Source organism: Xiphophorus maculatus, chromosome 6, assembly GCF_002775205.1.
Source record: "Xiphophorus maculatus strain JP 163 A chromosome 6, X_maculatus-5.0-male, whole genome shotgun sequence".
In the NCBI taxonomy this organism is placed as follows: Eukaryota; Metazoa; Chordata; class Actinopteri; order Cyprinodontiformes; family Poeciliidae; genus Xiphophorus; species Xiphophorus maculatus.
In genome coordinates this window covers 2,865,856-3,006,503 of record NC_036448.1, presented here as the reverse complement: position 1 = coordinate 3,006,503, position 140,648 = coordinate 2,865,856, and the positions used below count along the sequence as shown (strand labels likewise).

Here is a 140,648-nt window from a genome sequence, read left to right as displayed (position 1 = left end):
CGGTGACATCAGCCCTGCAACTATTCAGGAGCTCACTGTGTCGTTGCACGGCCCACTCTCAGGGTGGGGGTCACTGAATTCCTGGTGGGAAACGACCTGAACCATTCCACACCCCCCACAGAGAGAGGCAAGCCCCCATCGTAAACTGGATGGCAGACTGAGCTCTTCTACATGTGTTGTGGTGTGCCATCACTGCTGACATAACATGACCTCACTGCTAACTCTGCTGTTACATCAGTGATTTGTGGCCAGTTTCTGATTTCTTTAGTGTAATCTACAGAACAGCATAAATCATTCCTATTGCTGCTAAAAATATTCCTTACATTAATGTGAAACAGCAACATCATATTGTTGCATGAGGTTGAAACTTGAGAGTTGTGACTGTAAGGTAAACTTTTGATCTTTCTTAAAAGGATAGCGTTATGTAAAATCAACTGTGTTGAGCTTTACATCATGTTCTGATGTTATTCTCTCATCAAAAACATTCCAAGAGTGTTGCCTTAATTCTTTGATAAATGTTTGAGAAATCCTTTAACTCGCATGGCAGTCATTCAGCTGTGCAAAACGCCTGGTTGGACCTAAATCCGCCTTCAAGACGCAGCTCCTCCACCAACCCCCTCATTTTTCCCACTCAACTCCTTCAGACTAGCCAGCAGCAATTAGCAAATACCTGGTGGGATTGTGCATCTGCTGAGTTCACTATATGAGCTACTTCTCAGTGCAATGCTGGTAAAAACCTTGTTCAACTTCCTGAAGGCGCAATTTCAGTAAGAGCAGGAGTTCTTAGAGACAGGCCCGATTTCAAGACGTTAAATTACAAAGTCAAAATTCTTTTAAGTCATATTTGATATATGAAGCATTTTTATAGCAACTGAAAATAACATAGTTACTCAATTGTGCTATAAAATGACACTATTTGCCTAGAAAATGCATAATACTGCCTCTTTAAGTATCTTCAGCAAAAAGAAACTGATTAATAATGCATTGTCTTGACAACATGGATTTTAGACACATTCAAACATTATTGTTACTGTTTACAAACGTTTATTGGAAACACTAATTTATTACTCAATCTCTTTTCATGTTTAATTATTGTACATAGGCACATACATTTATTAGATTAGTTTTTTTCTTTTAAGAAAGGAGTCAAAACAGTCTAGCAAAATGTGATTTAAACCATTCTGATCTATTTTTTACTAGTTTCTTTTAGTAGCAATGAACCCATAACATATATTGTGATAGACACATCATCATCATCATCTTCATTATTATTATTATTATTAATAGGTAATACATCTGCCAGAACATTCAATATATAGAATATTCACTGAATTCTGTTCGCATGGCATTCTGGGGGATACAGGCAGAGGTTGAGCCGCTCAACCTCTCAAGGCCAGCTAAGTTAGCTTGGTGTCATCAACTAACTCACTCTATGATTGCCTAGCAACAACCTGTAGAATAACTTGTGCAGCAGCAGTTTCATGTTTTGTCACCATGCCTCATTTACCAGTGATGTCAGTAACGCGTTACTGATGTTGGACCACTTTTTTCAGTAACGAGTAATCTAACACGTTGCTATTTCATATCCAGTAGTCAGACTACAGTTACATATCAAAATCATTTTGCGTTACTGTGCGTTACTATTTTCTTTTAGAATTTAATTTAATTTCCTCTACGCGTCTTGTCGAGTGATTGCCGTTTTTATGCGGCAGTATCAGCAGCGACAGAAATGTAAACAATGGAGGGAAGAGGGAGATGCACATTTTGTTGGTAGAGAAACAGGAACTACTTTGAGTTTCTGTCGCGAAGACCGATTATTATAAGCAGCTGTGGGCTTCTTTTTTTTTTTAAAAGTCACTAGCAAATTTAATGAGTCACAGGTTGCGCTTTTTGGGCTCGTCTTTGAACGTGAAGTTGCTCATTTGGACTTGGAAATAAGCAGACATAAACCCCAGAATGTGTCTGACCTCCAATTAGTTTTAGTCAGGCTCTAATCCTTCTTAGAGTTTTCCAGACAGTAGTGGACCACACAAAAACATGCACAAATTACTAATGTTTTTTTTTTTTTTTTTGTACTGTAACCATTGAAAAGTCTCCCCTTCAGTTCAACCTTATAAGTGGAGACACATTGTTGATGTTACCATTATATAAAATAGCTTACAATTTAGTATTGGCAAAGATCAATGTAATTTTCACAGCGTTGTTGTTAGCAGCTGCTGAAAGTAACTAAAAAAGTTACTTTTAATGTAACTTAGTTACTTTCCAAATCAAGTACTCAGTAATCTGAGTTACTTTTTCAAGGACTAATCAGTAATCTGATTAAAGTTACTTTGTCAAATTAACTATGCCATCACTTCTCATTACTACTTAAAAATAGGAAAAGCAATGCAGCCACCAGTTTGGCTGTATTTCAGATATTTAAAACAAATAAAAACCTATCAATAATAATCAATATCAACTGATATGAAACACTTTTATCGTGATATGTTTTTCAGCCCTACTTTCTTTAACTCATACTCTATATTTACTGATTCCATGCCAAAGAGTGTTGGTGTGAGCATGTTGTCAGTCTCACATACGTATGTTGTGTTCACTGATGAGAAAAAGATTTGATTCCTGAGTTAATTTCTCAGTTCATTTCTACTTTCTATGCACTAAACATTTAGAATATTTATTTAGCTTTACACCCCTCTAACTTCCTCAACTTACTTTCTAGTCTCTGTGTCCTCTACTCCCATTAAACAGAAAGCCCCAGTGCCAATCCTCCCCAGCCTTTTAAAGGTTATTACATGACTCATGTAGTATTTTAGTTGAATGAATCACGTGCTTCCATTCTGCTCTTATCCCACAGGTGTTCAACAGAAAACATTACACAGTGTTTACTGAAACATCCAAAGCATGAGTCATACATTTTCTTGTTTCTGTCAGCATCTTGGAGCTGTTTTTTTTTTTTAAATCTTTTCTGGTTTCAGTGGAGATAGGCATATTTATTAGATATTAAAGAACCCATTGATTTATCACTATTGTTTGTTCATATTTGCAGACATCCGGGCTGTCAGGTGTTCTCACCTAGCAGGGCGGATGCCTGCAGGCATTTCAGCAAGCTGCATTAAAGGGCCAGTATGATGTAAAATCATTGTTTTTTAGCTTTGCATCATGCAAATAAATATTTTTCCCTCATCAAAAACAAACCTGGAGTGTTGCCTTGATTCTTTCATGCATAGTTGAGCAATCCTTTAATCTCCAAGACAACCATTGAGTTATGCAAAATGCCTGGCTGGACCTAGCTAGCTCTGCCTTCAAGGACCTAGCTCCTACTCAGAGCTGCAGTTTCTAAGCTTCCCAGCTTCCTCCTCACAGAGCAGTTCTTCCCCCACTCAGCTCCTTCAGACTAGCCAGCAGCAATTAGCAAACACCTGGTGGAACTGCTCATCTGCTGAGCTCCTCATACATGCTACTTCTCAGTTCAATGCTGGTAAAAACGTTGTTCGAATTCCTGAAGGCAGAATTTTAGAAAGAGCAAGAGTTTTTAAAGAGACAGAGGTCCAATTTAAGGCATTAATTTACCAAGTCAAATTTCTTTTAAGTCATATTCGATATATGTAGCATTTTTATTAGAGTTGTGCCGATCGATCGGCCACCGATCATAATGGGTCGATATCCGTCAAAAAGTGTGTGATCGCAGATCACTGTCTCTTGTTACCGATCACCAAAACCCATCACCTGTATCTCACGTCGCAGCCTTCATGTGCAGCTGATCTCTTCACACTGCGCAACCGCGCAGCAAAACATCCTGTTGTGTGGAAGAATAACGCTCTGAGAGTGAATGGGGATGTTAGCATGTAGTGCACCTCGGGGGTGAAGCACGTCAAAATGCATCAACACAATGCATCTATCATGGCATTTAAAAAACAAGCACTATACCGAGGCTCAATGCAGGAATAAAAGGACATCCGGAGCGGCCAGATAGCAGGTAAAGCAGCGCACAACTACCAACGCTCACCCGGAAGAGCATCACGGTCAGAAAGCTGAACAAATAACCCGAAAAATAATTAAAGTCTTTGAGCTGGCGGTGTAAGACGCTGGTTCTGCTCTCGCTCTTAGACGGTCGCTACGCGCTACTGGTAGTAATATTTCCCAGATGTGGCGCCGCTCAATCTTCTCCAGATAGTGAACTCTCACACAGAACGTCTCCTTAAAGCTTCAGCATGTAACTTAAAAAAAAAAAGATTTTAGATGTATTAAAATATGTCTAAATTAGATGAATTTATTGCCAGATAATTTTTCCATTTTGCCAGATAACATAGCATCATTTATACCTAAAGCGAAAAATTAGCAGCCATTCCAGGCGATTGGCAAAGATTATTGATTGGCCTTTTGGATGATCGGAATCGGCAGCAAAAAACCTGATCAGATTGTTCCTAATTTTTATAGCAACTGAAAATAAAATAATTACTTGATTGTGCTATAAAATGGCATATGTACCTGGAAAATACATAATACTGGCCCTTTAAACTGCAAACAAAAGTAGATCATGAAGCATCAATTATTTTGAACAACTTCATGGTTGCTATACTGTCAAAATCCCAGTAAGTCTCTGTAAGGCTGACCGTATGTTTCACCCTTTTTTGTCTCTTTCTAGAGTGCCCTTTAACCCCCGATACTCCAAGCAGTGAAGCGAGAACGTGCACAAGCAACAGCCGCCTGGCAGCTTTAAAACGGCAGAATGACATCGAGCTGAAGGTGAAACAGGGAGCCGAGAACATGATTCAAATGTACTCCAACGGCTCCTCCAAGGTGAGCACAGCATGAGAGGAGCAGGACTCACTCGACTTTCAGGTTTTTGCTGAGTCATGACAGAATGTCAGCGTGAGTGAGATTGAAACGCCACCATTGTTCTCATTCTAGCCAGTTGAAATAAGGTTACACTTTACGAAGTAATATCTGCTGCTGAGAGATTTCAGCTTCGTCAGAAGGGTTCTTACCCCAGCTGCTGTTTTAGCTGCCATTTTTTAAAAAGGCTCGGAAAACATGGGCACATGAAACACAAAGTTTGCCGAAGGTGTCCAAACCTTTATCCCACTGGGTTAAATCAGCTATTTAGAGGTACTACAGGCATAAACGTGAAGAAAGAAAAAAAAAAAAAGAAGGAAAACAAAAATTTTAAATATATTGAACACACACACACACACAAAAATAATTTTATGTAAGAAAGTAGTAAAACAAAATTGTAAATCATAGATCCGAAACATAAAAAGAGGTTCTCTTGTTTGCCCTTAGAAAAAAGATATAGTCTGTCAATTTTGGGGGTTGATTGTTTACAGTTATCTTGGTCCAGTTTGTCTTTCTTGTTTAATTCTCATCAACATTAACGGGACATGGGACACTCTTTCTTCGAAAAACCTTCCTGTATTTACCCCAAGCCTGCTTTGGAATAAGCCTCTGGTTGTCACAGGAAATCAAAAACAAACAGATGAGGCACCTGGCGAAGGCGGGGCCATCAATGACAGAAACATAAGCTGGTAAATTTAACTCATGTTGCCCCCTGAACTTTTAAAAGATAGATCTGTCTCTCCAGTGTGTTTCAGCCACTTAAGGAAGAGCTCAGAGTTTGAACTGAAAGCAGAAACTCTTAAACGTGACTTGAAACCCAGTCTGTGACATGGCAGCTTCTTCAGGGGGAATGTGAGAAGGCGCTGACACATACTGTGCTACACACACACACCCACACACACACTCACATACACAGCTGTTTGTTTCCAAAGCTGGATTGTCTCTTTCCCTGCACGGAGGGAGGACAGACTGTAATTTAGGAGGAAGGTGTGTAGCATGAGGCTTCAGGTAATAACAGCTGGAACACTCAGAGCTTCTCATGTTCATCAGCACTACTGTCTGATGTTTAACTGTAAAACATCACCCCTGTATTACGGATCGTTTCTTATTTTACTCAGTTTCTCTTAATTCTTAAAGTGTTAATTTGCCTTTGATTGAATAGCTTTGATTGCTCCTTCGATGTAGTACAGAGATTCATCCAGAAACTGCTCACCTTTGTATTTCATTAGTGACGACACTGACGACACTATTCATTGTAAAAGTTATTAAGGAAAGTCCACACTATTTCTGATCTCACTGAGGAAGATGGAGGAAGCTTTTTGGTTTGTTTTGTTTTGTTCAGAGGTAAAAAAAAAAAAAACAAAGAGAAGGAAACTGGTGTGCATCTTATTTTTGACAAAGCTGTTCTGCAAATGAATCATTATTTTTGTCCACATTAGGGCTTAAGCAATGAATCAAATTAATCATGATTAATCAATTATTGAAATAATTGCCAGCTAATTTAATCAGAGCAGTAATTAAAACAAAACTGTACAAAAATCACATGCATTTTGCACTCAAGATAAAAAAAAACTTCTTTGTCAAATTCTTAGGAAAAAAGAAAACCCTTGCTACAAATGTTCACACAAACAAACAATGATTACATTTTAGGGATCTAAATGTTTATTTTCTTATTTAACAAAAGGAATTGAGTTAGTTTTACATTTTTATGGATTTTTTATATTGTACACAATGGGCTCAAATGGTTCAATTAAAAATCTGGAGAATGTGCCAGTTTTTTATCCGATTAACCAATTAATAGTCAGAATATAACTGTTAGCTCGTCCACATGAACGTTTTCAAACAAGAGGAACATTTGTTAGCCTGCAGGTCATAACCAGGTCTTAGTATTGTTACCTGACTCCCAGCGTCTGTCTGGGGGGTGTCTGTGTGTGTGTGTGTGAAAGGGGATATGGGGGGGGTTGCATTTTGTTCAGTGAACCTCCCCAATCCTGTTACCCCCTTCCACCTCCAGCCAGACAGAGGCAGCCATTGCGTTGGAAATAGTCCTGATGTCAGAGAGGAAATGCCTGCTGGACGGAGGACCTTCCTGCGCGCGCAGCCATCAACAGCACTTAAACGTCACAGGAATTTGGGGTGGAGTGGGCTTTGTTCACGCTGTGTGTGTGTGTGTGTGTGTGTGTGTGTGTGTGTGTGTGTGTGTGTGTGTGTGTGTGTGTGTGTGTGTGTGTGCGTGTGTGCGCGTGTGTGTGTGTGTGTGTGTGCGTGTGTGTGTGTGTGTGTATTTGCATGCATGAGAGGAACAGCAAATAGGAGGAGCTCCGCAATAGGATTTTGCTTTGTTTGCAGCGAATACAGTTTTCCATGTGGTCAGTTGTACCACAGGTCCAATTAAGGGCACAAGCTGAGGTTGTGGCGCCAAATTTGGTCTCCCTCTGCAGGTGGTCAGATGGTTCATGACGTCAGTGAATAACAGGGATAGAGGTTGGAGGGGTCAGAGGGGGGAATGTGATGTCCACGGTTTTCCTCAAATCACAAAATATGAATTTAACTCTGTTGTTCAAGACAAACACTTTCTAATGTAGATTTTTCTTTTTGTTTTTCACTGACAGGACCGCAAGTTACTGGCCGCCGCTCAGCAGATGCTTCAAGACAGCAAGACAAAGATCGAGTTCATCAGGATGCAGATCCTGAAGGCCAGTCAGGCCACAGAGCTGAGCTTTGAGAGCAATGACCTGATGGGTGAGCTGCCACACCCATTTACTGACCAGGGCTACACAACTACAGTTGGTGATCCAGCTACAGATAATTTAACCTCCTTGCCAATCCTTGGATGATTTGACACAAGTTTTTACTTATGGAATAGAGCTGTTTCATAACAACCGTGCTTTGTTTCATACCTGCTTTTAAAGACAATGATGTAATGATGTTCTGTTGCAAAGAAGTTTGCACGGTTTAAAGTTCTTAGAGCTCAAAGGAGGTAGAATGGTGCGCTTCTCCTCCCTCACCGGTTGCTGCACACCACCAATGTTTACTTGAAAGTAGGTAAAATATAGCTCCATCCATCCATTTTCTTATACCCTTGTCCCTGGTGGGGTCAGGAGGGGTGCTGGTGACGTCCAGCAAGACGTTTTGTGGAAGAGGTGGGGTCACCCTGGACAGGTCGCCAGTCCATCGCAGATAATACAGCTCCAATTTTCTCAATTTTGGGAAATTGGCAAACGGCTGATACTTAATGAGAAATCAATCTTACTTCTAATTTCATCTACATCAGCAAAGGCCTGAAAATCAGCCACTGTCCTCTTTCGTTTGTGGTGAGAGAGAGAGCTGACTGTTAGCCCCGCTCAGCAGGTCACATCTGCATGTGTTCGGTTAACAATAGTCAACGTACTGATGTCAACTTAGCAACTGTGTTGCTATGTTTAGCGACGAAAGCAACAAGAAAAATCAGAATCATCAAGTCAGGCTTTTTAAACATCTGTGATTTGTCAGAACACCCCAGTTGTTGCAACTGTATTTGAAAACTCTTGCAAATTCTTCCTTCTATTTTAGGCCTGTCATAACAAGTAATAAATCAATTAATTGCATGATAAACCAAAACAAAGTCAATAATTTCCATTTGTATGATCTATCATTGTTCTTTTCTTTCTCTTTCTATGTCTTCTGCCTGGTACTTTGGTCTCAACTAGCCCTTTTTTAAGGACAATTTTGTTTGCAGAGACTTCATCATTAATTTTGTTTGTTGTTTCTGTTGTTTTAATATTTTGGATATTTAAAGCGCTTTCCAGGTTCAGTGTCAAATGTTCATTAGAATTTAAAGATTATTGCTCTTTGAGAATATGTTTGTGCATTATTATGCCATTACCATTACATTACTAGAAAATTGTCTCAAAACAACAAAATTATAATTTATTGCAATAACTTCTGGGACAATTTATCATCAGGCTGAACTTGTTTTTGTGACAGACCTGCTCTGTTTGTCTGCTTTAGTCCAAGCTTCAGAATCAAAATATTTCTGAATAAATGTGAAAAAAGGCGTCATTCGAGCTTTAATAATCAGCAAGTTTTATTATTTCAAGACTATCTATTGCTTTTTTCTTTGTTTTAAATAAAAGCAGCTTGATTATGTTTATAAAATGTTATGTAAGAACTGTAAAGCTTTCTATTTTTACTTTTCCATAAGACATAGAAAATTGGAATATGATGCTATTAAAAGTGCTGTATAAAAAAACTCTACATGTGGGATATGAGTTACGCCTATAAGAGGTTGTTTTCATCCTGAAGTTACTAACAGTTGGTTTGTTCTCTGACCAGCTGACAAGTCCATCATCAGTCCTCTGGACCTGCGGGTGGAGGAGCTGTGTCACCATGCCAGGATAGAGTCTGCAGTGGCAGAGGGAGCCAAGAACGTCATGAAGCTGCTGGGCTCCGGAAAAGTCACAGAAAAGAAAGCTCACTCAGAGGCAAGACTGTTTCAGTATAAAGCAACTCTTCTCGACTTGCATACCTGCATCTTACGGTTTTAAGACGTCTTTGCTCTCTTCCAGGCTCAGGCTCGCTTTACCGAGTCCAGCCAGAAGCTGGACCTGTTACGTTACTCGTTAGAGGAGCGCCTTAGCGAATTGCCAAAAAACCACCCTCGCAGCAGCGCCATCGTAGAGGAGCTGTCTCTGCTGTCCTCCCCCACCCTCAGCCCCAGGTCCAGCATCATCTCCACACAGAACCAGTACAGCACCTTCACCAAGCCCGCAGCACTCACAGGTAACTCACACGCAGCTCGGCTGCACATCAGAAACCCACAACTGTACAGTGATTTGTTCATGCAGATCTTGGATGATAGTGTGAGGTTACCCTCGTGACTTGGCTGATGGCGTTCCAGATGGCTTATAAAATGCAACATTACTGTTTACATCAACACAGTGCCATGTTACATTAGTGAACCTGTTAATCTTGTTAAGCCATGCCCGTATTTTAGTGTTTCCTCTCTGCCTGTGCAGACACACCCCTCCACCTGTGTGTCTGAACAAGCTACAGACTCATCCACAGCCTGGCTGCACTGGGACCGGCCTAGTCAAAACACCTCACAAAAACCAGCTCATGTTTGGCCCAAAGATATATACACATGCATCTTCTTCACAGCATGCTTAATGCAAATATAAGAAAACGCAAGCCTCTAAAAGCACAATTCAGACGTTGTAAATCAAGATTTTAGAGGTTTTAGAGATTTTTGAGTGTGGGCGAGTGGTGAGACTTTATACTTGATTATTCTGCACCAGAAGAAGCCAGATGTGGTAGATCTAGACGGAAACAATGGCTAGAAATTATTATTATGAAACTAGAGATGCAACAATCCGATATTAATATCTGTATCGGTCCCGATATTGAAAACAAATGTAGATCAGGTATCAATGATTAGTAACAATGCACCTGATCCATAAGTGCAGATCTATTCAGTCGTATTCTACGCTTTGTGCTTTGAGCAACATCATGTTTTATTTATTTCACATTATATTTAGAATTCCTAATTGCACTTTCTAAACCATTGAAAGAAGATTTGTTGCAGTTTATTTTTACATGTTTGATCAATCCAACAATTTTTTGTCAGTTTCAGTTTCTTTAACATTTATTTTACACTGACTGTCTTACTCCTAATTGCACTGACTGAAAACCTGAAGGTTGTTTCTATATGTTTGACCAAACTTGTCAAGCTACTGTTGCGTTTAACTGTGCTGTATTGGTGGAGAGTTAACAACAAAATTTTTAATGCAGCACTGTGCATTAATTATGTCTGTTTAAAACAAAAATAAATGTTTTAAGTCAATTGAGCTGCTTTTCTGTATCGGCTCTGTATCCGCTGATACTAAACCTCAGATATCTGAATCGGTATCGGAAGTGAAAGTGGATCAGTACATACATGAAACTATAATAAAAAGTCTTCTGGTTCTGATTACGCAACATTTTTCTCTGTAGAAGCTGCAGTTAATATTCTATTAATTGTGTGTTTTTTCTTTATTTGCCTCCTCCATCTTATGAACTTGTCACAATCCTGTCTGTTTCCTGTTTTCCTTTAATATTATGAATATGATCCATAGATGGTGGCGTTCGTTATTACTTCTGTAACAATCGCGCTGCAGTGTGTCGTCTACTTTCTTCTTCTGTGAATGTGGGTCGCTTTGGAGTTGTGAACCATTCACAACAGAACTCTGATTTCAGTCACTTTTAATTAGTACTATGAACAACCAACAACAACAAAAAAAAAAAGAAAGGGAAAAGCTGCAGTGTGAAGGAAGGCAAAGTTGGAACAATGATGCATAGCGACAGTTACTGCTTAGCTCTCAGTATCACTAAATAACCGTGGATGAGTCTTTTTGAATTAGGTGAGAAAACAAACAGGTTTTATTATTTTACATAAAGTAATCCATAAATATTATGCTTCATAGTGAGAAATAACATGCAGCTTCATGTTTCCTTGCAGTAGAAGATAATCTCAGGCTTGCACTAACAGTTGGATTAGTCATCCTGCTTTCCTCAGGCGCAGCTATCTATCTATCAGATGTTTACTGACTGATAGAACAACATTAGATTTAATACAGTTTGTTACAGTAATCAACTGTCTGAGGATGAGTGGGCTTCTCTTTAAAGCTGATGCACATAAATGTGGGATTTATTTAATTCTGCTGAGGTATCAGGCTTTGGCTGGATTAAGCTCCCATAAGCAGGGCTTAAAACTAAAACTGAGATTCAGTTAGACCTATTAGGTCTGGTGTGTTTTATTTTAGTCAACAGTCGTTGTTAGAGTCGGCTTGTTGGCTTCCTCTAATAAAATATAATTGCTACTTGTTGTGAATCGGTCGAACCTGAATGTGATACTAGTCTACGTGCAAAACCAGATTAGTCTAACTCATTAAACGAGTCATATTTGCATTTCCGCTGCTGCTGCAGTGTAAAAAGATGGTCTGACTGGGTTTGGAGCAGCCTTCCACACACTAACTGGTACGTTACCTTCATCCTCAGGCACGTTAGATGTCAGACTCATGGGCTGCCAGGACCTTCTGGAAAATGTCCCCGGCCGTTCCAAGGCGGCCCCCAGCCCGCTGCCTGGCTGGAGCCCCAGCGAGACGCGCTCATCCTTCATTAGCCGAGCAAACAGAAACCGAGGCGTGAGCTCCAGGAACCTCACAAAGAGTGAGGAGGTCTCCAGTAAGTACAGCTCACCTCCCTCTGACTCTGTTGGGATGGAAACTGAAGAACCAGGGGGGCTTTCTGAGGTCATTCTCCCACATTTTCAGAGGTTCCTTAACTTCCTGTTCCCTTTTTATCTACAAGGTTGCTTTTTATGTGCACTTCTGATAAATGTTTGAAACCTGGTTTGTTTATGTTCATTATGTCCCCAAACGCTGAGGGAGTCCAGCAGGTTTGGGGACATCTGGGATATCACCAATCCCAGATTTGTTTTATAGTGTTTTAAAGTTGCAGCATGTAACTTTTATTAAAAATGTTGTGTTTTACGTATTTGTTGAAACTGTCACTAATGTGACAGTAGAATATGAGACAGATAATCTGTGAAAGATGGAGCTTCTTCGCCTCATCCTTTTGCTACTATTGAGGTCTGCAGAAATGTACAGACCGCAATAGTTGGCCAGAAACAACCAATCAGATCTAGGAGAAGGGTCTTAGCACTGTCAGTCAACCTCATGTGTGTGCTGCTCAATGTGCTAACACACACACACAAAATGTTCCAGGGTAAATGAGTGTTTTGAGAAATGAATGTGTGGTTAACAATAATCACCCCTTGGTTGCCAATTTAGCAACTTTATTGCAATATTTAGTGACTTTTCAGACAAAAGAAACTACAGTATATCGGCTAAAATCTGAATCAGCAGGTTAGGCTTTTTAAAGATCGATAATCGGTGCACCCCTAGTAAAACACCTTATAACTATTCTAAAAAAAAAGTCTGATTATTTACAAAGAAAATGATATTAAGCAGTTTGTATAATGAGTTAATAATAAACCCAAGAGAAATGACAACTGTAGCCTTATTAGAAACAACCTGACAGCTCAGTGTGTTTTTTCCAGATGAGATCAGCGCCGTCCTGAAGCTGGACAACACGGTGGTCGGACAGACGAGCTGGAAGCCTGTCAGCAACCAGGCCTGGGACCAGAAGTTTACACTGGAGCTGGATCGGGTAACACACATCTGCCTTTGATCTCCACCTGCGCTGCTAGCTGGGCCGCTCTGCTCCAAGTAAATGTTTGCTGCTGCTGCTGACCCGGTTCTGTCCTGCAGTCTCGAGAGTTGGAGATCTCTGTGTACTGGCGCGACTGGCGTTCCCTCTGCGCTGTCAAGTTCCTGAGGCTGGAGGACTTCCTGGACAACCAGCGTCATGGAATGTGTCTGTACCTGGAGCCACAGGGGATGCTGTTTGCTGAGGTAGGTCCATCCACACACACCAAGTACTTCAAGCCCATAGAAGGATGATCAGTGTTTCTATATTCATAATCTGCTGTAGCAATAACACAGCTTTGGTGTCACAGTGAATATAAGTAGGTTGTTTTTTTTTAGCTATTCTAACTATCTTTTTCCCTTGTTTTTTTAAGGTAACATTTTTCAACCCTGTTATTGAGAGAAGACCAAAGCTGCAAAGACAAAAAAAGATTTTCTCTAAACAACAAGGTGAGGTGTTGCTACTACATCAGTGTTTTAAGGTGGACTGTGGTGTAAGTTTTTTTTTTCTTCAATTTACATGAAATCCTAAACCTACATGAAGCTAATTATCTTATTTAGCTTAACTTATTAAAATGGACCCTCCCAAGGAGATGGGGTCAATTAGACCCTACTTGTTTTTCAGTCTGTGCACGGTCAAGTGGGATTGCACTGACCATAGGTACGCTTTTACATGTTTTTTGTGTGTGTGGTTTCGGGAACTGACGGTCTGACGGGACAAGCCTTGCGCTTCCTCGTTGTCCAACCGTAACATTTGCTGAATGCCGCACTAAGACCGCAGGAGGGTTAAAAAAAACATTTTTGTTTTTGTTTTTAGGTCTTAGAATAAAAAAATGTATCAAACTTTTTTATACTAAAGGAATGAACATAATTTTTCAATGTAACATAAAATCTTTAAAAGAAAATTACTTTTAAAAAACATACTTTGCAGCCAAAGGACATTTACTTTAAAAAAAAAAAAAAGAATATTCTCTATACTGTTGTTACTCTGTGAAAATGTTTTGCTTATATCACATAAAAACAAGCAGCATTTTTTATTACTGTTGTAGTTTAAAACACTAATATATTAGTATTTTTGACCAAAGTTAATAAGAGCCACAGGCTGCAAAGACCTCATTTAGAGAAATGAAACCGCCTTACTTAAAATGATTTTTTTTTTAAATCAGCTGATCTGAAATGTTGTTCTCTTTTTGCCATTGATTCACACAGCCCATGCTTTCCGTCATATCCCTCGTTTTGTTTCCCTCTCATTTATTCTCATCAGGTAAGACCTTCCCACGGGCCCCCCAGATGAACATCAACATCGCCACCTGGGGGCGGCTGGTGAGAAGAGCCATACCCAATCTCAGCACCAACTCTTTCAGCCCCCAAGCTCCTGAGATGGGCCATGGGAGCGTTCCTGGTTCCCCCACACCCAGCAGGTGAACCAGCACATCATTCTGGGCTGTAAATGATGCTTTTGGACTGTTTTTTCTTTTGCTTGGGGGAGTGAAGTCAAGTTTATGCACATAGATGTCAATCTATATTTTAAAACTTGGTCAAATCTTCTTTAGTGTATGTATTTTTTTTTTAAGTTACCAGCACCCTTCTGGTATAATTCTGCCTGTGTGTCTGAGCATTTTGGCCGATCACCAGTCTTTAAAACCAATTTTGGCTGATAACCAAATTTTCTTTTTTTTCTTTTGAAAAATCTCTTCATAGAGCTACAAAGTTGCTAAGTTGGCAGCAATGGGGTGACCTGGTGGGCGGGGCTAATAGTCAGCTCTCTCACATAGCAGAAAGAAAGAGGAGAGTGGCTGATTTTCAGATCGGTGATCACTGATCTCCCAAAATAAAGGAAGTTGGGTCAGATTTGTGACTGGAAGGTGAAGCCGAATAATTTGAGGGTTCTTCTGTTGTCTCTTAAAAGATGTAAAATAAAACTCCCCCTCCTCTGCCCCACTCACAGCGATCCACTGGTGACCAAGCTGGATTTCGACAAAGAACCCACACCAGGACCCAAACACTACGCGGCACCTGATGATGTCAGAGAACCACCTGCACAGAACAAGATGCCCAACAAGCAGGAAGTGGAGGTGGGATTTTGTCACAGGAACAGCACGGTATCTGTGATGATGCTCCATCCAACACATCATTACCTGTGTGTGTCTGCAGGACGCACTGAGTGAATTCAACTTCCTGAACAAGAGAATCAGCACGGTTCTGGAACCAGACGCTGACGGGGTTCTGGAGCCAGAGTTCCAGCATCCCAACCTGGAGCTCACTTCCATCCAGAAGGACTCAGAGATAAGGTAGGACAGACTGGTCTTTGTTTTACTCTTTTTGATTCTGCATCTGTGACATATCCACTGGATTTTATTTGTGTAAATGCTGCCCCCTGGCATCTCTAGGCAACATTGCATCCATTTATCTCTCTTCAAGGGAAGAAGAGCAGTTCCACTTCAGTCTCCAAGATTTTAAATGTGTGGCGGTTCTTGGACGTGGCCACTTTGGAAAGGCAAGTTCTTCTGGTTGTTTTCTCACAGGCAGACTCCTTTCAAACATTATTTTTCTCCCAAATTGCCATATTTGGCTCATGCCTTTCCCATAGATTTAAATATTTGTCACTTGCTTATGAAAATAGATGGAGATCATGTATGAAATAAGAAAACTCACCAATTTTCTACTAATTTTTGCTCTTCAGGTGCTGTTATCAGAATATAAAAGTACAGGCGAGATGTTTGCCATTAAAGCTTTGAAGAAAGGAGACATTGTGGCTCGAGACGAGGTGGACAGGTAAGCAGTTATAACTGTCCTCCGACTGGACTCACACACTAAACATAATGCCAGACTCTCTAAGGTTAAGGATCTTTTTTCATTAATCTCAAGCCACAACTTGTGAATGAATCAGTCAATTTGATTTGTATATCACATTTCAGCAACAAGGCCATTCAAAGTGCTTTACATCATAAAAACACAAAAACAAAAAGTCATGAGAACATCAGACAGACACCAGCTTTAGAACAAACAATACATTTTGTCAAGTGCTATCATCAAAAACAGCAATGCACATCATATGTTGGTATATGAACTCCCTTCCCAAATTTTTAAGCCAACAACTGTCAAACTTAGACTGTTTATCAAAATCTGGACAGTCCACTCCTGCTTCTTTTCAATACTGGCTCTACTTTGATTGTTTTTTTTATTATTATTATGATTATTAAATAATTTTGACTCATCTTTAAGGCTCATCTCTAAATATTGGCGTTTTTACAAATAGAATAATTGTTTAATCAATCTCAAATTGTGCTATAAAAATGGCACACTTAAATGATGTTAAATGAGTGTAAAATAATTCAGTTGAACTCTAATATGTAACATTTTATAACTAGAGATGTCAAAATGAAATCTCTACTCCTTCAAAATGCTGAACTGGCCCTTTAAATGAGTGCCAAACTGCAGGCGCCTCAGACACACTTTGTAGTTTTGCCATCTTTATGAACACACAAGGTTAGCATCATGCTAGTCCTGATGCTAACTCAATTGAAGTCCTGCCTGTTGCTGAAGTCCAGCTGTCTCCGTCTTTCAGTCTGATGTGTGAGAAGAGGATTTTTGAGACGGTCAACAGCGTCCGCCACCCCTTCCTGGTCAACCTGTTTGCGTGCTTCCAGACGTCGGAGCACGTTTGCTTTGTGATGGAGTACGCAGCGGGCGGCGACCTGATGATGCACATCCACGCCGACGTGTTCTCTGAGCCCCGGGCCGTGTGAGTGGCGCCGCAGCTTCCTGTTGGTCACACACACACACACACACACACACGTTCTAAACGCTGCTGGCGATGTTTTGAGTAGGGATGCACCGATCCAGTTTTTTCACTACAGATACTGATATCTGAGGTTTAGCGATGAGATGCAGAAACACAGCTGATTTGACTGAAAATGTTTTTTTGTTGTTGTTGTTTTTTAACACACACACATAATTACACTGAGTTACAAATTAATCTGATAACTCTGCACCTGTACGAACACTTAAATGCTCCAACAGCTTCACAAGCGCGGTCAGACATGTAACTTTCATTTGTTCAGTCAGTGCAATTAGGAGTAGAACAGTCAATGTAAAATAAATAATACAGAGACTGAAACTGACAAAAATAACTACCAAGGTACACATATACTGTATATGTGGTGGTCATATATATGTGACCAAGATACACATATATATGGTGTACTTACCTTGGTCAAACGTATAAAAAAATAAACTGCTGCAAACCTTCTTTAAAAAGTTCAGACAGTGAAATTCTAAATTCTAAATATAATTAAAAAATTGAATGTTAAAGGAAAATGTTGCTCAGAAAACAGCATAGACTAACTAGATCTGCCCTTATGGATTGGGAACATTGTCATTCATACAAATCTAGAATTTGTTTCAGTATTATCCCGGAAATGGGATAATATCTGAATCCCGTCAGTGTCCAGGAGCAGGTAGTCCAGCTGGACACTGTATCCCGTCTCTAGGTTACAGATATTAATATCTGATTGTAGGCCTGTCGCGATAAACGATAAATAGATTAATCGTACGATAAATTAAAACTATCGACGTCATTTCAATTATTGCCACTATCGTCTCTTCCACCCTTTTTCTCTTTCTGTTGATGACACCGAATGAAAAAAGGCTCAACTCCGGTGCTCTCCACTGAGTCCTCCCTTCCTCATTTACTTAGTGTAAAGTCCAGCACACACGACACGATCTTAGAGCTGTCGGCCGATTGTCGGCCCATTTTCAAAACCTGACAGATCACACATTAGCCGACAGAAATCCTAGGTATAACGGTTCGATCGGGTTCGGTCCTGCTATGTGGTGTCCAACAATGGGCACAAAATAATGGCTACAAGTCCAGTGAACTAATTTTAAAACCAGGCATTAATCAATGCTTTACTACAATCTACCTGCAATGCATGTGGCTAGTGTCAGCGTAAAGTCCAGACTGAATGAAAATCATTAGAACCTATTTATGTCACGTTAACGAAGAACAGCTGAAAAGTTACCGGGTTTATCAACTGCGGCAGCAATTTTGCTCCAACTCCTCCTCTTGTCATTTCTATATTCTTTGCATGTTGAATAAACATTAATATTGTTTCCACGTATCATCTCCAATGTTCGCTGGACCTCTGGTTGCGCCGTGTCAGCTGTTTGGGATTCCCCGACGTAATTTCCCCTCAGAAAGCACGGAGGAGAATCCGCACTTTCTGATTGGCTACCTGTCACATTCAACAGGCTGCGTTAAAGCTCCCAGTCGGGGAAAACCCTGATTTAGATCGGAGCGGCAACGACGATCTACTGTAACACACCACACAATCTGAGAAAGACCAACGTTTTAAGATTGTTGTTAGTGTGAACTATTGCATCATGTAGTCGATGTGCCCATCTTCTCTATTTAAATCTAATTATTACTGAAGGGCAACATAATATACAGACTTCATAATCTGCACTCTTTTGGTTGAATGAAGTATTTATTTACACTTTGGCTTTATGTTGTTTAGTTTTTATCAAGTACATTTTTTGTTAATGGAGACTGAGAATCCATTTTGTTTTTGGTTGTTTTGTTTATTTTGTTTATCAGTTCCAGTGTTAAATATTCTTTTGAAAATAAAGTGCATCTATCTTTGGCAGGAAATCACATGCATTATTACATCATTTCCATTAAATCAGTGTAAAAAGGTCTTCAGACAATATTATCGTTTATCGCAATAATTTTTTGAGACAATTAATCGCTCAGCAAAATTTGCTATCGTGACAGGCCTATCTGATTGCCATTTGATTTGATGCTCAAACTATTTTCTCTGTTTCTCTGCTCTCCTCAGTGACGGCCATGTTCTTATTGCCATTCTGTCTTCTTGCAGATTTTATGCAGCGTGTGTCGTTCTGGGATTACAGTTTTTACACGACCACAAGATAGTGTACAGGTACGTTCCTCTGAATGCTGCACAGTCAACGTTGATCTCTGGGAAACAAATTCAAGGGATTTTTTCACTGGTTTATAGTGAAATGACACTTTATCACAAATCCCTGAACAAAATCAAAAACAGCTTCTAGGGTTGATGGTTCAATTCCACATAGGAAAACTGAAGTGGGTCAAGCTAGTTCTTACACACACATATACAGTATATATACAGTACATATGACTTTTCACTTCTCATCTCATTTCAAAAAGAAAATCTTAAAAACAGGCTTTTGAAAGCCAAAAATGTCAGCATTTAGTAAAACATATCAATCTTAAGGTGATTTATGTATTTTTTATTCTGTAGTTTTATTTAGTGTTTTTTATCCTTTTGCCAGGAATAGAGATGGAAATGAGTCACCTCATGTATTTACATGTACATGTTCTCCAAAATGTTTTTAAAAACAAACTTGAACTTAATCTCTGGAATCTTATGAAAAAAAAAAAAAAGATCAATATAACGAGAGGTGTGTGTGATCCTCAGAGACCTGAAGCTGGACAACCTGCTCCTGGACACAGAGGGGTACGTGAAGATCGCTGACTTTGGCCTTTGCAAAGAAGGTAAGACGACAGATTGCATGACCACTACTTCGATAAAATGCTCCTGCTTGATCCGGTCCTGTCAGCACAGCGCGCTGTGAAGCGCCGTTGGTTCTGATCAGTGTGTCCTGCTCTCAGGAATGGGCTTCAGGGATCGCACCAGCACCTTCTGCGGCACGCCGGAGTTCCTGGCCCCGGAGGTTTTGACGGAGACGTCATACACCCGCGCCGTGGACTGGTGGGGGCTGGGCGTGCTGATCTTTGAGATGCTGGTGGGAGAGGTGAGCCGCAGTCTCTGGGTAGATTACCGCCGCCTGCGAGCAAGGCAGGGCTTCCTGTAACCATCCGGGTTTGTGTCCAGTCGCCGTTTCCCGGCGATGACGAGGAGGAGGTGTTCGACAGCATCGTGAACGATGAAGTCCGCTACCCACGCTTCCTCTCCACCGAGGCCATCTCCATCATGAGGAGGGTGTGTGTCAGGATGAGTCCACACTAATGAGTCACACTGTGTCGCATTAATCTGTGTCCCAGTATAACGCACTGAGGTCAGCAGTTGGAACCTCATAAAATGTCAAAAGGTTCAGGAAGCATCAATGTTTTTGTAAGGCACTGAAAAATCATAAATCCAGATGCCCTCTAGTGGCTACTGAGAGAATTGAGTACAGTATCATGTTTGAACCAAATCGTTTCCCCCCTGATACAATGTTTTATTTATAACTAGCTCTAATAAAAATCCTTTAAATAATTTAAAGATCCAAATAAAATCCATCATATACATTAAGTTAAGCTGATATATATTTTTGAGGTGTTTCACTGGTTCGTGTTTTCTTTGTTTGCAGCTTTTGAGGAGGAGCCCAGAGCGCCGTCTGGGAGCAGGAGAAAGAGATGCAGAGGAAGTTAAGAAACATCTATTCTTCAGGGTAAGAGGGGAAGAAAAACCCAGACGTTCTTTATTAAAATGATGCGCAACCAGAATACTCACTGCAGCGTGTGTGTGCGTTCATAGAACTTGGACTGGGACGGCTTGCTGGCCAAGAAGGTGAAGCCGCCGTTCGTGCCGACCATCCAGGGCGCCAACGACGTCAGCAACTTCGACGATGAATTTACCTCAGAGGCTCCGATTTTAACCCCCCCCAGAGAACCCCGAGTCCTGAGCTCCGAGGAGCAGAACCTGTTTTCTGACTTTGATTACATAGCTGACTGGTGTTAGCTTCACCTTCAAAGACACACACACACACGCACACACACTGTGAACTAAGCAGCTCAGCGATGACTGGAGCTCACTTTTTATAAACAATCCTTCCTTCATCCCTGCCCAAAATGTTGAGAGAACAAACTGTGCCATTAAGAAGAAGATCTAGTTGACCTCTACAAGGACCTCAGATGCTTGTTGTTTTTTTTAATCCACATGAGATTGTTGGTTGTTGTTTTTTTTGTTGTTGTTTTTTTAATTGAATGGAATTGTGTTGGATGGAAGGTGGAGGGATATCCTGCACAAATCGCCGCCGTGTCCGTTGACTGACCACTGAGAATGTTTTCCATACGGACTGAGAAGACAGCACCATTACAATCACATTATTCAGTGTTGCTGTCTTCAGATTTAAAAAAAAAAAAAAAACAAACAAAAAAAACATGTACAGATTATATTCAGTCACATATTTGATGTGTTATTTTATGTGCTCTTGTAAATCCCTCAGCAAGGATCATATCTGGACCTGGTGTTCAGTGGCGGCTTGGTCACTGAACGGTCAGCTACAGCTAACATCTTGACTACTACAGCAGCTTCCTGACTTGAAAGACAACGCTTCCCCTCTGGCGAGAATTCAACCAGTCACTTCTAGAGAAAACATTCAAGATGTCTTCTTTTAAAATGCTTTAAAATAGACCAGATATACTGCCTGGCCGAAAAAAAAGTCGCCACCAAAAAATGGTCACACTCTTAATATTTTGTTGGACCGCCTTTAGCTTTGATTACAGCCCGCATTCGTTGTGGCATTGTTTCAATAAGCTTCTGCAGTGTCACAAGATTTATTTCCATCCAGTGTTTCATTAATCTTTCACCAAGATCTTGTATTGATGATGGGAGAGTCTGACCACTGCGCAAAGCCTTCTCCAGCACATCCCAAAGATTCTCAATGGGGTTAAGGTCTGGACTCTGTGGTGGCCAAGATGTCTCATGCTCCCTGAACCACTCTTTCACAATGTGAGCCCGATGAATCCTGGCATTGTCATCTTGGAATGTGCCCGTTCCATTTGGGAAGACAAAATCCATTGATGGAATAACCTGGTCATTCAGTATATTCAGGTAGTCAGCTGACCTCATTCTTTGGGCACACAATGTTGCTGAACCTAGACCTGACCAACTGCAGCAACCCCAGATCATAGCACTGCCCCCACAGGCTTGTACAGTAGGCACTAGGCATGATGGGTGCATCACTTCACCAGCCTCTCTTCTTACCCTGATGCGCCCATCACTCTGGAACAGGGTAAATCTGGACTCAGACCACATGACCCTCTTCCATTCCTCCAGAGTCCAATCTTTATGTTCTCTAGCAAACTGAAGCCTTTTTTTCTGGTTAGCCTTACTGATTAGAGGTTTTCTTACGGCTACACAGCTGTTCAATCCCAACCCCTTCCACTCGCATTGTGCGTGTGGAAATGCTTTTGCATTCACAATTAAACATACTCCTGAGTTCTGCTGTTGTTTTTCTTCGATTTGATTTGACCAAACGTTTAAGTAATCGCCGATCACGATCATTCAGGATTTTTTTCCGACCACATTTCTTCCTGGAAGACAATGGTTCCCCACCATCCTTCCAGTTTTTAATGATGCGTTGGACAGTTCTTAACCCAATTCTAGTAGTTTCTGCAATCTCCTTAGATGTTTTCTCTGCTTGATGCATGCCAATGATTTGACCCTTCTTAAACGGACTAACGTCTTTTCCACGACCACAGGATGTGTCTTTTGCCATGGTTGTTTAAGAAATGAGGAGTTACTCATTGCATCAGCTGGGGTTAAATAACTTGTTGCCAGTTGAAAGATAATCGCCTATGCAGTACTTATCCAATAGGAGGCTTGTACCTATTTGCTTAGTTAGATCCAGGTGGTGACTTTTTTTTGGCCAGGCAGTGTATTAGCAATACATTTCAATGCCTTATAGAAAAGCCCACTAGGGTACAACAGCATATTGGGGCCATTGTAGATGGGGGGAAAAAAGTTAAATTTTTAGATTAATCTCAGAATTTTTCTCGTAAAACTTCTCATTTCTGAGTTTGAGAAGTCAACAATTTTCTAGGAAAAAAAACATTTTGAGATGAATCTCAGAAATTTTCTAAAAGAAACTTGGAAATTTTTTCAGTTTCAACAGTCAAAAATGTTAGAAATTAATCTCAAAATTTGAGCAAATGTTTGATTTTTTAATCTCATAAATTTCACAATTTTTTCTAGAAAATTTCTGAGATTGATCTAAAAAAATTCTGATTTTTTGACAGAAACTTCCTTTTTTTACTAGAATAACCCTAATCTGCAGCTATGGAGTTGAACTCAAATAAAATGTTTTATTGTCCCCAGCCAGTTGTGATGGAGAGAACTTTGACTAAAGATACCTCAGTAAAATCAGCACACCAAAACTGACGAGTTTATTTTCATTTTTCAGGTAAAACACTACATCTAGCTTTTAATGTTAAAACACCATTAAAGCACGCGCTTCCTCCGTAAATCTGATTGGATGTTTCCAGCTGACTTCCTGTCAGTGTGCATGTTAAATATGACTCATTCAATATGTCAGACCTGCTAATGCGTCACTACAGAGAGGGCAGGGAGTATATTATATGCATACTGTATGTACACAGGTAAGCTGAAAGCACTAATTTTATCAATAGTTTATCTACATTTCTTAATTATGGAAATAGATTGTACAAAGTGTTTTGTTTTGTTTTTTAAATGTGATTGTGCATGTTGTTTCCAGAACAGATATAAACTGAATGGATGGTACAAATTACCCAAATCACAACTGTTCTCATTCATCCTGGTGTATAATGTTAAAGAAAGGCATCTTTGCAGTCACTGTTACCTATCATGAATGCACAGATTAAACATTTGTAATATTGGCTTATTTTTATTTCACTGCTGAAACATCCTGGCTTAACGGAGTTACTGAAATACAGTAGGTGCCATCTAAAGCAAGTCAAATTTAAGATTGAAAAAACTACATATCAATTATTTACAATCAGCCAGCTGATTGTAAATATTTTTTTTAACAAGAAAGCTCATATTAGTTGGTCAGTAATCAAGTTGCAAAATGTTATCACACAGCTGATTTCATCTTTGTGAAGTCTCATACCTTCCTACAGACAGCTGACTAGCAGTGTGCAGCAACATGTGAAGGTTTTAATTCAAACCATGAGCTGATTAATTGAAAATGTTTTATTTTTTTAAATTACTTGGAACAATTCAAACAAAATAGAACCTGGCAAAAATTTTCTACAAAACAAATGCTTTGTGTATACAATATGAAAGGAGCCTAAAGTTGCAAAGCGTCAAGTTTACGTTTTCCCACTTGGACATATATACATGGTACAGTATATACAGTCAAATGAAATACTGCAAGTACAGTCTGCAAGCTGTTTATTCAAGCTCTGGAATGTGTGTCCGCTGTATTCCTGTCACAGTGCCTCCCTGAAGGCTGCTTGTTTTTGAGCATAACCAAAGAATATTCAAACCCTAAACCAACAAAACAATGTACAGAAGAGAAACTTCAGCAATAAGTAGGCGGAGTCTAGTTCACAGTTGAGGCAGTTTATCAACAGGCGTGTCAAACTTAAAGTCTGGAGGGAAAAGTTCTGCTGCGCGTGGATAGATGAGTCGGTAGGACTGTCTGATGGTGACGTCGGCAACGCCAGCGATATCGCCGATTTCTGGGGGGAAAAAACAAGCAAAAACTTGAAGCATGTAGAATATGTTTACATATTGAACAAACTATCAGGATAATATGAGACAGATAATCTGAAAATAATCAAGCTCCTCCACTTCCTCCCTGAGCTACTATTATCTTAAGAAATGTACAGCTCCTGGTCAAAACCAACCAATCAGAGTCGGATCTTAGTGCTGTCAATCATGCTCATGTAGTCGCTGCTAAATGGCAGAGAAGCAACTTACTGCTCCAGGAAAACTTTATCCACCATCATCGGTGGACATGTTAACTAGCCTTAGCATTCCTAGCAGGATCTGGTGCAAGAAGCTAGCTGTAGCACAGCAGAGAGTAAGGGGGTGAGCAGCGCTAAGACCCGCCCCCTGGCTCTGATTGGCTGTTTCTGAGAGCAGTGTATGTCTGCAGCTGGCAGCAGGAGCTAAATATCCGTTTCATGATATAATGTCAGTGTCACGACATAGTGACAATTTTAACAATTATGTCAAAGAAAAAAAAACTTTTTATAGAAGTTATATGCTGCAGCCTTAAGGAAGGATTATCTGGTAGATAACGCATACTTTTTTGTGTTGTTTTTAGACAAAGTACAGCTGACTCCACCAGAGCTCCACAGCGTCACACACTTCATGAGAGGTTGTGCGTCATTTGAACATGTTGAATCTATAGCTCTTCTGTAAAACTATAGGCTAATTTCTCCAAAATGCTGCATATGTAGCTGCTCTAACACCTGTATAAGATGCCAACTCTGAATTATGAATGCATCTCATGTAACTGATCTGTCCCCGTCATGATTTTAAATGTCTTGAACAAACTTATTCATGTGTAATGTTCATTTAATTTCTCATTTAACCTTCCTCTGGTGTTAGCTTTCTGCTGCCATCTGTAGTGTTAGCGGGTCATTTTGGACCCGTGTATTAAATCAGCCATAAAATACCCTAAAAACAATCTTTTATCATCCAATGTTTTTCTTAACTCTTGTTTAGGTGGTTGGGCTCCCTCATCCATGAAAAGATTGGTTTTAATATTTTTTTGTGGCCCCCTGGGCCTTTGTTTTAACAGCATACCCCTCGTTTTCAATGTCTAGAAAGTGGTCAAATGAACCTTAAGAGAAGAAGGAAACAAAATAATCAGTTTTTCTGTTACCTGAGTGTAACTGAGATATTAAAACACATTTCTTAAATGTTGAACAAAAAAAAAAATTTATTTTAATATTATCAAATATAGTAACATCTATGGTGTTTCGGGTCATTTTGGACCCGTATATATTTACTTCAAGAAAAGAGCAAAACCTCTGGCCCTGGGTTGAATATCAGTGGAAGGAGTTGCACCCATCTCTCCCAAACATCCCTGATGGGAGCCAGCTTGTCAGATTTTGCTCTGGTGTCTCGATTGTCAAATCTGAGGACTCTTGAGATCATCTGAAAGGTCCGAAGAGACATTGTTGCCCGGAAAATATTTCTGCCCGTTGATGCATCCCAGAGACTCTCAGTTGCCTCATTGCTGGATCTGTAAACTCCAGCAAGGAGGAGAACACCAATGTAGGCATCCAGGTACGTCTCATCAATGCCTTTCCACGTGTTGCCATGGACTTTTTTCCCCTCAAGGTTTGTCATAGCAATTATGACTTTTTTTAGTGACAATGGCAAAAAAAAAGATCAAAGCACGTCTTGATGTCACTTACTCTTGTCACAGCAAACCTCGTGACCCCAGGGGTCATTTTGATGATGTTTGCAGCAGCTGTCCTTCCATGCACTTCAGGAGGAACTGTGCTCCAACGGATGTTGCCACATTTGGATTGGAATGATTCAGCAGGAGCAGCTTCAGCACCAGTGACCTCCTCTTCAGACTGATCAGTTGTGTCTGTTTCTTCCAATTGGTACTCCACATCATCTTCGTTCTCAGAGACCTGCTCATCTCCATCGCTAAAATCCTGTGTGTCCTCTGCCTCATTTGCAGCAAAGATGTGATCCAAAGCTTCATTTACAGTGAATCTTCTCCTCATTGTTGCATCCTGTGAATTGGAGATGTGTACTCTGCAAGTCACCACCTCTACATTCAAATGGCTTGACAAACCTGGACATGTCTCCCTTTGTTTGTTCTCACAAAAAGGCAAAGAGAAAAGCCCCTAAATGAAGCTCAAGTGGTTGGAGGAAGAGGCTGTTGGTTGATTGTGTGTTCATGATTTAATTTTTGGCATTTTTTATTGTTTTATAATTGAAAATTTTAACCGGGCCACAAATGACCCGAACACCACAAAAGTCATTTTTTTCACCAGAGCACTTTATAATTTAGCAAAAAAAAAAAATTTGATTTTACTTTGTTTAAATGGAAGTCCCTGACAAAGTCAAAAAGTTTCAACGCAAAAAACAAATGTATGAAGTACTTTTATGCATGCTAAAACTCAAAACGGGTCCGTAGGGACCCTAACACCATAGGAAGGTTAATGGAAATGCTGCAATTGCAAAATTGAGTTTTTTCTACATTAGTGGAATATCGACAAAGTTTTGCGCACGTTTGTGATGGAAACGCAGCTAGTGAGAGCCAGCAGTGTTTCCACAGAACCCCTCACCTTTCTGGGTTTTCTTCTCAGCGGAGGCCTGGGAGGCCATGTAGATGGCTGCAGCGGCCACCGAGATGGGGCTCCTGCCGGGCACCAAGTCCAGCTCCACGGCTTTCCTGGCGATGAAGGTGGCGGCCATTTGAACCTGCTTCGGCAGGCCCAGGTTGGAGCAGAAGCGGGACATGAAATCTCCCGTGGTGATGAGGTCCACGCTGGTCTCCAGAGCCTTCAGGATCAGCTTGAAGCACCTGCCGATCTCCTTCTTTGAGATCCTGGAGACGGCGCAGATCTCTGGAAGAGAGGACAAGTCGGTTTAGTCCTGGTTTAGTCTGTTTCTCAACTGTAAAGGAAATTACCTACATAAGATCCATTCTTGGCTAAAAATTTGATTATTTGTTCCCATGACAGCAGCTTTCATAGTAAGGCTGGACAGTAAATCAATAACCATATATATCACAATAGACATTATAGATAATACATCAGATAGAATATTCAATATACAGAAAATTCACTGAACTCAGATCCAGAACTGAACAGCATTCTGGGGGATGTAGGCAGAAGACGAGCCTTACCTCAACCTCTCACAGCCAGCTAAGCAAAGCTGGTGGCATCAACTCATTCGCTCTTTGGTTGCCTAGCAACAACCTGTTGAGTAACTTATGCAGCAGCAGCTACGGGTTTTCCCGCCGTGCCTCATAACTGCTTAAATATAAAGAACAGGCTGAAGGGAAAACTGGATTAAAGAGGAAAGGTGATGCCACCAGGTTGGCTGCATACGTTTTTCATGCATATCAGCCAGCCATATTTCACTATAAAGCTAAGAGAAAATCAGCTTTATTTAGACCAGATAGAGAAAACAAGTCTGACCTTTAAATGTCCTTGGTACGCCCTCTTGTCTGCAGGCGATGTAGAGGCAGGCTGAGGCGATGGCATCGTTGGCTCGACCCTTCAGACTCTTCTGCTCATAAACCTGCTTGAACAGGTTGTTTGTTCTGTCCTGAGAAGCCAATCGGCGCAGTTAATGTAAAGATGTTCAACATGAAAACTTTGAAATGGATCGATGTGACGTTCAGGGAGAGAAGACGACCGGTTCTGAACCAACCGACCCGGTTGAGGAATCCATCTCCTCTCTCTGAACTTACTACGATGTTTCTCGGCAGGTTGATGCGATCCGCCATGGTGCTGATCTCTTTGAAGGCGTTCAGCATGGCCCGGTCAGAGCTGCTCATGGTCCGCCGGTTCTGGTACTTTGAGTTGCCGAACTCATCGAAGCTGGCCGCGCCTGTTCCCTGTGGAGGAAATACTTTCAATGCGTCAACAGAAACACGCGATTCACACATCGGACCGCAGTGAGGAGCTGACGGCCGCTGACAGTCGGGTAGAGAGAGGAGCGCATCGATCGAAACGCCTCAGCTGCTGGTTAGGATTTTGGCCAATACCGATTTTTCTGTCTAAAAAGTCAGTAAATGAAGCAACAAAGTTGCTAACTTGGCATCAGTGGGTTGATTATTGTTAATGTTGCGTGAGCAGACGTGAGATGGTGTTCGCGATTGGGACAGTGGCTGGTTTTAACTTTATTAGTTAAGATAAGTCTGGAGTAGTAAGAAGAATATTTCATTTTATTTACCAAATATAGCTAAGTCATAAGGGCTTGTAGTAGCAAAGCTTAAAAGACAAGTAATGTGATTATAATGTTTATAGCTTGCAAAATTATTATTGGTTTTCATGTTGGATTGTAATTTGTATTTATTCATCTTTCTTTGTAAAACCACACACACAGATGCCACACCAACATAAACCCTGACGCCGAATCTGCTTGTTAAAGAACCAGAACATCAAACTCAGGCTTTGTTATTTGCTTGGGGGCCATCGAGGCGTCTGCTCGGCGAACATTCTGCGATCACCACCTTAGTAACCCAAACCCCAGTCGTGTGAACTGCAACAAACAGACGGTGTCTGATTTGCAGATGTTTTCAGACACAGATAAAATTAGAGGATCAGTATGGACTGATCTCCAGTCACCCAAAGTGAAGGAAACTGGGCCGATTTCTCGATTCGGCCGAAGGCAATACTGATGGAGATGCTTCCCTCTGGGACTGCGGCTCACCCTGCTGATCATGGTGGTCAGGTCTCCTCCGTTGAGCAGGGGGTTCTGAGCGTCTCCCACTCTGGATGGATCTTTGAGAGCCTTCTCATTAGAAAACGTCCTCCACTCAGAGCCCACGTCAATCACACGGTCACCTGGAGACAGATCGCCTGCATCAACCAAACAACTCAACAACAAAATACAGCATTCTGAAAAATAAATAAATAAAAAGATCCAGTTTGTGTAAACAAGTTGCTCTTTCATCCCGTCTTACTTCCTGTTTAGTATCTGTAAACAAACCATCAATTAAAAAAAAAAGCTAAAAGAACTCTTAACTTACAATAACTTAAAAAAAAAAAAATTCTTTCAGTTCTATTGGTCACAGCAGGAGCTGATTTAGCGGATGAAAACCCAACAAGATTTCATTCCAATGCATCTAGAAATGAAGACGTCTCCTTCTGACCACTGAATTCTCCTCATACAGCTCTGAATGCCGTTTGTGTCCAGATGCTGACTGCTGCCCTCAGGACTTTCTATCCTGTTAAATTTGACAGGAAACTGAGTCTGTCAACAGACTGAAGCCAAATTCCAGAGAGAAGACGGCAACGCTGATGATGATTAAAGATGATGATGATGATGATCCCCCCGTTAGTCATATTCCATCCCTGTGGGATCATTAGAGGATGGTGTAATATTCTGGATGCTATTGCCTCACGCACACAGCCTGGTGTCAGGACAGATCTGTGATGATGCTTAGGTTTCATTTTAGTCGGATCGAGGTGAAGGTGAGGTCTATTTCAGAGTCACAACACAGCAGCAGCGAGTTATTAAACCATCTAGAGACATCGGAGCCACATCAGACAGACCGGTCCAAACAGGTCGTTGTTTTCTCTTCAGGTGACTTGTAGAAACTAAAAGACTTGAATCCAGGTCAGCGGTGAGTCGCAGACTGGGAGTGGCAGTCATCATCTCCTCAGAGGCCTGCAGCAGAAATGCAAGCCAGAAGCCGAGCTTTCATCAGAGAGCAGCCGACGCAGCTCTTCTCCCACCTGACCCGCCCAGCGCTGAGGGGCTCATTACCGGAGAACCCAGCATTCCCAGTGGCTCTGAGATGTTTGGCTTGGTGTGCTACAGTTCAGACCTCACCTTAAACACAAAACGTTTAGACTCTGAATAAAGCAATCAGCTGCAGAAAATGCCAACGATGACATTCTTTTTTTTTGATATATTAAAAAAACTAATTCGAACATCTGTTCTGAAATGTGACATTTATCAAAAAGCAAAACAATCCAATATTACAGGAGAAAATGAAGGCGAAACACATGAAGAATGTGTCGGCTCCAAGGACGCTGTGCCTCATCATAGCTGCTGTTTTTGAAGATCAATGGTTGTGATAAAAAGAAATTATAGTTGAATTTATTATAAATGTCAAAATGTGCAGGTTTCACTAGATACAAATATGTAGTTTACATATGAAACAATCTGAACTTGTCTAAATTAACAGTAAAGCTCAAGTTACAAAGTGAACTCGTATATATTCACGTTAAGCCTCGTCTTCATACAAATTCAAATAATATACATTATATATAAAAATATACATATATCATCATTATATCATCATCCCAATTTCAGTGTTTGCACTGAAACTTACAAATCCCAAGTTTTAGGTCTTGATGCTTCGCATGCCGATAGGATATTCTGCATGTGCTTATGAAAACTTTAGCACTTTAAAACACTGCTGTTAGTTTATAAATCACTGAACGGCTCAACACCACAATACATTAAAGATCTGCTGTTGTCATAGAAACCTTCCGGTCTTCAGGGTCTGGTTCTGCTCTGCATCCAGAACCAGAACCAAACAGAGAAGCAGCAGTCAGCATCTACGCACCACACATCTGGAACAAACTTCCAGAAAACTGAAAAACAGGCGAAACACTGAGTTCCTCTAGATCCAGACTAAAAACAAACCTGGTTAGAGTTGATTTTGAACCATAAGAAATGAAACATTGACCAACATAGTGCATGTGTATGATTTTGGTAATGGCACTCATCAAAATGTGATGTTTATTGGCTTTCACCATTGTTAAAAATATATGCGAGTTTAATTATTAATGTCCCAATAGAGTTGGGATCTGTCTTATTTGCTTGACACATAACTGCCATTCAGATGTATTGAAGCTCAGAAATTTTAAAATGTCACTAATTGACAGTAGGATAATCAGAACTAGTCAACACACTATCATACAAAAGATTTAAAGTACACTGCCGTGTGGTCGTCTTTCAGATCAGCTCCAGTCACCAAAACGTTTGAATAGTGTTGCTTCAAGGTAAGTGCGCTGATCCGTAACGTCGGCTACTGCAGCATCACACAGTGAACTTAGTCATAGTTTCTCTCCGGTCTCCACATTTAATCAAAATAATAGCTCCGTGTAAATTATTTTAAGCCTTTTGATGGATTATGATTTGTAATCCCATAACATTTCAAAAAGGTGAGTCATAATGAAACACAAAAACAAAGTGAGGTTTAAAATGACGGAAGGTGTATTCTCAACATTCATCATGTAAATACTCACCAACAACAAGGCCACATTCAGGACAAATCATGTCGCCTGCCCTGTAGTCCTCCACCAGTAAAGCATCAGGATGGTTGGGACACTGAACTTTGGGTAAGGCCAGAGATTCTCCACTGCAAACGCAAACAGTGAGACTGTTGACAAAGCCAGATGAAAGCAGGTCTGCTTCCCATGGTAGGAACTAACATGAAGAACCATACAGATCCTCCGGCCCTTAACCTGGTCTTAAAACCTCAGGTAACCGAGTTACCAATCACACCTGACTCCCCCATACTGTGGTACGGTCGACTACAAGTTGCAGTGATTGTTGCAGAGCGAGCCCCAACCATCACCCCTCCACCACCGTATCTGTGAGCTGGTTTTATACGCAGGTTTTCTATCAAAGCGGTTCCATTATGCTCTCCTCTGCCTGAAGAACTTTGTTCCACAAGACTTGGTTCTGTTCTGTCCGTCCTCTAAGTCCTGACAATAATCGCTCGCACTGTAGAACGTCAGCAAGAAATATACAATACTATGTCTGTCCAGCATTTAGTCAACATTTCTTTTTATAGCAAACTCAAAATGTCAGCTTTCATAGAGGAGCTAACCTTTAAAGATGATCCGTTAATCAATGCATTGATTGGCATCAACTGGCAGCATGCATCCTTACAGAATTGAATTATGTGCCGACATTGTAAGGCTGTTTCTGTGCACAATGTTATGACCATAAAAAGACTAAATTATTGACACCAAATGAAAACCTGCGAAACAGAGAGAGCATGAAACCCCCTTTTCACTGCGACTATAATTTACAAATAGAAACTTTCCGTTCTCTGTGTTTTACATTCACTCTCAGTTCCCGTTTACACAGAGGACAGAGCATACCTTGATGAGATCAGCTTAGGGGCCCGGCTTGTAAAGGGAGCAAAGCGGTAGAAGCAGACAGACTTAAACACAGTGGACGCGCAGACGTGAATCCATAGGTAGATAATAACTTATAATTACAGCAAAGGTCAAGCTCGATCATAAACCTGTCGATACGCTGAGTAGCAGCTCAGCTGTCCTTAATTTGATGTTTCTGCATCCAATTCACGGAAATGAGAACCGCGAGGTGAATTTTTCAGGATATAATTTAACTAATTTCCAGCAGATAACATTAGCTGGACCTAGACTGTACGAACAATAAGAAGCCTGGAGTTGTTGAGCCTTGTTCTCAATAGCCTGCTTGTTTACAGATGTCTGGGTTGCATAGTGTAATCGGAATCCATAGACAGATTAAACCTTTTATTTCATTTTAACTTAATTTAATATAACACCTTAAAACAGGAGAAAGTAGATTTAAAAGCAGCCTAATGTGAGCGCAGCGGCGACACAACGACGACTTCTGGCAGCATCTACTGACGACCCCGCGAGCTAACTAGCTGTCACCAAGCACAATAGACCCAACAAATCTAACCGTAGTGAAAGGAGCGGCTTATTCGTAGAACGAGCACAATACCTTCTTCCTATTCCAAAGCTGACAGTGTAAATGTTCACCGTAAGACATCTCGAAAGAGTTTATGAAAAAAAAAAAACCGCTACATAGTTGGAAAAAGTGGTTACGCACCGACTCGTTGACGCCATGTTACTCTTCGCTCTTTCCTTCAGTCCTAGAGGCGAACGTATGGCGCACCTCTATTTATAAGCGGTTCTCGTCACGTGGCAGTTAAACTACGGCGAGTCAAAGAGAACAAATTACATTTTGTTTTTCATGACACCCCGCTATTAAATCTTGCCTACGAGAGCAAATAATCCCTGTAATTTTAGATTCGCCTACACTAACGTCATCAAGAAAATTGATTTAGCATTTTACTATTAATTTAAACCTTCTCCCTTTTCACTTCTCAGAACTCATGCTGAATTTTACGGGCTACTCCTTCAGCAGTTTACCTGTTTCACCTTGGTACATTCCACTATAGATTTTGTAGAGAAGTATACAAAAAATGAATTGGGGCACTCAGGACAATATATATCAAACCTATAAGTGCAAAATTTGTTCGTCTGCTTGTTTTTTATGCTAGAAAAAGTGCAGAAACATAAAATCAATTTTTTTAAAATCATTGAGTAGGAATTTGACAACTAATTTGAACATTTGTTTATGTATTGTGGAGAAATAAAAAAATGTAATCAAGTATATTCATGCTTTGAGTGAGTTTTGCATATTTTGAATATCAAATGTAATGCTTTATATTGCTACACTGTGTTAAACCCTTTACAAACTTTCATTCTCATTATAGTTTGAAATGTTCCTGCTAAGGATAAGATGAATAACCTTGTTTGCGTGCAACAGTTAGATAAGGAGCGCAAATTATGGCAGAACAGGGTGCAGCGGGTCAGAGTGTTCCACCAGAAGTAAAAGGTGAAACATCTAAGAAACCACAACTCCTTAAATGGTTAGCAGCCAAGAGTGGAGTGTTTTATGCAGGAAAGGATTTGACAGGTATAGTTTGTGTGTATGGGAATAGTTGGAGGGGTTCGCGATGTCTCCGGGTGGGAGGATGAGAGATAAAACTATGAAGTCCTCACTCTTTCACTGAGACACGACCTCCTCCTGCAGGGACGTACTGCTGTTTGTGTTGGTGGGTGAGTTGTGTCTCCATTTGGCCAAATGCATTGATTTAATAAATGTCTTGTGAGTGATTTCACATTCTAGTTTGTGGCTCATTTTTGTGTCTTGCCTTAAATATCTAAGACATGTTTTTGAAGCAGTGGTTGTTTCTGTCTCCCAACAGTTTTTATTCAGAATGAATATAAAGTATTTTTTATACACTGCCCATGGAGACAAGATATCCATTATGCATTCTTATTACCACTATTTTTTTTTTATTATTTCCTAAATGAAATCAAAATGTGCTTTTTTTCAGCACATTTCACTTTTACTCTTACTTTATGCAGTTAATTGTCTTTTGGTGCTGCTACTGAATTGGAACATCGTGTTGACAGTTGCATGGAATTAGACTGCTTGCATGGAATGGACTGAATGGAATTGAATGGAATAATTTTTGATTTTATTGGACTGGGTATGACTAAATGTGATTTGATTTGTTTGTCTTTTTAGTGTCTTGAGATGACTTGCTCTAAATTGGTGCCATAAAAAACAAAATGAAATGAACCAAACTCTATTCTATTATATAAAAATTCACAGGCTTTGTTCTTTAAATATTTTTAGTGTACTTTTTTACAGTTTGATCTGTGATTTTCTGTCATCTACACTGCAAAAAGACCCCAGATGTCTGAAAACCACTGTCAGATGCTGGTGGTCTTTCTCGCTGATTCTTTTAACAGAACAAAGTCAGAACTCATTAATCATGGTTTGCAACTTAAGTTGCCTTATAGGCATGTGCTTGATAAGTCTTCCTGAAAACATGCAATACTTTAAAGAATTAGATATCCAAATAAGAAATATTTCAAAATGTAAACACTATTTTCTTTTTTTCTTCAAGTAAAAATAAAAATGTTTGTAATGCCCATGACTCAGTGCCAGTCTGTGACTCTACGGTTCCTTCATTCCTCTGACCCGGTTGGAAAATGACTAATCCCAACACAAGTCAACCATTTATTGAATTGCTTCCGTCCTTCTTTTCCTTTCTAACTTGAAAATAGCAAAGAAATTTTAACTGATTTATCGACATGACGCAATACTTGTTTTTGTGCATATAGACGACAGCAGGTGGCGCCATACAATAACAGATTTGTTTACATGCACCCTTACTTTATCCCTGCCCTGAGGCAAATTCTGTGGTTTGGAAAAAGCTCAAGTTATACAACGCTTAGCAAAAGTGTTCACTAACTTTTTTTTTTTTTTTTTTTTTTTACATTTGTCATATCACAGCAACAAACCTTTCCCCATTTTGCTAGTTTTTTATGTGACTGGCCAACACAAAATAAGGGATGAGCCTGGAGTGGAAGGAAAATAAAATATAGTAGTGTTCAAAATCTTTGACCAAACAAATCTGAGTCAAAACTTTGCAGAACAATGTTTGCTGCAGTCACAGCTGAAAGTGTTTTGGCTCCTTTACAAATCTGGCACATCTGATTGAAATCCTGCCAATTCTTCTTTAAAAATTGATTAGCCTAAATCAGATTAAATGGAGTGCAATACATCCAAATTTTTGCAAGAGATTTTAAATTTAAGTCTGGACTTTGACTGGGCCACCAATCTGTGAAAACACTGTGATCTCACCCATCTTTACTGGCATTGCCTGCTGGAAGGTGAACTTCTCCACAATCTCTCAATTTTCTCTGTCAACTCTGACCAGCGTCACTGAAGAAAAGTGTCCCCAACTTCTGCATTTTATTCAGGTACATCAGAGTAAAGAGCTCAAGGTTGTGAATGTACAGTACACTTTTCAAATTTGTGCTTGGGAAAATTTTGCAAAACTATGTAATATTTTCCTTCTACTTCACAATGATGAGTAATTTGGTCCACATAAATTTCCCCCCAAAATAATTTTTAAGTCTGTTCTTGTGACGTAACAAAATGTAAAAAGGTTGAAGGGATGTGAACACTTTTGCAAGGCCTTCATATTTGGCCGTGAAGTTACATTTTTTAAAAGTTCGGAAATGTGGGTTACTAAAAAGCATAAAGAGGTTCTGATCGGCCAGACCTTCCAGGAACGCCGCTGCAGCAAAACGTGCTGGACAGACATGTCTGTGCAAACATCACCGGTGAGATGAATGCCTTCAAGTTGGGACTTGAAGGCATTCTCATTCTGATAAAAGAGACCTGCCAGCTAAGCATACCATTACCCTGAGTTTAGGAAGCTGTCCTTGCAGGTTTCTGCAACATGACTTCTTTATTCTGTCAGAATGTTTTAGAAATGCTCAAAAAGCAAAAGTACAGGAGTGTGTGAGAGTGGGATCTGTGGGTTTTTCTGTGCAAACAAAAAATTGTAGCACCTGCCATAGAAACAAGTATGTTTGTTTAGGGCTGTTGTTGGTTTGTGGTTTCTGATGTGCAGCTAAAGAACTGCAAGTGTCTATAGTGAGAATGTCTGTGTGTTACCTCCTGTTCCGCCAAGTTTCTTCTTTCTTACGCTTCTACCTTGGTGGTCTGGTTGCCAACACACTCATCTGGCTGCCAGCAGTACAGGGGTTTTTGAAAAGCCTGTGTCCTAAAAAGGAAACCCATAATGGTTTAACCTCTACCTCACTGTTTGAAGAAAAAACGAAATGATTACATTTCTTACTTCTTCATCTGGTTCATCCCACTGACCGTGTGTCTCGCCACAGTCCCCATAATGCCGTGGCCCCCAGGCCTGGTCCCTCACTGTCCTGCATATTGTGGATGTTTCCTTGACAACACATACTTCTGCAGCACTTGATAGCATGCTTAGGAACTATTGCAATCATTTATTTATTGCTTTATTCATTTTGAGTCATATAAAAAACATGCATATTGTACCCCTTAATAAGTAAAAACAAAACAAAGAAAAACATCCACTTATACAGAAATATATACAGTAATATTAATAGATAAAGAACAAGACAATGTCTGTTGTTAACAAAATTATGTTTTATATGATAATACTGTATTTATACATAAAGAAGAATGCATTTAGCTCGAAAAGAAGTGGTAAGAAAACCACTGTACTTTGAAATTTAGCAATTTGTATTATGTACACCTTCGTTTTTCATGAAGTACTTTCGTGTTAGTACCACTGATGTCACTTTAAAGTCATTACCAAATTTATATTCAAATTACACACATCATTTATTAATTATATAACTGCAAAAAAAAATATCCATCCGTATATTTGACAGTGATGAACAGTAAATTGTGACAGGAAAGATCTGTAAGCAGCTAAACCATTTAAAACCAGTGATTTGATGTGAAGTTGTTGTAAATAAATTAATCGGTAAAAACAGTGTTTTATATGTTCATGTCAGGGAAAAACATTGTGGTAGTGGTACTGGTATCTCCAGAGGTCATTAGGTAAGAGACAAGGTGCAAACTGGACAGGCCGCTGCTCCATCTCAGAACCAAAAAAACGCCAAGGCTAAAATATTCGGCAAGGAAACATGTTTCTCAGTTTTTTGTGCTGTATTTATTCTTTAAGCAATCAGTGTGCAGCATTGCTGGTGTACTTCAGGTGCAAGCCATTAACCAAATTAAGATTATGTAAAATATGTGGTGCAATATGTTGTTGATAGATCAGAGAGACGATGTGAGGAAAACATGTAAAGCTTAGACACATTTCTAGAATTTACATGTTTTTGTTTGAGGGACAGGTCATTTCACTTCTGAGAAGAAAGTGACACTTAATCCTAAGGAAACACTGGGCCCAACTGCAGAAGTTTCTTTGATGCATGCAGGAAGGAGACAGGTCCCATCAACGTGTGTGGTGTGAAATGTGAGCACCAAGGCAAATACACAAAACAAAAAAGTCCATGTTACCTTACTTAAATGCACTCAGGGACAAATCGCTCAATTTGTGGAGACATGTGGAAATGTTTGGCCATAATAACCATCATTACCTTTGGAGGAAAATGGGAAAATACTGCAAGCCTGAGAGCAACACCTCAACAGTGAAGAACGGGGGAATGGTGTTTTTTTGTACGACAGTTTTGCTGCAGGCGGGTATTTCACCCAATAGATGGTATCAAGAGGAAATACTGTTATGTCAAAATACTGTCGACATCTTGAAACGTCAACCACGAAGTTAAACGGATCTTTCGAATCGACAATGATCTAAAGCATACTGCAAAATTTGTTACAACGTTGCTAAAGCACAATTAATGTGTTTTGTGGTGGCCATCACAAAGTCCTTATCTCAGCTCCACAGAAACTGTGGGTAGGGCTAAAAGGGTGTGTGAGCAAAGCGGCCCACAACATTGACTCAGTAACAACAGTCCTGTCAAGAAAGGGACAAAATTCCAGGAAACTTGTTAGAAACTTGTCCAGGATAAGCAAAAGACATGCAGTTCTCCAAAAACTAAGGAAATGTGACCAATTGTGATGTTGCTTTAAAATTGTACTATTAAATTATCTCTCATTCTGAGCAAATAGAAACAACATTGGTATTCCTTTTGGAGCTAAAACAGGAAAAGTTTAATTGATTGAATGTCAGACAGTAGGAGTCTATTTTTTTTTTACATACAAATTGTATGTAAATATCATTGTATGCAGATTACTGCATCTGCTTTGTCTCGTTAGTTATTCACCCCAAAGGCTCATCAACCACCTCAGTGTGTGATCTCACATGCTGAGTCTAGCTTCTACTTTTCTTTCCTTCTTTCGTCATTCTTTTCTTCCCCTTCTCTGTTCTCCCACTGCAGCTTACAGAGGCAGTGAGAGAAAGCAGACTGGCAGCAGGCAGCAGCCCGGTACCGGTTGAAACCTGTTTGGCTTGCAACTGAGAAGACACTTCCTCCGCCCAGTACATCATCAACCAAAACCAGAAAGAACTGGAAGTTATGCTGCAGTAAACAAAAATAAACAAAAAATAAATAAATAAATAAAATAAAAAAGACAGAAAGAATATACAACTTAACACAGTTTGTTATTTCTGAGTTAGGAGATTTTGAGCAAAAGTCTTACAAGAGGAGGAAATATGATGCTGCGTTCATGTCCTAAAGGGACATGAACGCAGGAAAGGGAAAGGGAATTATACATATAGACAAAACCTCAATTTATATTGAATCTGTTTCTCGGTTTATCATTCATCTACTTTGTGAACTTACTGGGAGGTTAGTTATTTTCGCACACTTGCCAGAAAAATTATCAAACTCCTCTTATTAAAAGCCCTGTTCGTTATATTGTGTTCAAAACACTTTTTTACCCATGGTTCCATGGTCTGATATAGGCTACTTCCCGAATTTCCTAAAGCAGTTTTTGGATCCTCTCAGTTATCCATTTTATGTTTGGAATCTTAATTTAAGTTGTACTAATTTTTCCACATGTAAAATTCCGATTATAAATCGTGCTCCTTGAGGCTCCAACAGTTTTATTTTTTAATTTATTAGCAAATAACTTACAAATAGCACAGAGATTTGTTGCGTTACAATGATTGTTCAGAAATTGTCCCTTTTTCCCTCCACCATGGTCAGTAAACGCAGCATTTGATAACTAGTAGGCGGTGACTACTGGAACTTGCTCTTATCTAGTCGACCAATAGGAAAGGCCCGTTAAACCCACAAACAGCGCTGAGCGCGGCTCCATATTGGATCGGATTTCGTCTGAGAAACACATTGCTCGGGCGGGCATATTATCTAATACACCGACAAGAAGCTGACTGTACGCCTAGGCATGAGGACTAGCAGCCGGCAAATATCACTGTCACGCACAAACCTCCGGGACTCTGCTTCTCTGAGCGGCGTCATTGTCTCCGCGGACGCTGTTATTAACGGCGCTTAGAAATTAGGTTAACCACGCACCTGAGGAGCGGCTGAAAAAGTGGCATGCAGAGTGAGGAAGACACACTTGGACTGAGATAACGTTGACAGTAAGTATATTTCCCTCTACAAAAACATATAAACTAAAAATAAAGTATGTTACAGTGACATACCTGATTTATTAAGGCCCAAAATACATGGTGACGCTTCACTTTAACATGTCTAATCAGGTTACCTGACCTTCTGAGGCAGAGTGAGGGGTAAAACTGCGGCGTTCAAGAGCTGGCTGGAAAGGTCAAGTTTTTCCATCAACAGAGCATGGGGGAAAAAAACAATAACATTTTCTTTTAGGATATTTAAAGGATATGTAGAAAAATGCCTCGTGATGTCCAGCAGCATACACTCGCCGGTGGCCATCTTAGAAGTTACAGTTTATCTCTGAACTTGACTTGCTGTCCCGCTACTGTCACGTGGGAGCTGCAGTTTTGCTTATTGTCTTTTTGTTGTTTCTTCAAAGGTTAACCAAGAAGGCTTGTTCCGCTTTTTTTCTAGACACATGCGACACTTGCTAAGACGCAATGAGAATTGAAAGTTGCTCATGAAGCATGTCGGATCTGTTCAGTCAATATTGTAGTTTACAAACCAGCTACTGGGCAAATGGATAGAGGGAAACTCTCTGTTTGAGATATTTTAAAGATGTTAATGTTCTCTTCCTTAAGGAAGAAGAACTTTACATCAGATGACATCATAGAAAACCAAAAAATGATATCAGCCAGGGAAAGCCTAGTATGTGTATCTCTATTTTCTCCATCCATTTACTTGAACTCTGTGTAGCTGCAAGAAAGCCTCTTGAGTTGTAAATTTGGCAACAATAAAACATATGCAACGGGTTTGTGAAGAGGACCAGGGCAGTCTGGAAAGGTCGCATATAAAGATCTTGTTTCTTGCAGGACTGGTTTGGCTCTTGTTTTCATGTGGCTGAAATGATTGCCTGTCAAATATACTCCTATTGATCTCAATCCCACCAGTTGGCCACAACATGCATCTACAATATAAGCTATACCATTACCATCAGTCAAGTCCACAGTGCAGAAGTTAGAAAGAAATCCCATCGCCTGGCAATCGAAGATGGAAGGTATTTGATAAAGCTAAACTGGTAGGAATTTTAACTGTATGCAGTGTCACTTGTTCTAGAAAATCCTGTAACTATTAGGAGTTCACAGATGAATTGACATTAATTTTATAATATTGATGTTTGGCTTAATTATGTGAAATCTATTTTATCAACCGATCTTATCTATCTCAGCAAACGTCTGAAAATTAACCAGTGTCCCCTATTGCTCTTCTGTGAGAGAGAAAGAGGCAGACCCAGCCACCAGGTCATGTCTGCACATGTGCAATTCAAATAATCACCGCACTGTTGGAAACTCAGCAACTTTGTTGTCATATTTAGCAACTTTTTAGACAAGAAAAGTTAGTATCGGTCAAAATTGGAATCAGCGAGTCGAGCTTTTTAAAGGTTGGTGATCGGTGGGAAAACTGCAACCAGTGCATCCCTGCCAAATATGCTATATACCAATCAGAAGAAAAAATTCAAAGGCAAATTGGTACCAGTTTAAATTCTAAACATGATCATAACTGCTAACTTTTATTTCAGCTTCGTCTCTGGCTGAGTTCAATAAGGGCTTTGGGGACATTAGGGTCAAACATATCAGGTTCATCCAACTTAAATTCAGAGGTAGTTGACACTTTTGACTTGCAGAATTAGCTGATCTGTCTTTTTTTTTTGTGGTACTTCTGATGATATTAATTCAAATGCAAAGCAGACTTGGGTCTTTTTCTATAAGTGTGCTTCTTTAAAAAAAACTTTTTATTGAAATAAAAGCTTGTAGGGGAAATCAGCACAACTTTACACAACAATGTTTTTGTAGTCAGTGTTTGAATAAATCTGTACCACTCCGCAGTGTCTTTAAATTGAATGAAACAAACTAGCGTTCTGCGTCCAGTTTATACTAACAATCAATATGCAGGCCTGACGACGTTGTGGCCTGAGGAAGAGTAATGCCAGGACTTCTGCTGGCAAATCCAATTTTCCCCCGTTCTCAGGTGGTGGAGGACAGGTCTTGAAAGCATCAAGTGTTTCAACATGTCATGGTTAAAAAAAAAACAAAAAACAAGGTGTTGACATCAGTGATCTCTGCAGTTTATTCAGGATTTGACTGAGTCAGCAACCACAGTTCTGAAGCCCTACAAGAATGAAAAATACACAATATACCTCTATCTTGCATGGACTCTTTACAGTCACTCATATTTAATTATGTTTAATTGTGTTAATCTATTAATCAGATACTAAATTACGTAGGCGTTCTTTTACGTTTTGCACCATGAATTTTGGTAGAATCTTAACCCTGTTGGCGACAAACACTTCAAGGAAAAATACTTCAGGCTTTTCAATTGATACTGCTATTGCACAGGCAAGTCTGAAATATTTACAACATATGTTTTAGAACAAGTAGTGCTTTGTCGTCACCCGTGTTGTTGACTGGAAAATCCCTTTGCTGCAGTCCCAGGGACTGTTATCCCTTGTGCATAAGAAAACAGTGTTGGAATGTAAACAGTATTAGAAAATGAACAAGAACAAATGTTTTTTTTTTAAACAAACACTGTTTTTATTATTGCCCTACAGAATCACTCTGACACACAGTCTCAGAGGCTTCTTCTCTCTTTTTGTAATAAGGAGTCTTTATTAGAAATTGAGCTTAAGAATTAAGAACTTTCCAGCAGCCACTGCTTTTTCAAGTAAAGCTAAATCTACTGTCAAGGCTACTACATCGCTTTTCCAGTCAGCCTGCGTTCCCTGTTTAACCATAAGAAAATATTGTATTCATGTACTGTGTGTTGACATAATTGCTCAAAATTATTTGTTTATAATCTAAAATATTTGATTTATTATTTATGGAAAGTGCATGCAGAGTTTATAGTTTCTTTAGCTGTCCCCAAATTATGTGTTATATTACAAATCTATACTACCGCTACTTGTCCACATTCCGTTTTTGCCTACTGTGTCAAAAAAGCTTCAAACCCCAAATTACTTTTAGAATCTTCTTCACATCATGTCTATCCTGTATATCAGTCTTAAAATACATCTGTAAGCTGGTTTAAATATTTGTTTTTATTCCCCAGCCTACCTCAGATATGGTAGATTTAGTTGGTATGATCAACTAAATCTTATTTTTGTCTCCCCAGTCCTGCTTTCATGAGCCACATATAATTCAGCCTAGTCTGGCCACTAGGAGGTGCCAGAACACCTCTAACTAAAGTCTTGGTATTAGAGGCATATGTATCAGTGTCTTCAGAGGAATGATGCTAATTTGTGACACTCATCCAGAAGAGCTTAAGGGCTACATGACGTTAAGCTGTTAGCTCTAAAAGATGCTGTACTTGCTAATGTTAAGGTAATTATATGGACATACAATTAAAGCTACATGACCATAAAGTTACAGAGAGATTTATTTTTGACTTGACATAAAAAATAAAAGAAAATCACACAAACTAATCTAAAGAAAAATACTGCTAGCATAGTGAACATGCCTCGATAACTAAATTAGGATTGACTTTCAGGCATTCGGTAAATGAAACAGGTGAGCCAAATGGCTGAGTGGATCAGAGGAGAAGAGTTTGGGGTGGAGGGTGTGGGTTTTGGGTAAGACTTTGTAATATGTCTGGATTCAGCAAAATCGTGACCCAACACGATTTGGGTCACAACACTTAAACGTTGTGAAGTAGGACTGAAAAAGTCTGTGACAGGAAGTGAAAGTTCAGTGCAGCAGACCATAGTGCAATTATGGCGCAGCCTCCTACTCAGCGGTGCCATTGGTTACTCATTTGCAGCCTGTTTTGCTCCGATGAAATAAGACTCCAGCAGCTAGGGCAAGGAGCAACAGTGTGGCACTCCACTTTTCTCACTCTGCTGTTAAATGGACCAGAGTTTAAGCTTGCTTTTATCAGAAACCTCCATTGAATTTTATTTTAATAACTTCCTTCTTTTGTGTCTTAAAGAATAGTTATGACGTTTAGGTCTAAGCTTTCAGAATGTGTTTATACTGAGACATTATTACCGTGTCGAGGGAATTATGGTGTTTTTGTGTTGGTAGAAACATGTCGTAACTCATTCTCAATGTTGTACGTTTGCCATGTTTGTAATTTAAGCTACTTCTACTTTATTTGACAGTTATTATTATAATTGTCACAATCAATGGCAGGTTCAAACAACCTCTGTTTTCTCTTTGACCTCTTGAGTATTGGGGTTTTATTCCATTTATCTCTTTGGATTTGCAAACTTCCTGTTCTCAAGCAAATGTTAATACATGTATTTAACAGCATTTAATGGCAACAAAAATCATTCCATGTCTGAATAAAGACATGTTACAAAGTCTTACACAAAACCCACACCCTTTCCTTGACCTAAGCTCAAGCTTCACACCATTATGTTTTTAAGGGGGAAAAAGTAAGGAAGCATTTCAGAAAGGAAAATAGTCAAGATACTAGATCTGCTGCATCTGTTTGACTCCAGGCAGCCCTGGTCTTATAGCTTGTTGTTCTTTCAAATTATTGGGATTGATGGATTTGTGTGCCTTGGTTACCTAGGGAGCGGGTGTAAACTTCTTAAGTTGTCTTTTTTTAGTCAACATTTACTAATTCAGGTACATTTCAACACTAAGGATAAATTGCATAATGTAAAAAAGGCAAATTGTGAGTTCTTTATACAATTTTTCAATATCTAATTTAGATTTAACTATTTGGATAAAATCCCCAATTTAAAAAAAATGTTTGTAAAATAAAGAACTCAACTACAATTCACATCAGTGACTCTGAAATGTTACATTTTTACCTAAATGAAGAAACAGATATTTTATGATCTAAATAAGATAATGTCTTCTTTTTTTTCCCATTGCAGTAATGTTTACGCTCACAGAGGTTGCATCCCTGAACGACATCCAGCCGACATATCGCATCTTAAAGCCATGGTGGGACGTCTTGATGGACTACCTGGGCCTGGTCATGCTCATGTTGGCCATATTTGCAATGACCATGCAAATCACCAAGGACCAAGTCGCTTGCCTTCCTTGTCCTGAAGAAACGGGTGGGGTTTCAGAAACTGAAGCTAATCTGTACTCCACCCAAAAAGGATCCTCTGCAACACCCACCGGAGCCCCTGTTACACCTACAATCCATTCGGGCACTACAGCGCAGTCCAACAAAGCCATCACTGGTATTCTCACGACGCATCGGCCCGGAACAGCAGAACAGAAAACAAATCCCCAACCTGAACCAAGAGGGGTTAAAACCAACCTGGACTTTCAACAATATGTCTTTATCAACCAAATGTGTTACCATGATGCCTTACCCTGGTCTTCCAAGTACTTTCCATACCTTACACTTATTCACACCATTATTCTCATGGTAAGTAGCAATTTCTGGTTTAAATACCCCAAGACAAGTTCAAAGATTGAGCATTTTGTCTCCATTCTGGGTCGGTGTTTTGAGTCGCCTTGGACAACGAAAGCTTTGTCTGAAACGGCGTGTGAGGACTCTGAGGAGAACAAACAGAGGTTGACAGGCAGTTCCTCAGGACCAAAGCAGGTGTCTTTAGAGGGGAAGGATGAAAGTCCCGACACCAACCCATCCACACCAATGCTTGGGATCAAGGTCTCTGCAGACAAACCCATTGCAGAGGTCCCAAGCAGTATGACCATCCTGGATAAAAAGGACGGAGAGCAGGCCAAAGCCCTATTTGAGAAGGTGCGAAAGTTCCGAGCCCACGTGGAAGACAGTGATTTCATTTACAGGCTCTATGTCGCTCAAACCTCTGTCAAAACTGTTAAGTTTATTTTGATTCTGTCCTACACTTCCACCTTGGTTAAAATAGAATTCAAGCATTATTGTGAACCAGACATAGAACAGCTAACAGGCTATAAAAAATTCTACTGTACACACAACTTGGCTTTCATGCTGAACAAGCTGCTCTTTACCTACGTGGTGTTGATCGTAATCTATGGAATGACATGCCTATACTCCCTGTTTTGGGTGTTCCGACGCCCTCTGAAAGAGTATTCCTTCGAAAAGGTGAGAGAAGAGAGCAGCTTCAGTGATATTCCGGATGTCAAGAACGACTTCGCGTTTTTACTGCACATGGTCGACCAGTACGATCAGCTTCACTCTAAGCGCTTCGGCATCTTCCTGTCGGAGGTCAGCGAAAACAAGTTGAGGGAGATCAGCCTCAATCACGAGTGGACATTTGAAAAACTAAAGCAGCATGTCACGCGCAATGTACACGACCAGCAGGAGCTGCACCTCTTCATGCTGTCCGGCCTGCCAAACGCTGTGTTTGACCTGACGGACCTAGAAGTGCTGAAGCTGGAGCTGATTCCCGAGGTGAGATTTTCCGCCAAGGTTTCTCAGATGACCAGCATGCAGGAGCTGCATCTGTGCCATTGTCCGGCCAAAGTGGAGCAAACCGGCTTTGCCTTCCTACGGGATAACCTGCGCCGCCTGCATGTCAAGTTCACGGACATCGCAGAGATCCCGCCTTGGGTCTACTTGCTGCGGAGTCTGAGAGAGCTGTACCTAATGGGGAACTTGAACTCAGAAAACAACAAAATGATCGGCCTGGAGTCCATGAGGGATTTGAGGCATCTGAAGACGCTATGCCTGAAGAGCAATCTCACGAAGATGCCGACGAACATCACAGAGCTCTCCCCGCATCTCCTCCGACTAGTGGTACACAACGATGGGACGAAATTGCTGGTGCTGAACAGTCTGAAGAAAATGACGAGCCTCATTGAGCTAGAGCTGAACAACTGTGAACTGGAAAGAATCCCTCATGCCATCTTTAGCCTGACCAACCTGCAGGAACTCGATTTGAAGTCCAACAACATCAGAACTATAGAAGAGATCATCAGCTTCCAGCATCTCAGGAGGCTGACATGCCTAAAGCTCTGGCACAACAAAATCATCACCATCCCAGCATCCATCGGTCACGTCAAGTCCCTGGAATCTCTCCACCTTTCCCACAATAAACTGGAGTCCCTTCCTTCAGCCTTGTTTACTCTTCCCAAGCTGCGATACTTGGACGTGGCCCACAACTCCATCACAGTGCTTCCACCTGACGTGGGCCTCCTCAACAACCTCCAGCATCTGGCCATTAACTCAAACAAGTTGGAAGCCCTGCCCAAACCTCTCTTCAGATGCACCAAGCTGAAGGTGCTTTGTCTAGGTCACAACGCGCTCACCAGTCTGCCAGAGGCCGTGGGTCAACTGGTGCAGCTCACGCAACTGGAGCTCAGAGGGAACTGCCTGGATAGACTGCCCGTCCAGTTGGGAAGCTGCCGGCTGCTGTTGAAGAACGGCCTCAACGTGGAGGACCATCTTTTTGACACCCTGCCGGTGGAAGTTAAAGAGAGCATCAGCAGAGAAACAAATGTTTCCTTTAGTGCCTAATAAAACAAGTTCCATCTGAAAGACACAACTACATTTCTGGAAATGTTTGCAGAAACGGGGAAACAAATTTATTATTTACACAAATGAATTCATTTACTTGATCATTTCAGAGGATAAAATTGGTTGCTAACATTAACATTAGGGGTGCACCGATAAATCAGCCCTGATTTCCTTAATTTTGGGAGATCTGTGATTCTCCGACACTTGCATCTAAAGTAAGTCGATCTTATCTACCTCAGCAAAGGTCTAGAACTCAACCACTGTCCTCTTGAGACGTTTGACTGACAGACCGGCCCACCAGGCAGTTAATAGTCAGTTCTCTGTTGCCAACTCGGCGACTTTCTTGCTATATATTTAGCAACATATGAGACTCAAAAATCGGTATCGGCCAAGATTGTCATCAGCAAGTCAAGCTTTTTAAAGATCTATAATCAGCAATTGACCTGAAAACTGCAATCGGTGCACCCCTGATTAATATAGCTTCAAAGAGGCTTTTTTGTTAGCTAGTGCAATGACAGGCAAAAGTATTCTTAAAGTTTTAAGATTTTTTTTTCCCCCGTTAAATTTATATTAAGATCTTAAGTGATCGACCAACACAGAGTAATGTATGAGTATTTAGTAAAAGATAAAGGAGACTGAATTTTTTTTGTAAACGTATGCAATTTACATGAGAAATGGTCATGGAGACCATTTGTCTCCATGAATGGATACCAAGTGTTAGCTTTTTATTACGGATGCACCATATATTGGCATTAACTGAGCCGATATCAGATTAAATACAGAGCATGAACATCATCATCAGTCCTGACACAATATGTTTAAGGTCATTGTTTTGCTGCCCCAGAATTGAGTGTTTTCCATCTCCAACAGGATTTCCTCCAGATTAATTACTAACAATAAAATATACATGTGACTGACTGGGACTCCTTGCTTGGCCTGTCAGTTTTGGTTGAAATCCATGTCTAGGTAGGTTTCCAATTGTGCCATGCCATGCTCCTTTCCAAATGAAGAATTGATTGAAGCTCTGTGAGATGTTAAAGGTTTGGGATATTGATGTAGAAATTGTTTAAATTTGTCATCGTTCTCCCTGACCAGTCTGTGTTTCTTAGTCTCCAGGATACTGTTTGTTTGCCAATAAACCTCGGAGGTCTTCACAGACCCCCTGCATTTATGCTTGAATAAAATTGCAGGTAGACATTGTTGTTAATTAGTTGGCATCAGAAAGCAGGTGGTTGCATTAGACATTATTTGGGGGTCTCAAAGTGAAGGGAGCTGAATACAAATGCCTGGCGTCCTTTTCAGAGTTTTAATGAAAGATAGTGAAAATCATGCACTGTTTGTATCATCATGCATGTACTATAATTTAGGAAGATGAGCTACGGCTGTTCAAATTTTAAAACACTGTGGAAAGTGGTGAGAATTTATTGCAGTATTTTTAATTGGAGTAGATTTAATAGTGCTAATGTTTTCTCTTTGGAACCGTACAAATGTAAATACAGCACCTAAAATCAAAACTTTGTCCCATCAGATTACTTCAGTGATTTTACTGCAGAACAGGGATCAGAACTTCTTTTATTTATTTATTTGTTACTTGTATCTATTAAAGCTGCCATGGAACCAAGAGTAGAACAAATGATGAAAGTAAAACCATTTGTCTCCATGAATGGATACCAAGTGTTAGCTTTGTATTATGCACCATATATTGGCATTACCTTGGCCGAAATTAATAAGTGATGTTTTTCCTTGTTGCCGTTTGTGTGTGTGTGTGTTTCTTGAGGGGAAGATTGGCCATGTGACGTTCGGTCATGTGTCAAAAGGGCAGGGAAATATATTGGGTAAATATCGGTTATCGGCCATAAAAACAAGATATCAGGTAACCATACAAGTCCAAATTTTCATATCTGTGCATCCCATTTTTGTGGTTTAAAACATTGCTAGAAGTTAATTCTTTTGATGATGATTAAAAAAAAAGATCTGATAGACAAATCCCTATCGTGTTTCATTTTAATGCACTATGTGTTGGTCCATCACATAAAATCCTAATGGAATACACTGAATCTGGTGGTAATAACGAGACAGAATGTAAAGCAATTCAAAAGGTGGAAGTAGTTTTGCATTTCATTTTTTTGTTCATAGCTTTTAAGTCATTGGGGGGAAAAGCCCCACAAATGTAACTTTGTTATTCTCTTTTAACCAAAACCATTTGCTCCAGTGATTAAATGTAGATTTGTTTTAATAGTCTTTGTAGATGCTCAGGTATAATTGTAACCATGGGGAATAATCTGTTTTGTTTTGTTTTGTTGCCTTAACTGCTGCTATATTTGTTTTTCCACAGCAAAAGACCAAAAATGAAATGGAATGTTTTCTTGTCTGTCTGCTTTGGCAGAGCATTTTTATTTTAAAATCTCTCCTAGAAGTAAAAAACAAAATAGAATAAAAAAATCTCAGCCCTCCTATCTAGGTGGTTCTATCTGGTTTCTCATATTTTCTTCATGCGTATTTCTGTAGCGGACTGAATGACCTTAGAGTTGTAAAACTCAGCACCAGAAAAATACCTTTACCTCACTGTTGTAGAGATTGTACAGTAAGGCCTCTGTGGTTTGTACCTAAAAGCTTTATGATGTAAAAACAAATTATGAATGTCGCTTACTGATGACGTGTGTGTAGACTGAGAGCTGATAAAAGGGAAACATGTTGGCTCTACCTTTTTAAATCGTGTTTTAATATTTTAGCCTGTGATTGAGAATGATCATTAGCTCAGTCACCTACTGATGATGATGATGATGATGTCTGCCTTCATTCTTTAAGTGTACCTCTTTGTAACCCTTTAAGTGTTCTTCAGAGCTCATGTATCATGTTAGTCATCTCATGCTGCAATTTTATTTGGCAATAAAAAGAAAATCTACAACATTGTCTGAACATGATTGATCTTCCTCATTTGAGTTATACCCAACATTAGGCTGTGGACAGAATAGAACAGGGGTGGGCACTCCTGGTCCTCGAGGGCCGGTGTCCTGCAACTCTTAGATGTCTCCCTGGTCCAACACACCTGAATCCAACAGCTGAATCACCTCCTAAGTGCAGTCAAGTTCTCCAGAGTCCTGTTAACGACCTCATTATTTGACTCAGGTGTGTTGAAGTAGAGATGCATCTAAAAGTTGCAGGACACCGGCCCTCGAGGACCAGGAGTGCCCACCCCTGGAATAGAACATTTACTCTTTACTGAAATATACATACAAACTATTTTAGCCCTTAAACCAGAGGTGTCCAACTCCAGTCCTCAAGGGTCGCTGTCCTGCAGTTTTTAGATGTGCCACAGGTACAAAACACTGGAATGAAATGGCTTAATGACCTCCTCCTTGTGTAGATCAGTTCTCCAGAGTCTTAATGACCTAATTATTCTATTCAGGTGGTGCAGCAGAGGCACATCTAAAAGTTGCAGGGCAGTGGCCCTCCAGGACTGGGGTGTGACACCTGTGTCCTAAACCTATTGTGTTGCTGTGGTTTAAATTCATTCATCTGTTGATGTAAGGGCCATTAAAACTTTTTCTTTCTTTCTTTCTTTTTAAGTTTTTTACACATTTGTCTAAACTGTCACAATGTTGTCTGCTAATGGCAGAGAAATGACTCGCCATTAGCAATGACTTTATCTGTCGGTGGCTAAGTTGCCCAAGCATTTGTGGCAGGCTCTGGTGTGGGAAGCTAGTTTTAGCGTCACAAAGAGAAAGGGGGAGGGTGTGAACAGTGTGTAGGATTGACAGCACTCAGACCTTCCTCCTGGCTCTGATTGGTTGTTTGTGACAGGTCTATTTATGAAGATAGCTAAGAGTTGGCAGAACAACTTTTTTTTCACAGATTTGTCTCACAGCATTGACAGTTTCAAACAAGTATGTGAAAGAAAAAAAAATTTAATTAGCCACAACTGACTTGGAGTTATTACAGCATTCCTTATCTGTGTCACAAGACAAAAGATCAGTGTCAGTTTTCTTTATTTCTCCTTCAGAACTTTTCTCTGTATTTCCTGTAAAATCTGTAGACATCAGGGCCACTCAGGACTGTGCTTTCAGTGTTGCTTAGAAACGGAGTGAAAAATGTTATGGGGGCCTCAGCACCTAGTAAGAAAAATCCCCTACTATGAAACATTCAGAAGTTAAGTGATACGGCAAAACAACTTGTTTTTCTTGGCCTCAGGTTTAGCACATCGTTTTTCTCCGACCTTTATCAACAAATTTACTCATCCATGTTGTCTTACAATGTCGGGATGAGTCCCACCAGACTAGATGGTTCTAAACCTGGTTAGGATTTTATAGGAATGAAGGGACCAGCAGTGTATGGGATCTCGTGTCCTGTTAAGGTGGAACAGTAGCATCAGTGTGGCCTACGCAGACATTTCAGATGACCTTTCTGAGAAAGAAGTCATTATTCACCTGTCCTTGAAACACCCCAGGTTGGAATCAAATATGAATGCATATCCAGATCGAACCAGTTAGGATTTAGTAGACATTTCCAGATGAAAGTAATTAACTGTTTACAGAGCTAGTCAGAATCCTCATTAGTATATGACCTTAAGGTTCAAATATATCATTATTATACTTTTCCTTTGGAATAATGAATTATGGCTATAGTTTTAATTACTTCCTCTCATCCATTTAATGACCTAAACAACCCCCGACCCCTTCTAATATTTTTGATAAAGGACAAGTTTAAGAGAAACTACATACTTTATATACAGTCAATAAATTAGAATGTATCCTGATGAGTCTCTTTTGTCAGATTCAAAATACATTTTGGCTCTTTTGACTGCTGTCTCCCCCAACACCACTATTACGAACCTATTCCCTTTTAGAGCTGTAAAACAGGTACATCTTTCTTACATTTTTTTTTTTTTTTACATTTTCATATATAGTGTGCTGGTGTTTTTTTTTGTGTCTTGTTTTGTGGAACAGTTTGTTGAACCTTATAGTTCTATTCTATTCTTCTTGTGGTTTGGATTTGTTTTAGAAATATCTCCTGGCGTTTAGTCTGAGGTCACTGCACGACCACTGGCACAGATTGTCTGGGTTATGATTTGCACGGCGCAGAATCAAGCTCGTTGTATTGGGTTTTGCAGCCACCTGCCGGTGACTACGCGGTAAAGCAGCAGTTTGTTAGCGAGGGAGACTTATTTCATAGACACCCTTTTCTGATACAACACACCGACCATTTCTTTTTACAGGAATAATGAGACGCATGCACAGAAATCCGTTTGAACCCGTAGTTAGATTTCCACCACCAGCGCTGGGGTTCAAACCGGCTCCAGCTCCAAGGTTTGCAAACTATTAGCTCTGATCAGTCTTCTGGGATTTGTTTAGCTAACGGGCTAATGGGTGCGAGCTAAACACTGGCCTTTTCCCTCCAGCCCCCAGAAAAAGAATAATTTTACTTGCTATCAGTGCTGGGTGCTTGTTGTACGGCTCAGAGTAAACGGTTCTCCTTAATATTTCTTCTTTTGTTTTGCTGTAGAGCTAAATCAAAACTAGCCCCGCTAGCTTAGCTTCCGTCACAATTTCTGTTAGGTTATTTCTGCTTAGCACCCTGAGGCTCAGTCTTCTGTGTTTACTGTCCTGTTCCAGAGTCCCCCAGAATTTTATAGAAGCGATGAAGCGAATTTCAGCAACACCGGACACGGCTTCCAAGACCCAGCCCCAGAAACTTGAAGGTAATACTTTGCACATTCAGACTCTCCCCGGTTATTCCTCAATTAATATTCCATCAAGTCACAGAACAGTCCTTCGAAAAGCTGATGCCTCCTCGGCCTGTCGGTCCTTCTATGTCTGTTTATATATAGAGAGTTGAAATGAGAGAACAAATATATATAAAGACTTTTTTTTTGTGCATTTAGGTTTTCAATATGCAGAATATATTACATTGGCAAAAGCTGATAAATGTTAGACCTTAAGTCAGCGCAGTGTGTCATTTACGGCCCCTGGGTTGATTTTTATGTGGCCCCAGACTGCAGTTCGAGGTAATTGATGTAGATGGAGGCTTTATTTTTAATTGGGGCCAAATTAAAATCTTATGGCTTCTTTTATATATATATATATATCTATCTATATATATATATATATATATATATATATATATATATATATATATATATATATATAGATATATATATCTATCTATATATATATATATATATATATATATATATATATATATATATATACCAGATGTGATGGTAAAATGTTTTAAATTGGAAAATGTTATTTGTGATATTTTTGGTGGTGACACAAATTGTAATATTTTGGAACTTTTCAAACTAAACATCATCATGGTCTGATATATACTTATGTTTGAGAAATTGTAATTTTTAAGTAAATTCAAATGCACACACATTTTTACATTTAAAATATTTAGGACACCCAGCCTGGACCATTCAAAATATAAGGTTGGGCGATAACAAGAAGACATAAAGGGAAAAAAAAACACATTTTCCCAGAAGGCAACACCTCTGATGATTTTTTTAAATAAAAAAAGTGAAATGTTAACTAACTCATTTAATTTCTTTTTAATGCAAAAGTGTTCATATATTTTTGAAGACAGTAATTCGCAGCATGAAGAGCAGCCTCGATGTCATTGTGAGCTTTACAGCAGGACTAGAAAAGAAGTGATACATGACAGTTTTTATAGAATAGCTTTTTTAAGGTTTGTTTTGCGTTTTGCAGCGGATCCTTCTGTTGACAAATGGAAATCCTCCTTCCAGCCAATCAATAAACAGAAAGAGGAATCTGAGGACAAAAGTCCAAGTTCTGAAATGAGGTGAGGAAAACAGTACTGTTTTGTGTACAAATTGTGTTGAATGTTTTCCACGGTGAGTCTTCTGTGCCTCCATCGTTGCATCAGAGCATCCATTTTGTTTCTGTTGCTGAAGCCTTTTCCAGTCGCCTGGTGGTTAAAATTGGGTTTCTCCTATTAGCTACTCTCCCAGTTTCTCCTCCTGTCACTCGTAGGACGGAGCTTTATGACCCCAACAACCCTCTGTCGTCCGACTCTGAGCCTGAGATGTCACAGCTGCCCCCTGCTGTTCAGAACAGCAGCCAAAGATGCAAGCGCCCGTCTCCAGATAGAGACGCCAGCCGCTGGGAGTCGTCGACGGCGGCGAACCGTCCGCTTGAAAGACGGCCGGTTCCACAGACGGCCAGACCCACAGACAGCCGAGATCTGAGTCCAGGGCATGTTCTGGCTAACAGCCGGGCTTACAGCCCAGACAGTAAACTACTGGACCGTCCGGGTTATGAATTCCCAACTGGACACTTGGAGGCAAGAATCCACAGTCCTGACAGACTGAGTCATGGCTCTTCCTCTCAGGCTATCCCAGAGTCCTTCAGGGGACCGAGGACCAACGGAGGGGAGAGGAAACCTCTTCCTGATTATCCAAGAGAGGTAACGCCTAAAGTTTTCTAAAAGTTTCACTGAGCATGTTTTTTTATTTTTTTTGCTCTTTTTTAAATGTAAACATTTATTCTTATCCTAAAGAGTGTGTGTTTCCTGCTGTAATAACACGTTGGTCTTTTCTCTCCGTGGAGATGGCCGCCCCCCCCAGGGTGTCTCCACCTCGGTTAAAGCGAGACCGTCAGCAGCTGGGATACGTAGAAAGAGGTGAACGCGTTAGCTCTTTGCACATGAATCCAAAAATAGTTATATGAAAAATTAAGCTGACATGATTCGAATCGATTATTGAAATAGTTGTCAACCAGTTTGGTAATGAATCCATCGCTGCAGACTCAAAAAAGGCCATTTGCTCAAAGAACAACGCAGATCAGTAATTCAGCCTCAACGGAAGAAAAATGTTTACATTTTGCATTTAAGATTACAAAAAACATTCTCACTCTGCAAGTGCCAGAGTTTCAGCCTAAAGAAAACATCTTTGATTAAGCGCCTATTGATATCCAATTATCAGTTGATGCAAAATGAATCACTGCACTGTGCTGATGTTAATCAAGCAGAAATATCACATCGATGTTAGAAGGGTTTATTTAGCTGCAGACGCATTTTGTATTACAAATGAGTAATAGTTCACTAAAAAATGCCGTTGTTGCATTTTAGACAAAAATGTGTTGATTTTCCTTTTCATAAAAGGAAATGGCTTGCATTGTCTGATGAAAATCATCAGATTTTTATTTTACCTGACTCTCACAATAATTGAATAACTACTAAAATAATTAATTGCATCCTTAATGACAAAATGTTATTTCTCGTAATGACTTTTTGTGTGGTGTGTTTGAACAGGACTGGACCAAGAAGCTCCACCTCCGAAACTCACGAGGATTAAAGGGGAAAATGCTAAACTGAACAAGTAAGCACCAGGCATGTTCATGTCGTCATTGAAGCTGTTTGCTCTAAAACTACCCAAACCACAAAATTTCCACACACACACAAAAAAAATTACCACAAAACCTCCATTTATCTGATTGGAATATCATGTGTTAAACCTAGAAAGGTTTGCCTTTAACCAGGATCTGTTGGAAAAATGGTAAATATCTACTATAAGAATTTTGTTGTCATTTTTAAAGAGTTGCTGTCTTATTTCTATTTTTATGTTGGGGGGGAAAAAAGAAAAATGCAAATCTGTAAAATAGAAAAAAGAAAAGCATTTTTTCCTGAGAATTAGTGGAAATTTGTGTTCTTTTTAAAGCGTTTTCAATCTAAAGACAAAAAATAGATCTAAAAAATGTTATTTCTGTTGTGTATCCATGACAAAATAAATACTAGATCTTTATGGAAGGTCTAAAGAGCCATTTGTGGCTCTGCAGCCTCAGGTTCCAGACCCCTGGCCTGTTATATTGGAGTTGAAGGAGCTTAATGGTTTAGATGGTTTTCTTTTCACAGATGAAGAAGTGTTCTGTGCGTTTGCTCCAGTTGCAGGTCAGTTTTGCACATCGATAGATTTGAAATTTTCCTCCTTGGTCTTTGTGAAATAGCTCGAGCTCAGTCATAGAGTTGGGAAACATCTTGGATTCTCAACTGGTTTTAGTTCTGGACTTTGACTAGGCCATTTAAACACTTGGAGGTGGTGATGGATATTATTGTTCTGCTCAACGGCAGACCTCCACCCCTTCATCCTTGGTCTGTCCATAAACCCTCCCTAAGCATTCTGCCACACACAACCAGTTTCTATGTGGATGAAAAGGTTCTGGTTTGGTCTCTTCTGACCAGAACACTTTCAGAAACAGAACAGCTGACTGAGAAAAAGTGCTGAGATTAGGTTGCATTCAGATGAGTTGTAGTCCCTAATCAGATAACTCTGGATGTGCCCTGGATTTTATTTAAAGGTTTCAGTGCTTTGTAGAGTTTGCATGGATCCGTTTTTACATTTTCTTCCCCAATACAAGAGGTTTTATGTTGTTTAGACATTAGTTCTTATTTTACTCCATGAACAGGCTTATTTTGAAAAACTAGAAAGAATAGTTGATGATTTGATTGCTGGAGGCCCCGTCTGCCAGCAACCTTGATTGAAAGGTAGCAAACAGGAAAGACAGTGAACCCTCGTTTTTTGCGGGGGTTACGATCCAAAATGAACCTGTGATAGGCGAAATCCGTGAAGTAGTTACCTTTATTTTTTACAGTTATTATACAGCATAATTAAATACTCTACATTAAAACCAAAGAACAAAGCCTGTTTTCAGGCCTAAGCATTTTTTTAAAACAAATATAACGCTTTCTTACATAATCATTTTAATCATCAATACGAAGTTCAGTAGGACAAAGTGTGACTCTCGTATTTCACTGTTCCTCTGACTGTGACGCTGCGGCCTGTCTCCGCTCTCTAGTGGCTTTTCCTTCTGAAGAATGTGGTGCAGGTGTGTTTTTTCGAGAGAAGAACATTCTGTAGTTATCGGTCGTTGTTGTCGCTTTTTTTTTCTTCTGGGCAAAAATATTTGCCAAAATTTGCCAAGCTGCATTACGTATATTTAAATGCTGTAATGTTATTGGCACGTTACGGCATATAGAGAAGAAGCGCGGAGACTGTTTAGCCAATCAGGACGCAGAACCCCATGCACTGTGAAAAAAAAACTGCACAAAAAAATCCGCGAGGCCGTGAAAGGTGAACCGCGTTACAGCAGTGACGTGCGGTCAGGGGAGGCAGGTGAGGCAGTGCCTCACCAGCCATCATGGAAAGAAAGAAAATATATAATCATAAAGTAATTTAAATTGTTATATTCATCCGGTGGTTTGTACTAAAAAATATTTATTTTTCATGTAGCTTCACCAATTTCGATTTTTATTTGTTCAAAATCGCTGAATTTTCTTATTTTCCCATTCAAATGCTTGGAAGCGATGCCGGTGAGGCAGCAGCGAGCTCTGCCTCACCTTGGATTGCGCAACCCCTGGCTATGCGCTGGCTGCTAAGCGGAGAGAGCATGTTGCTGTACGGCGTCAATAAAATGGTTTAAACAAATTTAATATGTGAACTTATTTCCAATAATTTAGCTTATGTATATAATGTACAGTGCTTTTTGTCACCAACTGTGTTTGTGTAACGTGTTTCGTGTAATGAGCGATTATAAACGGCAGAGAACAGGTTCGAGGTGAGGCAGGCAGTTCTCTTGCCTCATGGCAGGGGGCGCTCAAGATCCCAGACGTTCGTCTTGTTCACTCCTCAACTGCCGAGTAAGTGACAGCGAGCTAGGCTAAACGATTCGGGAAGCAAGTCAAGTGCAGCGATAGATTATAATAGAGATAGTGATTTTTTTTTTTCCTCTCGCTTATCCCGACTTTCGACATGGATGACTACATTACAACACTAAAAAAGTTTTCTCAAGTGGACTTTCAATCGAAGCAGGTAAGACAGTAATAACATTTATTTTGTTTTGTTTTTTAAGGAAATGTGTGTTTTGTGAGCTACAGTTTGTATGTGTAAGGATGCAGAAGTGAAACATAACCTGTAAACTGCTGTCAATCTATGCATCTATTTGCAAATCTGATTCTGATGACGTCAGTGCCTCACCAGCTATGAACCTCACCGCACGTCACTGCGTTACAGCGAGGGTTCACTGTAACGCATTGCTGTTTGCACATTCATCCCTCTGGCTCTAAGTGTTACCTTCATGGAGTTCTTCCTCTTTTTTGTCTCTGACTTTTTCCACATTGGATTCTCCAATTCCCTGCAGGAATGTGGCCTTTCGGAGCATTCGGGCTTCCCTGCTGCTAACTGTGTATTAAATGAGAACAGGAAAACAGGAAAGTGATACAAACTTATCACGGTGGTTGTATTAGTCTGGCATCATCCAAAGGTTGTTTTCCCCCTCATTCCAAAACCTACAAAGAAAAAAGATGATAAAAAATAACAGATTTTTATTTTTATTCTTTAAAAGGACAATATAGCGTAAAATTGACTTTTTTGAGTTTTACATCATATTATGTTTAATTCCTAATCAAAAACATACTTTTCATAACTGTTTGAGAAATCCTTTAATCTCCATGGTAACCATTCAGCTGTGCAAAATGCCTGGGTGGACCTAGCTCCGCCTTCCAGTCGCAGCTCCTCTCAGAGCTGCAGTTTCCAAGCTTCATGCCCTTCGTTCCCCCATGACTCCCACTCTTGGCTCCTTCAGATTAGCCAGCAGCCATTAGCAAAAACCTGCTGGGCTGATTATACAAAGCTACTTCCCAGTGAAACGCTCGTTAAAACGTTGTTAAAGGTTTAGCAGAGGAGTCATGTTGTGATGACCTGAAGGCAGAGCTTCAGAAAGATCAGGAGCTTTTAAAGAGACAGAAGCCCAATTTCAAGGTATTAAATAACAAAGTGAAATTTCGTTAATATATACAGCTGTTTTTGTTTTTTATGACCACTGAAGTTAACTTAATTCATTGCGCTATAAAATAGCATTATACACCTAGAAAATACATAATACTGCCCCTTTAAATAGCTCAATTTTTGTTACTTTCCATATTAATCTCAGACTATAGCTTGACATTAAGTAAGACTGAGGCAGCAGTGGAGTTGAAGTGAGAAATACTGCTACCTGCAAGTGGGATTAGAATCAGTTAACCCTGAATGCTCAGGAGGAGCACAGCAAATGTCCCAGTAGTGAGGCGGGAGGTTTTCCCTTCAGACCGTCAGTTCCCGAAACCACACACACAGAACAAACCTCGTCACTCTGACCCCCCCCAAACAAAAGCTTGCTGGGTCCAGTTTATCCATCTCTTAAGACCACAGGAGAGTTAAATCCTAATGGGTCTGACTGTTTTTTTTAATTAATTTTTTTGTTTTTTTTGCGGAAAACTTTCAATAAACTTACAATTATGCATTAGTGCCAAAATGAAAAGCAAAATGAGGGGATTTGCTGATTTTGCCCGAATGTCTGTGTTGGGGATACCCAGCTGGTTTAACATGTGTTCTAGGTGTCCCATCACCTGTGACCTCTGTGACATAGAGCTGTCCAACGCTCAGGAGCTGGAGGAACATCTGGACAGCCGAACCCACTGGGACACTCTGGAGCACATCCAGCGCAGCAGCAGCTACGACGACATGGCAATAGCATTTCTACAGGTGAGAGAACATCCAGCGCAAATACATGTCACCTCATGTTAGGTAACCCTGGTTTCAAAATATCTATCTTAAATAAAAATAAAAACAAAATCTGATTAGCTGGAGGCATTTTTCTCCCAATAGGAAGTCATGGTGTATAAAAGCCAGCACTGTAGCCGAGCGGTAGAGGAAGACGCACTTCCAGGTAAAACACGTTACTGCCGTCAGGAATGAGACCCGGCCGGCCCGCTCTCACTCCAGCTGGTTGTGGTTGTCGGCGTCCCCAGGTCTGCAGGAGAACCACCACATGACGAAGGTGGAAATGCTTCACTGTGCGGCCTGTAAGGTCCACGTGTCCACATCTGCAGCCGAAGTGCAGGCCCATGTCTCCTCACTGGAACACCTGACCAACACCAAGGTGAGGCTGCTGACTGACCAGCCTCTGCCGGCACATCCAGCAACACCGGCTGGTTACAACATCTCCAAGGTTTTCCACTGGCTGATCATTTTGTTTCCCTATCAGGGGTTTGAAGTTCAGCAGAGACATTCCTGCCTCAGCAAAGCAGAAGCCATGCTCAAGAAGCTGCAGCCGCAGTTTGAACTCTTCCTAAAGGTATTTAGAGCAGCCCAGCCTATTAAAGGGGCAGAATTGAAAATATTTTAAAAAATGTATGTAAAATCGATTTTTGAATTTTACCTTATGTTACATTACTATTCCCTCATCAAAAAAGTAGCTGGAGGGTTGCCTTGATTCTTTCATACGTTTGAGAAATCTTTTAATCTCCATTGCAACCATTCAGCTGTGCAGAACGCCCAGGTGGGCATAGCTCCGCCTTCAAGGCGCAGCTCCTCCTCAGAGCTGAAGTTTCCTGGCTTCTGCCTCACAGAGCAGCCCTCCCCATGATACACACACACAGTTGTGTTTTCATGTCTTGTAGGGACTTTACATTGACTTGCATTCATTTTCTACAGCCTAACCCGAGCCGTAACATCACATACCAAACCCCTAATCCAAAGACAGTATTTCCCCTCATGGGGACCAAGAAAATGTCCCCACAAGGAGCACTGGTCCCCACAACCCCACGTAGTAGACAGAAACAGGTCCCCACAAGGACATAAAAACCTAGTGCACACACACACACAATTGTGTAATTTTATTTTACCCTGGAATAAAAATAATAAACTTCTTAATTTATAAGTCTTTAATAATACACGGTAGATCTCCTTAGCCTTAACATTGCAAAGTGTGCGAACAAGAATGTTTTACGGGATAAAAGAATAAGTCAGAAGTATGTTTCAGTTTGTTCAGCTGTGATGAAACTCAGCAGCTTGTTTGAAGGGTCATCTATGGATCACAGACACGTAATGATGTCCATTTCATCAGTACTGTACCAAATCTAAAATCTAACAACTGAACTGTTGGTGTTGTTTCAGGGAGCCTGCCCGTTTGAATGAAGTCACTCCATGGTTGAGGATCTCCTCAGCTGAAGAACACTCAACTCCACAGAATGTCAACCCATCAATATCACTTCCATGTCACAATCTCAATAAAATACTGTCATTTTTCTACATTTTTATTTATTCATAACAGAAATTATTAGAAAAAGTCAGCAGTTAGTTTTCCTGTTTTTTTTTTTTATTATTATTTAGAACAACACAAATGTTTACGCATTGTATCTGTGATATAGTACATTTCAAATTAAATTATTTCAAAACAGTATATTGAAACATTAAATATAGGTAACATGAAAGAAGGGCATGAACTGCGTGGTTTGTGCGCATTAGGGCGTTTTTTTTTTTCCTCGCCTACTTTCAGATTTTACTGTATTTAGTTAAAAACATTGCAGTTACTGAAACTTTAAAAAACACTTTATTCGTATTAAAAAAGGTTGCAGACTTTTTTTCTCTCATTTTTTTGCACTTGAAGTAAAAAAAAAAGTGTCATCGCTCTAAACTCTGGCCTGATGAACGTGTGTTGACTGGGTCGTGTTGCGTTGCAAAAAAAGAAAAAAGTGTTTTCTAAGAGGACCAACGAAGGCTCCCAGATCTGGACTAAAACGGACTAAAACCATGAAAAATCTGAGGTATAAGTTGTCTTCTTTAGAAATGGATCCAACACTACATTACTGCATAAAATAATAAGAGTCTTATCCATTTGGAATTTAATTCCTCATAAATGGACCATGTAAAAAGAGACAAAGGTAACAATATTCCAAAATAATATTTTCTCATCCGTCCAAAATGTTCAAACAGGCGCAATGTCTAAAACATTGGGCTTGTGTTGTCCTTTTGGCCATTATTTCAATGACTTTAAAAACAAAAGTAAGTGAACAAACATCCAATGTACACGTACATACAATCTAGTGAAATCTAGAAAAAGGTCCCCTTTGGCCTCAGGAGGCAGCGTTGGCGACCGGCGAAGAGCCGTCTTCGTCCGTCTTCAGGGTGGGGGGGTTTGTGGACAGCGAGGTGACCTCAGCCATGCCGAGCCCAGTGCGAGGGACACCAGTGTTCATAATGTGTCTCTGTAAATGTTTGATCCAGTCCTCCTGGACTGACAGCGGACCCTGGAAGACGAGGTCACAGAACCTTTGGAGAGGAAAATAAGGCAGTCGGTGAATTCCTCTTGACCCCAAGAAAGCAGCTTAACGTCCACGAGTATGGAGGAGAGTTGGGGTCATTGTAGGTAGCAAATAAAAGAAAAGCAGATTTCTCCTCCAAAAGAAACAAATTTTGAGATTAATCTGAGTTTTTCTACAAAAAAGAAGTATATTTCTGAACTTCAGAAATTGGAACATTTTCTAGAAAAACTTAAATCACAAGATCTCAGAAATGTTCTACAAAATACCACAGACATTTCTGAACTACAAAATGACGCTACAAAAATCTCGGAAATTTTGAGATTGATATCAGAATTATTCTAGAAAAAATAAGAAAATTTATGAGCTCCGAAAGCTGAAAATGTGCAATAAAAACAAGGAAAATTTGGAGATCTCAGAAATCACCTAAAGAAGAACATTTCTGAGTTCCAAGAGTCAAAAATGTGTTGGAACAAACCTTTGAAATATCTAGATTAATCTCAGAAATTTCCTAGAAATAAAATGGGACATTTCTGAGCTCCAAAAGTTAAAGAATTTGCTTTAAAAAACAAGAACACTGTGAGATCTATGAAATTTTCTAGAAAAAACAAGTATATTTCTGAGCTTCAAAAGTTTGCTACAAAAAACTTGGAAACTTTTAGATATCAGAATTTTTCAAGAAAATAAGGAAATGTTGAGAGCTCAGAAATTCTCTAGAAAAAAGAGGATATTTCTGAGCTTCAAAAGTTTAAAATCTGCTAGAAACAACTTAGAAATTTTGAGCTCAATCTCAGAAATTTCACTTAAAAATTTTCTGTGTCCAAAATCTTCCAACTTTTGAAACCGAAATTTACAAGTTTTTTAAAAAAGAAAATAAAAAAGAAATTCTGAGATTAAGCTCAGAAAAGAAAATTTCTGAGCTTAATCTCAGAATTTCTGTTTCATCTTGCAAATTTTTGACTTTCGGAGCTCAGGAATTATTTCAGAGGGTTTTTTTTCTTCTCTTCCATCAACAATGGCCCTAATATGCCATCATACAGCAGAGCTTTTGAAAAGGCAGAACAAACTTGCCGGCAGGTGAGCCTGTACATCTCCTCTGGGCTCTGGGCTAAGGGCAGTGTCTTCTTCTTCAAACCGGGCCTTGAACGGGTCCTGACCGCTTTACACTGAATTGCTGCAAGATGAGAAGTCCAGTTAAACCCACAGAGTGACGGGTCAGATTACAGCGCAGCCTTGCTATGAATGAACACTATAATAATCAGTAGATGGTGGAGCTTTGATTTCATTTCACACATTGTTTGCTCACACATCTGTCTGGATCTCAGCTCCCGCCTCCTTGTTTCAGGATGGTGAGTGTTCTCAATTAATATAGCGTCACCTTTCTATAACAATGGCCTCAGCCATTTTTATTTATTTTTTTATTTTTTTGCAAGTGATTTTGGAAAATAAAAAAAATAATCACCTTGTTCTTTCTAAAAGATGTTATAGGCAAAAAAAACCCCACTTTTAGCAAAAGATGTCATTACTTTAAGAAGGTGACACTATTGTGATTCCTTAATCTGCTCCTCTGGGTTTTTGGCAGAAATGTGACGCTATTTAAATCTTCTATCAAGAACATTTACTTAAACTTAAGTTTAAGTTAGACAGTCATGCCCGATCTTTGAGTGGCTCCTGTTTTTGGCACTTTGGAAATAATGCAAAGTTAAGGTCCAAAATACTTGCTGGTTGTTCATAACACTGCTGCTAGGCTTCACATGGAGTCAACTAAAGTTGCCTCAGTTGTTGTCACACCACTTCTAGACTGGCGAGACTGGTTCTCTTTTGCTTTAGAGTTTTGTAACATCCTGGTTCTGACTTCAAGAGGACATTCTTCACAGAACCTTTAAAGCCGTATGGCTCTGGGGCAATTTCATCTATCTGGCTGTGTCATGTCAGATTGAAAAATGAAGGTAAAAAAAAGTCATAACTGTGGACTGATCTCCTACTGGACTAAAAGTGAACTCCGTTTTCCAGTTCCGCTCATTTTTTTTGTTTAGCGCTTTTGCTAACTTCAGCGCCTGAGGTTTTTCTAAATTAAATAAATAAATTCTAAAGTGCCAACTTACCTGGCTGCTTTGTAAACTTTCAGTTGAAAAAAGTTTTACATCTGTGTTGGTAAGAATTCTTCAAGGGTCGTAGCCTTTCAAAGGAAGATATACCTTGAACTGAGGTTAGCGCTTTAACGTAGGGTTCAGCTAAATGCCACAATGGTGCAGCACTTTAGCATTAGCGGAACTAATGTTTATGATTAGCATTTTGGGACCCACCACTGCTGTTTTCTAAAAAATAAAAAACAGCTAAAAGTATTTAGAAACTGATATTGCTGAGTTTGTGGTGTATACTATTTTTTAAACATTGTTGGGGTGAGGATCAAATACAGATAGATTCAAAATGTGCAAAGATGACTTATTGGGTGAGGAGGACACACAAGAAGTTAGTTAGAAATGTAAATGAAGTCAGGTTTAAAACTGAACTTACTGGTCCCTTCCAGTAAGGCAATCTGTTGTCTTTTTGCAAAAGCCCGAAGGTGATTGGACAGGCTAACTCCACTATGGAAAGTTGCATTACAGTGGATGCACACTTTCCTATTGAATTCACCCTTTTCTGTAAAAAGACACAGATGACAAGCAAAACATTGTTGAACATTTTTAAAACATGGTTTGTGGAGGTTTCCATCTCATTCTACTACTTTATGCTGACGACACCGTACCGTGGTGTAGTAGAAAATAAGTTCAATTAACTGGTTTAAGAAAGAAAAGACAAAATCATCAGTATTTAACACTTTGCAACACTTTATGATTTAAAAGTTAAATTATAGTCCATTTGTTGGTTCTCCATGGCCTCTGTAGGGAGGGAATTGAAATGGTTATGAGCAGTGAATATCTGATCTAGTCAAAGGGAATCAAGTCAAAAGTGGATGTTTGACACTTAAAGTTGTGGCACATAACTTTTTTTTTTTTTTTTAATATTTGCTAAATCTGTCAATATTTTGTGTGATAGGACAGTGTGAGACAAATAATCTGTAAAAAAAAAAAAGAATCCACCTCCTCTGCCTTCTCTATATGTGAACGTCAATACTTCGCTCGGTCAGACACAACCAATCACAGCCAGGAGTAGGGTCTTAGCGCTGTCAATCATGTTTGTGTAAGCACTGCTCCACATCCTATGCCTTGCTCTCTGCTAGCATACAGCTAGTTCATCAAACCACAACCTGCCATGAATGCTAAGACTAATTAGCATGGCCACTAGTGGCGGTGGAGAAACAGTTTTCCTGGAACGGTGAGTTGTTTCTCTGCCATGATACATGAAGTTGATTGACAGCAGTAAGCCCCTCCTCCGCTTTCTGATTGGTTGTTGGAGTAGGAGATAGTTTTTTTTTCTCCACAGTTTATCCGTCTCATATTGTCACAAAATACTGATAGCTTTAACAAATATGTTAAAAAAATTGTTATAAAATGTTACACACCTCAGCTTCAATCCCTCTCAATTCAAAAATATTAATAGCAGTTCATACAAACACTTTTAAAGACAGTTAAAGTGTTATTGCCTTTGACTTGACGGCAATAACACTGTATGCCTGTAGAATAGTGCATGTTTATTGAAAAAGAAGTGGATGGCTTCAGGACCATTTGTTCAGGAAAACTTGGCAAACAAGTCTAAATTCTCCAAATCCTCTTTTACTTTTGTTTACTCTTTACCGTCTCTGGTAAATTTAATGTAATGGTTTTCTTTTGACAGCCTGATATATTTGACCTTAGGTCACACTGAAAGCCTGGAAGAAAAAAAAGAAGAAGAAAACTTCTTCCCTCTGTCCCTCCGCAACCAGCACAGCCGCTATGACAAACACCGGTTTGGTTGAATAAAGGGTGGTGTGTGTTTCACACTTCAGTGGCCAGACATGCATGAGAATCACTGGAAACAAACCATCTGCTATTTAACAGTGCTTTTAATTTGGAATCCACCACACTAAAATTGATCATTTCAATGTGTTTTGGGGTTTTTTGGTGCAGCAACAGTAACGGCTCTGGAGGCTGAATCCTCTGGTCAGTGGAGAACCTGGTCTGTGTCCTTGCAGACCTCCAAGCATTTGATGCAGTTGTTACATAAGCTGAACATTTTGGCCAAAAGGACAACACATGACCTGGCTAGTAAGTCACTGCAGTAGAGTTGTCTATATTTTCTGGTAGAACACATAGAGGTTGTAGTGTTTGAACTTGATTCAATTTGTTTTTACATTTTTCACATTTCTGTCTCCAACTTTATGTATTGTTTTAGTCTTGAATAAACAATAAACAATCGAGCTTGAGATATCTGGAATAATTCTGAACATTCTTGATTCGTTTGGGGCAATTTGTAACGTTACAACTGAATGTAAAAGTTATTCTATATTCTGTTTTCAGGCTTTAAAAAAACAATCCTTTTACGACTTCCAGGTGGTGTAATATAACCTCTCCCTTCCCCCAGCTAAAGCGGGTCATACTACTAAAGAAACCATGCTAGTAAATTTGTTTTTTGTTGTTTCGAATGTTGAGAATTTGTGATTTTTTATGAATCTTTGCATGATTGTCTATTTAGATGATTCCACATAAGGACATATTGACCTGATTTTTCCCCTTTATGAACATGACACTTTAACATACATCAGAGCTCCTCTGTGCCTCTCTGACCTGCTTCAGCCTTATGTTTCACCACAGGCCCTAAGAATCAGCTTCTGGTGGCTAAAACTAGGCTGAAGCTCCAAAACTACAAAAACAAGCTGCCATTACATATTAAACAGGTAATTCTTCTCTTGATGTTTTCAAGTCTCTCTTAAAAACACTCATTTCAGTGGCTTTTGAAGAGCGACATGATTCGTTTGTTTCTATTTTACTACAGGCTGTGGTACATTTCATTTAGCTTTCATTGTTTTCTTTTATTTGTGTCTTTGATCTGTTTCAGTGTTGTAACAGTGCTTTAAACATTCTTTGAGAATAACATGGATTCAGATTTGAACTGGATTTACATATTACCTGTATTGTGCTAATTATTAAACATGGGAGATTTTACTCTCTTTAACCCATTTACTTGGGTTATCTGCTAATGCACATGAAAATTAGCAGTCTTGCTAAAGTCAGCATATTTACATCACCTGTTAATGTGCATGTCCCTTTTAAATAAATACATTTCGATTGGAATATAAAGATGTTTTGATCCCATTCTGATGATCAATGCTCAGAAAACTGCTCCTTTATGTTGATGACGCCTTACTTCAACAAAAATAATCAATGGTGGTAATATTGCTAACAAATCTTTTCTTCTACAATAATACATTTTGAATAAGGATAAATTCATTGTCCCTCTAACCCATTTACTTCTGTTAGAGTTACTTACCACCAGGTACTGAGTTTGGCAGTGAAGATACAACTTTTGATCCTGAACTTTCCTCAGGATTCGACGAAACTGGTAAACCGTTTCTTGACATCTGAGAGGATCCCTTTTGTCTTGCATCTTCCTGACACTTCCTCTTCTTCAGGATCCCAATCAGGGCGGTCGTGCCTGAGAGGGACGTCTTAACATCCAGCTTTTCTAGTTGCCCGCTTTCAGATTTGCCCTCTGCTAAAGAAAAGGGCATCAGTGGTTTGGCATCAGTGCAATGGTTTGGAACCGAGTGACTTTTTGGGAATCCCATCTGAGAAGAGGCGAAGCGATTGACGATGGGCAGCTTTGGCAAAGCACCGTACTGGAAATGGTTTCGTCTTTTTCCCAGAATCTGAAAGGCCCGCTGGCACTCCTTCTTGTCGCGCATCAGCTCACGGAGCAAAATTAACGGGGATTTGGTCTTTGTAGAAAAGTTCCTTCCGAGCTTTTTCAGATGACCTCGTATGTGGTTGGACTGTCCAGTTCTGTTGTCAAATGAGTCCCCACATAATGGACAAGAGTGAATGGTCCTCACAGTTTCCGAATCTGAATCGTCCTGTAGTGCTGTAGGGAGAAAAGAAGGTAAATGTGAAAACATTATCTTAACATTATGGCTTGGATACTGCTACTAGCATGTGCTAAGAATAGAAATTTTGCATTTACTACAGATGCACTATAGTAAGACTTTGACTATGATATGTGGGTTCTAGGTAACTTTCTGGAGAGAATAAAATGGCTCTGCTAGCTAGAGAAAGCCTTAATGATTCCACAAGAACACAATGTCTTCTTCAGAACCCAGTTGAATCCAGTCCTGTATTGACTGATGGTAGAATTATTCATTGACTTTTCCACCTGCACCACCAAGACAGCTTTGAATATTGCCTCTAATCACTAATCATGGCTCATCAAAGATACCATAACCCATCTATGATGACAGTCCAAGACGGTGGCATTCCGCCTTGGACTGACGGAATGCTATCAGTCCAAGCCATCTCGAACTTGAAGTTAATAACTTAACTTTCCAGCTTAACTTATTCCTTAAGCTGGAAACAAATGCATGAAATAATTTAGTACAAACTCTTTGGCCTGCGTAGAAAACTAAACAAACGGTGACCAGGGGTGCTGTGGAGGCGCAGGGGCAAAGCACAACCCACATAAAGCGATTGTTGGCCGCGTTGAGGACAGGCTCGAATCCCTGCCCGGTTGACATTTGCCGCATGTCTTTCCCCTCTTTCATTATCCACTTTCCTGTTGGAATGTTTTCAAATTAAAGGTCACTACAGCCAATAAAAACTTTAAAAATACGTGACCAAGTACTTTCATCGCACATCCAAATGCATGAATAAAACATAACCACAAAAACTGAACTTTTTTTGTTTACAGGAAATGATGATGTCACGTCACGTTTTTCTGTTGGTAGACATGCTAGCTGCTCCCAACAGAGCTAGGCTTTGGTAAAGTGTAAGATTCATTTGTTCTCAGGGTAAGATCTCAACATTGGCTAAAGGACAATGCTAGTTGGAGGTCAGTCAAGAAATAAACACGGCAGAGTTCTATTTTTTCTTTTAATTTATCCAAGTTTATCACTAGCTTTCACATGAAAGTATACCTTGTTAGCAGCAAATTGTTGTAAAATTCCACTAAATTTGAAATCGAACAGTCCTTCTTTGCCTTTTCGATTACTATGTCTCTCTTACTGCAGTTACTTGTTAGAACAAATTGACTTCATTTTTTTTTTTTTATTTAATAAAAAGACATGCACAAATAATACCTTTTTTCAGTCGCCGTAATGTTGAATTCTTCCGCCGGATTCGTGGTCTTTTGTCCTGATAACCCACCTCCTGTGGAGACCCACCATGCTGTGAATCATAGCTAACTCTAACCCTGTGAAGATGTCCACGCACATGATTGGACAGTCCAATTCCTGACTCGAAAACAGCAGGACAGTACGGACACTTCTTAGTGTCCATTTCTGCCTCTGACAAATCGTCTGAGGGGGATTCCCCCAATGGGATTTGGTGGGCCTCGAATGTTTCTTGAAATACCTCAGTTTCAATGCATTCTTCTTTGATTTCAACCTCATTCTGTTCCTGTTCTTCAGTCTTGATTTTCTCAAACAGCTTTTTCGATGCCTGTAGAGCACCTCTCATGGACATCCTCCTACTGTATGTGTATATTATGTGTTTCTTTTCTTTTTTGATCACATCGCTAAAATGATTACCGTTGGCTTCAGACTCTTTGACCGGGAAAATGTCCTTTTCATCAGAGTCTGACACATCTTCTGAACTAACTTTCTTAGGGCTAGGCGAAGGTTTTGGTAAAATGAAACATGAGTCTTGGTCGGAGGTGTTGCGATATGGGGTGGACATTTTTCGTTTAGACTGAGACTTTTTGATTGGTGAGTGCTCCAGGTTAAAGTTAGGACTATGTTGTGGTCCAGCATTCTCTTCAACCTTGACCGACGTCATTTCTTGTGACTCGTCACAACCGTCTTTGTCCTTTCTGGAATCATAATCATTTGTGCTAGAGTTATTGCTTTCATCCTTTTGCTCGATGCCCGTCTTTCTATGGTTCTGACGAGACAAGAGAACATTAATCGATTTGTCAAGCTTTGATTCTGTCAATTGAGACTTGGGATCTCGCTTAAACTTGCTATTTTTGAACAAGTCAGAAATTCCACCGAACTCGTCGGGTACGTCTTCAACTGATATTTTTGACGTAAAATCTGCATCTTCGAATTGAGTTTTACGCCCAGGTGGCTTGCGTTCCCTGGACTGTTGTGCATTTGTCTCCTCTTTGTGTGCTCTTGTGTATTCCTCAAAAGACATTTGATGACGAAGGATTAAGTGATTCACAAACACTTGCTTGCCAAAAGCTTTATAGGAACAAATTTCGCAAGGGTACATATCATTATCATCCCTCCGCACTCTTTTTCTAACTCTAATAACCGTGTGGTGCATAACGCTATGTCTCCTAAGATCATGGTCAGTCACGGCTCTGTAACTGCATTTGTCACATTTAAACCTTCTTTTGTCTTTTTCATGAGTTTTTGCGTGCTGAACAAAAGAGTCTGGGCAGCTTGTACCGAACGGACACTGAGGGCAGAATAACTTTGCGTCTTCTTTTTTCTTGTCAATCACGTCTTTTTCTTCTTCCATGAGCCTCGTTTTCTTCTCATGGGTGGACATGTGGTCAATTAGTGAATTGCTTTGTTTGAAACATTTGCCACATTCTCTGCATATAAAGGGCTTTGCTGGATAACTAGGAGGGTCATTGTGAGACTTCATATGATTAAACAAGCGATGTTCCTTCTTGAACACCAGATTGCATTTTGAGCAAGGGAAAGGCAATGGCCTCCCCTGTGAATGAGAATTTACTTTCAGCCGCCCTTTTAGTGTTGAATGTTTATCATTTATGATATTCCCATGGGAACTTCTTGTAGGTGTTTTGTACAGAATTTGCTTAATGACCTTTACTGTTCCGTTTGGGTACTTAGGAACTATATCTGCTGTAGATGACTGTGGTGTGGAGAGCTTCTGTGGTTTAGTGATGTCTCTAACAAGACCGGAGTCTACGTAGCCTTCAGCATCAGACGATTTCTCAGATGTTTTGGGGCTTAGATCCGGGTATAGATCTTCTGAAGGATCCACCATTACCACCATGTCCATCTTTCGCTTCCTTCTCCTTTGACTGTTGGCAAGACCAACTTCCTCTTTTGGCTCCTCTGCAGGGGAATCATTGTGGTTCTCCAAAAGAAACTGCATAAACTCTTTGTGAGGGTCCCAGTTGAGGTCACTGGCACTGCTGAAATCGTCCAATGAATTCTCTGCTGATTCTGTGTCAAATCCCCAAATTCCAGGACTGTCTATTTCCTGCACAGTCTTTAGCTGGGTGATGCTCTTTTCCTCGTCTTTTTCGGAGCTAATGCAGTGAAGTTCATGAGCTTGAGTAGCCTGATGCAAAGAGGGTCCATTCGCCAAACCAATTGGAGACAACATATCTGAGCTGGACAGAACATCTAGGACATTGTTTTGATGCAAAGATGGCGTGTCAAACGAATCGGTGCAAGACACCGAATCTTGTGCCATTTTCACAGGTTGCAGCAGCATGAGGGACTGAATTTCAGAATCAGCATCTTTTTCATCTTCATCAACACCTGTCAGACATGACACCTCCATGGCCATGACCTGGAAGACCAAACAAAAGCCTATTCAGATTACCATAACAACAGGTAGATGAAATACATTTTTGAATTTCAGGTAAACTCGTTAACATTTGCACGCAAACAGGAACAAATCAGTCAATTATTTTTTAATGAACAGAAATTAAAATTACAGTGAATCCCCACCTATTTGGGGTTCGGTAACCCCAAATAGGTGGTGTCACTGATTCCTTGAATCCTTGAATCAGTGACACCTGAAAGAATTGTCACTGATTCTTGACAATCAGTGACAAGAAACACAAATCATGCTTCTGGACTGGCTACTGTGCAAATGACAGCCAATAACGCATGCATGAAAATCAGCATTTTAATTTTATTATGAATAGTTGAGATATGCTCTATGAAACAATCCCCCCTTAGGCAGGTTTCCGTGAACAATTTGGAGCCAAGTTCCAGAAAAATGTGCAGATATGTACATTTGTAAATACTCAACCACAAAGAGGTAGGGGTTTATTGTAATTGATAACTTAATTTTAACAACGCAAAAACAGAACCTGAAAGCATGCAATTGTGAGGCCAGTCACAAACAGTTTAGGGTGATCGCATACAGTCACATGGGTACTGGCAGTACCCTCTGCACCTTAAAGAAAATACCTTGGACAAGAGGCCCAATATATAGGCTGTGAAAAATAGCTGAATTTTTTTAAAACACTGCAACCTTTATCATAACTACCACTCTCAGCATAGAATCATCAAGTAAGCAAGTTAAAGTTTCCACCCAACTCAGAAAAAAAAAGTCAATTGCAAAGTGCACCGCAACTTTTTCAGCAGAAGGTAAACGTTCTGCTGTAAAAGTTGATGACCAGGGATTTCAGGCTATGGAATGCTCAAGATTCTGTGATCACCACCCAACGAGAAAAAAATAAAGTCATAAGATAACTACAAGTAGGTTGAACAACTATCAACGTGATGCATTGTCATGCAATCTTTTGCCACCAAAGGTGTACATTGTCAAATGTGTGGCATACCATGCAGGAATTGGGGATGGTTGAAACTTGAAATAGTCATTCCAGGATCAATTTTCAAAGAGTTTAAACAAAAATGATCTGATGTTTACTAGGGCTCAACAATATACGAAAACCATGCCATGATATTGGTAAATATACTGTAATAGAAATGAGTTGCAGTTAATCTACATTTTACACTGCTATCAATGCCTCTGCATTACTTTTCAAATAACAGCAAAATGTGTGTACTTTTTCCTAACTGGAGAAAACGGTTAAATCTCTACAGACTGTTTTATGTTAATAAGAACAATGGATATACAGTATGCAGAACTACATATACCTTAACCTCTTATCCCGCACCGGAACGCCAGCGTGCCGTTTTTCCATTGTATTTTCCAGGGCTGAGACTTAAGGGTTTAAACTCTGCCGGTGTCCATTATGACGCTTTTATTGGGCAGCCTAGAGCCCCCTCTTTTGATTGACACCGCATTCGACCAAAAATGTTCTGAAATGGCTTCTTCCGATCCAATAATATCCAGAGCGACTTGAGTTCATTTTGACATGCCTCTATTCTTTCTGAAATATTTCTGACTGGTCAACTCTGAGACTAAATCTAAAGCCACCGATGTGTAGCCAACACGCGTCCTGTCACAAGGATATAAGGCATTTTGGGGTTTGTTTTGACATGAATCCACCAACTGCATGCGTAACCACGCGTAATCTGTGCGCCTTTGGTACATCAAAGTCAGGCTCTGTGCGCCCTCATGCTTAACGGTGTTTACAGGACTTTTTCTCACCAACGGACAGCCACGGAGAGACACGTTGTCAGAACGTGTCAAAACTGGATATATTTCTTCAGCAGAACTTCAACACAATTTACGGGAGTGGATGATTATGGTTGTAAGAGTGCTGCTAAGTTTGGATTTGAGAATACCATAAACTTTTAGTCATTTTTGTCCGCTGCTACAGTGAAGCAAGGGGGGGTTAAACGTACCAAAGAGCGAAAATAGGGGGCTGAGGGAATGGAGTGGGGGGTTGAAGAAGAAGGAGAGAAGGTGAGGGGGAGCTAGCGTATCGTTAGAAGAGAGGAGGTAGGAGGCGAAGAAGGAGGGGAAGGGGGAACGAAGGAGAGAAGTTGAGGGGGGGGCTAGCGTATCGTTAGAGTGCGGAGGAGGATGGGGCACTGGGGCCAGGGGGTTAGCGTACCATTAGAGAAGAAGGGGGAAGTGGTCTGACTGTACACTAACCCCTAGACCCCCCCAGATATGCTATTTTATTTATATAATTATAAGTAATTTCCACTATCAGTAGTGTCAAAAAGAATTCCTGCCTTGAATTCTTTTTTTTTTGCCCAAGAATGTGTTTTGTAGAACTTAAAATGGTTATCAATCAATATTGTACAATAGCGCGTCATGGTAGCGCAAGTCAAGGGCCTTCCTGACTATAACAGTCAGGAAGGCGAAGCAAGTCCATTGTCTGCAGACTGCTGGGTACTATTCCAGAAAGGAACCAAAGGCAAGTGCTCCCCTTCCCAAGAAACAGAAATGTAGATAACAAAAAAAATAGCTGAGGAGTAGCACATGATATTTAACTAGTATTTTGCTTTAAAAGTCTGTTACTAGTAACTGGTAATGAAGCTGTTCCAGTTGTCTAAGCAGTCCTTTAAATGTCTTTGGGTGGTTGATATGACATAATACCAAACATACTTCCAACTGCAGTGTGTCAAAGTTCCCACGTACTTTGGAAAAGGCAAGTCAATTCAAAGGTTCATTGTAGCTTTTACCACCAAGGGTCAGTGACCATCCACAGTAGTTAAGAATCTAGGCTTTTGGGCTACCTCAATTTCTTGGATATGACATCCCTTCTTAAGGACATGGAGAGTGTGATCCCCACATTCTACAGCAACACCCCAACCAAGTGGCAGCATCAGGAGCAAGTAGGACAGCTCTAACAAGTGACACACACTGCCACGGAATTTTGTGTCAAAATAACTGCGCATTTCCTGATGTGGTGTTTTTCCCCTGAGCTATCAGTATGCTATTGTTTTCTCTTTTTATTGGGTGCGGGGAGGTCATTTGCGTGTGTTAGGGACATGTTGCATTGTAGCCCATCTGGCTCATCATTGTATGTGAACTGAATCTTGACTCGCCCATTTCTAATTTGGAGTTTGAAGCTTTTTAGTGACACTAGGACACTAAGGAATGGAAATGAGTAATTCCAGTGTTAATAAATATGTACAATTTTGGTATGATTGTAAAAATGGTAAATTCTGTGTATGTTTTGCAACTTTAAAGGTGGAAGGTTCAAATAAACTCAAATTTGACATCTGATCAATAGCAAAAACAGCAGTAAATATTTTGGGCAATTGGATACTTTAAATGAAGATATGAAGGAACACAGTAAAGATTTTATGGTACAGTACCATTAATTGTTACCAGTGTCCAGTTTTTGTAATTCTGTTGCTGCTGTTTTAGTACATCTCGCTCTATGGTTGCATTATAGGGCTGTTTCTAGTGGGAGAGTAGTTTGAAATGGACAAGAAATGCTTATTATTGAGGTTGAAAAGAATCTAAATTTAGTATAATGACAATTGTAAAAAAGATATTTCCTAGTAATGTAGTTTCCAGGTGGAGTTAAATAGATTTATATACTGAACATTTTATGGTATTATAACATAATTTTAGAGTAATAAGTAATCTATTACTTCAATGTAAGCCATTGTAGCTTACAATAAGCTACAATGGCATAGCTTATTGTAAAGTATGCCATATGCTAGCATAGTTAACTGGATTTGATTATAATCCACAGATATATTATAATCATGTAATAATAACAATATGCTTTCTTTGTGCAATTTAGCATGATGAATGCAATGTTTGCCGGAAGCGTTAATTGTTGCACACCAAAAGACACAAAGCTCTTCTGGTATGTGTTGCCTTTGAAATTTCAAAAAGGCTGGCAACATTTCCAAAACCAGCATGTCCATGACAGAAGAATAAAATGTAAAAAGATCAAATTAAGCGACATTAATGTGATTAGCTATGTGTTGAAAGTCTTGCTCTCTCTCGCTCCCACGTAGCCTAAGTTGAACCGCATACATGTTTCAATATATTGCAGAAGGGAATTTTCTTTTAAATAGCTTCTTTCATCTGTTGTTCCTCTAGTTATGAAAATAGCTTGACAAGTTTTCTTCTCATAGTAATATAGCTTTCAGAATAACAAGTGTTGTTATTACCCCAAACAAGTGACAATTAAGGATTATGTTCTTTCCAATTTTGGATAAAGATTGAATTTTTGAGTCAGGGCAAACCAGGATAAAAACTGCATGATTTCTTATTACTCTTTAGTCAAGAGGACGCTATTATCAAAGCAGCCACTAGAGTTAACTCCAATGATTTTAGGTTGTGTCGCGTTAAAATTCATTCAAAATTCACCGGCACTGATTTCCTTAATTTTGAGATATCAGTGATTGGCAATGGTTACATATGAAGTCGATCTCATCCACTAATCTTATCCACCTCTGCAAAGGTGTAAAACTCAAACACTGTCCTCTTCTGCTCTGCTGTGAGAAAGGTTTGACTGACAGACCAGGCCACCAGCTCATGTCGGCACATTTACAGTTAACAATATCCAATCTTACCAACTCAGCGACTTTCGTGCTGTTAAGCTTCAGACAAAAAAAATTGATATCGGCCAAAATCAGAATCAGCGATCGGTCAAAAAACTGCAATCGGTGCATCCCTAATGCTAACTACGATAATAATAGTTATGAGTTCGCAATTTTGATTAACATTTTTTTTTATGTATGTTTTCTGCATTTCTTTGTTTTAGTAAACATTTTGCTTTCAGACAAACAAACAAGTTACAAATAATCTTGATTTTTTTTAGGTATATTTTTCATGCTGCTAAATAATGTTATTTCATCAAATCTGCTGTTATATGCAAGTCAGCTATAGGACAAGTTAGTCTAATAACCATTTACAGCGTATAAAGCTAAACGCAAATCATAATTGAGTTCAATGGTTAATTGTGGCTGTTTATGAAACTACAAGGTCGAGGGAGTGAGAGCTCTAGCATATGAAGGGCAATAAAAGTGTCATACCAACTCAGTAGGATTTTGGCAGATGAAGGTGTTTGTCACATTTACACAGCAGTACTGAATGTTCAAACCGATGGACATGGCAAAGGGCTTTTGATGAGGCGGTGGTGGATTTTGCACAGAGCTGAAACTTTCAGTACAGGAGTTCAGTATCATGCTACCAACGACAGCTGCGATGTATGACTAAATGTATCTACTTCCAGAATCAATCGGAGCTCCAACAGCCCTGTTTAGTTGCGGTATAAGAGCATTTCCTTGACAGTTGTGTCACGCTGTGTTGTTGGATGCTGCTTGCAGGAGCTGCAGACCATTCCATTAAGGCTGTTCCACACCAAAACCTATTCCTCAGGCTAAACTGTGGCTAATGACAATCACCCCCTCGATGGTTGCTAATGAAACACGAATAACACGATAATAAACAAACAAGCATTACCTCTGAGCGGCTTGGATGACAGCTGAAGACTACCGAAACGCTGCATTTAATGATTTCTTACTTTCGTCTTCCATCTATTTCACAGTCGCCATTTTCCGTGGTGGTCTGGTGTGGGCCGGGTCATTTCTTTTGTAAGGGTATCCACTCGTCCGGTCTACAGAAACACTAAGTGCTCAAATAACCGAGTCAGATGGTGGGACTACTTTATAAAAACGCAAAAGCCGACAAATTCCTTAGCGTTAGTGTCGTGGATAATTTCGTCACGTATTGTGACGCGGCGGCGCCATGCTCCCCCGAAAGACATTGTAATGGTTCAGTCCAGATAGGAGGCATAAAAACCTGAGTTAATGACCATCTCTTTTGGGTGGCAGATTTTTTTTTTTTTTAGGTGATGGCGGTTAAACATCGTTTGATTCTATTTGACAGATTAAACATCCCTTTTCTGTCTGGGTTGGACATTTGCGACTCAGACATTTCCCTGTTCACAGCTGCCAATAAGGCAAAGACGGGAATCATCTTCCAACAGGAGAGTTGATATGTTACCACCATCTGCCCAAGGTTGTCTTTTCTTTGGCCTTTGTTGTTTTTGTGACCGGCAATTTTCCTGTCCAGTCCTCTGTCTAGCGTTCTTTATTAAGAAAAACGCCTTTACACACTCCGTTAAAAGCATCCCAGCAGTTCACAGGCCGACCTGTTTCACAGTTCTCACGTGTAGCGCAGATCTGAACATCCGAACATAAGACCTGTCAAAAACACAAACATGCAAATGGAATAGCTACTGCGTTATATGAGTTCAACCTTCAGCTGCTGTAGAGTAATACTGATAGAGAGGGTCCAGGCTCATGCTCCAGACGTGCCTAACAATGTTGGAATAAATATGGACGTATATGTTTATTGTTACAGGTATGTATACAAAGATTATTTAGAATGAGTTATGTCGTTATTCACTGTAGGTAAACCAACATTATAGCGTCATCGTAGACTGTTATCGGTCATTAGCTAACCTAAGCTAGCAGTGCCGCGTGACGCACTTTGACAGCTTCTAAACTGATAATAGTTTTATTAAATAGTAAATGTAATACTTATTAAAATTTTTAATTGGAGCTAAAAGCCGTATAAACACCATCTTGTACAGTCGCTCTCAAACTTATAACAGTACAACAAATACGGCCACGGTAATGCCAAGCTTGCCTTTCCGTCGTCTTTGTAGACATATTAAAACTGTTCAACATGACTTTTTCATTCTGTTTTAAATCAAAAAATAAAAACATATAGTTTTCTATTGACATTACTTGATTGATTGAAGGACATGTTTTAATTTTAATCAGATGTTAAAGGCCATTACTTTTTATTTTAGAAAAAAAAAATAGAAGGGGCCTGAAAATGTAAGGTTTAACCATTACACAAAAATCCAATATGGCTGCCTGGCATAAAAGAATTATGATAGTTGTGGTAAAAATAATTTTTTGTGTGTCACTAAATTGTTCACACAAACATTATTACGTAGTCCTTAACAGAACATGCTGCTTCAGTGTTTTGAAGTATAAATCAGAGAAATATATTGTTAAAATCGTGTTAGCTTGCTTTGCTAATTGTAGGTTATCTGGTCACAGAGCCTAAGGTCATGAAAAAATTAGGATACCTCATAAAAAGTATCATAAAGGGGTATTTACTGTTATTTTTAACATATTGGATCTATTTAATATCAGTTTTAGCAATGCTTGTATACAATTGCCTACAATATAGCCAAGCCAAAGACAATAGTTTATAAAATCTTTTTTAAAATATGGCATAAATTAGAACAAGCTAGCAGTTATCACAACTTAAAATAGCAAAAAGCTCACACAGTCTATGCATTGTGTACATGGTGACAACATGGTTATGGTTACTTAGCATTTTTAAGAACGTTTACTTCGTTTTTCCCTCAGGCATTTAGTTTTGTGCTTCTCTCTGTAAAGTAAGAATGTTACAATCCAAAGAGCTACCTGAGGCCTCCACAAAGATAACTGTAGTAGTTTGTGAATCTGGTAAGGGCTTTACGGAGGTCTTAAAAAATTAGAAGTCAATCAATCCACTATATAAAAAAAAATAATCTATATGTTTAAACTTTTATAAAAACGACTGAAAACATGCCCAGGTCTAGGCTTCCAAGCAGATTCACCCTGATAGCAGGCCACAAGATGCTAAAAAAGTGAATTCCTTTACAATCAAAACATTTTTGAATAAAAGATTGTTTAATCGCTTCTATGTAAAAAAAAAAAAAAAAAAAGAAGCAAAAGTTATTACACTTGTTGCTTTAATTTTACCACAATAATTATTAAAGTTTTGACAAAAAAGTGAATTTGTTTTTATTTTTAAGCATATGCTCAAGTGAAACTCTACTAATATTTTGAGTGCTGATTCTACTGAATGTTATACTTTTTTTAGCAATGTTAAACCATTTAATTTTAAATCTTTGATGTACCTCGATTCTGCGAATACAGATTTACATATACAATACTAATTATATGTATATATGAATGTTTAAATTGGGGTTTCAAGAAGATCAATTTGAGCTTTTTACACTAAATATTAACATGACTTTTGTGACTTATATAAGCTGGATTTTATTTTTGCTTGTTGAATTATATGAAGTGCATTAATAGCTCATAATTTAATGCTAAATCTAAGCATAACATTAAAGTGGAAACATGCAAGGAAGGACAGTAATTATAAGAAGGTTTTGTTGGCTGTAACACTAATAAAAATTTTCCTTTAATGATAGGTATAATTTTTGACATTCCATTTTTTAAATAAAATGTAGATAAAACAGATATATATTTTTAACCTTCGTAATAATTTTTTATATTGTTTTATTGTCTTTTAAGGAGTCTATTAATTTACTATCCTTCTTGATTGAAGTCAAACAATTTTAAATCTAAATCTGATCATTTTGGGCTTAAATGTATATAAATTAAATTATTATTAATTGATTGAATAAAAAAAACATTGCCTGTTGTCACAATGGAGCACTTTTCAAATAGGTGGCTAATATTTTTTTTAGAAGTTTTATTACTTTATATGATTTATTTCATATTAAACTATTCAAAAATGTATTGGATCTTTTAAGTGAATAGCACCAGAACATAATGGTAACTTATTATTTGATGCTTTAAAACTTATCTATATATAAGCTTCTAATAAACCATAAAAAAGGACCTTGGTCTACATTTAAGGATAAAAGAAATGTTTGTCAGTCTGTGGCATGGAAACTTTTCCTGTTCCTATTTTTTTTATAGCCAAACCTCTGTCACCAGTATTCAGGCTGACTGAATAACTTGCTGTGGTTCACATTTAAAAGACAGTCTGCATTACCCAGAGTGATGTTTGATGCAGATGACTGCACGCTGTCCTTGGACAGTCTGTTTTTTGAGAGGCCCACTGTACACAAGGTGTAAGTATTTAGAGATCCACTGCACAATTAGAGTTTTATTGTCCACTTTCTGGGGGAAATTATCCTGTTTTATTTTCCTGAACCTTATTTTTACAGAAAACCATTGCCTCTGGAAGGCAGTCAGTGGCAGTTAGATGCTCCTCCACCTCTTACACATATCCCAGCCACTCAGGACATGCAACAGGAGGCTGAATCTCTCTCTGCCCTATACAGTATGTAGTGTTTTAAATTAAGCAACATTCTTCTCTGCTTACTTTAATAAACTGCTTTATATCTGACTTGTAGAAGCCCTGAAAGATTTGCTATTCATTGATCATGCTAATAGATTGGAAAGTTCTGCAGTTGAGCTTCACTTGATCAGTTTCTACCCGATAGCAATAACAAAACTAAATGCAATCAAAAACAACCACTAATCATCATAAATGATGTATGTGAGAATGTGGCTGATCTTATTTAGTGGGGGTTTTTTTGCCAGTTGTTTGTTGATTCTTGCGTTGTGTGTGAATTGTGAGACAGTTATTTTTTGTTTTTGGGCATGTGCACCTTTTGAATTTCGTTGTTCTTGTGACAATGACAATAAAGATTTATCTTATCTTATCTTATCTTATGTTTCTTCAGTTGTCCGAGGCATGGTATTATTGACACTTCCAGCGCCATTTCTTCTTTTGGTGTTTTTCGGCACAGGGCCGTCATGCAAATATCCTTCATTTAAAAAAGAGCCGCGGCACCAGCTAGGTCAGAGGTTGAAAAATCCGACAGCCATATTGTGATGAACAATTTGCGGATGTTTGACCGGCCTACACCCATGATGGAAGCAGCTGAAAACGTTGATGATTGTCTTGTCATTAACGTTTTCAACGTCATGAAGGTTATGACCAATTGGTCATGATTTGACATGACAAATTGGCAAAAATTGACTTAGGCCATTATTTTAGGAAGGTGTTGATATTTTTAATCAATAGATAGCCCCGTCTGGGTGTGTGTGTGTGTATACACACACAGCTAACAACTATAAATCAGCAGTTATTTCATTAAATACATAGAACGAAGTGATACTCTAGACAAGGGAAATGTGATTACCTTCAATATTTTTACCATTTTCTACCCGATAGCAATAACAAAACTAAATGCAATCAAAAACAACCATTAATCATCATAAATGATGTATGTGAGAATGTGGCTGTTCTTATTTAGTGGGGTTTTTTTTTTTTTTTTGCCAGTTTGTTGATTCTTGTGTTGTGTGTGAATTGTGAGACAGTTATTTTTTGTTTTTGGGCATGTGCACCGACTGATGGCACCTTTTGAATTTCGTTGTTCTTGTGACAATGACAATAAAGATTTATCTTATCTAATTCTGGTATGATTCTAAGATCGAATAAATAATTGTCATGTTTACATTACTTAAATACACATGATCTCGGATCTTACCTGCGTCCTCTTTAGCTTGACTATGCAAGACCGAAGGGCGGGTTGGGATATCCAGCGGGATGTGGTCGTGCTCGCCGGACCAGCCATGGCACTGGCTCCCTGGCCATGCTGACCGCTGCTCGGTGTGGCTCCAGCTGTGCCACTGGGGAACACTGTGGGTACAGCTGTTGGTAGCAGCACGCGCTTGTGCTGAACCGAATACCCAAGCGACTCCTTTAATACGGGAACAAAGTCGAAACAGTGCAACTCAAAATGTTCCGAGCACAGTACAGACGTAGGGGTGGGCTTCCAGTGCTCACGGGTACGTCTGACCTCCTTCACCCACTTCGAAAGTAGCTCAGGCTCCTTGGGGAACCTGAATAAGCTCACACCATCCTCACGAGTGTTGGAGCAAAACGCCGCGATGCAGCGCGAAGGCATAGCCGCAAATGTTCAGCGATAACAACGTTTGCAGCCGTCTGCTGGAAAGATGATTGCATTTGTATCAACAAAACTGGCGGTCCTTCTCGCGCCAACGTCACATCCGCCTTGGCATTCACAAGGTGAGCGCCGCCACATCCCGTTCAATTTACCTGAAACGGAGCGGTTTTTTGATTACAGTACTGTAATTGAAGCGCCCTTTTTAAACGTCTATATAAATAATCGGGTGTGTTTTATAAAACATGACAGAAAATGTCAGAATCGTGTGATCCGCCCTTTAAAGAGAGGAATGGGGAGCGCGACAGGCGAGTAGCGGAAGTGTTTTTTAGTTTTACTTCATGGCTCCTACGCAAATGTCCAAGTTGTTGCACATTGCTATAATATTTTGCTGGGATTTCCCGCATTAATACTGACGGATTTTCAATAATAGTCACCGAATTTCAGGCCCTGATTTATATCCACTCAGTCATCAGTAAAAATGTAACAATAAAGTTCTGTCCAAATTTCGTATGTCAGGAAAGCACTGCTGAGAGCCATAATGTTAAGAGCTCATGCATTTTTCAATTACTACTTATGTGTTTTCAGGTTTCACGCAGAAACCAAAGACGTTCCAGCCTCCTTTTAAAGGACTCAATGCCTCTTCGTCAAAAATCAACAGTTTCTACAGTTTTAATGATGAAGAGAGAAGATTTGAGGAGACTCAAGGTGATTGCACCAGCAACCTCAAGGGAAATAATGGTTGCTCTGGTAATGACGAGTTAAAGGATTACCCTGAGGGTAGTTTTCTGAGTGGCGGAGGTGGAGATGAAACCCGGCTGGACTCTTGTCATGCAGCTGTCAGCAGATGCTTGCCTGGTCTACCTTTAAGAAGAAGGCAAGTGCCACTCACTTATCAGAATTCCATTACATAGATTGGACTAAAATAAGCTACAGCCATTGTTTTCTGAAATAATCACACATGAATTCTTGTATGTGACTGCAATGTGATTGAAATGTTTAAGTGCACATGGCCGGTGTCCATACACAGCAGGTCAACAGAGTTGGTCTTCCCAGCAGGCAGATACAGACCATTATTCAGGAATGCCTTACCTAACAGGATTACTGTCTGTAACTACGGTGCCTTGCTCGTTTTAAGGTCTATTATCATTTTGCATTGTTACAGCCACAAGCTTGAATTCCGTCCACTAGGATTTTTAGATGATAGATGAATACAAAGAACTGCACATACCTCTTTTAAAATGTCCTGTTTAAATGTGAAAGTGACACACAATGACAAATCATTCAAAAACATTTCACAAATGTAATGAGACCTATAAAAAGAAAGAAAAACATGCAAAAATCCAGTTGCACAAGATTAATGCTTTTGTTGAAGTACCTTTTGATTATTCGGGATTCAGGCTTATTTAGTTGGCGTCTACACTAGTAATTATGTGTGCAGTTACAAGACAAGTGAGCATTTTGACCCTATGTTTGTTTTTAGGCATATTTACTAGCTCCTAGCATTGATGGATATCAAAGTTTGATGGATTTAATCATGGTAGGTGATTTAATTCTGTGTGATAAAATACATTTTGAGTTGTTTGTAATTCTGACTTAAATGACATGAGATGGGAAAACGTGTTTTTCATCTAATTGCATAATAATTCTGCAGAGTAATAGTCGCCTAATAGTTGTGCACATACAGTATATTCCCTATAAGGAAACTAAAACCACACTTTTACTTCATGTTTGAGGTTAATTAACATATTGGATTAAGCGAGAGAAACTGCCTGATAATTGTCCACACAGTGTGTGCACACGCAATTTCCTCCAGCTCTTTTGACATTGCTGTTAGCCTCATAGTAGAATCATTTATTAGTTTCTCTCACACCTGTATATCAGATGTGATATGCAGATCTGATATGCAGATATAAGTATATGGATGTTGGGAGAAACATCTAGTTTTAGCAACGTATCAGTTTTTCTATATTTTCTCCAATTATTGGAGAAATGATTTGAGAAATTATGGAAATTTCCCTGAGTTGCGGTGTACAAATAAATATGTGCTGTATAATGCAGCTCCAGTCTTCAGGAGCCAGTGTCTTGCAGATGTGTTGCTGCTCCAACACAGCTGACTCATGACTAAATTACCTCCTCAGGATATCATCAGGCTTTGGAGGGGCTTGGGAATAAATCATTCATGATACAGAAGTACAGAATACAAATACAGAAGTATCATGAATACTCTGGTTCTCCAATGTGTTGCCTAAAGGAAGCTAAATACACGCCATGCTTTTTAGGTATTTTTTTTTTAGATTTTTCATTTTTTGTAGTAATTTATGTTGATCTATCCAACAAAATCAATTTATCTTAAATACATTCCAAAATGTATTTAAGTTCAAAAAGTATGAATACCTTTGCACTTTCACATGCAAAACCTATTTTTCTATTAAATAAATATATATAGTCTCAATAGACTGAAATTTTTGTTTGAGAATTAAAAGAATTTTAAGTTTGAAAAAAATCACATATATAATCAGAGAGGATCAAAATTCAATGTTGTAAATTGAAATGTCTTAAAAGCTCTGATTTCTTCCATATGTTTGTTTTATTTAGATCCACAATGGTTTGCTTTTCTCTATATGTATGTGGAGTTAAGCCTGTCACAATAACAAATTCGGCTTGACGATAATTTGTTCCAGAAGCTATCCAGGTAAACGATTATATTGTTGTTCTGCCACCGTTTTCAGGTAGCTAATACAACGGTAATGGCATAATAATGCAAGAACACATTCTCAAATATCAATAAGCTTTCATTTCTAAAGAGCTTTTAACACTGGAACTGAAAGACATTTTAAATATCAAAAATAATTAAACAAAACAACAGAAACAACAAATAACATGAATTATGAATTCACTGTAAACAAAATTGTCCTCCAAAAAAAGGACTTATTGAGACCAAAGCACCAGACTGAAGAAAGAGAGAGAATATCCACAAATCATGCAAATGAAAATTATCGAGCTTGTTTTAATTTATTATACGATTGATTGATTTATTGCTCCTATGTGGAGCATTAAAATATATTGCTGATTCCTTAAAGTAGGTGTGCATTCTCAGAGTTTTCCAAAAGAACACAAGATGATGTTTAGCCATCCTCTATACTGGTCTTGGAAGCCAGATGCCTGAATGCTTTCCCCTCTCTGTTACAGCTCAGCAACAGTCGTCCTTCTCTCTCTGCCTTCCTGCTGTTGCTTCAGTTTCTCTTTCTCTCCTTCCACACTCAACAGCTTGTTCAGGAGTCCTGCGCTGAGCGGCGCAGGCGATTTGTCGACCAACGTCGACCTCAAGTCTCGCAGCGGGAACGGCGGCGGCGAGAAAACATTCAGACCTCAAACTTTTCTCAGCCCGGTTGCCATGGCGACAGTGCCTCCTGCTCTCCAACTACCACAGGCTGCTGTCGGTAAAGCGGCTCCCCCGTTCTCATGCTCGTCTGCGGCGAGCGTGCGACCCCTGCAGCAGGCGCCACATGCAGAAACGCCGGACAAGGGCGCAAAGAGAGCCTTCGTTCCACCCATGACGCCTCAGCCGCTGCACATACAAGGTTCTGCTCAACACTGACACACTCACTGTTTATCAAATAACACTCATAATGATAAGTATTTCCATTACTGACTGTGGCAGAAGCTGCCGTAGTGTGTCTGGGTAAGATGAGGCGTTATAATGTGAGCTCTCTTCATTGACTGCTTTACTGTAATGAAACCGACTGGTCACTAGGTGGTAACCACTTGAAGCTGTAGACAGTTAACACTATGGAGCTTCTGAACTCTCTGACTCTTAAAATAATATTTGCATTCAGTTTGATTCATTTATCTTATTAAAATCTGCACTTCAAAAACACAAAATCTTGAAGTTTATAGTGCAAATGTTTTTTTACACTTGAAATGAGACAAAACTAACTTATAAGTAACTTTTCAACAAGATATATGAGCATGTTTTACGTATATAATTCCTTAATATTGATGAAAGAAAAAGTAGTTCCACTGGCAAAAACAAAACTACTTATAAAATGGGGGAAAATGTCTTGTTATAACTGATAAAATCTACATTTTGATCAATACTACATAATTATTTAATTCAATCAAGCTTCTACAACTTGCGCAAGAACTACTTTGAAGTTAGGTTTTAAAAAATTTTTTTTCAAGTGTACTAAGCCAGAAACACTTGGTAAAATTTTGTGTTTTGCTGTGCAAATAATGTGGCTGTAAGCAAACATCGTCTTTGGTTTGCTTCCATCTTAGGATCTTCTGGCTCTGAAGTTCTGCGCCCCGTGTCAGAAATCCGTATCCTTTCCTGTTTGTTTCATGTACATAAAGACTTTTGGAAATTACTTGTCCACCTCTGAATTACGCTGGAAACAAGCGGAGTGATTTCCTGAAACGTGCAACGCAGCAGTAAAATTCAGATCCATCTTTAGCGAGTTCCCCTTTTTCAATTTCGTCCAATCCAAAGCTCTGGATGATGTGAGTGTTAAAAGAAACCGTACAAACATATTGCTAAATAAGATAAATAACATAATATTGTTATAATTTTTGCTGTGTTTGCAGGTTCTTTACACAAACAAAAACTTTGTAGCCTGCGCTCCCACTGGATCGGGGAAAACGGTTCTGTTTGAGCTCGCCATCATTCGCCTATTAATGGAGACTCAGGAACCATGGAGAGATGTCAAAGCTGTGTATAGTGAGACAAATATATAGGCCAATTTTCTCTATGGTTGGATCTGATTGGTTAAAAATATATGCAGCACATCAAATACTGAAAGCCTGGAGTTTATTTTAATATTCAGGAAATAGGCTAGGCCAACAAACTCCCACTATTTTTAGTCTATAAACGCACCAAGCAACAGCATGAACTTTGATGGGCTTTTTTTAAGTTTAGTGACTGTCAAGAAAAGTTAGTATGCTTTAAGATATGAATTAGAACAATCACAATTCTTCATTTTCTGTCGTGCTTAGTCCTCAAAAAACAGAATTGTTCAAAATCAAAATCAGCAGGTTAGATGTAAAAAAAGAAATAAAATAGGCATCGACCAAGAAATGCCTGATCGGTTCAATTTTAGTACGCACACATCATTGTAAAGTAAGGTGAGGTAAAGTAATTTTATTTATATAGCACATTTTCAGCTACAAAGAAATTCAAAGTGCTTTAAATGACTTAAAGAAAATACAAACAAAATGACAAACCTAAAGAAAGAGCAAAAGGAGAAAATGAATAATAATGTTGATCCAAAGTATATAAACTAGATACTCCTATTCAGGGTTGCTAGTTAAGTATAAGTAAGTATCACAAAGGCCTAATTCCTTTTCTGGGTTTGAATAGGAGTCTAAAAAATAGTTGCTAAGGTAGTTTTCCTGGATTCTAAGTTTGTTCTAATCCCTGTTCTGGGTTTGTAAATAAGTATATTGCTAGATATATATAAGCAAGTATTCTCTGGACTTTCTAAGAATGCTCTAAATTTGTAAAAAGTAATTAGTACTCCACAGTTTCTAAGTAATAATAATAATAAAAAAAGCCCAACCGTTTGCTAAAATAATGCATCAAAATAATATTTTCCTTTGGTATTTGTGTTAAAATGCAAAACGCATATAGAAATAAAATGATAGATTTGTTTCTGGTGGGCAGATTTTGTGTTTGTTCTCCCCAGTGGCTCCCATCAAAGCGCTCTGCAGCCAGTGTTATGACAGCTGGACCAAGAAGTTTGGCCCTCTGGGGCTGACCTGCAAGGAACTGACCGGTGACACAGAGATCGATGACTTGTTCGAGATTCATGACTCCCACATCATCCTGACCACACCTGTGTGTGATGCAACTCAAACGAGAGCAGCAAAAGGAAACCTCTGATATGTAAAACCATCGTTGTTTCCCTCAGTAGTTAAAGCATTGCTGTGTTTGGTTATTAGGAGAAGTGGGACAGCATGACAAGGAAATGGAAGGATAATTCTTTGCTGCAGCTTGTTAGACTCTTCCTAATTGACGAGGTCAGTGTGTAATATCACTTATTTCACAATGTGCATCACTTGTAAAAATGAATAGTGCCTTTTTATCTGCTAGTTGGTGGATGAGCAATGTCACTATTATAAGACACTGCATCTCAACTCAGTAAAATTGGATTGGTTGTGTTGATAGGCAGCCTGTTTTTGTAGGCCTTTCCAGAGATGTTCATTTGGGTCGAATCTCCGACCGAAGCATAATAAAAAAATGGAAAGGGTTTGAATACTTTCTGAAACCATTGTATGTTTCAGAAATCTTTAGCTGCATCTATTATTAATAAAATATATGCAATAAAAAAAGATTTGGTCAACTTCCTGTTAAATCCCAGACAGGTTTCTGGTTTTAACCAGCATAAAAAAATTTTTTTTCCAGGTCCATGTGGTGAAGGATGCAACCCGTGGCGCCACGTTGGAAGTGGTGGTGAGCAGAATGAAGGCAGTGAATTCATACAGGACATCTCAGAGCCCAGAGGCAGGCGTCACAATGAGATTAGTGGCTGTGTCGGCCACAATCCCCAACATATGTGACGTAGGTGTAACGATGAAACACGTTCAGTTAGAGATCTGTCTTGGCAGCATTAGTAATCTGCGACTGACTTCAGAACTGCTTGGGTTGTTAGATAGCTGACTGGCTGTCCAATGGGAGCGAGCCGGCCTCCTATCTGAGTATGGATGAGAGCCACCGTCCAGTAAAGCTTCGTAAGGTGGTCCTGGGATTCCCCTGCAGTGGGACACAAACAGAGTTCAAGTTTGATTTGTCGCTCAACTACAAGATGGCCAATATCATACAGACGTACTCTGACCAGAAGCCTACGCTAGTGGTAAGTGGAGCAGGTGACAGTTAGTTAATGCTTTTCGTGTTTACATGTAATCCTTGAGTGACAATGTAAAGGGTAAGTTATTATTTATCTATCAAGCTTTACTAGTTAGCAGTATTCATACAGACAGGTGTAAGTAAAGCGGTTTGCAGATTTTAAAAACAGAAGGGCAAATATAAAACCCACTTGTCATGAATTGCGGTGTTGGTGAGGGATGGTGAGGCAGAGGACCCAGGTATGATGAATAATGAGTTTTAATGAAGAAAACTAGTCAAAACAACGAGCAGCAGGCACATGGACACACTGACGACAAATAAGCTAAACATTGACGAGGACCCGAAGAGGAACAAGGAACACAGGTGGAGTTAAATACATGGGAGGGTAATCACAGAGACGAGACACACCTGGGAACAATCAAGGGGAGAACAGGACAACGAAGAGACTTAAGGACACAGAAAACTCTAAATAAACACAGAAAAACACAGATCCTGACACCACTGGTTTTATGAAAAGTTACCAAACTAAACAGAACATAAAGAACGATGTAGAACAGCTAACTATTGTGGATGTGTGACTGTGGAAACGCAGCTTCTAGATTAGTGAGGAAACACTGGTAATATACCATGATATACTATTATATATATATACAGTATATACATATATATATATAAAAGATATACATTTAAATAAAAAATATCTTGTAATTTCTTTATGCAAAAATTAACAAAAAATTCAAAGGAAATTATTTAGAAATTGTTAGAATACAGAAGAAAAAAACAAAATTAAAATAAGTTATAATAAGCCACAAAAACAGCGTAAACTTTTGGGTCTTCTATTTGTCATGTTAGTTTTTAATTTTTTTTCCCCCAGTTCTCATGTTTATACAGTCCTTGGAAAAATATGATTGATCTAGTCTTATTAACAGTTGTGTAAATTAAAAAACACGTAGTCTGTGGTGCGGTGTCGTAGTTATTTACATGACTTTATAGAAGGTGGCAATATTTTTTTTAGTTTAAAGGATTACTTTCCCCCTTTTTCTGTTTACTGTTCCTTTCATTTTGCATCTCTTGCTTTTTGTAGTTTTGCTCAACAAGGAAAGGAGCTCAGCAGTCGGCTGCAGTTTTGGCCAAGGATGCCCGATTCATAATGAGCTTTGAACACAAGCAAAGGTGCACCATTCTGATGTCTCTATGTGTGCGAATCATTTAATAACAATATGTTGTAGATTTCTTTAGAGTATTGGAGTTTACTCTGCTGTGCTTATGAGATCTTATTGACTTTGCAGGTTGATGAAATATGCAAACTCTATTCTGGATTCAAAACTGAGAGGTATTGCACCTTGCACCATGTTAAACCAAACGTTTGGGAAACTATTATATGTCGATGTATAAAAGTAGTAATAATGCAGTGTAGTTGTATTGCTTGATGGCCTATTTAATTAGCGCAGTGGACTGCTCTAAAACTGTGTTGCTTAATAACTATCAACTATTTGGTCAATTTACCTATTTTTTTATAACTTAGAAGTGAGACATAAACCTGTTAAAGTCTGGATCATCTGACAGAACCCACGTGTGTTTACATAAAACATGTTGTGTTCATCTTTTGGCCCAGATCTGATGATGTTAGGAGTTGGTTACCACCATGCAGGCGTTGACTTGTCTGACAGGAAGCTGGTAGAAAAGGCCTTCACCCTGGGAGACCTGCCTGTCCTATGTAAGAGCAAATACAAGGTCTATGGAAAAGCATTTTATTATTATCATGACTCAGAAAAATAGTCACAGTGTCTGTTTTGGAAGATAACTATGCCAGGAAATGACCCAATTTTTTAAATAATATATTAATGGTTAAGATAGTTGCATCAAACCACACAGTTTCTTTTCATAGGACTTTACTGTAATTCTTTTCCATCATTCTTCTTCAAAGTGATGAGAAAACTACAGTATGTGGGTACATTCTACAGGTACGCTTAAAATTGTTCAACCCCCACAGCTAAATTTCCATTTTAGTTGCAACTGACGCCTTAAAATTGACTTCTTTCTCTTTAAGAAGCTCTTACTCTTTCCGACACTATGCCATCAGCATGTCATTGCAACAATGCTTCTCCATGATGCTGTTTATAACAGTTTTAGAAATACTGGGCTGAGAAGAAGTTCCTATAATGAGCTCAGCTGATGCACAGTTCTGCTGCCACTAGCCTGGAGGAGCTGAGTGGGGGAGTCCGGAGGGAGGGCTGCTCTGTGAGGCGAGAGCTCAGCTGGGGACTAAAACTTCAGGGTGGAGCTTTGGGTAAATATGCGGCGCTTTGTAGGAGCAGGTGTCCCCGAATGGTTGTCACGGGGATTAAAGAATTTCTCAAATCAAAGCAACACTCCAGATATGTCTTTGATGAGTAATAATATAAAGCTCAAAAACAATCTTTTGCAAAGTACCCCCCCTTTAAAACCAACAGACCTGATGTAACTAATCAAAGCGTTGAGAGATCAGGTGTGGTCCCAGGCTTATGAAGAATATTATTTAGGGGTTTGAATAATTTTGAGTTTACAGTAGTTACACGATTTACTGTTGAATTTGGATCAAATCCATGTTTAAATAGTTTATTTTACTAGTTTAAATAGTTTTACTTACCTGCTTAAGCTGTTATTATGTAATCTGTTTATCGAAAATGCATGGACCAGTTAGAATTTTGCCCATAAACCTAATTGGCAGAGAAGGCTGAATAATTTAAGATGCCCTGCTGTTTGTGACGTCTCAGTTACAACCCGGACTCTGGCTATGGGGGTGAACCTTCCTGCTCACCTGGTGGTCATCAAGTCAACAATGCAGTACGTTGCCGGCTCCTGTGAAGAGTACAGCGAGGCTGACATCCTGCAGATGATTGGCCGGGCGGGGCGGCCTCAGGTAGCAACACAGTTAAAACTTGAGGAACACTTTCTGTTTTTTTGTTCTCACTGCAATGTTTTTTTTTTTTTAAATACAATGACATTTTACACGTTCTTTCTCACTGCATTTCAACCCCTCAGTTTGATACATCAGCTACAGCAGTGATCATGACCAAGGTTCACACCAGAGAGAAATACATGAAACTTATGAATGGGATAGAGATCATTGAGAGCAGGTAGACAAAGAGATGCTTGTTTTTACTCCCCACCCCTCTTTTTTTTCTTTTTACTCTGTCCTTCTTTCCTGCAGAAGCATACCCACAATACAGATAATATTATAATACGCTGTGCTCCTGTAGCTTACACAGTCACCTGGTGGAGCACCTGAATGCTGAGATTGTTCTCCAGACCATCAGTGATGTCAACATGGCTCTAGACTGGATACGCTCCACCTTCCTGTACATCAGAGCCCTGAAGAACCCGTCACACTACGGTCAGCCCCATAAATTCAAATCAAGCGTTTATCTTCTTCAGTGCCTTGCATACACATCCTTTTTCTCATATTAAAACTAGGGATGCACCAATCCACTCTTTTCACTTCCGATACAGATACAGATACAGATACAGATATCTGAGGTTTAGCATAAATACAATAAATATAATAAAGTATGACGTTTACTCCCTTATGTTCTCACTTTCTACTCAGGTTTCTCAACCAACTTAGACAGATATGGTATTGAAGCAAAGCTGCAAGGTGAGCGCTGACTGATCAGTTACCTGCAAATACATTAAAACTGATCAAAATAGTACCAGATATTAGCAAAGTGCTGACAGTTTTCTTCTAGTCAAAGGTAAAAGTTGAGGTAACACTTTATTTGAAGGACGTGCATAAGACTGATATGACACTGTCATAAACATGACAAAACACCTTTAATGAACATGAAGGAGTCTTTATGAATGTTCATGACCGTTGTCATTAAGTGTCATTTGGTAAATAATGTTACTTTTAATGTAAAGTTGAGACTTTTAATGCAAAATTTTGCATTGAAAATGTCAGTATTTACCGAGTGACACTTAATGACAGCTGTCATAAACATTCATGAAGACTTCTTCATGTTCATTATAAGTGTTTTTGTCATACTCATGACAGTGTCATGACATTCTTATGCACACCCCTTCAAATACAGGGTTACCCAGTTGGATTATCCTGTCTTTTTCAGAACTGTGTCTGAAGAACCTCAACTCTCTGTCGGCTATTGATTTGATCACTATGGATGAGGATATCAACATCAAACCCACAGGTGGAGAAACATAGCATGTTACCTTAGTGCTTTGAAAGGAGTTTCTATGTTTTTATCTGAAGACGCTTCTTGTATTTTAACAGAAGCTGGCAGGTTGATGGCGAGATACTGCGTAGCCTTTGAAACAATGCAGCTGTTCAGCAGAGTTACCGGCACTGAAACATTGCCTGACCTGGTAGGCTCTCTGTGCTACAGGAAAAGAAAATCCACATTCTGTGTGCTTTGGCTTAAAACAGGACTTTAGTTGGTGCAAATATTTTGAGAGAACACTTTTACTAAAGGGCGGCAATGAATAAATGGATCCAGTTTAAAGGCCTTTGGCATTTTGTGCACAGGTTGACCTGGTGTCAAAGAGCAAGGAGTTCAAGGACGTTCAGCTGAGAGTAAACGAAAAGAAACCCCTGAACACCCTGAACAGAGACAAGAACAGGGCCACCATCAGGTCAGACGCCTTTGAAGGATTATAAAGTATTACATCAAAACATGTTCTTGATGTATGTCTAACCAGATACAGTAATAGCAGCGTTAGATTGTTGGATGTATTCTTTTAGATTTCCACTTGAGGGAAAGATCAAAACCAGCGAGATGAAAGTGAACTGGTCGGTGTTTTTTGGTAGAACATCATAGAAAAGTGTCTGTCTCAAGAACATTGATGGTTCTGATCCATGTTTTCTTGTAGCTTAATTCAGGCTCAGTTGAGCTCGATCTCAATTCAAGACTTTGGTCTTACACAAGAGACTGCAAAGATCTTCAGAATCGGAATGCGCATCAGCAAATGTGAGTATTATATAAAAAATGGCAAAAAGTGAACAGTTTTTTTTTTTCATTGCAGAGGTCTCTCTTTTTCTGACTTATCTTGTGTTTTCTTCTCCACAGGCCTGTCAGAGTTTCTTACTCAGCAATCTAAGACTGGGTTTTGTGCTGCGCTTAACTCCCTGATCTTAGCTAAGTGCTTTAGAGCTAAGTTGTGGGAAAACTCACCTTTTGTTTCCAAACAGATGGAGAAGATAGGTCAGCGCATCGCCACACTATGCATCATAAAATGGCTAAATTCAGGACTACATTACTAAAATATACAGTATTATTAGACTTCCCATACAAGACCTTTTTATGCCTAAATTTCTACGTTATTAACTTAAACTTGATGTTTTTCCGTGTCACACCGTGCTTCAGGTTTGACTCTGTCAACTGCCATGGTGAATGCTGGCCTCACCAGTTTCAGCAAAATAGAGCAAACCAACCCCAGAGAGCTGGAGCTGGTCAGCCACTCTAACGTTTTTACTGGAAACCTCTGACAACCATACACTGTTGTGTGTTTCACTGCACTATGATATACAGACCCATTCAATACATTTGAATATCATTGAAAAGTTAATTTATTTCAGGAACTTAAATAACTAAGTGAAACACATTATATAGATTAATTGCAGCCTTTCTTCTGTTAGTTATGATGATTTTACCACAGACAGCTAATATAAACAAGACATTTACAATTAGACATCAGACCAATTTAAAAAAAAACAAAAAAAAACATGTTTAATAAAGTAATGTGAGCTTAATGAAAAGTATGTTTAGTACCTACTTTTAGGATGTTATTTTCAGGCCTTTGTCTGAATGCACTTTCACATTTTTTGAATTAGAATATGACTGTTAGTTTAGTGACTGCTTATAATTAAAGTTCTTTTCATTTGAAACTTGTTTTGATTTTAACCTTTTGCCTCATTTTCTGCTAATAACAATGTTTTGTCCCAATGCAGATTCTTAACAGACATCCGCCATTTGGAAGCCAAATCAGAGAATCTGTCGTTCATCTTCCAAAGTACGACATTAACCTGGAACAGGTGAGCCTCACAGCAACAAGAATCAGAAAAGCATCTTTGTATTCATTTGAATCATTTTATGTTTTTAAAGGATACATTTTCTGTCCAGAATTTCTTTTCTGTTTCATTAACGAACATTTTATTAAAATTCTCTTAGTTCATGTTAGCAAAGACAAAGAAAGCTGTAGAATTACATCAACTGCAAGTTTAGTATCCAACATGGCTCCCGCTGCACATATACAGTAGAATGTAGTGATAGTTGTTGTATAGTATAAATATGAATTTTTTAGATTTATGACTTAAACCAGTGGCATACATCCTTATGAACAAGTTAGAATAGAATAGAATAGAATAGAATAGAATAGAATAGAATAGAATAGAATAGAATAGAATAAGCCTTCTTGGTTCTCAGCAGCAAAGTGACAGCAGGCCAATTGTTTCATATAGATTGACACAAAAAAATTATTAATAACAGCAGTAAGAATAACATACTGTACAGTAACTTAAAACATAGAAATACTGTTCAGTTATTAATAATTGCATATTTGTTCCAAAGAAATTGAGTGGGAGTAGGATCATTAAAATAATGTCCAAAATGTTCCATTTTCTCATCAAAAACAATAGGCTAGTTAAAAGAATTGAGAAAAGAGTTTGGACATGTGGTATGTTATTATCAGCCTGTGTTTGAGTAGCAGTTAGCACCAACATAAATAGGAATTCTTACTGGTTTTCGACTTGCAGCTACAACACGCTGAACTCTTTCGCAGTTCCAAGCTCTGACCTGCAGGCGAATCAAGTGCAGCAATAAAACATGTCTGACTTTTTGTTATTGAGAAACTTTTTGTTGTTGTTTTGAGCTACAGTTTTTAGTTTGGTGTAAATATGACTTCTAGGCGAGGATAACCAAGACTGAGTAAATAGAGAACTTTCTGTTAATCCCTGTTCCCTCCTTTTTTACTTAACTATTTCATTTTGATTACTTCAAAATAGATTTCCATCCCACACTAGTGATTTCAACTTCTGTTATCGCCGCTCCTCTGTCTTTAAGCTTCTTGGGTTTTTTTTTGTAGCTGCCCAGGTACAGCAGTGCCACAGCTGAGATTGTGGTAAAGGTGACCCTACAAAACCAAACCCAGCTGCTGTCCAGGAGAACAGCTCCAGACCATCACTACGTCTCTCTGATCATTGGCAACTCTGAAAACCACGTAGTCATTCTTCACAAACTCAAGTGAGAAACATTCCCCTTGGTTAATGTTGCTGTACTAAAACACAACTGGAGTTTAAGCTGGTCCAAGAAAGACGTTTTCATCTCTGTTTCTTCAGGGACTCGTTGCTGCTGAAGTCTGGTAGCTGGACCAAAAAGATAGATGTGCCTAAGACTTCCAAAGGAAATGAGATCAGTGTCAACCTCATCAGCTCAGAATATGGTAAACTACGGAAATATCTTTAGATACATTTCTGCTTAGAAATATATTAACAAACATTTCAAAAGTCTTTTTCGCTCACGTTAGGGATGAACAGGGAATATATCTTGTTCACAATTTATTCATATCAATCTGTAATTTGAAAACATTTATTTTGTAGGTGAAAATTCAGTGTTGGGAAATAATTACAGTTAGTTTTTTTTTTTGGTAAATGTAGATGTTCATAAAAAGAGTAGAATTTTCAGAGCTCATTAAACTTGAGTTTGTCGTTCTTTGCAGTGGGTCTGGACATCCAGCTGAAGTTTCCTGTGTACTACTCTGCTGCAGCTCCAAGTCTTGGGACCGAAATTCCACAAAGCAAAACAGATAATCTTGTTGGACAGAGAGCTCAACGCTCACACTGCGCTGAGACGCCAAAAACCTCATCTCCAAAGAAGCAAGGCAATATAAAGCAGTTTAATAATGATGGTTTTGGTTGATGCCACAAGGTAAAATAGTTTTTGTTCCTTACATCAACGCAGAGGAGCTGACTTTTTTTTCTGTGTGCGTGTGATCAGACTCAGCCAGTAAAAGACAGTGCAATCATTTCTGCAAAAATAAGAACCTCTGTGCTCATGACTGCTGTGAGTAAAACATATAACGTTTTCTGGTTTATGTGTCAGCCTGTGTAATTTACATGTTTCCGTTTGTCGGTTTTGTGTTAACCCCTCTGTATTTCCTCCTTAGGTAAAGTAGGTGTTGCTGTAGGACAGAAAAGGTCAGCCAACTATGAATCCAGCTTCTCCTCTTACTTGGAGGACCTGAGGAACAGGTCTGACGTACTTGCACAGACCCCTGTCAAACGCCTTAAGGTAGACAAGAAGATTTTTGCACTGCCTCTCTGCTTAAATGTTAGTCTATATAATAATCATAGCTTTATAACTTGTACTGGCCTTTGTTGTAGTTTACCTGAAAGATTTTTCAGAGCTCGGAAATGAACTACTCTTGTACTTTAAGTCCAGACAGATTACCAAGTTATGCTTTTCTGTCAATATTTACTTTTTGTTAAGCATTTTATTACCGGCTTAAAAATACAAAACTCTTGTGATCAACTGCTGTACCAACACAGAACGGAAAACATAGGACAGAACATAGAAAGGCATACAGAGTTGTCTTCTTCATTCAAGATATAAGTGTAAAACCCAATGCAGTTATCAATTAATCTACTGATTAAGAAAAAAGAAAGTGGCACATTCTACAGATTTTTCATTGACTCTGTTCATTTTTGTTCTAATAAGAACAATCTTTAAATAAAACATCTGCATTTCAAAGTTCATTCTATCAAAGACCTTGTATGTGTGTTGGTGCAAACACCTTTATGTGTAAAATAGTAAGTTTAATTTTGCAACATATGTGCTTCATGTTGTGGATGTTTCATGTTTTGTGATCATCAGATAAAAATGAGTGAAGAGCCTTCGTCTGTCAACATGAAGAGGTTTGCTTACAAACCCAGAGAAACACTTCCCTCTGGCTCCTGGTACTTACATTTCATTCATTCATTCATTCATTCATTCATTCATTACAAGTACAATCCATCAGAGTTGGGTAATTTTGTTTAGCTAGTTTTTGTAGCTAAAATGCTAGCTTGTAACATCTTGGAGAACCTTTAGACAAGAGACCAAACAATAACAATATAAATCGGTACACATAATATATTTCAGTTTTGATTTATATATTTACATGTAAAAAGTTGAATATTTCAAAGAAGGAATGAGGTCGTTGATCTACTAGACAATATTTTTTAGCTTTCTAGTAAAAGGTTTGGTGTCCCAACTTCTTTTTTCTTCTTTGACTGAAACTTATGTTTCCACACTGCAGCTCTAGCAGATCTGCATTTCTTGTTTTGTTTTTGAAAATCAGATTTTCATTTTTCACAACACTAAGACATGATCCCTAGCTTATTCTGGTATCTATTTGATGAAAGGTTGTGGCTAGATAAATGCTAAAACAAGCATCGTGTGAGTAAACGTTGTTATTTCAAGCTTTTGTTCTGTGTGTTTATGTGCAGGCATGCAGGAAATGGGTATAACAGTGCGGACATGGAGCTGACAGCGGAACACTACGCTGAGCTGCCTGATGTAGTTTGTTTGGAGGATTTTGACAGAGGTAAACAAACTTTAGCATAAAGAGTATTTTAAACTCCACAAACCTTGTGACACAGAACTTGAGAGATGCATCAGTCTGCAGATGATCATCTACTGTGGCCAGTTTTCATCTTTGGCCATTCTTGTAAACATAAATAATAATAACCACCATTGAAAACTTTCAATGTTTGAAACTCAAAATGTTTTAGAGGTTTTAGGTGGAAATTTGCTCTTCCTTTTGTTTTCTGACTACATTGGCCCACCATCGTACTAAACTGATTTTGACAGCGTACATTTATTTTTTCTGTTCTACTGTCGTATTGTTTCTTTTTCAGATTACCGTTTCCATGCAGAAGACGGTCCTGAGGGAATGGCAGAGACTTCTAAAATTTCTCCTGCAGCACCAGCTTATCATCAAAGTACAGCGATCCATGTTCTGCTTAACTATTTAATTTTGTTTATTAATATGACACATTCTGTGGTATCATGTATGTTAAGTGCCATACATTTGTTCTCTTTATAGTAATAAAAAAATAACTCGCTTGTGATATAGCAAGTTGAGCTCTCACGCTTCACTTTTCTAGAACTCTACAAATATATTTTATTTTACTTCCTGTCTGTTTGCTATATAATTTTTCTTTCCAGATTCTTCAAAGTGGATGACCCTGAAATCCGACTCGGGCTCCAGACCGCCTCCGAACCAGATCAACACAGTCAGCTCAGCTTCATCGGGCTGGTCCACTGCGGTGCCAGAACAAAAAACCCCCTACAAAAGTCCTTCATCTCTTCAAATACCAACTGTCACCTTTGACCTGGGAAATGAATGGGATGACTGGAGAGATTTTGATGATGAAAACTTGCTGAATGCCAGCGAAGCATCCCCACCCCCATGTACAAGAGGCTTTCAGCCTCAGGTGCAGCAGCATGTTCAAAACAAGATATCAGGTAGTTACATTTTAAGTCAAATTTAATTGAAAAAAATATATTTTATGTTATTTTATAAAGGCTTTGTGTATTTTATGACCAATAAGACTTTTGGAATATCTCTCCATTTGAGATGCACCAATAAATCTTTGCCAATTTTCTCAATTATGGGAAATTGGAGATGGGCGCACACTTTTATGATTAACACTAGTCACCTCCTTTCACCAACTTTGCAACTTTGTCTCTATATGTAGCAACTCTTCAAAAAATAAAAAATCAATATAGACCAAAATTGTAATGATATATCAGGCTTTTAAAAGATCGATGATAGGCCAGAAAACTGTAATCTGAACAACCCTGCTTTCCATAATTGTAATGACTATAAGTTTACTTGTTGTGTATTTTTTGACAGCACCAGTGCGGATCAGCAGCTCACAAGCAGAGCCCTGTATGACCACTTTCACTACTTCACTGAGGTTTGACTCCAAAAAAGGATTGAATCTTATTACGGCTGAATTTATAACATAAAACCACACGCATCAAATAACATCTTTCAATTTCATGCTGGTTATAGGTCGATTTCACATCCAAATCCTGAAATCAGGAAAGTTGGACCCTCTTCTATCAGTCAGTCATTCACATCACAGAAGAGGATTCCACTGGACTGGGATGAACAGGTGTGGGCATGTGAAGCTCATTTTCCTTCCATTCTTTCTGTTTGCTAATTAAAATTGTCTGACTTGCTAGTTGAACGTGATCCGAAGTGCCGATGTTGCTTCTTATCGTTGGCGTGTTGTTCTTGGTTGTGGGAGTTGTACAGTTATTGTGTTCTTGTCTTTCACTTTGTGTAGAGACCAAATGTTTTCAGTGATGTTTTCAATGTAAAAACACCTGAAAAACTCCCAGCACACACTCTGGGTGGACAGGTTAGCAGAAGGTTGAATTTCTTCTCTACAATGAATGCAACATCCAGTGCCAACCTGCCTCTTCAGAAAAGGTAATCTAATCTCACTGTTTATCTAGGGATGTCCCAATCAGGATCTGTCGTCCCAAGTCTTAGTGTTTTAAGACGGGTTATCATCAGCATTCATTAAGACTGTGTTATTTTTACAGTGCAGTAAAATCAACTTGATTAATTTTATCCATATTACATGGTCGATATTAATATTGTGACTGTATCCCACCTAACAGAGCAACAAAGTTCCAGATACTACAGTCTGTGCTGTCACTTTTTCTTGACAGCACCAGATTTAAAGTATCAAAACTTTTTAGAGATGAACCTGAATAATAACTTTAATATGACCTAAAATATCCCAATTTCTTTACAAAACTTAAGCGTGTCTTTATTATTTGTTTCTAAACATAAAAAGTGTTAGTATCAGATAAATAACCCGTGAAAATCAATATAAAAAGCAGTTTTACAATTATGGTCAAACTTTGAAAAAGCCACTCCAAAGCATTCATTTTGGTTCTTCTGGGCTAGCCAGAAGTGGACTTGATGGTGTGTTTACAACACTGTCCTGCTGCATGTTGCAAGTGTGCTATAGTTTACACTCACAAACCAATGGCCAGACATTTTCCTTCACGATTTTCTGGCAAAAAGTAAAATTCATGTTTTATTTAGTTATTGAAAGCCCTCAATGTGCAGAAATGTTCAATAAACTGTTCCAGCTGTCAGGGTTTTTCTATGTGAAGTAGATTATTGAAGTGCTGCGCTCCTGCTAGTCTACTTTGTATGTTGCTAGAACTCCATAAATTATCTCTTTACATATCTTCAATGTGGTTCCAGTTAAGTTTGTGCAAAACCTGAAGTTGTTCATAAACGTCCTTTGCATTGTATAAGTTGTATAACATTGCTGAAGCATGTTAACTGAAGCATGTCTTTATTATTTGTTTCTAAACATAAACAGTGAGTTATTGACTAACCTGCTCTTGATTAGCTGGGGATGTATTAGCAAAGCTTACGGAGCAGGTCACATGGTACACAAAGATCAGGCGCTGCAGTAGTCAATACATTCGCTGTAATTACAGGGAGTCACTGTTTAGTAAAAACTAAATAATGTGTTTAGTAAAACTAAGCTATGCCTTTGGGAAAAAATATATATCTAGTTTCTTTTTAAAAATAAGTTGTGTAAAACTCAGCCAGATGAGTTGATTGGACTGTAGTACACCAACAAGTATCCAGAATTACATTTTAATGAGGGCTCTGATAGCAATTGTTTTAAAATGCTATGACTGGGACTTCTCTACATTTATTAAGATGATTTTATTTTTGCCTCATTAATGTATAATTGCTTTTTACTCTATTTCTTCTTGTTCATTACTCACAGCACAGAGGAGGAAGCTTTCCTTGGCATATTTGATGGTATATTCTAGAATATACTATCCTCTAAGAGGTCCGTTACAGTTCAGTGTTCAATGCTACACTTTTATTTTTTCACAAACCTCTCAGAGCTGTATTGGTATATTAAGTTATATTATATGTGTTTATATTAAACAAGTTGTTCCTGTTCTATTTGTTATAATGAATGTATTTATGCTTGTTATTAAATAAAGCCTACGTTAACTTGTTTATTCCTTGAATCGTGGTTAAATAAGAATGAAATTAATAGTTGCAAAGAGTGAGATTTTGTATTTATTTTTTTTTACTAAAAAAGGTTCAAATTATTTTTCCATTTGTTTAGACAAGTTGAAGTCATATAGCAGTAATGGTAACAAGCACATTTTTCAATGTTTTCAATTATTTTATTTTGTTTTACATAGCCAAACAGTGACAAGAATTAATAAAGCATTCATTAATCAGAATAGAATTTTGGAAAATACAAATGTTTGCTTAAATAAAAAGTAAAGGTCTATCTCATAATTTGTGATACATATAGGTTTTACTTTTGCTTTCTTGCAGTAAAGATAAGACAACCAACTTTGATTATTCAGGCCCTGATGAAGAAATTAAAAAATCTCTACAAAGTTTGGTTTGTGCTTTTTTTCTTGAGTGCTTAAAAATGAGAAACTTTTGAAAATAAACGAGAAAACCATATATATGTATGTTTAAATTTTATTCCATAAAAATCGAATTTGGCCATAATAATTAAAAGGTTATACATTGCTCATTACTGGTAAAATGGGTGTTGTTAAGTTAGTTCAGTAGGTAGTATTTTTGTGTAATTGGGAGGTTATTTGCGTTTATGAGTCAGAACACATAGAAACTGTATTCAATGTACATCAGATGAGAATTAATATTTTTAGCAATGACAGAAACACCCTGTAGCCTTTTCTTTTTTTTTAGCTTCCATTCAAATACACTAAATATATGTTTTGACAGTGATTTCTTGTCCGTCATTGACGCTTCTATTATTTCTTCTTCTCGCAGACCACGTGATTTGCGCTGACTTATCGCGAGATGTGCCCACGTCACTTTTAGCGCGTAGTTTGTTGTCGGCGGAAGAGGTTCTATCAAAGTTAGAATAAAGTGTTTAAGTCGACTTTAGCACAAAAGAAACTTTCGAAATTAGCATTAAACTGAGGAAGGAGTACGTAAAGACGATATGGCGGATTAATGAAACCCTTATTTTCAATTCTGTGACTTTCAATAACCAAGTGAAGAGGTAAGTTTTTTGTGTTTTGCTGTAGACGCTGCGGGTAGCTTGTTCTGTAGTGGTAATGTCAAACTTTTGAGATATATGTTGTACCTTTCTTAGGCTTTTGTAACTTTTAACTAGATAATTTATCTAGTGACTGCAGTTCCTTGTTCGGTGGTTTTAATGTGTTATTTGACAAGATTAAAATTGAAGGAATGGTAACGAAGTTTGAAACTTGAATGTTTCCAGTAAGTTTGTCTGCGTGTCTGGCTTTCAGATGGAGCTTTCTCCTGTCTGCTCTGAGGACATCAGCTCACATGGAGGCATTTTGAAATCAGACACAGCTCACAGGAAAAGAAAGATCTCAAGTGAGTCAGGAGTTTTATGACAGCCGTTCTGTAGAATATACAAACTGTAGTTTGTAGTTAGTGCTAGTTTAAAACGGAACTTGTTTTTATTTGCAGCGTGTAATTCACACGTGTAATCTTTCAATACAAGTGTAAATTCTGAATTTAACTAGATCTATATTAATATTTTGTTTAGGTATAGTGGCTTCTAAAAGTATTCATGCTCCACCTTTTTCAGTTTTATTTTCCCATCTGGATTCTTTGACTTTGTAAACTGAAGTCAGCTTTTTATCCTACAGTGACAAAATGTGAAAATAGTGTTTTATTTAACTTTGACTTACAAACACAAAGAAGAAATAATAAATTTTCTTGTATAACTAGATTTTTTTTTTGGAATAACATTTGGAATATTTCTCCGATGCACCTCACTTTCCTTGGTATGCAAATGTAGATCCCAGTCAGACTTTGATCTACGTTTTGTAAATTAACCTGATCATGAAAGGCAAGTGAAGATGTTAACAGAGCCACTTGGTACATATTTTTAAAATTCTGCTGTATTGAAGGTCCATAAAAACAGCAATATTCATAATTTTCAAATAGATGACAGTCGTGTCGTTTGCAGATACTAAATAAACTAATAATTTTACAACATATCCATTTTCTAACACCCTTGTCCCTTAGAGGGATTGGGAGTACTTTTGGACACCCCTCCCGACACTTTTGGAGGGGTGCTGGTTCCTATCTCCAGCTAATGTTCCGGGCAAGAGGCGGGGTACACCCTGGACAGGTTGCTAGTCTGTTGCAGGGCAACACAGAAACAGATAGGACACACAACCATGCACACACACACACTCACACCTAGGGAGAATTTAGAGAGACCAATTAACCTAACAGTCATGTTTTTGGACTGTGGGAGGAATCCGGAGTACGTGGAGAGAACCCACGCATGCACAGGGAGAACATGCAAACTCCATGCAGAAAGACCCCAGGCCGGGAATCGAACCCAGGACCTTCTTGCTGCAAGGCAACAGCTCTGCCAACTGCGCAACCCACAACAAAACTACTCAGTGGTAGTTGTTATTGTGTCTTGTCTCTATGCTGTAACTGCGAAGTAATTTCCCTGCTGGGATGAATGAACTACTTCTATTCTATTCTATTCTAAAAATGACTTTTTGTCATTTTTTTCCCACTCAGTTTTTCTCCAGATTCCTTGTCAGGGAAAAATCTGAATTAACCTGCAGTAGTTCTGTTCAGTTGGCAGGGCAAGGTCTTTTGGAGCAACCCCTGCACCTCAAAAGACCTCAGCCTCTGAAGTATTCGGTTTTACTTTTTGATAAACTTGATGTTTCCATTTTTGTATGGAGTACCGAGGAAAAAAACTTAATTAAATTGTAGCATCTCACTGCATCTGAACAACTTTCTGAACCCAACATTATCTGAATGTTTAGTTTCGCTGCATTATATCCACCATTCATTTGTTTTTCTTTCGTGTTCAGAGGATGTGGAGCTGGATATTCAGTCCCTGTACAAAGCTGTCCCTCAGCTCTCCAAAGTGTTTCTCATCACGGACAAAATTGGAGAAGGTACATAGCAAACTTGTTTTTATTGGCTTAAGTACTATTTGCAAAAAAAAAAACAACAACTTTGTTTTAAGTTAAATTTATCCATGTTGTTAAATCCAAGCAAAAATGTCTTCAGAAAGATTCATGTATCTGCATTTAGGCACCTTCAGCTCAGTGTACTTGGGTGAAGCCCAGATGTATGATGGGAGGAGAGAGATGTTTGCACTGAAGCATCTCATCCCCACCAGCCATCCGACACGCATTGCTGCTGAACTTCAGTGCCTGACTTTGGCAGGGTGGGTCCAGCACTGTTTACTTCCCTAAAATGTTTTTTTTTTGTTCTTTTTTTTAATAAAGTTAATGAATATAGTGCATCGTAGATATTTGAACTCTTTTACAACTTGAAAACTACTGCTGGTAAATTTGTGAGGGAGGGGATTGTTTTGTTCTTTTTTTATTGTGATAAAAATTTTCCTTTCATTCCTGCTAAATTTTCCCTACTGCTGCAGCGGCAGGGAGAATGTGATGGGAGTGACGTACTGCTTCAGGAAGGAGGACCATGTTGTAATCGTAATGCCATACATGGAGCATCAACCTATTGTGGTTTGTACATGTTTGCAAAGTAAACTGGCAAAACGTATTTTTCATCTATATGCTTTCACCCCAACTGTAAATCCAAAATGTCTGCAAATTCATAAAACGTTTCAAATTTAATATTCTTAATTTTAGGCCTTAATAAAGGCTTGAGTATACCCAGATTTTTCATACTAGATATTATTTCCTTTTCTTCTGTTGGATTCATCATTCATCACAGAAAATATGGGTGATTTTAGTACCTGAAGACTATTTTTGATATTTCTTATAAAGTGTACTGTATACTGGAGATGCACTGATATGATATTAATTATTTCCAATATTTTACAAATTTTTAAATCGGGTATCAGCCACCATGGTCTGAGCCATAAGGACAGACCTATTTAGTCTAAATATGTGCTTTTGCTTTTAGTGACGTCATGCTTTATTAGAATTCCTAATAGCACTTTCTGAACCACTTGGAAGAAGTTTGTGGGAGTTTATTATTTCCATGTTTGGCCATTGCTTTTGTCAGTTTCCGTTTTTTATTATGTTTTTACATTGGCTGTTCTACTCCTAATTACACTGAATGAACACATGAAAGTTGTTTTTAAATGTTTGACCAAGCTTATCTGGCTGTTTGTGTATTTAAGTGAGATCTACTGTTGCAGAGCTATCAAATTAATTTGTAATTCAGTTCATTTAAGTCTGTTTTTCTTTTTTTTAAGGGAACATTTTAAGTTTATTCAGCACTGTTTATCTGTATCGAATCGATATTGGCCAATACTAAGCCTCATTTAAAGGAATGGAAAGGAAAAAAAGTGGATCAGTGCGTCTCTACTTGTATACTCAGGGACAGTCCTGAAACTAGGTAACTGAATTATAAAACCACTTAAGTCGCATGCCAGACCTTAAAAACTCACTTTAAAGTTGACAAAGTTCTACTGAACTTGCTTAAGTTCTGAAGTGAGTAAAATATGTTAAAGTAAATTCTAAGGTTTCTTTTAAAAATGTTATGTTGGTCGTATTTAAATGATAACTGATTTAGAAAAGATCTTAAAATAAGTTTTGAATGTAACTTACTCCATTGATGCGGCTGTCAGCTCTTGTATCTGAACTGTAACATGTTCTTCAGGACATCATCGGGTCACTGAGCTTCGAAGAGGTCCGCCTGTACATCTACCACCTGCTGAAAGCCCTGAAACACATCCATCAGTTTGGGATCATCCATCGGGACATCAAGCCAAACAATTTCCTCTACAACAGGAAGCACAGAATGTAAGTGTTTTGTGAACATAGTTCTGCTATGGAGGGGTTTTCCGATAGAAGAAGATAATTTTTTATATATGCAAACCCAGATTTTAGTGTAGCGGGTAACATTTCCGAGGTAAATTCTCATTATTCTGCGTGTGCAAATGTAGGTATGCGCTTGTGGACTTTGGCTTGGCCCAGGGAACCGCTGACTCCCAGATTGAGCTGCTGAAGGTGATGAGACAGAAGCCGTCACAGAAAGGTGGAGGGCCGCCAGGGAAACAGGAAACAGCACAAAGAAGCAGAGCACTTCCTAAACCCCCTGTTAAGACCACCAGCACCGCTCCAACTTCACTGGCTCTACCTCCACACCAATCAGTACCTTCTACCTCCTCCTCTTCCTCTCCCCGCATCACCATATCCCCCCCAGCACCTGGGAAAGCACTGGTTAGAAAAGCACGGGCCACCTCCTACTCGCGAACAAAACTCACAAAGGTGTCTACACTGAGATGTTTTACTGTCACTCCAGTTATTTTGTTGTAAATTATGCACAATTTAAAAGGGTTGTATTTCCTGTGTCTGCGCTTTCTTCTCCCTGCACTACATTTTTGGCTTTTGCATGTTTCGCTGTAGGATCTGGCAGGACTGCGCAGAGTTCCTCGACCGGTGTTTGGGGAGAGAAATCTGAACAGCTGCACACCAGCGCCCCCTACCTCTAAGCATGCACCACTTAAGACTGAAGTAAGAAATCCAAGGAGGGAGAGTTTTCTGTAGGGCTGCAACGATTAATCATAAAGTTAGATTTTCATGTTTATTTCTGTTGAATATTTCGAAGTTTCCATCATTTTACTAATGAGTTTCTTGCCGACCCAACACAAGTCGCTAAAAGCCAAGAAAACAGAGGATGCAGCCAGCTACAAACACGCTTCAGCCAACCGGGTCCTGGTGTCTGTCAGGACGTCCAGCAGCAGCCAGAAACCCCAGCGGGCCCCTCAGCAGGGCCTCACATGTAACTGCTACCTCACTGATCGCGTCTGCAACGTCTGCCTGGCCAGGTAAACAGTTGAAATCATTACAACTGGCATCGTAGGGTTCATCTCAGCTGGCTAAAGAATAATCCCATTAAATTACACATAAAGGCACTTTTGTTCATTTAGTGTGTAATGTTTTGTGTGTGTGTGTTAAGAAAGCAGCAGGTTGCACCCAGAGCGGGGACTCCCGGTTTTAGAGCGCCAGAAGTCCTGACCAAATGTCCCAACCAAGGCACAGGTTGGTGTTTGATGCAGTTATTCACAAGTTTGCCATAATGCACAGTGCCTTGAAATTGTTTCACTTCAAACACAAAGTTTAACGTAATTCATTTGTATTTCACCGTAAAATACACAAAGTAGTGTATAGTTACAAAATGAAAGGACAGTGATGTTTGGTTTTCCACATTTTTAACGAGCAAAAACCTCAAGTTGCTTGTACATTTGTACTCCAGCCCTCTGTACTTTGACACTCCTAAATTACAGACCCATTCAATAAATTAGAATGTTATTGAAAAGCGTATTAATTTGAACAGTTTCATCACTAAGTGAAACACTTTATATGTAATTATTACACACACATGGGTATTTGAAAGCCTTTATTTCTAGTAATTTTCTCCTTATAGTTAATGAAAAGATGACATTTAAGTTTAAAATGTTACATCAGACCAACAGAAAAAAAATTTTAAATTGGAAATAAGGGCTTAATGGAAAGTATGTTTAATACCTGCGAAAAGGTTATTTTCAAAATGTTCTTTTAATCTGACAAACGAGGCTCATCGTGTATTCTAATCTACTGAATATGACTGAATTCTCTGGTTCTTTTTAATATTGACTCCTGATGCAGAATCCACTATTTTCCAGACCTATCTGGGGAAAAAAATAAAAAATTCAAATCCTGTATGAGCGTTGTCTACTTTTAAATTAGACCATACTCTGGCTGACCTGGAACATAAAATCCCATTTTAAAGAAACAGTACATGGCTATTATGTAATAAAAATGTTGATAGTACGAACACTTCAGCAAGACAGTCAGATTTCAAACTGCCACAAAGGCAAATTGATCTTTTTTCAAGTCTTCTTCCTGTCCATGATGGTCTCTCCTCCTCTGTTGTAACACCCTGTGTTGCAGCCATAGACGTGTGGTCGGCTGGTGTGATCCTGCTGTCCCTGCTCAGTGGCCGCTACCCCTTCTTTAAAGCCAGCGACGACCTGATTGCCCTCGCACAGATCATGACCATCAGAGGCTCCAGGGAGACCATTCGGGCCGCAAAGACATTTGGTATGCATGAAACTGTGTCATCCTTAAAAAACGGCTCTAGACTTAAAACTGAAACATGTTATCAGTAAACTGGCTTTTGGGGGTTGAAACTTGTTCAGGAAAAGCAGTGGTGTGCAGCCGGGAGCTTCCTCGCCAGGACCTCAGGACGCTTTGTGAGAAGCTGAGAGGACTGAGGTCTTCAGCGGTCGTCACCATGGTTCCAGAAGCAGGTGGAGAGACGTCCGCCGCCCACAGAAACACAGACCAAGATGAAACTCCAACACATTCCTCCAACGGCCCTCAGCTCAACACGCACAAAGGAGAAATCAGTGAAACTCGCCCAGAAGACCACGAACATTCAGGTAGCAGCAAAGCCCCAACCAATCAGAGCTCCCCGTCAGAGAGTAAAGTGGGGGACGATAAGAAGGGCTGGGACAGGGTTCCTGACGAGGCCTTTGACCTTTTGGATCTGCTGCTGGACCTAAACCCTTCCACTAGGATCACAGCTGCTGAAGCTCTGCAGCATCCTCTCTTTAAGGATCTGTGACGCAGAGTTTCATACTAGCTGTCAACAGGATGAGAGCGTGTGGCTCTCCAGGCTGGGATTTGAACTTTTAATGATAAATAATTCACATGATTGTTTAGCAGGGTAATAGTTCATATAGGAGTGAAGAAGTTATGAGACTTTTATATAAAACATTGATGTAAATAAAGTTTAGACATTTTTCATGGCAGTCATGATGTAAACTTTTGAGCTTTGTTATGTAGTTTGAAAACTTTCATATAAACATTTGAGGGCTTTTAATTTGAAATAATTAGTTACCATGCAAGTACTTTGATTTCTACTGGGTTAGCTGCTGTCATTAATAGTATTTATTTATAAAGAAATGTCTCCTTTTTAAGATTTTTGTCATAAAATCTGGCTCTCGGACCACTGCACCTCCTGCTTTTTACTACCTGAAACAATAGAGCCATGCTCTTTCAACTTGAAACTTTCCACCAGAACTGCATGTGCCATAATCATCCTATAGCAACTTCTGTTCTAAAGCAGACTTTTGAGTTAGAACCTATGCAAACACATCTAGTAATTTGTGGAAATGTGCAACTGAGGAACTTAGAATCTATTATTTTTGTAGTTGTCATAAATCCTTGCATGATTCTTGGTTGGTGGTGCTTATATGAACTCTCTAGTTTCCCGGTTTAGACATTTAAACATTACGTACATTTTCAATAGTGTTAAAGGTTGAGGCTTCTCCAAAAGCTTGAAATCAACTTTTTTGGTGGTAAACTGTAAATATGTTTTTAAGGGTGCTATCTTTGTGTGATTTTAATTTTGTGATATTTTGCCTAAAACCATCTCAGATCTGGTCTCCTGAGGTTGAATAGTGACCAATTGAATTTTCCTATTGGTTACAACGGTACAGTGACTCCACAGTTCTGCCATAGATATAAAACCATCTCAGACACACGCCTCCTAGTGGCAAGTCAGGAAATTGAATAGTGAGCAGGACAGATATCTGATGTCCCCTAAAAAAAAAGTCTCTAGATTTGTTAGTTGGTCCAAAGATGTCCACTTTTGTCTGAATTTAAAAGCAAGAAATTTAGTCATCTAAGTTTGTCTTTTCACTAAGACATTCCTTTAATCTACCTAACTGGATTTATATATATGGATGGATGGCACAGCACAGCACAAGAACCCTGTAGTACTCCAAAAGTAACCCTAGGGTGTAGTGAATAAACAGCATGAATTGACATTCATACCAACAATAAATTTAAGTAAAAATCTAAACAAGACTGTTTGTAATGACATGACATAAAACTGTCACTGGGCCTAATGGAATCATCTTCAGACTTTGCTGATATATGTATAAAAATGGTGAATTATCACATAGTAATAAAACCACAGATTGAATCAAATATATGAAACTTTGTTTTTTATTATCAGTTACAGCTCTATCAGAATATACACAAGGTACAAGAGCTGACCCTTTCATCATAGAAAATCTTTCTGAAACAGGGAGGAGAAACAACAGTCGAGTGGTTTGAAATGATACATTTACATATTAGGCCCCACCGCCTTTTGTTTTGTTAGGCCCTGAGAAGTTGGGGCTCTCCTGCAGTTTCCAGGCCGTCCTTCACCTCCACCAGCTCCTCTATCCGCACCAACACGCTCTCGATCATGTCAAATGTGTGGAGTGCCGAGTGCAGAGCCTGAAACGAACCAATCAGATTCAATCACATGTAATTGTCCTGCTTGGTTGTGTTTAGTTTGGAAGCGATGGGCTAACTGACCTGAATCTGAGATTCTGACGTCATTTTTGGCAGCTTCTCCCCACCAACGGATACAGACAGCACCGAGTCCTCTGTGGAGAAAACATGCCAACATGCCGTTAGAAAAACAAGCCATCTCTGGTAGGCTGGAGGGAAATGTTTGTGCTGACTGTGACCTTTGGTGTTTTTCTTTTTCTTCTCCCTGGTGTCCTGCAGCTCCCTCTCATAGTGGGCTCTCGACATGTTCACGCCGACACGCAGAGGCTTCATGAACGTATCTTCTATTTTATACAGCTCGGTCCAGACGCCGGTCTGCAAGATGGCAAAACGTGAGCGACCTGCTACACTTTAAAATTTTGAAACATGCACATTAGAAGACATAAATCAAATGTTTAAGGTTCCTTTTCTGGTTTTTTTTAGTAATACGAGAGACAATAGGGTCTCCTTCCGCTGCCAGACTGCTATCTGCACTCACCTGGTTCTCTGTTATTTTGTCTCTGATGACCAGATAACGCAGCAGGTTCAGAGACTCCATGACTCTGCAGGAAAAAAATAAATAAAAGTTACATTTTGGCCAGTATCAATATCTGGTATTAATATTTGCTATCCTCTTGACACCTTGAAAAAATAAAGTACCACACTGTTGACACCAGTTCAGTCAAACGTCAAAGTTCAGTCAGTGCTCCATCACTACATGACCGACTTCCTCTTCCAAACAGCAACAACATGGAAATAATTTTTTTATATCGACCTAGCTTTACATATTAGACTAATACAAAACTGTTAAAAATGGCTAATATCTGCCAATACTGATGTTGGTGACAATATTCTGTGCATCCCTAAAAATAATACGCATAAGAATCTCTTATGAAATTTGTGGGAAAGGTAAAGATTAGGGTGATGGCAAGGAGACCTTCCAATATCCAAATACTGTAGTCAAAACTGCTGGTGGAAAAGTGCAAAAAGCTGGTTCAGCCATTATAAGAAGTTAGCTGTAATACCAATAAAGATTTTCACCTGATTAATGAAAACGTTGTAAATAATGATCAGCATGCAAATCTCCAATAAAACATGAATAAAAACATATAGATAAAAAAAAAAACAGGTTATTTTACATTTTATTAGTTTTTCAGAGACACCTGTCACATTTACTAAATGAATTCATTTAGTAAATGTGCTCCACTATATGTTTTGGGTTGTCATTCTGATGGAAGGTCGACCTCTGACCTTGTTTCCAGTCTTTTGAAGTCTGTAACATGTTTGTTGTTTTTTTCTTCAGAATTTCTCTCCTATCTTCCCTTTCCCCTTTCCATCCTTTAAAACAATCTAGAATTAAAGTCGGTGTGTGCGCACCTGTCCAGGTACTGCAGGAGATCCGTCTCTGGGCCGTCGGGAAGACTAAATACCTTGCGCAGCAAAGGCAGCAGGTGAACTCCCTCAAACCAGATGTTACCGTTACCCGGCTGCAGACACAGAGTGAGAGAGACACTGCAGGTAGGCTCTCAGCTGCAGCACAAAACAGCAGGAGCAGACAGCCTGCGAGGCCACTTTACCTGCAGAGCTGCATCGATCTGATTCTTGATGTTTTTAATGATGTAGCCTTCTACTCCTGAGTGGCTGCTAGTCCTGAGCATGTATCTGAGACGGGGAATAGAAACAAATTCAAGAGACGGTGACAGGAAAACATTCGTGCGGTCTCTGCGGGGGACTGCAGAGCTTACTGGAAAAATCTGTACTTGGCTTCAGTGTTGAACTTGTCGATGCTGAGCTGAAACACCTTCAGTCCTTTAGTCCTCTGCAACCAAACGGCAAAAACAAAAGCCAGCAGGTCATTTTCTCACACAAACTGTGGCGATCATCCAAATTGAATCCAAAGTAAAAAAAAAGTTTAATAATGTCCAGGGGTCCTACCAGATCATGCTTGGGGCAAATTGTCATGACCTTTACTAAATTCTGAAGACAAAGACAAACGTTATTAGAAAACTGCTTGAAACGTACAGAAGAGGGTTAAAGGTGACGTTATAATGAACTGGGTTCACCTGAGGGACGGTGAGGAAGGTTTTGATCTCGAGCAGATCCGCTGGCAGACTGCCATCCTCCACCCGCACCAGACTCTTCTCATACAGCTCCTGTAAGGATGGAGAAACACAGAAATCACAGCCCTACCTAGCAAAGGTTTTACAACACACTTTTAGTCTCATTAGACCACAGACTGCAAAGAATTTTACTAGGAAATTAATGAGAGTCCTAAACAGTGGGGACAACTGCCTAAATGCAATAAAAACAGCTTTAAGAATTTAATCAACAAATATCTATTTAGAAAAAAAATGTCTGATTCAGTTTATCTTACCAGTCCTTTCTGTAGCCTGGAGGTCTCAGTTCTAGAGAAACAGAAGCACAAGTGCCAAAAATGAACAGCTGTGACTCAAGTTCTTTCTTATTTATACCCTCAGCCTCAACTAGCCTATAAATTGGCTCTGAATTCCTTTATTCTGAGCAATCAACCCCCAAAAAATTAATTGGCATCGTCCAAAATCGGAATCGGCAGGTCAGGCTTTCTGAAGATTGGTGATCAGCCCAGAAAACTCCAGTCGGTGCGCCCCTACACTCAGGCAAATAATTATTTGAATCCCTGCTCACTTTTTAAAAGTTGCCTCACTAAAAAAATTAACACTGTGTAGCAGGTTTGTGTTATTTTAAAGGAAGAACATCAACCAGGATTTTAGAAACAACATTTGCCATATAAACTGAGTGGAATAAGCATTTGATCCTGTCCAAGCAGGTCAGAATCCTGGCTCCCACACATTGGTCATATGTCCACAAGGCGACACTAATCTGTTAATTAAATCTTTCCTCTTCACACCTGATCACAGACTCAATAATCCCAACCAAACATCTCTGTGGGCAAAACCAAACATCAGGAAGCTTGTTCCTTCATCAAGGAAGAGCTTGGTGAAAAGGTTTTAACTATTGGTCTGGAGCTTAATACAAGATCATGAGATGGTGAAGGGAGAAGCAAGAAACCACCATAAGGAGAGTGTTCCTGATCTGAAGGTAGAAAGGACCTCAGTCACCACTGGTAACGTACTCTACAGTAATTAAGATCTTGTTGTCCTCACAGCTACAGGAATGTGGAGAATATCTAATTAATGGATGAAGTACGGTGGTCTGGTTAGGCCAAAATCAGGTTCTTTAGGACGAGTGCATTGAGCGATCAACAAACCAGCACATGCACAGATCCCTGGTCCCTCCATGCAGGACAGCCTGGCTTTACCGTCCCGCTGCAATGTGAAGCCGCTTTTCTGCAGGTTGGGTGTGAGAGACCAACAGAGCCGCGTACCGCCAAACACGGGACAAGATCCTCGTTCCCTAACCCAAAACGCACTAGCAGGGCAAAGGAGAAGCACATCCTGTAAAGGTCAGTGCCGTCGCAAATGCAGACCTCAGTCCGACAGAAACTCTGTGGCAGGAGCAGCAGCTAAAAACCTGAAGGGGTTTAGAAACTTCTTGAGGGAGGAGCAGGCTGCATTACCGGGACAGAAGAATGGAAATGTGCTCCATGTTGCAGCGCAGACAGAAGACGGGGCTGTGGAGAGAGAATGGAGAGGTATGAGGGTTAATATTACATTTACACCCAAAATATTATCTCAATAATTGTTACAAAAACAGTCAATGTTTAAGGAGATGTGGCTGTTTGTCCAGTATTTTCTGCGCTACCTGAAAACACTGGGGAAAGTATCGGCCGCCAGGTGATGGACGAAAACCAGGTGTGCCAAGCAGGCCAGGGAATTTTTGGGATAACGGACCTCCTCCTCCAGGAAGCCCGGAACCTCTTTCTTCTTAAGCAGAGGGTGGAACACCAGACCTGGGAGAGACTCTCCGACAGCGCCCAGAATGTCCTACAGAACCACACAGAACCACAGGTTCACAGCTCAAACACCACACCATGCTGCAAGCATGCAGGGTTTACAATCCGTACCAGAATCTCTGCAGCAAAAGTCCGGAGTGGAGACAGAGGCAGCGTGTCTGGATCCCAGATCTGTACGTCCAGCAGAGGGTGGCTGAGGGTCTTCATGCAGCTACAGAGACACAGACGCTCAATCACACTGCTTTTTAAACAGCTTTATACTTCCAGGGAAACGTCAAGCTTTTTGCCACTCACAACTTCAGGAGTTCTGTCCTCAGCTCGTCCTCAGCTCCCTCCTCCTGTTCACCCGCTGTCTTGTGGGAGTTCCGCAGCTGATTCGCGCTGCTCTGATTCAGCCTTGCCTCCTGCGCAAAGGGCCCGACAAACCGCGCGAGGTCGGCGCAGCAGCGGCCGAGCGAAAAGACGTCGTCCTCTTCTTGCTCCTTGGTGTCGGGGACGGGCAGCTTGGCCAGCTGGTCCAGGACGGAGGACAGGGTCATACCCAGGGAGGACGCCTTCCGGCCGCCCAGGCGCAGCAGCACTGAAGGGGGGGCAGAGCAGAGCAGGTGGTGGAAACTGAGCTGATGTGACTGGGAAAGCATTCAAACGCCTTCTACTTTTTCATTTTCTACAACGACTGAAACGGATTATTCAGATTAATCGATGATTGAAATAATCGCTGACTAACTTAGTAATCAATTACTGCACTAAAAAAAGATACATTTTGAATTTAAGATTAAAAAACCCCCCAAAACTTTCGTAAAAAAACTGAAGTGTAATAGTTTTAGGTTCAAATCCTGTAAAGTAAAGAAAAGTTTCTATTAAAGACCTTTTGCTATCCAATTACTAATCAGTTAATCAAAAAAATAATCAACATGTCACTTGTACGAATAAACTTGACTTGAATAAATTACATTGACGTGTGTCATTGTAATGTGACAAAATATGAAAAAGGAGGTATGCATAATTTTGCGAGAAACTGAATTTCTGAGTGTGTTTTTGTGAGATTCTTAAAGGTACAGCCCACCTTTCTGTAGCGGGTTCAGCAGCAGATGGAGACTTTCGGCGATTCTGTCGGCATCGTCATGTTCCAGCAGCTCCAGAAGGCCAATCAGCAACTCTTTAGGTCCGCAGGTCTGCAAAACCAGAGGAGACAAAACGTTTACAAACCCAGGCTCCAAACCCGTGACAGTATGAATGCAAAGGTTTGGTCAGACCTCTAACAGATGGTTAAAAATGGCCAGGCACTGAGGGAGATGTTTGTCGTCTTTCCTCAGCAGCACCTGAACCAGCGGCGGCAGCAGGTTCCAGCCCATACTCCTCACCACGCTCTGCAGGTCGGTGTTAAAGGCAGCGTCAGGGATGGCAGACAGAACCGCACGCCACCGACATCTTCACCGAGAAAACGCACCTGATTCTTTTCATCCAGGACGATGCTGAGGACCTGCGGGCTGTGTCCCTCCTCGATGCAGCTCCGTCCCGCTACAGTGAACACATCATGATCCTCTGAGCTGTAGCTGTCATCTGGGAGCGCCTGCTGTTTAGAGGACACACAAAGAGGTAAACATGTCTATTGGAGGCAATTACGAAGGAAGAAAGTGCAGCAAATGTTTCCTGCCAAGCTATTTAGTGGGCCGATTCCTACAAAAGTATCGGTGCACCGATGTGAAAGATACTACATTTTTACACAGTTGATGTCATCAACATCGGTATAGGTCAATATTAGTCATTTTTAATATATTAGTATTAGTAAAGTATAAATAAATCTGGGCAAATGTTAACAACTGATGTTTGTTTCCATCTCTTTACGTTTCATCATGTGAAGGTGGTAATGAAGTCGCACAGGATTGTGGCAAATTTAACTGAAGCACAAAAGCAATGTGAGCAATTTTTTAAGAGTCACAATGGTAGGGAAATATATATAATTCAGGCAAATATTGGTTATTGGGCATATTTGCCATAATATCAAATATTAGCATTGTCCAAAATTTTCAAATTGGTGCATTCTTAATCTGAACATGTATCAAACAAATATGTATCAAATATGTAGCATATTTCATACATATTTGTACTTATAAATTATTGTTGTATATTACAAAAACGGGTAATGAGAACACGTTTTTTTTCTTTCACCTACTCCTTTTTGTTTTGTTTTATTATTTCAATTGAAATAAATCAAATAATTTGCTTCCTTAGACCTTGTACCGATAAGGCTGAACCAGATGATCGAGAGGAACAACTGCCCTTCACTTTGTCTGCTACACCTGGGATTTTTTCTTTTTTAATCACACAAACTGATATTAAGCCTCATAACACATATAAGCCTCTTCTCTCCTGGAGGATAGGAAGAATGTTCTGGAAGAACAAAGAGTTTCACACCCTTTAGGAGCCTCAGACAAGGAGGGGGATCTTGGCTGAAGACTGTGTCAGAGGAAAACACAAAAACCCAGAATATGTGGTGTTTGGAAACTAAATCAAGAAAGCGTGTTAAGATGGACATGAGTAGCACTTACACATCTCTGGACCACATCACTGAGCTGCTCCAGAGCCATCTCTACTGTCCTCACATGGGCTGGATCTTCACCAAGTAATCCTTCAAAAAAGAGGGCAGAATTAATAATTAATTAATTATACCGCCGCGCACAAGACGAATGTGTAATACACGCATACATATAAGAGGTTATTTAAGGCTACGGTTAAGTAGTGAATCCCCGCAGCTTCAAGCAAACTAGATGCTAGTCCTGCTGATTCTGAATGATCTGAGCTCAGGGAGAAACGAAGCCGCCTCGGTGGATAAAACAAGCGCACATTACAGAGAAAATAGAGTCACACACCTTCTCTTCATGCCCTCAAATAGCCCGGTTGCAGATAAAAACACACGCTTAAGTACACACTTTCCGAATACAGCGTGAATAACTGGTACGGCCGTACCGGCTGCCGTACAATGGGAACGTCACGGGGTCAGAGTTTGAACGGAGAGAAAACAAGCAGCATGGAGACAGAAGAGAGGAGGAGGAGAGGAGGTTCTGCTAAAAGCTCCAAAAAAGGTCCAATTTTCAGGCTGTTACCTGAAGAGCAGCTTTGTTATGGCTGCTAACAAGCTAACAGGAGAGCAGGTTACTGTCCGGCTGAAACAAACATGAATGTAGCCGCCATTTTTAGCTTCTTTATGTGCTACTTAAAGCTACGTGCCCGACTTTATTGTAACTTCAGTTAAATTCTCTTTAGATATAGTTTGTCATGTGTGGAAAATTTCACAGTTAGTGTTTCTATTTATTAAATGTAATTTAGTTCAAAGTAATAACTCCCCAAAACGAGTTTTCGTGGGCTGTAGTGACATCACACAAGGTATGCAGCAGTTGATAGAGTAATTCAGAAGAAGTCATTTGTGTTCTTCTGGGGTGTTTTTCACTATTTATTTGGAGGTTTTCATCAAATTTTACCTTCAAAGGAGTTGAGCTGTGTATGACAGCAAAATATTTGAATTAGAATTTTCTAAACCGATGTTGACTTCTCTCAAACATCATAGCTCCACAGTGTTTAGTAGTGCTTCAATTTGTCTAGCGCTCGGATCTGGAAATCCCATCACATCCAAGTTGAACCTAACTGTATTTAGCTAATTATTGAGTTGCTAACACTGAACAACCATGTTTACAGTACTATATGTGCTGCTGCTTTAATGCAATACAAATTTATTCAGCAGCCATATCGTGCGAGAGCCCCAAGTTTCACAGAAAAATTTCATATTTCAGTGGTAGTTCTTGCATTTCTGATTGGTAACTTGGAAGTTCTGACTTTTGACTAAAAGTAGAATCAGCTGCCTGTTGTGATGCCATTGGTGCAAATAAACCCAGAGCAGAATTTGTGTTTCTTTCTTGGTGTGCTTTTTAAAAACTGTGTTAAATGAAACTCCATCTGTGGAAAGCCAGACTATTTTACGCAGCTGTGTTTTTATGGCCAGGACGCATCAGTTGGTGGAGAGAATGAAACCAGAGGAAAGTATCTTTAACTCTGTTCTGGTTTGCCTAACTGTAGGTGGGAAATGCGTCAAAGTACGGACCGCTGAAGAAGACGCGAGGAGGTGTGAAAACAGTTTACGCTAGTAAGCCTTTCAGGCTCACAGCTCAGACAGTATTTGGTAAATGTCTACATGTGCTTTATTTATCAGGAGAGAGGAGGTGAAGGAGAGGCTGAGGGAGAAGCTGGAGCTGGAGAGGAGAGCCCTGAAGGTAGTGGAGCGCCTCCTAGAGGACAGGGTGGCTGAAGACTTCCTGATTGACTGTGTATGTATCTGATCTTACTTTCTTTATATTGATTTATATTTCACTGTATATGTCTGAGGATTATGAGACGACATCGTTCAATGAATCTGGACTGTCCACTATTTGTGGATATTTATTCAGCTTTTTTGTTCTACGTGACAAAAGTGGCATAAGCATTCTCTCATTGTAAAATACATTAACAGAAAACAACTTTGGTATGAATTAGCAGGTAGCATGGGCTGTCAGGACAAACTACTCCACGAATGTTTTTAATTTTATGTGCCTGAAGCTAATTTCTAAAAATCAGGGCAGCCATGTTTTTGTTGTATTTGACTGAAATGGTTCAGCTCAAAAATACTTTATTCAGTCATAAAGTGAAGCTTCTTCATAACGTCATTATCAATGGTGGTGGCTGTTTCTTCATGTCACACAGTACCAATCAAACGTGAACCAACAGCTATATTTACTGCAAACAGCTGCTGATTGCGTCATCCTCTTATGCTTGAAAGAGGTGTAATAGGACCAACAATTCATATTTAGAGATGTGGAAGTTCCTCTTTTGAAAATAAATAAATGAAAAATATCATGTTTCACATTCTTTCTCTCTTCCTCACAGGCCAAGCTCATAACTCCTGCTAACTACAAAGACACTGTGGAGGAGAGATTCATCGCCAAACTCTGTGGTTATCCTGTATGTCCAAACAAACTGGGCAAGGTAGAACTCTTAGCCTGGTCTTCCCGGACCTGTGAACTTACTACAACTCGACAATTAAAAAGTTCAGATTCACTTTGTCATGACTCATCTACACTGTTCAATCTCTAGATCCCAAACCAACGGTTTAAAATATCTACCAAAACAAACCGGGTTTATGACATCACAGAGCGGAAGGTGAGTTCTTTTTATTTTTTCTTACTATTATCAGGTCAATTTTTCAGAGAAATATTTATAAAGCTGCACTCCTGTTGTTTGTGTCTAGTGTTTTTGCAGCAACTTCTGCTACAAAGCTTCCAAACACTATGAGCTGCAGATATCAAAGACGCCTCTTTGGCTCCGGCAGCATGAAAGGTGCGCGGCTTCTTTTCTTTTCTCTGTTCTCAGAAAACCATTTTGGAATGTAAAAAACATTGTTTTTGCTTTATGTCTCTTGGCAGTCCCCCAGAGGTGAGGTTGCTGAAGAAAGGAGATGGGTATGTACTGCTGCTTTTAGATTTCCACACAGTGAGCTAAAGTCATGTGGAAAAAAAACTACCTATGAATATTTTTGATATATTTGGACATACGTTAAATATCAATTTTAACAATTCAAAGCAGTTGATGTACTAAAGCTAATAAAAACTAGGGTTGCACTAAATGCAGGTTTCTGGCTGATCATGATCTTTAAAAAGCCTGACCTGCTGACACTGTCAGGTGTTATAATGTCACCAGGTACCTGCAATATTCCAATCTTATTTTCTAGAAAAACACTGAACAAAACCCATCAAATGATATGAACTGCACATGACGTAGCTCTCTCAAATATACTTGAATTTAGAATGTTCTTTTCTGACCTTTGCGGAGTTTGATGAGATCAGTTTCAAGTTTAGTTTATCTATATTGTGCCAATTGACAACAAAGGCTCAAAAAAGGCTAAAAAAGTCTTTCCAATTCAATCACACAGACAGTCCAATAGATCCTAATTGTTCAAAGCAGATTAAAAGATTTCCAAGGAAACCCACATTGTATTGAATCATTGACTTGCAGCATTCACTCCTCCTCCTCCTTCACATTGGCTGATGGCCCAAAATGAAGAAAATCAGTTCACTCCTAGTTATTAAGGATAAATGTCTTTTATTTCCTACAATGGAAAATACACCTGAAAATCTGTTTTTGCATCAATTTGAGTTGAGGTTTTAACTAGACTGACTGTGTGTTCTGTGTGCGTGTGTGTCCGTCCAGTGGGAGCTCTGGTGAGGAGGTGCTGCTGTCCGAGAGGTGCCTCAAAGAGGAGGACATCGAGGACCCCCTGGCTGCCCCGCCTCAGGACCCTCCTGGCTCTGAGCGCAGCGCCGCAGGAAGTGACCTCAGTCAAAGCAGCGACAGCGAACAGGAGCAGGACTTTGTCTCCAGCGTGGTCCCCCAGCGCCGGAAAGTCCAGGTGAGCTGGGCTGACCTGCCCAAACACACAGACGGAGACGGGAAGCAGAGCGAGCAGCGACATATCGACGACCCAGAGGAGGGGGGGAGAGCAGGAGGAGATGATGCGTCTCCTGAGAACAGACCTGTGGAGGAGGCCACAGCAAAGCTGAACAAGTGTAGCGTGTCAGAGAGAGTCCATCCCAACTCTGACCTGCTGGAAGCTGGAAGCAAACAGGCTCCAAACCTGGCGGCTCTCAGCATCACCCAGGTGGGGATGAGCCAGAGAGGAGCAGCTGGGCTGCGGGATCTCCTGAACACCCACACTGGAGAAGCCAATCCTGACACGGTGCGGCTCAATCTGCTGGCGTGCCTGAAGAGGACTCTAAAGGAGTGGTGCACAGACGACACGCTGAGCTTCCTGTACGGAGCCGACCATTCTCTTGGATCCCCATTCTCCAACGTAAAGGAAACGCAGAAAGAGGAGCTGGACGAAGATGACCTCGAGGACGACGACGTGACGGAGCCAGACGCCGAAGAGCAGGACAGGGGGCGGTCGGCTGCAGCTCCGGACTACGAGACGCTGTGGAAGGAAACTGAGCGGCTGCAGCTCAGAGTCACAGAGTTTTACAGAGGGACGTGGATTCTGCCTGAGGAGGAGATAACGCCCAGCAAGGTGAGCGGAGGAACACTGCTGCTGGACAGACGGCACGGTGGAACTTTGCGTCATTCTGTATAAAGTGGGGATGCACCGATCCACTTTTTTCACTTTTGATACAGAAAACAGTATCTTAGTATGTAAATCTCAAAAAAAGTCAGACTTTCATAATACTCTTTTTTTAAATATGCAAAAAATCTATCATAATTTTGTCATTCAGAAATAATTCATGTAATTCCAATAGACCTGAAACAGTCTAGGCAGGGCAGGGGTGTCAAACTCCAGTCCTGGAGGGCCACTGTCCTGCACCTTTTAGATGTGCCTCTGCTGCACCACCTGAATAGAATAATTAGGTCATTAAGACTCTGGAGAACTGATCTACACAAGGAGGAGGTAACTAAGTCATTTCATTCCAGCGTTTTGTACCTGTGACACATCTAAAAACTGCAGGACAGCGACCCTTGAGGACTGGAGTTTGAGACCTGTGGTTAGGGAGTCTCATGTATGACTCCCCGACTCCGCTCCTTCAGACAGAGAAAATGTGTTACCTGTCATGGTAACAGATTTTGCTGGACAACAAATTGTACAGTTTTTGCGATAAATGATAATATTGTTGCTTTGAGACCATTTTCAAGCCATCTAATGAAGGGGGGCCCAAAGTGGGTCCTCGAGGGCCGGCACCCTGCATGTTTTAGTTCTCTCCCTGGTTTAATGCACCTGGATCAAATGACGACTCGTTAAAAGCCCTAAGAAGAACATTGACCTGCTGAAAAGGTTGTTACTACCACCAGGGAGAGAACTAAAACGTGCAGGATGCCGGCCCTCTAGGACCCACTTTGGGCACCACTGATGTAATGGTAAAGGCAGTATAATGCAAAAACACATTCTCAAAGGGCAGATAATGTAATTTTATTTATATAGTACATCTTCAGCAACTCAAAGATCGACAAACTTTCAATTCTAATGAACATCTGACACTGGAGCTGGAAGACATTTTAAATATCCAAAATGAATAAACAAAACAACAGAAACAACAAATAAAATGAATTATGAAGTCTCTGTAAACAAATAGGGCTAGTTGAGACCAACGCACCAAACTGAAAACGTCTGTCATCTGGTTTTTGGTAGAAAGAGAGAAAAGAGAAAAATGGTAAATTTTTACAAATGGAAATTATTGATCTTGTTTTAATTCATAATTTTTGATTTATTGCTTATTGCAACAGGCCTGCATGTATGTTTTATATGGTGAGTGTTTGCATATCTGATTGAACTGAGTGCTGTATGTTGTGTGTTATCCAGGAGACAGAATCAAAGGATCCAGTTTTGCCGCTGATTGATTCCCAGGCTCAGAACCTCATCCAGAAACGGATTACAGTGGAGAAACTCAGCAGCTGGTATGTTGGGGTGTGTGTGTGTGTGCGTGGGTGTGTGTATGTATATGTATGTGTTATCACAACTCTATTATATGAACATGATCTTTTTTTTTAATATTGTTTATTAGTTTTAACCTCAGAATGTATTGCACAGTCTCAGGAACATCGTAGGTCCGGTGGGCCTCACCATGAGTGACCTCTCCACGGACCTGAACAACCTGGTCAGGACTTTCAGGTCAGAGCGCCACACACACTGATACACACTTCCCCTGACAGTTCAGGGCTCCAGTTTCCCTACATGTACAGTAGTTGAGTTGTAGTTTTAGAACAAACACACATGTTAGGAGATTATTTCTGTTTGAAGTTCATTGGAAACCTTCATGCAAATCTACGTTTTTAGCTTTAAATTTAGGAAGAATCCTCCATTCTCTTTGTTTGTGCCTCAATTAACTTGTAAGAAATATGGTTTATTTCCTGGAGCATGTGTGGGCTTTTTTTCCACACAACTCCCCCATTCGGCTCCTTCAGACTAGCCAGCAGCAGTTAGCAAACACCTGGTGGAACTGCACATCTGTTGAGCTCGTTATACGAGCAACTTCTCAGTATAACGCTGGTAAAGACGTTAAAGTGTTAACAGAGGAGCCATGTTGTCATGAAAGTTTCAGAAAGACCAGAAGTTTCTTAAAAAGACAGAGTCCCAATTTCAAAGAGTTAAATTTCTTTTAACTCGCATTTTTATAACAACTGAAGTTAACACAGTGACTTTGAAGTGCTATAAAATGGTACAATTAGTGGATCTACTTACTAATTATTAACTTGGCGAATAAATACAAGATAAGGCACCTTCCAAAAATAGTAATGTTTCCCAAACCTTTTTACATTTTGTTATCTTACAAGCAACAACATGTAAGGCAACATTTTGTTGGTTGTATTTTATTGGGACTTTATGTGACCGACCAACACAAAGTGATATAGTGAAATAGTTTAGAAGTTTCCATAGTTTAGAAGTGAAAGGAATTATTATAATAATTACAGCTTCACCTCATCTCTTCCAGCTACAGACGTAAATTCTTCTTTATTCTTCTTTCTAAAACATCTCCACTCAGACTGGACAGAGCGTGTGCATGAAGATGAGTTTTCAGGTCTTTCCAGACATCCCATGTTTCATGTGAGTCTGGACCTTCACAAAGAGCTTGCCTTTAGTTGAGAGTAATTTAGTCCAGTTTTGATCCGTCAAAGTATGTTAGATTTTGAGCTGATCAGAGGTCGTTCAGAGCTCTTAATGGGAAGCAAAGCTAAGAACAATGAGTCATCCAGTGTGACGAGACATGAAATAAACCAGGATCAGATTATTCTGATTAATAAAGAACAAAACAGGAGTTTGATTATGCAACTGAATTATGAAGTCAATTGGTCATTTAATTCAGTTCCACATTTTTGGATTAATTTGTTAAACTTTGCTGCCCTCTACTGGAAAGGTAGAGGCATGGCAGGACATTTGGTTTAAATAGTAACTGTTGACTTTATAGCATACCATGTTATCAGCCTTTCTTCTTTAGGAACTTAAAATTCAAGCAATGTCACTTTTTTTCTGCAAACACAAGTGATTACATCTGTTTTATTTATTTATTTATTTATTTATTTATTTATTTATTTATTTATTTATTGTGTTGTGGTAAAACTGCAACAGTCCAGTTCAGTAAAGCTGAACTGTTGGTTTAAAAAGGCATAATTGTGTCCAATCATTCTCATGTTCTGCTGTGTTCTTTATTGCTATTATTATTATTATTATTATTATTATTATTATTATTTATTATTATTATTTGCTAATTAGGTGATATCTAAAGCCAACTGGTTACACTGGATTTTATTTAGGGTATCAGAGTAAGCAGGGCTGAATATACAATATGCATGTGACACTGATTTCTATTTGTGTATCATTTTCCTTCCACTCAACACCTGTGTGCTTGCTTGTGTTGGTCTGTCACATAAAATCTCAATAAAATGCAGAAACCTTTCTTACTTTCACATGTTCAAATGTTAAGGAGTTCAATGGGTGTGAATACTTTGGCAAGAAATGGTCTATTTAAAGTTAACCAAGCAGAGCAAGCACTTCCAGAGTCCAGCTTTCTTCAGGAAGTCCAGTTATCAAAAACCCAACACTGGGGTGTTTGGTAGTGTTCATCAGGAATTTTTTCTCTCTGTTTGCAGAAAGTCACATTAAAGCTGCAGTATGTAACTTTTATAAGCAATATATTTTTTCCATATTTGTTAAAACTGTCACCAGATAATCAGTGAAAGGTTTGATCTCCTCCACATCCTCCTTGAGCTACTATTGCCGTCTGAAGAAATGCACCACTGCCGACCAAAACAACCAATCAGAGCCAGGAGGAGGAGCTTAGTGCTGTCAATCAATGCTTTCCAATGGCCGTTACAGGAAAGCCCTTTATCCGCTTTTGTTAGTGACCATGCTAATTATCCCTAGCATTCATAACATTCTCTGCTGGCTAGAATGTTGCAAAGACCAAGAGGGGAGGGTAGAAAGGGAAGAGCAGCACCACACAGAGGGTGACTGACAGCACCAAGGCCCTCCTCCTGACTCTGATTGGTTGTTTCTAGTTAGTATAGGAAGGGAAAGGCTCAGTTTTTCTCCATAGATTATCTCATACTATACAGTCACAATATAGTGACATTTTCAACAAATATGTAAAAACATGTTTTTTGTAAAAGTTACATACTGCACCTTTAAGGTGCAATGTGACAAATGACTTAAAAAAGCTGCTCTGACCTGGACAGAGTGTGTTTCTGCCGCATCATGTTTTCAACCTGATCTTATGGTTTCCTCTGCTTCTTTATGTTTCTGTCTCCAGGTTCAGCAACACCAACATCATCCACAAAACCCCAGAGTGGACGCTGATAGCCGTGGTGCTTCTGCATCTGTGAGTTCACAACACGCTGCTTCTCATTTCATTTTACCCAAGACGCTACAAGCTGGAGCATTGTTTTGGCCATGCCATATGGTACATAGGAGCGTGTGTGTGTGTGTGTGTGTGAGTGTGTGTGCGTGTGTGTGCGTGAACAGTTCCGTGCTGCTCCCATCTGAGTACACACAGCTTTATCTCGGCCTGATTGCCTCCTCTCCGGATCCGTGATCCACCACAGAAGGCACACTTTTGTAAAACGAAACACACACACTTAAACACAGCACACACTCCTCGGGCCCGGCCGGTCTGGGAAAAGCCTCACCTGATCCTGATTTATGGCTGCCTCACTGGTCCAGCTCTGTTTGCTCAGTGCTTACCTTCAGGGTAAGCCCTGTTGAGAGTGTGAGATATGTACGGCGTGTCGACCTCGCTGGAGAAAGGAACCGCAAAGACTGGAAAACTTCTTGAATAGCCAACGATGGTTATACATCCATTATTCTGACGATTAATCAAAAAATAATAATTAGGCTCATTCTGCAGAATTGTTATTAAATCACATAAGTCTTTTCATACAGTATTGAAAATGCATTAAAACAAATAATTCAGTTCATTTTTTAAACAAGAAAGTAATCATTTTATTGCCTAAGATGCAGTCCTTTAGTGAACTCTTCATTATTTGTAGCAAAAGATAAATCTGCAGCTAAAACATCTTCTTAACATCAACATGTGAAAAGCTCAGACCTTTCTGCTTGACTTAACATCAATACAGCATAGTACAGTTCTTTTTAGATTAACCTATTAATAATTGGTTGAATAACAATAGATTTAAAAAAAAAAATAAATTATTTTGTACAGTTTTGGTTTAATTTTTAAAGCTTTTTAAAGTGCAGTTCCACTAAAACAATGAGTCTCCTGACCCCATTATGTGATTTTCTCCTACATATCTCAGATTGAAGTGGCTACTGACTCATAAAGAGCCTCTATATTAAAACGCTGTTCACCAAACGTGGCTGGGCCGTCCCGTGTCGCCGCGGCGCTCTATGATTTCATCGGTTCCCATTGAACTCGTCTTCCACTCCATCCTTCCATTCCTCCATCATGAATAATTTGTTGTGCTGTCTTATCTGTCCACTGCGTGGCAGCTGTGGAGCTCGTCTGGCCTCTATTGTTTGGGCCAGCTGAATAATAGATACCCCCCCTGTAGCTGCAACACTAGACCCTTAGTTGAACCGGAGATTAACCGGCAGAGCCGCTCCAGTCCAGGAGAGACGACAGGACAGACAGGTAGGGAGGAGGGGGTGGAGCTTAGGGACAAAACTTCAAGGGCAAGAATTTGATGATTTCCATTTTGTCAGGTTAAAAATACAAATTTTCATGTGTTTTATGTGGTAAATATAACATCTAAAATATATGCTACATTAGGGGTATTTGATATGGACTTTAGGTTTTATCACAATATTTTGTGGTAATATGATCATAACAATAAAAGTCATAAGAATTATTTCTTATTTCTTTTTGAGGTAAGATCATTAACTGGAATTTGTCATGACAAAATTTTTATCATGGTAACAAATTTATCACAACAAATGATAAATTTATTTATCATTTCCTCAGCTTAACATACCTTTGCTGTAGTATATCTAAAGGTTGCAGGATTCTGGCCCTGGAGGAATGCAGTCTGAACCACTGGGTTAGAGTCAGCAGCTGCTTTATTCAGACTCCGTTTCTGTGTAATGTTCCTTCAGCGTCCACTGATCTCTGTTATTTCTACAGATGCACTGATCAGAGATTATGTGGCCGATTTTTTTTCAGTTTAATTATAAAGAAGACCTACTGCTCCACCTTTCTGTTGCTCTTGATCTCTTTAAGAACTTCAGTCATTATTTCTTTCTAGCTTTCCTTCCATAAAAGCTTCTAATTATTTACATTGGAAGGAGAGGTGACGTCACACAGTGTGTGTGATAGAGAAGTTGTTGTGAAACAGGTTTTTATTACTATAAACAAGCCAAAATCCTAATAGATTTTACAATCTGAAGCTGTATTTTCCATCTGATGTGATCTGTTAGCGTAGCGACGTGCCATGAGGTCCCACGGTCTGCTGTGTGTGTGTGTGTGTGTGTGCGTGTGTGTGTGTGTGTGTGTGTGTGTGTGTGTTCTCTCGTCTCCAGGCTGTCCTTCGTGTCTCCGGTGGTGCGGGACGCCCTGGAGGTGTCGGCATCAGTGCAGTATTTGAACTCTCTGATGGAGGAGCTCGGCCTGCAGCAGCACGACCTTCTCAGCCTGGTTGAGCTCTTTAAATCCTGAAAGTTGACCTGAAGATGTATAGTGAATATGTTTAATCAGATTAAAAACTGATCATTTAAAGAAATGACGATTGTGTGTGTTTTGTGAGAATTAAATTTTTAGCAAATAAAAGTAATTGTAAAAAGTCAAAGTGGAGACTGCGGACTTCATGCACAGATTATTTAATTTCCACCACTGGCAAAGATTTGTGAAGACAAAAATGTTCTGGAGCTGCACCGATGTGAAATTTGGGCCAATACCAATATCTGATATTAATATTGCAGTTCTGGCCAAAAACAGATAATTACTCATTTTGTATGCATTATATAAACATACTTCACTAACGAGAGGTAAAAAAACAACACATCTGACATTTCTTCTCTGTTGAAACACGTCCAGTTTTCTCTCTTTCTGGCGCGGAGTGGTGACGCGTGTTCTCTCCATCCTTCTTTCCCTTTAAACTTTTTCTCTACATTTCTTCTTTTCTTTCCTCCTTTCTTTTCTGTCTTCTCGTCCATAACATTTGGAATAAACCCGTGAAGCAAGTTTTGTAAATGTATGCAAAATAGTGCATCATAGCAACATCCATAATCCTCCACTTCTGAAAGTAAATCTGTTGGACTTTGTGTATGTCGACAGCAGGTGGAACATTAATTGTGGCTTTGATTAAAAGAAGCATTTAACAGTTTTTCTTGGTTTTATTTTTTATTTTTACAGTGAATAAATGAGGCTAATAAAAGGTCTGATGTATTTAAAGGTTTTTCGACGCGTCTGCTCGTATGTGACGCGGCGCCGGATAATGTGCACAATCTGTGGCCGGCTATGTGCAAATCACATCCTTGAGGTTTCAATATTTAACCAAGGCAGAGGCAACTAAAAATCACACCCAGCTTTTCCCCAGTGAAAGCAGCATGTCCACACGGCCGCTTATTGCTACAGTTAGAGGCTCTGCTACTGTAATAAAAGTTGCTCAAATCCTGCAGACTTCCTTTACGTTGCGTTTTATGGCGCCCCCCCCCCTCCGCCCCTCCATGTCATTTGTTATATGGGGACGTGAATGATTGCTTTGCCTGAGAATATTTATTTTTGGCCAGATGGCGCACGCTGCGAAACGTTCCTCTGCTTAAATGTGTGAGATATGAGCTCTGAGCTGCCATGCAGATTGGGAGTTTGTGATTGATGGTCTGCATGACTTCACATAGAGCTTCTTGTTTTTCTTGACGCTCTGAAAAATCAGCGGAGCGACGCAGAGAGGACAGCAGTGACACTCTCAGGTTGTTCTAGTGTGAATCGGGCCCGCCCTTATGCCCCTCTAGATATGCAGTGATGTGAAAAGATAACTTAAGAGTTCACATAAATGTTTGAAATCATCAGATTTGACATGCATTTGAAATTTTAATGAATGCAAAATGCAGTTTTCAGATTTTTTTTTCTAGTAGAGACAAAAAAACAATCCAAACCAACCTGCTTTAAACTTGGTAATGATTCTTTTACTTTGATGAAGGGGAATTTTGTCCCGCTCATATTCATAGAATTGTTTGGTTTGTTTTTTTCCCCATCCATCAGCTCATTGGTTCTGCAGTATAGTCCAAGTATGCTTCTCCTTAGGGTCATGACCTGATGGCAGGGGGGGAAAAAATCCCTCAGGATTTTAGTTCCATCAGTTAAGACAAGTGGTTCAGGTCCTGGAGAAGCAACACAGCCCAAACTATCATCCCACCAACACCATGTGTGACTGTTGCTATGACAATTTCCTGAAGTTCAGTCTTGCTCTAACTCCAGATGAAACGGGACAAACACCTTCCAAAATCTCAACTGTTGTCATCAATACACAGAATATTTTGGTGAGATTTTGGTTTTCATCTGTTCTTAAGTTTCTTTATTCCAGGTTGTGTTTTGAGATGTTTGGCCTACTACGTGGGGTCAGACAGGTTCTGTTTATTATGTGTTTTCCAGCCACATAGTGCAATTTTATGGCACAATCATGTAACTATGACACCTTCAGTTGTTATAAAACTGCTGTGCATCAAATATGTCTTCATAATTGAACGGCTTGAAATTGGGCCTCCGTCTCTTTAAGAAACTGCTGCTCTTTCTGACAGGAAGTCATCATAACATGGTTCCTCTATTATCCCTTCCCCATTGTTGCTCTGAGAAGTAGCTGCTTTAATGAGCTCATCAGATGCACAGCTCCACCAGATGTTTGCTAATTGTTGCTGGGGGTTACAGCTCATATGAATTATTCTTAGTTTTTGTGCCACTCCCCTGAAAGGATGGCGCCCTGCGTGGGGAGCCACAGTGGATGTGCGGGGCTGGAGGGTAGGAAATCAGCATAGGAGACCTTTAAGTTAACATTTAATCCATGTTTATATAAACAAATAGAAGACATTTTATAAAGCTGATCCAAATGTTCAATCTTGGAAATGTATCATTTAGCTCCATTTTTATAATAATTGTGAAAACAAATGATAAATATCAGTTAAATAGGAAGAAAAAAAAAAACAGCAGTTCAGAACAGGAAACGAAAACGCCGGCCCATGTTCAGTGGAAATCTGAGGAAATCGGCTCATTTCAGTCCGTGCTGCGTCTCCTTGTGCCTCCTCAGGTCCACCTTCCTCTGGAAGCCTTTCCCACAGAGGTCGCAGCCAAACGGCTTGAAGCCCGTGTGCTTCCTGCTGTGGGTGATCAGGTTGGAGCTCTGACTGAAAGCCTTCCCGCACACCTGGCACTTGTGCGGCTTCTCGCCTGCAGCGGGGAACAAGCGGTTGAAACGTTCGGTCACGTTGGGAGGAGGAGATGAATCTCTTCATGTTATTCCCATATACATGTATGTATGTATGTATGTATGTATGTATGTATGTACTGCATATAAGTGGCTCGTCTTTCTCACCTGTGTGGATGAAAGTGTGCTTTTTCATGTCGGACTTCTGGTGGAACCTCTTGCCGCAGTACTGGCAGGGATAGGGCCGAGTGTCTGAGTGGATGAGCAGGTGGGTGGAGAGGGTGGAGGAACGCTTAAAGCTCTTCCCGCAGATTTTACAGCTGAAGCTCCTTTCCTGTTCAAAGAATCACGTCACCAATCGTTTAAAGATATTATATTCTAATATTCATGACATACAGAGCAAAAATTACCCTTTTCAAGTTAAAACGTATAAAAAACAAGATACTTTTGCTATAAGTGAAAAAATCTGCCAGTGGAAGTGGCAGATGTTTTGAATCAATATTAAGAAATTAATGGCTTTAAAAAAAAACAACCTGCTAGATCTTACTTGTAAGTTAGTTTTGTCTTATTTAAGTGTGTTTAAAGATATTTACACAGAAACTTTGTAAGATTGAAGTTTGAGCTTTTAGTTGGTCTCATCTGTATTTCTGGAGGCAGCCCTACTCAATAAATCTGAATTTAGTCATCAGGTTGGTATCTCAGTAATTCTGTTCAAATAGTAATTATTTACACACACACAGAAAATAACACAAAATATATTACTGTCATTTCTGATTATGGCTTACAGCTGGTACCAATAAAATCATTTTACGATTATGTTATGACATAATCATGGAGAAGACTGATGACTTGACAGATGTCCACGACTGTCTCTGACAGTTTCCAAGGTTAGCCACCAAATATTCACAAACAGCTGTATCTGAGTATTGTCTTGTAAAGTTGAGTGGAAGGAAAAGCTTTGGTAGGAAATGATTTACAGGCAACAGGGCCAAACTCCTGCCTTGAGCGCATGGTGAGGCTAAACTATTTCAAATGTTCGTGAAGTTTGTGTGTAGCTGCTCCTGAACCAGAGAGGTGAGAAGCATCTTAGCCGGGATATTAGGAGTAAAGTTTCCATTTTATTTAGAAACCAAAGTCCCAGAGTTTGGAGGAAGATTCATGAACAGAAGCAACCTGAGCAGAATCCATGTTGCTTGAGGCCCAGCTTTTTGTTTCCAATCATTAGTTATGTTTTTCATCTAATTATCGTGAATTTCGAGCGAACTTTTAAAATTGAAATAAATATATATAGAAAAAAGAAAGATAGAAAATGCTAAATGGGAGTTAGGCGTGTTTCCATCCACCGGTTTGGAATGAATCACCGAATAGCGTCGATGTGTGTATGTGAAATTGGGGAAATACTTTAGAATTTTGCTGATTTCATCTTTTCAACCTTTTCTAATGAGCGTTTAAAAAAAACATTACGAAAGCAGCTGGAGATGATTTGGAGAGACACGTCATCTGAAATCCTAGAGCGCTTCATCCTTCCTTCCTGCTGACCGGCTCTATGGAGATTCTGAGGTGATTTTCCAGCTGGACTTGGTACCTAATTACTGCCAAAGGCACCAAAAGCTGCTTTAATAGCTCTGATGTTGCTGTGATTTGACTAAGTGACAGTAAGACGGAAGATGAGCTCAGAGAGCAGCTGAAGGAGCCATCAGCGCATCACCTCCATGCCACACCGCATTCCTCCAGGAATCTATGCAGGAGGGCCTCTGACCCCATCTGGAATACTAAAGATTCCAAATCTTTAGTATTTCTGGCAAGTCCAAATTTTCTGTATACACGTTTTTTTTCCTCTCTTTTAGAGAAATTAGCTCGGAGTTTTATGAACTATAATCATCAAAATTAATTAAAAAACGCTTGAATTCTGTCACGGTGTCCCATGTTTTTGTATAATATGAGTTATCTCATTTAAATTTACTCCACCGATATGAGCTGCTATTTACTAAAAATAATAACTAAAAATAATAATGAAAGAGTCATCAGGGCCTTTTGCGTGAATCCTGACCACGTGGGCCCTCAAAGGCCCCTGAGCATCGTATTCCTGTGTGGTTTCAGCCTGAGGCTGGTACCTGGGAGTGAACAGCTCGGTGCTGATCCAGGCTCACTGCGTGTCCGAAGGTTTTCCCGCAGATCCCGCACTCAAAAGGCCGCGTCCCGCTGTGCGAGCGCCGAACATGCACCTCCAGGCCGTGGGGCGTGGAGAAAACCTTTAGGAAATAAAATACAATAAAATTAGAAACGTATGGCGAAAAGAATAATAATATGTTTTGAATGATTTTTTTTCTCCTTTTATTTAAATTAAATGTATAAGACATCCCCAGATTAAAACAGGATTTGTCTTTGTAAAGCGCTACCTTGCAGCATTTGATGCACTTGTAGGATCCGTTTTCCTCCACGTTAGAGTGCAGAAAGTCTTCCTCAGATTTGATTTCCTTCTGCTTGGCCTCCGCGTACAGCTCGCCCCCGACCCGCATCCTGTAGATCCCGCGGCCCGCGCACGGGGAATATTCCTGGTAACAGCCGGACCCGAGGCCCCGCTGCGGGTAAACGCGCTCACTGCCGCCGCCGCCACCGCCGTGCTCTGTCCCGTAGATCCCCGCTGCGGGTGAATGGGACCCCCCGTGGCCCCGGATATGCCGCCGGCGCTGATAGGGCCCCTGAACCAGATGCCTCAGATCTGCGCCGGAGTACGCCGACCAGGAGTAAGGAAGGAGCGGGATGTTGAAGGGGGCGTCCTCCGCTGCGGGTGTGGGGCATTTCTCCGAGTCTGGGGGGAGGAAGGAGGGAGAAGGGGGTATTTAGGAGATTTACTTTTAATAACTTGGAGATATACATCATTGTTTCTGTCATAAATATTCAAGAATCAGAGTAATTAAGAAATTAATTTGGTTTAATCATTTTTGTTTTATCATTTGTGCCTCAATCTTTGTCAATTGTCGTTTCAAATATAGTACATAATAATAATAATAATAATAATAATAATAATAATAATAATAATAATAATAATAATAATAATAATAGTACAGGTCAGAAAATTAAAACGATTAATATGAATGAAAATATTAGGAACTATTTGATTAAAAGTCGGCAGAGATTCCAACAAACTTTTCAACTTTTCCGGATAAAATGAGATTGTCTCAGACCTGGTGAGGAGGACGGAGACGGCGGGCGCCAGAAATCACAGTCGGAGTGTCGCTCGGACCCGCTGCCGCCGCAGCTCAGCGGGGAGCTGGAGGACAGCGACCCCCGGGACCGCCGGCTGGAGCCCGAAGACTCTCTGCCGGCGCTCGGGTTTTCCTCGGGCTCCAGTTTGGTCGCGAGCTCCTCCTGAGACCTGCTGGCTGCTGACAGGGAAGCGCACCTTTTATTTGAATCACTTCCACTGACAAGCAAAACAAAAACCAACAAACAGACAACCTAACTAACAAAAATAAAACTCGCTCCTCTGTTACAGTTCCCGTTGATAATTAAGCACACATGTACCCACCTGCGCATACGTGAGCCAGGAGAGTGTCCAGCCTGGCGTAGCCATCGTCCGGGCAGCGGGGCTGGTGGTAGCTGTGGGCCCGTTTGCTCTTCACCAGGAAGGACCTCGGCATGGTGCGGGACTCTGAAGCTCCTCGGCTCTTCCTCTCTCGCCAAGCGGCTCGGAGCGTCTCTCTGGACAGATTGGAACACCACTGCTTGTTAGGCGAGACGGCGTTTGGGATTTCTGGCCCCTCATTACGCATGCTCAAAAACAAGCGGTGCAGTTCACCAGATGTCACCAGGGGGCAGGCTGCCAAAAGCGTGGCGAACCCCCCCCCCCCCCCCCCCTCCCCACACCCACCCAAGTTACATTAGTTACATCCTTTGATACTTTCTGCCATCTATAGATCTATAGATGACGTGGACACTCCGAGGAAGATAGATTGGATATTATATCCATGAGTATGGTTTATTATTTAAATTCGTGGATTTAAAAACAAAAAAGGGTTTTAAAATAGAATATAATATACTTTATATATATATATCTACCTATATAAAGTGGGTTTGTAATTAATCTGAATTTTATAGTTTGTAAACAGGAGCAAAGCTGGAATTGTCCACGCCATGAGGGGGAAATGACACGCGCAATTCAGGTGCAACATTTATTATTTTTTCAAATGTCCATCAATATGTTTATTGATGTCCTGTTACAGTGCCCCCTGTTGAATGTCTGTCCCTCACACCAGGCCAAGATCACATATTTAGGTTAAAACATTAGCGGATTTTTGCAGTATTAAAAAAAGAAGATAGATCGATAATAAATACAGCATAAAGCCTGTTGTTAACATGGTGGTTTAAACAGCCGAATTAGCTTGTTCTTGTTTGGAGAACAAGCTAAATGACGAAAATGTTCACAATAAAACATATTTGCAAATACTAGAGGAAATTTAAAAAAAAATCCTTATAAAATCATATACATACTGCAATCTGATGTGTTGTTTAATTAATATATTAATATACAGTATTAAACTAATATCTGTTATTTTGAAAGCTAAAACTAATCTGGATCTATTCCTCTATAGAATCTAATCAGCTGTTTGTTTTTATTTATTCATTTTTTTTAAATTACGGATTTATGGTTGATCTTACGGCTCGTTTGAAAAGAATCCACGAATCAGGATGTGCTTGATTATTATTATTATTATTATTATTATTTATTTATTTTTTTTTTAAATCAGACCTACATTTAGATTCCCATCACAACAACAGTAAAACTCCCTAAAATGTTCATATTTCTGTCTCGTCACAGAAGAACTCCAGCGTCTCTTGCTTCTGTCGCCGTTCAGGCCGGGCTCGGTTCTGGTGGATAATGACCCGCCTGTTGGCCCGGCTGAAAAGTGATCCCGTTAATGAGATGCACAACAGCCTGCCGGTGGGGAGTGCGGCTATCGCTTTACAGCCACACTGCTTCGGCTTACCTGCGCTGACTCCAGCCTTGTTGTTTTACATCATTAAAGCCTGCGCTGCCGAGCCGGGCCGAACCGAGCCGGGCCGAACCGAATCGGGCCGGGTTGAGGCCCAGCCAGGCGGCCCGCGGAGCAGGAAGGAGAGTTTGAGAACCAAATGGAAAGGTGAGCGCAGGTTGAGTCACATGAAGACATTTTCAGCAGAAATCTGTCAGACTCTGCGAATCCAAATCATTGCAGAGCCACTGGAAACAGTTTGGGGGTCAGTTAGGAAAAAGCAAAGCAGCATCGATTTTCTTTTTGTGTTTGTTTCAGCTTGTTGTGGGAGCAGAGTTTGTTTGCAGCAGCTGCATCAAGTGAGAGAAGTGCAATCAGAAGGCAGATAGGCATGAAGCTGAAACACATGTCTCATACTCACAGAGCCGTGATACTGCAGCCACCATGTCCCAGTTCTGAGGACACACTCTGTCCTAGTGTTGGCGTGTGGGTGTGTGTGTGTGTCTAAATGCTCCCAAAAATCTGCAGAAAGTCACCACAAGCAGCTTTCTTCTAAAAGAACCACACTTCACTGACTCTGACGCCTATTTACTCTCTCTCTTTCACAACACACATTCTTGTTTTCTACCCCCCTCCCCTCAGAAATGAATTTTCCTGTTAGTCAGCCATGACAGAAACACAGAAACACTGATTCATGCTTTGATAAAAGAGTGCAGTGGAGCTCGAATCGTTCTGCATTTGCATTGAGCTAAAATAAATCATGTTGCCGTTTAAAACTGGACTTCCCTCTTCTTTAAGGGGGCTGAGGAGTGGGGGCTTTTATTCCCTGTTTTACACTTCATGCTCAAATTTTACAAATAAATTGCCCTGTTTAACTTAAAAAAAAACAATTCCTTGACCCCCCCCTTTTTTGTAATAAATAAATAATAATAATAGAGGGAAACAACTGAAAAACTCTTTGCCTGCATTAGAATTTTATGGCCAAACTCTCACCTTGTCCTCTAAGAAGGTCACACTTTTTTTTTTTATTTATTTTTTTACCAATCAAAAGACAAACAAGACTAAAAGCTTTGAACACCACCTTCTCCTTCTCCTTCTCCCAATCTTCCCAAACTCCCGTACGAAAAGGTTTGATGATGCATTTGAGTGACTATGTGAGTACAGTAAATGTGAGCCTCTGATTATTTTCAGGGACAGTGCAGTGTGACAACATGCTAGACCCGGGTTACACACTGACTCAGAACAGGAAACCAAAGGCAGAGTCGATAGGACGCTATCAGTGCTGCCACAGGCTTCTCACTTGCGTCCCCTTCACCCCCCCCCCCCCCCCCCCACCACCACCCGCCTCCACCACAGGCCTGATTCTCGCTCTCTGACTATTAAAGGGGGTATGTGATTGAAGCAGAGGGCCGCAGTGATGGCAGCCTGGGAGTGAGTATGGCTTTCTGTTTTTTATATGTACATATATATATGTATATATATATATAAATGCTTTCCCTTTTTGCTGCAGCTGTCTGCCTCTGTCTGAGGTGCGGATCATGAGCTCTCGGGGTTAAATAAAGCCCTCTGCACTGAGTGAAGCCATGAGGTTATTTTCTCAGGCTCAACCTCGAACCCCTTTTTGGCCCTTGAGACAGTGTGGGGTGTGTGTGTGTGTGTGTGTGGGGCCTCTTAGTAGTTTTAAATACACCTGAGGCTGCAGCGTTTGCACCGCATGTGTGTGAATGTTTACGAGAAGCAGAGTGCAGCAGCAGCCGCCCGTCAACTGTTGTCTTGATTTTAACTAGGTGAGACGGTGACCGTCTTGGCTGCACCTGCGGTGTCCAGCAGACAGTATCTCATAAACACATTGATGACCTCTGACCGTCAAAAACAAACCTTAAGGTTTTTTTTCATGTGGATTTTATTTGTCAGAACAGGAACTAAGTGATGCTAACCTGTGAAGTAGCGCCACTGTGCTAATGTGAAAATGTGAGCCGATATCGACATCCGATATTAATACCCCAATAACTGATATTTACCAATGTCATATATTTTTAAATATATAGATTTATATCCACCTACCCTCTCGACACCGTGTAGAAGCCCCTACTGGTACTGGTGTCTGCATCCCCAGAACCAGAACCAAACACAGAGAAACTGCATTCAGCTTCTATGCGCCACAAATCTGGAGCAAATTTCAAGAAAACTGCAAAATAGCTGAAACACTGAGGATGTATTTGATGTATAATAATTATTTTATCAATGGCACGTGACAAAATGTGATGTCTGTAACTGGTTTCTCAACTGGTGACTGTTTGGTGTGTTTATGATGTTTTTTTAGTTTTTTAAAAGTTTTTACAATGTTAGGCACTTTGTTGCTGAAATGTGATGTACAAATCAACTTGATTGATTGATTGATTGATTAAAAGCAACCACACTGCTGACATCGCTTCGCTGTGAAGCACGTCACAATCCTGCAACTGCATCACTATCACCGTCACATGACTGAAAATCACACAGCAAAAAAACACACGACCGACCCCCTCCCCTCACACTTCTAAAACACACTCACAAACGGAAATACACACCAGTCGTTAATATCGACCTGGTTCTACTTATCGGGCTGATATGTTAAAACAATTACTAGCCTCGGCCGATACCGATGCTAAAGCCGATATATTGTGCATCCCTAGCATGAAATAAACAATGTAAAAAGCAAATGAATTGACACAGCATAGGCGAAAGGAGTCCACTCCTGTGTAATTATATAAATGCAGCCGTTCTATGAAAAGCTTTAGGTCAGGGGGGCCCAAAGTGGGTCCTCGAGGGCCGGCACCCTGCATGTTTTAGTTCTCTCCCTGGTTTAACGCACCTGGATCAAATGACGACTCGTTAGAAGGCCTATGAAGAACATTGACCTGCTGAAAAGGTTGTTGGTTCTACCAGGGAGAGAACTAACACGTGCAGGATGCCGGCCCTCGAGGACCCACTTTGGACACCCCTGATTTAGAGGTGTGATAGAGAACTGAAGCAGCTAAGAGGTCTAAAGCAACTCTGGGGGAGCTGCGCTGACCCACAGCTCCAGTGGAAGAGTCTGTTGGCTATAAGATCCAGTTTAGCATTTATTGAGAAGTGTGCAAAACAACACCTGTGAGGCAAACATGTAGAAAAAGAGC

General features: G+C 39.7%; 10 protein-coding genes across 17 annotated transcripts in view; 6 read left to right on the top strand and 4 right to left on the bottom strand.

The window, feature by feature from the left end:
- The window catches only part of pkn2 (protein kinase N2), a 41,148-nt gene extending 19,955 nt beyond the window's left edge, over nt 1-21,193 (top strand). The window contains exons 4-23 of the mRNA XM_023336144.1: nt 4,643-4,797; nt 7,446-7,575; nt 9,148-9,296; nt 9,381-9,594; nt 11,848-12,033; nt 12,911-13,020; nt 13,122-13,265; nt 13,433-13,508; nt 14,323-14,479; nt 15,007-15,133; nt 15,213-15,349; nt 15,480-15,555; nt 15,742-15,833; nt 16,627-16,803; nt 18,938-19,000; nt 19,520-19,596; nt 19,714-19,856; nt 19,937-20,044; nt 20,415-20,495; nt 20,582-21,193. Of these exons, the coding sequence (XP_023191912.1) occupies nt 4,643-4,797; nt 7,446-7,575; nt 9,148-9,296; nt 9,381-9,594; nt 11,848-12,033; nt 12,911-13,020; nt 13,122-13,265; nt 13,433-13,508; nt 14,323-14,479; nt 15,007-15,133; nt 15,213-15,349; nt 15,480-15,555; nt 15,742-15,833; nt 16,627-16,803; nt 18,938-19,000; nt 19,520-19,596; nt 19,714-19,856; nt 19,937-20,044; nt 20,415-20,495; nt 20,582-20,785 (2,606 nt within the window). The 3' untranslated portion in view covers nt 20,786-21,193. The remainder of the gene's footprint in view (nt 1-4,642; nt 4,798-7,445; nt 7,576-9,147; nt 9,297-9,380; nt 9,595-11,847; nt 12,034-12,910; nt 13,021-13,121; nt 13,266-13,432; nt 13,509-14,322; nt 14,480-15,006; nt 15,134-15,212; nt 15,350-15,479; nt 15,556-15,741; nt 15,834-16,626; nt 16,804-18,937; nt 19,001-19,519; nt 19,597-19,713; nt 19,857-19,936; nt 20,045-20,414; nt 20,496-20,581) is intronic.
- Nucleotides 21,194-24,104: 2,911 nt separating this feature from the next.
- gtf2b (general transcription factor IIB) lies at nt 24,105-37,136 on the bottom strand. Of its 3 annotated transcripts, XM_023335954.1 has the most exons (8): nt 36,930-37,136; nt 36,746-36,854; nt 31,723-31,835; nt 29,171-29,304; nt 28,206-28,352; nt 27,931-28,060; nt 27,073-27,354; nt 24,105-24,492 (listed from the first exon to the last, which is right to left on the bottom strand). In XM_023335954.1, the coding sequence occupies exons 3-8, from the start codon at nt 31,751-31,753 to the stop codon at nt 24,359-24,361; spliced, it is 858 nt and encodes a 285-aa protein (XP_023191722.1). In that variant the 5' UTR covers nt 31,754-31,835; nt 36,746-36,854; nt 36,930-37,136; the 3' UTR covers nt 24,105-24,358. The 3 variants fall into 3 exon arrangements, with proteins under 3 accessions (XP_023191722.1, XP_005802414.1, XP_023191724.1); XM_005802357.2 differs by lacking the exons at nt 36,746-36,854; nt 36,930-37,136 and adding an exon at nt 33,308-33,407; XM_023335956.1 differs by lacking the exons at nt 36,746-36,854; nt 36,930-37,136 and adding an exon at nt 33,200-33,278.
- Nucleotides 37,137-39,219: 2,083 nt separating this feature from the next.
- Nucleotides 39,220-50,487, top strand: lrrc8d (leucine rich repeat containing 8 VRAC subunit D). Of its 2 annotated transcripts, XM_023335953.1 has the most exons (3): nt 39,220-40,184; nt 40,305-40,368; nt 45,032-50,487. In XM_023335953.1, exon 3 carries the CDS (start codon nt 45,034-45,036, stop codon nt 47,572-47,574), a length of 2,541 nt encoding a protein of 846 aa, XP_023191721.1. In that variant the 5' UTR covers nt 39,220-40,184; nt 40,305-40,368; nt 45,032-45,033; the 3' UTR covers nt 47,575-50,487. The 2 variants fall into 2 exon arrangements, with proteins under 2 accessions (XP_023191721.1, XP_023191720.1); XM_023335952.1 differs by lacking the exon at nt 40,305-40,368 and having other exon boundaries at nt 39,221-40,184.
- A 2,206-nt stretch (nt 50,488-52,693) lies between these two features.
- Nucleotides 52,694-61,654, top strand: znf326 (zinc finger protein 326). The gene is made up of 11 exons (XM_014469988.2): nt 52,694-52,880; nt 53,187-53,272; nt 54,282-54,375; nt 54,567-54,999; nt 55,143-55,215; nt 55,846-55,912; nt 59,962-60,109; nt 60,233-60,293; nt 60,376-60,506; nt 60,612-60,701; nt 61,523-61,654. The coding sequence occupies exons 1-11, from the start codon at nt 52,795-52,797 to the stop codon at nt 61,541-61,543; spliced, it is 1,290 nt and encodes a 429-aa protein (XP_014325474.1). The 5' UTR covers nt 52,694-52,794; the 3' UTR covers nt 61,544-61,654.
- Nucleotides 61,655-61,702: 48 nt separating this feature from the next.
- znf644 (zinc finger protein 644) lies at nt 61,703-78,114 on the bottom strand. The gene is made up of 6 exons (XM_023334799.1): nt 77,805-78,114; nt 69,875-72,290; nt 68,077-68,667; nt 65,185-65,310; nt 63,739-63,841; nt 61,703-62,677 (listed from the first exon to the last, which is right to left on the bottom strand). The coding sequence occupies exons 2-6, from the start codon at nt 72,285-72,287 to the stop codon at nt 62,482-62,484; spliced, it is 3,429 nt and encodes a 1,142-aa protein (XP_023190567.1). The 5' UTR covers nt 72,288-72,290; nt 77,805-78,114; the 3' UTR covers nt 61,703-62,481.
- Nucleotides 78,115-83,634: 5,520 nt separating this feature from the next.
- hfm1 (HFM1, ATP dependent DNA helicase homolog) lies at nt 83,635-103,014 on the top strand. 2 transcript variants are annotated; one of them, XM_023334962.1, is made up of 37 exons: nt 83,635-83,959; nt 86,353-86,666; nt 87,364-87,405; nt 87,515-87,585; nt 87,670-87,802; nt 88,767-88,918; nt 89,023-89,100; nt 89,486-89,641; nt 89,733-89,933; nt 91,011-91,099; nt 91,216-91,259; nt 91,542-91,643; nt 92,683-92,828; nt 92,951-93,045; nt 93,169-93,302; nt 93,516-93,563; nt 94,030-94,110; nt 94,194-94,285; nt 94,446-94,552; nt 94,662-94,709; nt 94,790-94,887; nt 94,987-95,121; nt 95,284-95,369; nt 95,868-95,951; nt 97,001-97,158; nt 97,254-97,357; nt 97,634-97,795; nt 97,912-97,977; nt 98,081-98,205; nt 98,788-98,870; nt 99,402-99,499; nt 99,813-99,896; nt 100,123-100,422; nt 100,814-100,877; nt 100,976-101,078; nt 101,253-101,398; nt 102,732-103,014. In XM_023334962.1, exons 1-37 carry the CDS (start codon nt 83,637-83,639, stop codon nt 102,775-102,777), a joined length of 4,398 nt encoding a protein of 1,465 aa, XP_023190730.1. In that variant the 5' UTR covers nt 83,635-83,636; the 3' UTR covers nt 102,778-103,014. The 2 variants fall into 2 exon arrangements, 1 of the variants encoding a protein (XP_023190730.1); XR_002752859.1 differs by lacking the exons at nt 98,788-98,870; nt 100,123-100,422; nt 100,814-100,877; ... (1 more) ...; nt 101,253-101,398; nt 102,732-103,014.
- A 692-nt stretch (nt 103,015-103,706) lies between these two features.
- cdc7 (cell division cycle 7) lies at nt 103,707-111,916 on the top strand. The gene is made up of 12 exons (XM_014470005.2): nt 103,707-104,006; nt 104,257-104,347; nt 105,823-105,909; nt 106,049-106,184; nt 106,398-106,491; nt 107,597-107,739; nt 107,883-108,207; nt 108,346-108,453; nt 108,592-108,767; nt 108,899-108,981; nt 109,873-110,022; nt 110,121-111,916. Exons 2-12 carry the CDS (start codon nt 104,257-104,259, stop codon nt 110,546-110,548), a joined length of 1,821 nt encoding a protein of 606 aa, XP_014325491.1. The 5' UTR covers nt 103,707-104,006; the 3' UTR covers nt 110,549-111,916.
- A 4-nt stretch (nt 111,917-111,920) lies between these two features.
- On the bottom strand, nt 111,921-119,106 carry glmn (glomulin, FKBP associated protein). Of its 2 annotated transcripts, none has more exons than XM_014470006.2 (19): nt 119,014-119,106; nt 118,693-118,772; nt 117,591-117,716; nt 117,397-117,510; nt 117,207-117,315; nt 116,435-116,720; nt 116,252-116,351; nt 115,990-116,171; nt 115,805-115,858; nt 114,623-114,653; nt 114,312-114,401; nt 114,184-114,225; nt 113,994-114,067; nt 113,826-113,910; nt 113,626-113,735; nt 112,748-112,811; nt 112,449-112,584; nt 112,294-112,364; nt 111,921-112,212 (listed from the first exon to the last, which is right to left on the bottom strand). In XM_014470006.2, the coding sequence occupies exons 2-19, from the start codon at nt 118,729-118,731 to the stop codon at nt 112,090-112,092; spliced, it is 1,836 nt and encodes a 611-aa protein (XP_014325492.1). In that variant the 5' UTR covers nt 118,732-118,772; nt 119,014-119,106; the 3' UTR covers nt 111,921-112,089. The 2 variants fall into 2 exon arrangements, with proteins under 2 accessions (XP_014325492.1, XP_023191454.1); XM_023335686.1 differs by lacking the exon at nt 119,014-119,106 and adding an exon at nt 118,850-118,953.
- Nucleotide 119,107: 1 nt separating this feature from the next.
- On the top strand, nt 119,108-129,877 carry rpap2 (RNA polymerase II associated protein 2). The gene is made up of 12 exons (XM_005802400.3): nt 119,108-119,226; nt 120,215-120,260; nt 120,348-120,462; nt 121,058-121,156; nt 121,265-121,330; nt 121,419-121,507; nt 121,594-121,629; nt 122,378-123,230; nt 124,512-124,606; nt 124,740-124,820; nt 127,456-127,524; nt 129,678-129,877. The coding sequence occupies exons 1-12, from the start codon at nt 119,124-119,126 to the stop codon at nt 129,811-129,813; spliced, it is 1,788 nt and encodes a 595-aa protein (XP_005802457.2). The 5' UTR covers nt 119,108-119,123; the 3' UTR covers nt 129,814-129,877.
- A 2,253-nt stretch (nt 129,878-132,130) lies between these two features.
- On the bottom strand, nt 132,131-138,058 carry LOC102233896 (zinc finger protein Gfi-1). Of its 3 annotated transcripts, none has more exons than XM_023335936.1 (7): nt 137,912-138,058; nt 136,047-136,219; nt 135,703-135,903; nt 134,914-135,326; nt 134,629-134,766; nt 132,683-132,848; nt 132,131-132,537 (listed from the first exon to the last, which is right to left on the bottom strand). In XM_023335936.1, the coding sequence occupies exons 2-7, from the start codon at nt 136,156-136,158 to the stop codon at nt 132,359-132,361; spliced, it is 1,209 nt and encodes a 402-aa protein (XP_023191704.1). In that variant the 5' UTR covers nt 136,159-136,219; nt 137,912-138,058; the 3' UTR covers nt 132,131-132,358. The 3 variants fall into 3 exon arrangements, with proteins under 3 accessions (XP_023191704.1, XP_014331152.1, XP_023191705.1); XM_014475666.2 differs by having other exon boundaries at nt 135,703-135,900; XM_023335937.1 differs by lacking the exon at nt 137,912-138,058 and adding an exon at nt 137,506-137,759.
- Nucleotides 138,059-140,648: the final 2,590 nt, after the last annotated feature.

Bases quoted from the DNA above. Each gene is read 5' to 3' on its own strand.
- znf644 (XM_023334799.1), bottom strand. From the start codon at position 72,287: ATGGCCATGGAGGTGTCATGTCTGACAGGTGTTGATGAAGATGAAAAA. The intron at 68,668-69,874 runs GTATTATTTGTG...TTCTCCCTACAG, and splicing joins ATTACGGCGACTGAAAAAAG to CACTACAGGACGATTCAGAT. The intron at 65,311-68,076 runs GTAAGTAACTCT...GTCTTTTTACAG, and splicing joins GCCAAACTCAGTACCTGGTG to AAAAGGGTGAATTCAATAGG.
- cdc7 (XM_014470005.2), top strand. From the start codon at position 104,257: ATGGAGCTTTCTCCTGTCTGCTCTGAGGACATCAGCTCACATGGAGGC. The intron at 106,492-107,596 runs GTTTGTACATGT...CATGTTCTTCAG, and splicing joins TGGAGCATCAACCTATTGTG to GACATCATCGGGTCACTGAG. The intron at 110,023-110,120 runs GTATGCATGAAA...AAACTTGTTCAG, and splicing joins TCGGGCCGCAAAGACATTTG to GAAAAGCAGTGGTGTGCAGC.
- lrrc8d (XM_023335953.1), top strand. From the start codon at position 45,034: ATGTTTACGCTCACAGAGGTTGCATCCCTGAACGACATCCAGCCGACA.
- glmn (XM_014470006.2), bottom strand. From the start codon at position 118,731: ATGGCTCTGGAGCAGCTCAGTGATGTGGTCCAGAGATGT. The intron at 117,511-117,590 runs GTGCGTTTTCTC...ACCGACCTGCAG, and splicing joins TCCTGGATGAAAAGAATCAG to AGCGTGGTGAGGAGTATGGG. The intron at 116,352-116,434 runs GTGAGTGGCAAA...GTGTCTCTGTAG, and splicing joins AGGACAGAACTCCTGAAGTT to CTGCATGAAGACCCTCAGCC.
- hfm1 (XM_023334962.1), top strand. From the start codon at position 83,637: ATGCATTTTTCAATTACTACTTATGTGTTTTCAGGTTTCACGCAGAAA. The intron at 89,934-91,010 runs GTAAGTGGAGCA...TGCTTTTTGTAG, and splicing joins ACCAGAAGCCTACGCTAGTG to TTTTGCTCAACAAGGAAAGG. The intron at 93,046-93,168 runs GTAGACAAAGAG...GTGCTCCTGTAG, and splicing joins ATAGAGATCATTGAGAGCAG to CTTACACAGTCACCTGGTGG.
- znf326 (XM_014469988.2), top strand. From the start codon at position 52,795: ATGAGACGCATGCACAGAAATCCGTTTGAACCCGTAGTTAGATTTCCA. The intron at 53,273-54,281 runs GTAATACTTTGC...TGCGTTTTGCAG, and splicing joins CCAGCCCCAGAAACTTGAAG to CGGATCCTTCTGTTGACAAA. The intron at 60,110-60,232 runs GTGAGAGAACAT...TTCTCCCAATAG, and splicing joins TGGCAATAGCATTTCTACAG to GAAGTCATGGTGTATAAAAG.
- gtf2b (XM_005802357.2), bottom strand. The intron at 28,353-29,170 runs GTGAGCCGCAGT...TTTCCTCCACAG, and splicing joins TGACCACCATGATCAGCAGG to GGAACAGGCGCGGCCAGCTT. The intron at 28,061-28,205 runs GTAAGTTCAGAG...TTGGCTTCTCAG, and splicing joins ACCTGCCGAGAAACATCGTA to GACAGAACAAACAACCTGTT.
- rpap2 (XM_005802400.3), top strand. From the start codon at position 119,124: ATGGGAACGTCACGGGGTCAGAGTTTGAACGGAGAGAAAACAAGCAGC. The intron at 121,630-122,377 runs GTATGTACTGCT...GTGTCCGTCCAG, and splicing joins TTGCTGAAGAAAGGAGATGG to TGGGAGCTCTGGTGAGGAGG. The intron at 124,821-127,455 runs GTCAGAGCGCCA...TTCTGTCTCCAG, and splicing joins AACCTGGTCAGGACTTTCAG to GTTCAGCAACACCAACATCA.
- LOC102233896 (XM_023335936.1), bottom strand. From the start codon at position 136,158: ATGCCGAGGTCCTTCCTGGTGAAGAGCAAACGGGCCCACAGCTACCAC. The intron at 135,904-136,046 runs GTGGGTACATGT...CTTCCCTGTCAG, and splicing joins CCTGGCTCACGTATGCGCAG to CAGCCAGCAGGTCTCAGGAG. The intron at 135,327-135,702 runs GTCTGAGACAAT...TCCTCCCCCCAG, and splicing joins GTCTCCGTCCTCCTCACCAG to ACTCGGAGAAATGCCCCACA.